Source organism: Emydura macquarii, unplaced genomic scaffold, assembly GCF_026122565.2.
Source record: "Emydura macquarii macquarii isolate MOO-44397 ecotype Brisbane River unplaced genomic scaffold, CSIRO-AGI_Emac_v2 contig_2617, whole genome shotgun sequence".
NCBI classification, from domain to species: domain Eukaryota; kingdom Metazoa; phylum Chordata; order Testudines; family Chelidae; genus Emydura; species Emydura macquarii.
The window spans coordinates 11,735-152,839 of NW_027132754.1; the positions used below are offsets into that span (position 1 = coordinate 11,735).

Genomic DNA, 141,105 nt, shown 5'->3' on the forward strand with positions numbered 1-141,105 from the left:
GATTTTTAAATCAAGGCATGATATTTTTCTAGCAAATCTGCTCCATTCCAACAGGAATTAATCCAGGGAAGTCCTGGGGCCTGCAGTATGCAGGAGGTCAGACTGGAGGATCCCAGCGGTCCCCTCTGGCCTTGGAACGTGTGAATTGTGCTAGGTGCTGAACAAATCCATATCCGGAAATCCAGCCTCCCATGGGCTGTAGATGAAAGGAAGGTGGAGGTTTGTGTGGCATTGCTGGTACCCCCGGCACCCAAAGCTCATACCTCAGACCTGGGGAGAATCACCAGAGTAGCTTGCAAACTCTCTCCTGTTGAAGCTGTCCTACTTTGTAGAAAGACTTAAATATGCATTGGAGCAGGGAGACAGGACCCAAACCACCCAGCTAGCAAGTGACTTTCACCCACTCTCTGTGGGATAGCGGCCCAGATTCTCCCACAATGCACTGGGACAAACTCAGGCAGCCAGGAGGAGGCAGTTGCATAAACTTGGTGACCAGTTGTGGTGGAAAAGCCTGCTGTGTGCGCACAAGCGTGCATGTTGTTAGTGGGTCGCAGGAGGGGGCACAAGGACCGGGCACAATTCTACTGCAGAGCAGTGGGCTTGCACAGTGAGTGCTCTCGGAGCACAGCGTGGTTGAACTGGTAGCATAATGTGCTTGCACGGTTGTACTTTCGGTGCAGTTTGCTTGCATCACTGTAGTTACGGTGGTGGGAGCTTGCTGTTGTACATGTGCACTTAGTACACGGTGCTTGCATGGTTACACCCGTAGCATGGTGTGCTTGCTCAGTTGTGCAACTTTCCACGTTGCATCACGTGTTGCCGCTGTCGTCGCACGGTTATCCTGGGAACATAGCGTCCTTGTACAGCTCAGCCGCACCATGGCACCTGGGCACGTGTAGCTTTGCGCGCGTGCACAGTTGTAGTTGAGTGGTTGCACCTGCAGTGTAGTGTTTGTACAGCTGCGCCATTGTACTTTCCGCACGGGGCGCTGGCGTGGCTGGAGCTAGACGGTTGTCGTCGTGGGGTCGTGTACTGCCATGGTTGCAGCTGCACTTGCAGCTGATTGTGCCTGCACGGTGGTAGTTGCATGGTTGTACTAGAAGCACAGCGCGCTTGACAGTCGTCCGGTTGTACTTGCAGCATAGTGTGTTTGCACAACTGTCGTTACAGGGTGCTTGCACAGTCGCAGTCGCACAATCGCATTTGTGGTGCCCTGTGTTTATACAGCTGCACTTGCAACCTACAATCAGATCCTTCAACCTCCCCATCCCCCGCGGTGACCCAGGCCAGTTCCTCTTTCTCATGGCGCCACTGGGTGCTGCGGTGAGGGGGTGGAGGCGGGGCAGGCGGCAGAAGTCGGGGAGGCTGGAAATAGCAGCATTTATAAGGCTGGTGTCGGCTGAGGAAGTTGCACCCAGAGTGAGAACGAGATGGAGGGTGCAAGGGATGGAAAGCGCAGCAACGTCATCCTGCACTTCATGGCGACACCTGCTGGGGCCAGCAGCAGCCGGGGCTAATGAAAAATAATCGCTGTTGATGAATAATGATCGTTTATTATATGTCACTAAGCAAGCGGCTCCGCCTAGAAGCCAGGTGGGTCAGGGCTGCTCTGCTCCTGGCTGGGAGCTAAATCATTAACAGCGCCAGGAGATCCAGACTCGTGAGAACATCCCCCAAAAACCAGGAGATCGGCCTCCAAATCAGGAGATGTTTGTAAAAAAAGATGAGGTTGTGGGTGTTTGGGGCGTCTGCCTTTTGTTTTCTTGAACTCCCCCTGCTCCCAGGGTGTGTGTGGGGGGGGATAGATACAGTGTGTGAACTCCCCTGCCCCCAGAGTGTGTGTGTGTATGGGGTCAGATACAGTGTGTGAACTCCCCCTGCCCCCAAAGTGTGTGCGTGTGTGTGGAGACAGACACAGTGTGTGAACTCCCCCTGCCCCCAGGGTGTGTGTGTGGGGGGGACAGACACAGTGTGTGAACTCCCCCTGCCCCCAGGGTGTGTGTGTGGGGGGCAGTTACAGTGTGTGAACTCTCCCTGCCCTCCAAGTGTGTATATGGGGCAGTCCCAGCTCCCTAGAGGAAGTGATTGTGCCCCACTGCTGGAGCCCATTGGCTGCAGAGGTTTCCATCTTTGTCCCAATCCCCAACATTGTCATTCATTAATTCTGGGCCACCCAGCCCAGCCCCACATCTGCAGCTCCAGGGGCTCCTCCCCACAGCCCCTAATCCCAGGCCAGGGGTTGTAAAGGGGCATGGGTGGAGCCAAGAGTGGACTGACCCACTGGGACAGGTGGGGAGGTGAATAGTGAAGAGCGGACTGGTCCATTGTTCATAGGAGGGGTGGAATGGAGCTGCCCATAGCTGCTGGGCTCTTCCTGCTCCCTCCCTGCCCTGAGAATATTGTCCACTGCTTCCCCTCCGCTCGGCTCCTGAAGGGAGGGGAGAGAGATCTCTGCCCCTCTCCTGCAGCAGCCCTGATTGGCTGCCCTTCACCAGGAGGCAGGGGAAGTGGAGAGGGCACCAATCAGAGGGTTGCAGGGATGCTGGGCGAAGAGGGGCTCCAGCCCTGGCTGAAGTCAGGTGGCTGGCGAGAGCTGGGATGCTGTGACAACCACTAGCAATTCACAGCTGTTTGATGGTTGCAGCGCAAGCGTTAATCATAGACTCATGGGACTGGAAGGGACCTTGCGAGGCCCTTTAGTCCATTCCCTGCATTTACAGCAGGACCAAGCATTATCCAGACCACCCGGGACAGGTGTTTGCTTAAGGGGCTGTATCACAACATTTAAAAATCTCAGGTAACACACCCACCTTGTAGTAGCTCCACCTGCATCTGACGAAGTGGGTTTCTGCCCACGAAAGCTTATGCCTGAATCAATGTGTTAGTCTTTAAGGTGCCACAGAACTCCCGTTGTTCCACCGAGTCTGTATTTCCCTAGTTCATTGATGAGAAGGTCATGCCAGGCAGTGTCAAAAGCCTTACTAAAGTCAAAATCTACCACAGCCACAGCTTCCCCTCATCCATGACACTTGTTACCCTGCCAAAGAAAGCTGTTAGGTTGGTTTGACGTGAATTGTTCTTGAGAAATCCACGCTGACTGTTACTTATCTGCAAATAGATTGCTTAATTATTTGCTCCATTATCTTTCCAGGTATTGAAGTTAATCTGCCTGGTCGGTAAGTCACTGGTTGTCCTATGTTCCCCTTTTAATAGATTGGCACTAGATTTGCCCTTTTCCAGCCCTCTAGAATCTCTCCCGTCTTCCAAGACTTTTTGAAAATAATCGCTACTGGCTCAGATATCTCCTCAGTCAGCTCCTTGAGTATCCTAGGGTTTTATTTCATTGGGCCCTGGTGACTTGAAGACATCTAACTTGTCTAAGTAATTTTTAATTTGTTCTTTCCCTATTTAAACCTCATATCCTACCTCGTTTTCATTGGCATTCACTGTATTAAATGTCCAATTGCTGCTAACCTTTTTGGTGAAAACTGAAACAAAACCGGTCATTTAGCACTTCTGCCATTTCCACATTTTCTGTTATTGTTCCCCCCTCCCCCCAATTGAGTAATGGGCCTACCCTGTCCTTGGTTTTTCTCTCGTTTCTGATGGAATTGTAGAATATTTCCTTGTTACCCTTTGTGTCTCTAGCTAGTTTAATCTCGTTTTGTGCCTTGGCCTTTCTAATTTTGGCCCTGCAAACTTGTGTTATTTGTTTATATTCGTCCTTTGTAATTTGACCTAGTTCCCACTTCTTGCAGGACACTTTTTTGAGTTTCAGATCATTGAAGATCTCCTGGTTAAGCCAGGGTGGTCTCTTGCCATACGCCCTATCTTTCCTACGCCGTGGGATAGTTTGATCTTGTGCCCTTAATAATGTCTCTTTGAAAAACTGCCAACTCTTTTGAACTGTTTTCCCCTAAGATTTCGATCTTACCAACTTCCTGAGGTTACTGAAGCCTGCCTTCTTGAAATCCATTATCTTTATTGTGCTGTTTTCCCGCCTATGATTTCTTGGATCATGAACTCTACCATTTCTTGATCGCTTTCACCCAAACTGCCTTCCACTTTCAAATTCTCAACCAGCTCCTCCTGATTTGTCACAATCAAATCTAGAACAGCCTCTCCGCCTTCTGAAATAAAACATCCTCTACTATGCCTTCCAAGAACTCGGTGGATAATCTGTGCCCTGCCATGTTATTTGCCCAAGAGATGTCGGCGTAGTTCCCACCACGTTTGTGCTTTGGATGATTTTGTTAGTTGTTTACAGAAAGCCTCAACCACCTCTGCTTCCTGTTTTGATGGGCTGCAATAGACCCTCCCCCCGATGACATCACCCTTGGTTTTTACTCCTTTTATCCTTACCCAGAGACTTTTAACAAGTCTGTTTCCTATTTCCATCTCAACCTCACTCCAAGTGTAACATTTTTAATATATAAAGCAATACCTCCTCCCTTCCCCCCGCCTGTCCTTCCTGAGCAAGCTGTCCCCTTCTATACCAATATTCCAGTCATGCGTATTATCCCATCACGTCTCTGTGATGCCAGCCATGTCATAGTTCTGTTCATTAACTAGCATTTCAAATTCTTCCTGCTTATTCCCCATACTTCTCGCATTAATATACAGATATGTAGGATACTGATTTGGTTTCCCTCCGATGTTCTCTCTTGTCTCTCCCTTGTCCCTGCTATAACAGTCCCTCCTCCCCCCACAGTCCAACCTTTCTCCCAGGTCTCCATGAATTTAACTTACCTGTAGGCTTTTGTCACCAGCCCCTGTCGAACCTAGTTTAAAGCCCTCCTCGCTTGGTTAGCCAGTCTGTATATGCAGTTCCCCTTCCTCGACAGCTGGACCCCATCTCTGCTCAGCTGTCCTTCTTCCTGGAACAGCATCCAGTGGTCAAGGAAGCTGAAGCCAATCCTGTTTTTATGAAATGCATGAAAGAACAGAGCCACAAACACGCCCCCCCCCTTCCTACCAAGAGGCACTTCAGCCTGATACACTGCACCTTTCATCAAAAGCTAAAACTTCAACTGACTCTTAATGTCTTACCCTTTAAAATGTTCACGTCAGTCTTTCTAAAATATTCATTTACTGCATCTCATTGGAACCAGGGATCCCAGATTTTTGTCTAAAGCTGTTCTCTGTAAGTCCTACATTCCAGTTTGACATGGTTATTTGGTAATAATTCAAGTCTGTCTTTACTTTGAATAATTCTATTTGTTTTAAGATTATTAGTAAAACCACTCCACTGACCGTTGTATCTGTTGATTTGACCCACTTTCAGAATATTTGTAAAAATCCTATTTTATGTGTGCTTAAATCAAAAGTGAAATAATGTTTGCTTTAAAAATAATGTGTGAATTCTTCAGCTAGGAGTAGGCCCTGACTGATTGAAGTGTGAACGGCTGAGCAATTGAGGTGGGTGTGGACAGGGAGAGTGACTGAACAATTGGTCTGAGTAAAGGATGTCGAAACATAATGAAGAAAACACCAGCCTCACCTCAAACGTTTGAAGGAGGAAGAAAGGAGCGAAGATAACAACTTTTACCGCTCAACTGGCCGAAGAGGAGCCCACCCTGACAACTTTGGAGTCAGCCCATTTCAAAGAACAAAATCTGATCAGGCTTGCAACAATGTGGGCGATTAAAGATCACACCAAAAGCAGATGCAGCATGACAGAGAAAAAACCCATAGACATACATGGGTCTTTTCCCTATAAAATGGGACAGGGCGATGAAGGCTGGAGGTTCGGGTCTACATCACCAACCAGCTAGGAGTACGGGCGCGAACCCTGCTCCTCACCCTTGTGCTACAGTCACCTGGCCAGTGGCTACCAGGAGCACCAAGAGGCTGGTAACTAGAACAGCTGTGAGACCCTCTGTGTGTTTGACTGTCTGTGTGAGTGTTTATTAAAAAGAGAGTCTCTGTAATTGTATCACTCGGTAAAGCACAATATTGATATTGATACAATGTTGATTCTGTTTCCCTGGTATTTACATTATTGATACTATTTACCAAATTTCTGTATTCACAATAAACGTGGCTTGTTGCCTTATCCCCTGAAAAAGATCCTGTGACATTTGTTATTTGGATAACACCGTCCTCGCAGCCAGGCATTGACTTCCAGGATGTGTCTGTCTCTGCCTGGTCCCCTACCCTTGAGCGGAAGGATTAAAGAGAACACCACCTGCTGCCATCTCAACCCTTCCTGCCCAAAGAGCTACACAAAGCCGGGCAGGCACAGAGCTCTTCCCCACTTTATAGCAGGGGGAAACTGAGGCAAAGAGAAGTGGGTGATATTTTCAGCATTAGCCCTTCATTTTGGGGGTGCACAGCTCGCACGCTGGAAGGAACCCCCATGTTCACCACTGTGATATGATTATGTATTTTGCGCAATGCGCGCCTTGGGAGGTATCATTTAATAGGTCTTGATCTGTTGAACATTAGCCCCTCCCAAAGCACATAGACAATGGAGGCCCAGGATCTCAGCTGTATGGAAGGGCAAACCGAGGCACACCACCTCACCACTTTGATGGCTAACGGCTACTCTACACTTAAAGCGTACAGCGACACGGCAGTATTGGTCCAGCTATGCTGCTGTAAGAGCGCTTGTGTAGCCACGTTATGTTGAAAGGGGAGAGCTCTCCTGCCGACATAATAAAACCACCTACCCGAGTGACGGTAGCTATGCTTTCCCACGGACCTAGCACTGGCCACACAAGCACTTATGCTGGCAAAACGTATGTCGCTCGGGCTGGTGGTTTTTTCACACCCCTGAGCAACAGAAGTTTTGCCAGCATAAGTGTTTGTGTAGACCAGCCCTGAGTGCCGAGATACCTGCGCTCTAGAACCGGGGCGCTCACAACCAAATTTTGGGTGGCCTCAGAGTGTGGCTGCCAACTCTTGCTGGTGGGCACTCTGGCAAATTTTCCTACAAATACTTAATTAACTTTAGGAAAAACAAAGAAACATGCACAGATACGGGTCCAAACCGTTGCCATTTATTTATGGAGGGTTTTGTTTTTTTGCTTTTTTTTGCAGACACGATAAGAAAAATAACGTACAGTTGTATTTTGGTGTCTTTGGCCCGCATTGCCTCTCCCCCTCCCCTATGGATCCTCCCTGGCCCTTGCTGCCTTCCCCAGTCCTGAGCTCCCATGTCCTCGCACCCCAGGCTCACCCTGCTCTTTGCCTCTTGACCACAGCACCCGATAAGTCTGGCACTGCTGAAATCCCACCACCCTGGGCTGAAGCCCATAGCCAGAGCCCCACGGCTGGAGCCAGGAGGGGGGATGAAGCCTGGAGCCCTGCCCGCCTGGGGGCTGAAGCCCAGAACTTGGAGCCCCATAGCAGAAGCTGGGGGGGCTGAAGCACAGAGCCCCAAGGCTGAAGGGGGGGGGAGAAAGATTAAGCCCACCCCTGGAGTCTGGCAGCAGAAGCAAGGCGGGGGGCTGAAGCCCATCCCCAGAGCCCCCGGGGTGCTGCAGGGAGGGGCTGCTGCTTTACCCCCCCCTCCCCATCTCTGCGCAGGAGGCTGTCGTGGCGGCAGAAAAACCCCCTGGTGGTCGAGTGCTGCCACAGTGGCTGCATTTGAGAAACGCTGCCTTAGAAACCATTAATATCTACATTAAGTTAACACCCATGGGAGACGCCGAAGGTTAGCAATGCTGCCAAGATACAGAGAGATGCTTTCTGGCAACCCAGACTGGAGACACATTTACTAACCTGTTGTGAGATCCCAACACAGCCCCGCGGCGTGTGAAAATGCACACCGAACTGTGCACGAGCGAATGTGGGTAACACGACAACACTTAGCAACGCTTGGGAATCGTACGGTCAAACTCTAAAGAGGGCCTTGTTTGGGGACACTGCCTGTGTGTTAGTTACTGACCAACACTCCTGCCGTAAACTAAAGGGGGTGGTGTGATACTCACTACCTCAGAGTAGCACCTGGGACGCTCTTGTTCACCACTGTGCTTTGATTATGATGTATCTGCGCAGTGTGCGCCCCGGGAGGTAGCATTTAAAAAGGTCTTGATTTGTTGAACATTAGTATCCAGTGGAATCGTATGTACTTTTGCTGTGTGCGACGTTAGAAAGTATCACTCGTGTGTGTGTGTGTGTGTGTGTGTGTGTGTGTGTGTCACTGAAACACGTTGTGAGGCTGGGAAACGCCCACAGCCGGCCTTTCAGTGGCAACAAAGGAGCACTTAGTAAGACAGATTTCAGTCAGGACCAGCCAGACATGTGATGATGGATCATTAAAGAGACTCCACTTTCCCGAGGCATGTAGACAATGGAGGCCCAGTGTCTCAGCGGGGCTTGGAGAACATGTGACCCCGACACCATGTTTGAGACGGTATTTTTCCAGGCACGTGAACTAAGATTGTGTCATCAGCTCCTGGCCTCTCTCCTCCCCCATCTTGACAGAAGATCGTCTGGAAAACAAAGATTTGGAACTGGGGCGATTGATCCAGGCTGGGAGGGGAATAATCCAGCCTGTGTAAAAAGAACTGTAAACAGCCTGTAACGTCTGTAGGGCAAGAGACTGATTCAAACCTTACTTGGTTTGTAGAATCTAATCTGCGAGTTGATTTTTATTTCTTGGGTAGCCAACTTTGATCTCTGCGCCTGCTACTTCTATCACTTCAAATCCAGCTTTCCGTAGTTAACACGTCTATTTTATATTTTACCGAAAACAGTGTGGCTTTGGTTGACATGCTGGGGGAACCTCAGCTCAGGTTAACAAGGACTGAGGCATGGTCCACTGCCCTTTGTCGGGGAGACGAACCAAATAATGAGCTTGCATTGTCCAAGAGAGTCTTGAACAGTGTAAGACGGTATAATTCTGGAGTGATTGGCTGGTGCCTCTCTGTATAATTCGTGAGTGGTTTAGGGAGCCTTCATGCAATTTAGCTGGGTGTGGTTTTCCATATGCCAGGTGGGAGCCTGTCACACCCCCTCCCCAGCTCTATTTTCAGAGGTTCTAAGCACCCACAGCTCAAACAGAAGGGCAGTTTATAAGTCATACTGGGACTGCATTGCCCTGTGCTCAGGTGCAGCCACTTCTGGGGTGGTATGCAGGGGCTGTTTATACAGGAATCCCTTGCCTAGCACAGTGATGCTGCTGCTTCCAGGGTGGGGACCCAGCAGCTCTTTATACCGGTTTACCTTAGAAAGGAGATGGATATGAGGGGATGTGATAAAAGCCTATGAAATACTGACTGGGCTAGACAAGGGAGATCAGGACCTTCTGTTCTCTCTGTCTCATAATACGAGAACAAGGAGACAGCAATTCCATGGGGGTTGTTTATACGGGGGTCACTGAGATGCAGCCACCTCTGGGGTGATGTGTAGCTGCTGCTTTAATACCGCCATAAAACACTAAGCAAACACTGAGGCAAGGAAGAGAAAGAGAAGCTTGTCTCCATTCTAAACTGCAGCGGGAGTTTTGGGAGGAAGAAATGATCCAGGCTGGGATTTGACCAGGACAGCAGGACTAAACTCCCAACTGTTGGGAAAAGCGCTAGAGCATCTTTACTGAATGTCACGGTGGAGAGAGGGCAAATCCCACAGCACAGAGCTAAGGGCCGGTGTCCTGTGTGCAGTCACCCACACCCCTAGGGCCGCGCTGGGCCAGCAAAGACTGAGAGGGTGTTATTCAAATAACAAATATCACAGGATCTTTTTCAGGGGAGAAGGCAACAAGCCACGTTTCTTGTGAATAGAGAAATTTGGTAAATAGTATCAATAAAAACTATCAACACTGCAACAACATCAATATAGTTCTTAGTGAAATAGCATCACTAATGTAAATACTAGGAAAAGAGTATCACCATTGTATCGATACTACAATTACAGAGATTCTTTTTAATAAAATAGACTTCATTGACACATGGTTCAATTGGTTCTTTCATTCACACTCACACACACTGACAGGCACACACAGACAGGGAGACAGACAAACATACAGAGGGTCTCACAGCTGTTATAGTTACCAGCCTCTTGGTGCTCGTGGTAGTCACTGGCCAGGTGACTGCAGCACAAGGGTGAGGAGCAGGGTTCGCACCAATACTCCTGGCTGGTTGGTGGTGTAGACCCAAACCTCCAGCCTTCATCTCCCTGTCCCATTTTATAGGGAAAAGACCCCATGTCAGTCTATGGGTTTTTGCTCTGTCAAGCTGCAACTGCATTTGCTGTGATCCTTAATCACTCACATCCTTGCAAGCCTGATCAGATTTTGTTCTTTGATATGGGCTGACTCCAAAGTTGTCAGGGTGGGCTCCTCTTTGGCCAGTTGAGTGGTAAAAGTTATTATCTTCACTCCTTTCTTCCTCCCTCAAATGTTTGAGGTGAGGCTGGTGTTTTCTTCATCATGTTTAGACATCCCTTGCTCAGACCAATTGTTCAATCACTCTCCCTGTCTACACCCACCTCAATCGCTCAGCCGTTCACACTCCAATCACTCAGTGCCAACTCCTAGCTGAAGAATTCACATATTATTTTTAAAGCAAACATTATTTCATTTTTGCCAGTGTCTTTCACAATTAGGTCGGTATGTTACATTTCACAGTGTGGCTTCTTATACTTAAATTAGGGTTTTTACAAATATACTGAAAGTGGAAAAAAATTAACAGATAACATGGTCAGTGGAGTGGTTTTACAAACCATCTTACAACAAACAGAATTACAGAAAGTAAAGACAGACGTGAATTACTCTGCAGTAAATGGATATTTTAGAAAGGCTGCGGTGACCATTTCAAAGGGTAGAGCAGTAAGAGTCAGTTCAGGTTTTAACTTCTGATTCAAGTTACAGTGTGTCAGGCTGAAGTGCCTCTTGGTAGGAAGTGGGGGGGGGGGGGGGGGCGGGTTTTTGGCGCTGTTCTTTCATGTAAACAGGATTGGAAAGTGCCCCCTGCTGTGCTTCCGCCCCGCTCCTGGCGGGACTCCCAGGTCTCCCCTCCAAGCACTGACCTGGGCTTTGCCGGCATCACGGGGCAGCTTGCCCAAGATGCCAATGCCCTGGTGCCCTCCCCAGACCTCTCCCTGTGGCTGGCCAAACCGCTCGTCCCCTGCTGCACAGAAGCCCGGAGGCCCCAGCGCGTCTGTCCCGTTGCCCCAGGTCGCTGCCGCGGTGTGCCACGGGGCCAGCTCTCAGTGCAGGGAACTAACTAACTTTGTGGCTGGACCTGGGGGGCAAGGGAGGTGGTGGGGGCTTGGATCCAGAACTGTAAAGTCAGCTGGGGGGGGGGAGGGAATCTGGGACCTGGAGCTCTAAATTCAGCTCTTGCTGGGGGGAGGGGAATCTGGGGCCCAGAGTTGGCTTTTTATACACTCCTGATGCAGCGCCCAGACTCAGAACCCACATCCTGCCGCTTTCCCCTGCCTGGCTCTTGCACCGAGCTACCAGCTGCTTCACCCTGCACCCACCAGCTCCTGTGCCCACGGGCCCCGAAGCAGAGCGAGCCAGGCAGCTCCCTGACACGGCTCAGCTCCCAGGCTCAGCTGGTATCGGGAGCCAACCTGCGGCTGCTGGCTGGGCTCCAGGCGCCTCTCGCCGCCGGGGCGCCGGCATGAGGCTGGAGAGGGCGTTCTGGGGCCAGGTGCGATGGTGGATGCATGGTTAAACAGCTACCATGAACTTACTGAGCTGCAGACTGCGGAACTCACTGCCACAAGGTGTCGGGCCAGAAGAATCACAAAACACATTAAACCCTATAAACGCAGGGATCTCCCACCCGGCACTGAGATGCGGCTGGCTCTGGGGCGAGGTCTGAGGCTGTTTATTCAGGAACCCCTCACTTGGAGCTCAGATGTGGTGGGTTCTGGGGTGGGGGTCAGGGGCTGTTTACACACGGATCCCTTGCCTGGTGCTGAGATGCAGTCAGCTCTGGGGTGGGGTGTGCAGGGGCTATTTAATAGCTGCACAGGACAACAGAGCAAGACAGGGAGTGAAGCAGGATCCCTTGATGACTGAAGTCCAGGTTTAATGGAGCTGGCAAACCCAGGCAGCACCCCTGAGACTAGCCCTCAGGAGAAACAACAGGATTGCTACAGCGCCTATGGGTTTGTCCAGGAGGTGAAGGGTTAATGAGGAGACACCCAGCCCCACACCCACCCACACACCACCCTGCTCCCCACAGGGATTTAACGTGGACTCAGGAAGATGAGTCTCCCGCATCTCTCCCCCCCAGCAGTGCTGAGATCTGGGCTAGGCCGCAGCCCGGAGAACACAGCTCAGTGCCGGGGTTGGGGGGGGGTTGGGGGGGTGCATTTTGTGGCTGATGTTCCTCTGGGCTTTGGACTGTGAGAAAGTGGCCCCCCGCCCCCCCCCACGGCACTCACGTGTTTCACCAGGCTGACATCGGGGAGTACCTGCGACGTGAGGAGACACGGGCAGCCAGCAGCCAAGGGGCTCCGAGGACTCAGCCGCCCGTGGACGGAACGGAGCCTGTGAAAGGAGAACTCGGTGCAGACGAGGGAGCTCTGCTGCCGTGGGGGGCTGTGGATGAGCCGGGACTGTCCCGAGCTCCATGGCCTGCCTGTCCCAGCCCGAAGAGGAGACGGATTTATTACAACTTGTTTTCAGCCTAATAAAAATCATGGTGTGTGGCCATAAAAAAACAAACCAACCAGCCCTGCCAGCAGCAGCTGGGGTGTCCCTCGATGGCCCCCCCAGAGCCCACCCTGCTTCGGCCATGGATTGAAATAGACGAATGGCAACATAGCCCCACCCACTGACCCCAGCCGGGGGTCTGGCCCCATTGACTCCAATGCAGGGACACCCACTGACCCCCGCCGGGGGCTCTGGCACCAGAACCCCGTTGTGGTGAAAGGGGAAGGTGCACATGAAGGTCAAAGGAAGGCAGAGCATCCCCTGGCACATCCGCCTCCCCTCTGCCCCCTCCCCCGTTCCCTTCCCACAGCCCCTCCCCCTCCCCCGGCCTTACGTCAACTTCGCACGCACAAGAGCTTTTTCCTCCCCGAGTTTATTTTTCTCTTTCGCTGAGTCGAGGATTTTGTCTGCCTGGGTGGAAACCTGACAGGGGAGGAGGGTGGGGGGGGAAGGAGGGACTCAGAAAGCAGCAGAAAGGACCCAGGAGTCCTGGCTCCTATCCTGTCCCCAGGCTGGCTGGCACGGGTGAGCGCGGTTCTTGATTTCAGGGTGCAAGTGGAAGGTTTCCGGGGGCCGTTTAGCTCAGTGGGGAATTTTCCCCATGCTGGGATCTGGGCTGGCTGGCGGTGAGCTGCTCCTACACCCTGGTGTGTGCGTGTGTCCCACCTGCCCCCTGCAGGACAGAATCAGAACTCCGCCTATGTGCCATATGCCCTGTACAGCTCACAGCCAGTCCCCTGTAGCCCAGAGGGTCAGGGCAGTTGGTATGGAGGGTCTGACCTTACAACGCTGCTTCTTGTCTGGATGCCAATGGGTCCCTGTGGGCAGCAGCCCCAGTGCAGAAGTGGGGGTCATAGAGACTGGGGCCATATGGAGCCGAGTGCAGGCTGATTGGTTGGCCTGGGATCTGGGGGTGGGGCTTTCCCTGGCCATGCCCACTCTGTGTTCTCAGCATCATATTCCTCTTTCCTGTAACTGACGCGGGCCCCGCTCCCTGCTGGGGAATTCAGGGGCTGTGCCCCAAGCCGGCCGTGGGGTGAACCCTGGGCCCCTGATCCAGGGAAGGGGGTCTGGATCGGGGTCGGGGAGAGGCACAAATGCTGGGGATGCCGCGGTCACAGCGCGGAGGTAACAAAGGCTCTGCCTAGTGCATGCCCCCATGGAGGATAATAGCCAACTCGATCTGCTGGCTGAGGGACCGACACCTTTAGCTCAGCGGGTGCGGGTCCAGGTATGCAGCTGTCAGGGACAGCTCTGCTTGGCGTCCCCCTGTCCCGTCCTCCTTTCCTCCCTCCTTCCCCCCCCCCCGCTGCAACATCATGGCTAGCTGGGCCTGCCCTTCCCTGGCAGTAAATACTGTGCAGGGACCCGCGGCTGCCAGCGGCTGGGGGGGGGGCTGGGACTCGTTTTTCCATCAAAGGAGCCAGCTGGTTTTTTGTAGCTGATCTAAGAGCAAAGTTCAGCTCTCAGCCTACGGGGCCCCGGGGAAGACAGCGGGCCAAGGACCCCCTGGTGGAAATTGGTGTCAGTGGGCCCAGGTCCTGAGCTGAGCCGGTGGAAATCAGCTGACTCTCCTTCGGGGCAGGTCTGCGGCAGGGGTATCGACAGAGCTTTGTGATCTGCACGAGGATGACGCTGAGTCCCCGCCAAGATGGGCCTGGCCCATTTACCTTTAGCTCGAGGCCTGTCCCAGGCTGCAGGGCTGCGACAGGCAATGGACCGAGTCTGCAGCTGCTGCTCCGAGTGCGGGATGTTCTGGGGTTGTCGCTTTGCCGCAACGTTCGTCTCTCACTGGCCCAGCCACGGCATCTTCGTAGGAAACGCTTCTGACTGTTTATAGAGGGATTAGTTCACAGCTCAGTGAGATGCAGCTGCCTCTGGGGTGGGACGCAGGGACTGTTTGAACAGGGATCAGTCACCCGGCATTGAGATGCAGCCACCTCTGGGGTGGGACGCAGGGGGCTGTTTAACTGTCATGCAACAACAACACAGAGCAGCCTGGAAGTGAAGAAAAACAAATAACAGCTCCCATGGGAGACCACAAGGGGGATTTAGACTGGCCCCAACCCAGCTGAGCTAACGAAGATCTCCCTCAGCAGCTTGCAGCACTAGGTCTCTTAACCACACAATAGTCATGGCCACTAGAGGGCAGTATAATTGATCGCACAGAGCCAGCACCCTGCAGTGTCTCCCCAGACAGGGGACAAATGAGACCTGAGATCAGGGCCCCCTGTGCCGGGCGCTGTACAGACCCACAGTGAGTCAGTCCCTGCCCAAAGATTTTCCAGGTCTAACCAGGGAAAGGTGCCCTGAGGCGCAGAGGGACTGGCCCAAGGGCATGCAGGGAAGTCTGTGGCAGAGCCAGGAACTGACCCCAGAGCTCCTGAGTCCCAGCTCCTGGGTTGAATAATGAGTCCATCCCCACCCCAGCTTGTGAGCCCTGCACTCCCCATCCTGGGCCATGCCTCTCCCCCCGCCCCGTGCTGGGGAGTTCGCACAGCTCCCGCTGCGGGCAGGCTGGCTGCACAGGGAGCGTGGGGGAGGGCGGGGGACCCTGGATGGAGGGGAGGCTGGAGGGGGAGGAGGGAAGGGGTCTCTGGAACGTGGAGCCCAGAGTGTCTCAGTGCAGCCGTGATGCCCTGGTTAGTGTCATGGCCTGAGTCCTGCCCGGCTTCTCGAAAACGGCCAGGGCCTGGCATGGAAGCAGCGAGGATCGGGACCCCTGGGTTCTATCCCCAGCTCTGGGAGGGGAGTGGTGTCTAGTGGTTAGAGCTGGAGGGGGGTGGGGGGCCAGGCCTCCTGCGTTCTAGCCCCGGGGCTGGGAGGGGGTGGGGGGGTCTAGTAGTTAGAGTGGGGGGCTCCCTTCCCCAGGGTGTGGCCTGGCTCCAGAGAGGGGGCAGGGAGAGGGCCCCAAGTTGCCTGGGTTTGCAGCTGAGGCGGTAGCTCCCTGTGGGGCTGGATGAGCTGGGGCTGGGCTAGCAGGGGCTGTGGGTCGGGATCGAGGGGCACTGGCGGAGCTGGGGGGGGGGATAGACTCCCCAGCTCCAAACACTCCCCCGGGCCAGGGGGGCTCAGAGCGGCACCATGTGTCTGGGACCCGGGGTGGAGAGGTCAGGGGAGACAGACAGATGGACATGGCACATCCAGACCTGCCATCCTCGCCCCACCCCTCCTGCCAGGCCGGGTCTCCACCCCTCACCCGGGAACAGGCTCCCAGCTCCTGCCAGCTGCCCCCGCGGGCGCCTCTGGGGAGGGGGAGACAGGAGCAGCTTGTGGGGGGGGGGGCGGTGGCCCGGCTGGGCCCGGAGTCGAGGTGTGTATCTGGCCCGTCCATCCCTCCCTGGCCCACCCAGCCAGCGTCAGTCCCGCTCGCCAGCGTTTGCTGCCATCTCCTGGCCGGCAGAGGAAAGGCGGGACGGGGACCGTGGGATGAAGCTGGTTAAAGCCTTTCACACACAACCCTGCCCCCCCAGCTGTCTCTACGCCCCCTCCCTCCCCCCCAGTCCCCTGAGAGTCTCCCAGTTCCAAGCCAGGCCTGACCTGGGGCAGGGGAGATGCTGTCTGCAGGGGGCGTCGCATTTCCCTCTCCCTGGAGCTGGGGCTAGAACCCAGGAATCCGGACGCCCAGCCCCACCTCGGCAGTCTAACCACCAGCAGCAAACTCAGCCTGGCTCAGGGGTGGGGAACGGGACACAGGGCTCTGCCCCTCTAGGGGGCGCTGGCTCTGACTCAGCCCCAGGGCAGGGTGGCAGGGAAGGGGGCCCGGGGCCTGGTATGAAATGAGTTTGAAGGGTCTCAGCCCCAGGGTGTGTGGAGGTGGCAGCTGCAGCTCAACAACCCCCTCCCCCCCCGCCCCGGGCTGTGCAGTGGGGCGTCAGGGCTGCCAGGAGCTGTTGGGTGCCGACCCCTTGGGGCCACGTTTGGTAGCATCCACGGTGACGGGGGCTTCCCTGTCTCCAGATCCATCCAGCCCCTCCATCCCCCCCGCAGCTGTCTGTCTGTCTGTCCAGCCATCCCGATATGAGGGGCTTTGGCTCATATAGGCAACTAGCCCCGCCCCTTGCCAGGAAAAAAAAAGTGTGTCCCGGGTATCCCCCTTGCCAGCAGATCCCCCTGTGTGTCAGATTGGGGGGCTGGGGGTGCACAGTGTCCTCTGGTGCTGGAAATAGCAAGGCCGCCCCGGTCGTGACCATAAAGGGGGATTCTGTCTTGGGGCTCATGGACTGGGGTGGGGGAGGGATAGAGCAGGGGGTTCTCAAACTGGGGGGGTCGTGATCCCTCAGGGAGTCCCGAGATTATTATGGGGGGGGGGGTTGCGAGCAGTCAGCCCCTGCACATGCCAGTAAGGGTGGCATGGCATGGGGGGGGGGGGAATCATCACTTGGGAGGGGTCATCAGAGCCTGAAATATTTTCAAGGGGGGTCCCAGCAAAAGATGGTTAAGAACCCCTGGAACAGAGCCTCTAGGGGGCTCCCTAGGTGCTGGGCTGACACAGAGAACGGGATGGGGGGAAAAGGAATAGCCTAGAACAGCCGATCATGCCCCCCCTGTGCCCCTGGCATCACACCCCCATTCCTTGGTACCTTCCCCTCAGGGACCCCTGGCACCATCCCCGTCCCCAGGCATTCCTTGCTCTGCCCCATTCAACCCCCCCGCCCCGCTGTGCCCCCCCCAAACAAAACCATCCAGCTCTCAGCCCCTTGGTTCCAAGAACTTGTTTTCCTTTATTGTTCGAATGTCACGTTTGTCACTCAACAATTGTTCCCATTTAGTTATTTTATTTTTGTATTTTGTTTTTTTTTGTTCTTTTTTCTCTGTTTTCTGCTAAATGAGCTGTATCGGCAGCGGTATTATCGTAATTCTTTTGTTCTGTTTAATGCACTCGACCCAAAATTGGTTTGGCATATTGAAGAGAGGCAGGAAGGAGCGACGGAAGTCCAAGGGAGAGAGACGAAAAGCGCAGGAAAGAGACAGAGAAAGGAAGGAACGAAAAAGCGCAGCCGGGAGAGGAGCCGGATCAGAACCACACGCCCCCGCGCACAAAGGAGGCTGAGTCGCCCGTAGCATCCTTAGAGCGCAGCCTGAGGATCTCACTGCCCCACGGCTTGGGGTGACTCTGGGGGGCTGGGCGAGGTCACGTCTAAAGGCACAGGGACTCTAGTGGCTTTTTCGGCCAGCCAGGATGAGGCACCGGGCTGGGTTCTGGTCCCAGCTTTGCCCTACTGGGTGACCTCGGGCAAGTCATGGGTCCGCTCTGTGCCTCAGTTTCCCTTCCTCCACCACTTGGCTATTTATAGGGCTTCGAGGTGGCGGCGGGGTCTCGCTGTAGGGCTGTGCAGTGCCTGGCACAACGGGGCCCTGAGCTCAGGCAAAGATCTGGGCCGGGCCCAGCACGCGGGGGCTCCCATCGCAGTTTGGGTGCCGTCGGTCTGCTGCGTGTGTTATTTGGTTTTCGAGTTGCTCTAGTCACCCCCAGGTGGCGCTGCGGGTACCAATAAAATCTGGACAGGCTCCTCCCCAGCTGCAGCTGCATGGGAGGCCAGTCCCAAGACCCAGAAGGCAAGACGGGCAGCTGGCAGGGATGCCCCCCTCCACCCCAGCTCAAGATGTCCCAGGAGAGGCAGAGAGGGGTGTGACAAGAAAGTGGGGGGAGCTAAACTCACAGGGCCTGGCACGGGGAGTGTGGGTTATGGCAGGACAACAACCTTCTACTAGCTCCCAGCTGGGAGAGCTGCACCCTCAGCTCAAGGATGGGGGGGGGGGTTGGGTGCCTGAAAGGCCCCAGCTCGGTCCCCGCTGTGTGGTGTGACTAAAGGGCTCCCCTCCCCGCATGCTGTCTTCTGGGGGGAAGGGCTTGGAGGCGCCTCGCCCCTGGGCAATGGGCAGCCAGCATCGCTCCAGCCCTGCTGCAGTGGGGTGGCGCCTGCACCACCGTCCCCTGCTGGCTGGGTGCAGAATTCACACCGGCGGCCTTGGGCTCAGCCGGTCATGGGTTCTAACCCCCATGGCTCGCGGGGCTGTGGATTTTCTGGGGGCGGCAGCGGCCCCCACCCCGGCTTGGCCCACGACCCTGTGGGAAATCGAGTCAGGAAATCAGCACCACTCCCTAGCCATTGGCTGGCAGCTAGCCAATCACAGAGTGAGGAGATCTCTTGTGGGAAGCAGCAGGCACAGGCTTCTCATTGGTGGGTGGTGGTGGAGCTGGAAGCTGATTGGAGAGCTTGGAGCTCCGCCTTCCCAGTAAATAAGGGTGCTTGAGGGGGGTGGGGGGATCCTGGGTGCCATGGGGGCGTTATTCAGTGGTGGGGTGTGGATGGCGGCAGGGCTGAGCCATGCTGGGCCATGGCATCTAACTTCCGCTGCCCAAAACATGCCATGTGCTGCAAGCAGCCAGCTGGTTCTGGGCTCTCTCCCTCCAACTGCGGCTGGGGGCTGGGGAAGGGGTTTGGGGCACGGATCAGAGGGGGGCAGCCAGGATGTGGGGGGAAAGGGAGCTGGAGCTGGGAGTTTGCCCAGATCCAGTGCGTCCCAAAGAGACTGGGGGGAGGGCAGGGCGAGGCGTGAGGGCAGGGAGCCCCATGTCTTGGGGCGAGTTTATCAGCAAGAAAGGGGGAGCAAAAGTCCACGGGAGCCCCCCCGGCCTGGGCCGAGAGCCCCAATGATGCGTGTCCTGCCAGGGGCTACCACCCCTGAAATAACAGGCTGGAGGCTTGGAGGAGCTACGGGGAGGGGGTTTAAGGGAGGTCGCCCCCCACAAATAGCTGCACCAACCCCCCCGGATACACCGTCCCCCCTGGAAATGGAAGGAAAGAGCCGTGTACAGACAGAAAGCGCGACAGTCAATACGTCCGAGCACAGGTAGCCCCCCCCCAGCCTCAGACACCCCCTTTCCCTGCTTCAGATCAGAGCTGGGGGGTCTCCGCCAGCATGTGGGGGGTGGCTGATGGGTCCCAGCCCAGCCCACTCTGCCATCACCACTGGAGCTGGACCCTTCGCCCTTCGCCCCAGAGCCCCCGAACCCCACGAGCTAAGAGGCCGATATATGCTGCTGAGGCCCAGCAGGAGGCTGTTATAGCCGCCACAGGCCACCGCACGCCCTGAGCCAGGCAATTGCCTGGGCCCCTGGGAAAGGAGGGTCCCGCTCAGGCCCCGATGGGGCTGGGGCTGCCCCCAAGAGAAGCCACGTGATAAGGGACCCCCGGGCTTCAGCACAAGGTAAAGCGGTGGGGGGGGGAGGGGGCACCTGAGCCAGATGCAGCAGCTCCTGGGGCTGGATAAGAAGCCACCTTAGAATCACCCTGGGAGAAGCCAGGCCTGAAACCCCCTGGACATCCCCACCTGGGACCCCCCTGCACCCAAACACAACTGCACTCCCGACAATAGGCACCCCCCGCACCCAGACACGACTGCACCCCCCACAACTGCACTGTGGGCACCCCCCGCACCCAGACACGACTGCAGCCCCCACAATACCCCCCGTGGGCAACCCCTGCACCCAGACATCACTGCACCCTGCAACACCCCCGCCTGGGACCCCCCCACACTGAGACACAACTGCACCCCCACAATACCCCCACCTGGCACCCCCCGCACCCAAACACAACTGCACCCCTGCAATACCCCAGCTTGAGACCCCTGCACCCAGACCGACTGCACTCCCGCAATACCCCACCCAGGGCACCCCCTGCACCCAGACACAACTGCACCCCTGTGCTACCCCCCCAACTGGAACCCCCCCACACCCAGACATGAGTGCACGCCTCTGCTACCCCAGCCTGGGACCCCCTCGCACCTAGACACAACTGCACCCCCCACAATACTCCACCCTGGGCACCCCCACAGAGACACGACTGCACCCCTGCAGTAGCCCAGCCTGGGACCCCCCCTGCCCGCTTTGTGGTGGGGGGAGGGTCAATTCTTTCGCGAAGGCAGCCCCAAGCCCCTGCCCGCCAGCCCCTTTGCTCCGGGGATACACGGCACATGGCTGGGCCGGGCCGGGCCGGGCCCTGCTGCCACGCATGCGAGCGCAGCACCCCCTCGTGGTGACACAGGGTGCAGGGCATGGCTCCGCGCCGCGGGCACCTGCCACTCCCAGCTGGCAGCAATTTGCCCGGGGGGTTAAGGCTACACCAAGTGCAGGGCCATGAAGAAGCAGGATCCAGGGTCACTCCCAGGGGCCCCAGCCCAGCAGTGCCGCTGCGCGGCTCCAGTTTGGGTCCCAAGACTCCGGATGGGCCCTGCCACACAAACCACGCCATGCTCTCAACCCCCTTCTGAATGTCTCCCTGCCCCCCCCCCACACAGCTATAACCCTGCCGGCCCATACATCTGGGCCCTCCACCCCCTGAAACAGCCCCACGGGGGCGCAGAGCTGGGAGTGGCGTTTTCCCCGAGCCCGCCTGGCTACCGTTGGGGCCAGCCAGAGGCAGACAGACCCTCGCTCCAATGGGCGTCTTTGGTTTTGGGGCTGGGGGGGAAAGTGTGCCAAGGGGGGGGGAATAAGGCCGTTTGGTTTTCGTGGGTGTGGGGAGCGGGTTTGAGGAATTTCCAACCCCCCACAAAAAATAGGAGGTGCAGAATTTACCCCTCACTCCGAATGGATGTGGCTAAATCACATGAGAGCAACATCCCATGGGGCCAAATTCAGCAGTGACGTGGCCGCTAGCCCCAGCTGGACGGCTGCTCCCTGGGCGAGGTCTCAGGCTACCCGTCCCACCCCCAAATCGCCCTCCAAAGATTTCATAGGAGGAAAAGAAACTTGGCTCCAATCTCCCCACACCCGGCTTTTAAACAGCCTCCAAATGCAACACCAGCAAGACAACGAACCTGCTGCTTAGGCGTCCCCCAGTGGCTTCTAAACCTACTGTCCATCTGGGCTGAGCCCAGCGCAGCTAATGAACTCATTGCACTTGTGATGGGGGTGGGGAAGAGAGTTCTCCCAGAGAAGGTGGAGAGCCTGGATTGCCCAACAGGGGCGTGACCGCCCTGACTGCTCAGGGGAGGTCGCACAGGTCTGGGGACTGATGGGGGGCAGTGGGAGCTGGGTCTGGCCCCATGCGAAGGCCAGGCCGGGCAGGAGAAGCTGTGCTGGGTTATCCCAGGAAGCTCCAGGTCTGCTGACCCCAGGGCCCAGGCTGGGCAACTGCCAGAAGGAGGCGGCTGGGGGGAAATGAGCCGGGTAAGGGCTCGGTTGCGGGAAAATTGGCTTGAATAACCTCAGCAAGAGATGCGGATGCGGCATCGGTTCTGGTGCAAGCTCGGTATTCGGGGGAGTATCAAGGGGTCCGGGGCCTGGCAGACAGTCCAGCGGAGCCAAGGAAGCCGCCCTCAGTAGCCCAGGAGGCTCTGCAGGCTGGTTTCCCGGCGGGGCTGGGTGGGGGACTGCCAGCATCTCGCCCGGGGGTTTTGCTCCCAGGATGTGGTCTGAGTTTCAGGAACACTCAGCGCTCAGCCCTAGTGTTGTGGGGTGGATGCTGCGCCGGGGGGAGGAGGGGACGTGACACTAGGGGGTTGGCCGGCTACCCTCACCAAGGCTTAGCAGTGGAACGAGCCTTTCTGGGCCTATCCAGCCCTTTGCCGACCTTGTGTCTGGCCGGAGATGGTGGGCAGGGCAGCACCGTAAATATCACCCACTTGTCACCTCCACCCAAGCGCTACCTTCCCTTCCTTAAGCATGGCTCCCCAGGGACCCTGCAGGCTCTCACACAGCACAAGCCTGCTCGCTTGCCCCCTGTTTGAGCCCGAGCCCAGGGGCCAGTGGGGCTAAGGCACACAGCGGGGCAGAGCAGGACCAGAACCCGCCACTGTTCACCCCAGGCGTTCACTAGCCACTTGGAGTCGGAGCTGGAGTTTTCTCATTGCCCTGGGCCACATCCCAGCAGGTGTCAATAAACACATGGACACCAACGGAGCAACACTCATTCATACCAGGCGGGGGATCCTGCCCCTTACGGCTGCACCCTTCTGTCCACCATCTAAGTCACGAAATCCAAGCCGATGAAGGCCAAGACACACCTAAACCAGCCATCATCTCTCACGCGCTCGCCAGCAGTTCCACAGGCTGGGAGACAAGGCCACGGCACGCGAAGCCCCTCTCCACGTCATGAATCCGAACCAGGTGCCCACCTGCCCCTTCAACTCGACACCGTCAAATGCCTTCCGGCCCCGAGGGATGCAAGTAAATAAACATAGACTTAAAAAAACTCTTCACACCCGACATCCCTGGCCAGAAAAAAGCGAAACAAACCCAAAACAATTTTCCTAACCTACAGTTACAGCATCTTTGGGTCTTACAGTAAATTTTTTTTTTTTTAACCCACAATTCCACAGTGGCAGTGAGTGAGAAAATGACCGAGTCATGTCAAGATGTATGAAAAAAGTACCTTATCCAGCAGGGAAAGGGAATGTTGAGAAAGTCACAGAAATGACGCATTGTATGGATATATTACATAAAAATTGTGCCAAAAACAGTTCCTATTTTTTTGTTTTGATTGTAAAAATCTGCTCATAGTTTTCGTGATCCGTTCCCCTGTCTTCGTCAAAAGGGGAGGGGGGGTCTCCTTGTCCCCTTCACCTGCCCCCCAAACAGTCAATGGGGCTAGAGCAGAGCACAGTTATATCTACCTATCGACCTAGATAGATCGATAGATAGATTTTAAATCCAGGACACAAACTGGTCCTTGGGATTGTGGTTGATAGGTTGTATTTTTTTTTTTTCTAAAATCCCCATTTTCGTTTTTCAGGTGATTCCTCGATTCCCCTTTTTCGGTTTGTTTGAAATTTCATATTTACAGCATTTCAATCTGTATCCACGCCCGCCCGCCTCCCCCGAATTAACCCTCCAGCCCACCCTAAACCCTCCCCACCCCCAGCAAAATGACGTCTTCATGTGATATTGGCTCCCATGGTCTCTCTTGGGAAGAAGAGGGCGAGAGAATTCAGAGTTGTGCTTGAAAAGGGAGACATTTTTGTTTTTTGTTGTTTTGTCCTTCGAAAGAAAGAAAGAAAAAAAAAAGTGCCGCTTGGGTTTCTGTTGTTCTTTTGCTCAAAGATGATCCAACCGATCCGAGGGGCGGGGAGGGGGAGATTCAAGTGTCAAATTGCCCCCCCAAAAAACCTCCCCACCCCTATTTTGACCCAACCGGGTTCTGACAGCAGCTCCCATGAGGCACCTGGCTTCTGCATGTCTTCAGAGGAGGAAATAAAAGCCAAACTGGAAAACGCAGACGGGGGAGAACTGCAGGAGTTTCCGAGATTCCCAGTGAGCCGCAGGAAAATGGCGCGTGCATCTTGACAGAAGTGGCGGCTGTGGAGGGCGAGGGTGGGGGAAGCGGATTCAGCATCACACTGATGGCCCAGGAAGCACCCCTCTTCTCCTGGTTTTCTCCACCACCTCCCAGCACAGGGTGCTGATGCGTGTTTGATTTGCGAGCCGTGAAGGGGGGGCGCGGGGAGGGCCGCAACACAGCAAGGGAAAACAAAAACCCAAATCAAAGATGGCCACCTCAGTGCATCTTCCTCCTCCACCGGAAACAAGGCGGCGCATCAGCCGTTCCTGGCACCAAGGATGCTTTTGAGAGAAAAACGCACCTCTCCCCGCCCAGGCTCCTGCGGACTTTGCTGATGGTTTGGCATAAAAAAGAACTGAAATCAAAATCCTTCCGCTGAGTGACTTTTAAGAGCCACTTCCCCACCGTGCCTCAGTTTCCCCCCAGCTGACAAATACTGGAAGGTCAGCACCAGGTTCAACAATTTCTATCCAGACCCAGAACAACCCCCGCCCCCATCTCTCTCTCTCTAGATATAGCTTTCTCTATAGCTCTCTGTATATCTATACATATATATTTTTTGGCAAGGTTCATATAGAAGAAAGTGGAGGTCACAGGAGAACGCCCCTCGGCAGGGCAAACGGGCTCCATCGACCCCTCTCTCAGCTGACCAATCGGATCCCGGTTTGACGTTGCCAAGGTGCATACACGGGGGAACATGGCCTCTACGTGGGTGCCGGCGTGGGTGCGTTCTGGGGCTCTGACGGAGGCCCAGCTGGCCTCTCCCCCACGGCGATCTGTTTGTTAAAAAAAATTCAACCCCCCCCACTTTTTTTTTGATCTTCTCCCCCCCAAAACGAACTAAAAAAAAAAAAATTAATGACTGAAGAGGGACGCTCTTAAAAAGCAAACAGGGGCGATCCTGTCGTCCGGCCGGTGCCTTTTTCATTCCTTCTTTCCCTCCCCATCTCCCTCCTTTACTTCCAAAATGCAAAAGCAGCCACACACCCCATTTCCCTCCTCCTGTTTCCACCAGGTCAAGCAGGAGGACGCCAGACCATCCGGCCACCCTTCGGAGAGGAGAAAAACACCGGCTTTTCCCAGCCCCTCTCCTCCTTCCCCGGCCCTGCGTGCGCCCGGCTGCGGCACCCCACCCTTCTCTCTCAGCATCCCAGGGCGAAAAATGAAAACCTCCAGGCCGCGGCCCGGGGGGGGGGGGGGAAGGGTTCCTTTTGGCGACGGTGGGATGAGGCGGGGGGGAGAGTCGGCGGATCGGGGCGGCGCCTCAGTCCGCGCCTGGCTTTCAGAGACTGGTGACCAGCTGCATTTGACCGTCTCCCTCCGGCACCGGGCCCTCCAAGCCGGCTTGAACCAAGTAGCCGTCAGTGCTAGGTCTCCGGACTTGGTAGTACGCTTGCAGCTGGCTGCGGGGCACCAGAGCGGGCCGGTTGGTGTAGTAGATTTCATTGATGGCTTGGGCGTGGGGGAGGATTTCCCCAACCGCTTCGGGGCTGCTGTCCGGGTAAGGGGAGTCCCTCAGGTTGGTCATACTGGTGTACAAGGAGTCCCTGTTGGGGGAAGGGGCCTGGCCGTCTCCGCCCTCGGTCAGGTCGGCCGTGCAGCTCTCCGACTCCTCCAGGTCGCTCTGGTAGAGGATGGACTGAGCCCGTTGCAGCAGCAGCGGCTCCTCCAGCGCCTTGTACATGAGTTCGATCTCCAGGTTCTCCTCGTGGCTCAGGGCCGGGGCCTCCGGCGCCACGGCCGCCGGCTCCTCCTCGCCGCTGCTGCCGCCGGGGGGGGTGGGCGGCCCGGAGGGGTCGCTGGGCTCGGCCGCGCCGGCCGGAGGGGGCGCCGGCCCCGCGTGGGGCCCCTTGGCCGTGCCGCCGGCCCCGCGCAGGTTGTTGTGCACCAGCTCCGAGATGATCATCTTCTCGAAGGCGGCCGCGTCGCTCAGGTTGCGCCGGCAGTCGGCCAGCTTGGCGCCCTCGGTCGCGAAGTCACCACTGCGGAGGGAGTAGCTGTTGTTGAAGTTGCCGTTGAGGGGCAGGGTGTCCATGCCGCAGGCGTCCCGGCTGTTGTTCAGGGGGTGCTCTGCCGGGGGGGGGGGCAGCAGAGAGAGAGAGGGGGTGGGGGTTAGTGGGGGGCGGGAGGGAGGCACCGGACGTTCACGACTGAGATCGGGACCAGCCACCTCCACGTGTCCTTTGCAGAGGGGGGCGGAAGCATGCGTGTGTGGGTGGGGTCTGGTAGCTGCCAATCAGCTGGTGGGGGGCGGGGCTCAGAGCAGCCACTCAGTCTGGCTGCCTGTCTCCATTAGCCCCGCCACTTGGGGAACAACAGCCAATCACAGAGGCGGGTGGGCAGAGCCGCTTCCTGGGAATTTTTGGGGAGGGGGAAGTGTGAGCAGGGAGCTCAGCGGGGGCTGGGTGGCAGGGTCGTGAGGTTGCACCCCGACCCCCCCTCACCGCCATGGGGATGTGCCGGACCCGGAGCTCCCGGGTGGTGTCGGATCCAAGTGACCCGTCTGCTCCTGGCGCCGGGTGCGGGTTGGACCCAGCCTGGGGGGTGCTGCTTTGGGCCTGGCTTTCCGGGGGAAGCTCAGAGCCCAGCCCACCCGATCTGGAGGGAGGCACATGCTGGCCAGACGCAGCCAAGCCCCACTCCCTTGCTGGCGGGGAGGGGGCTGACCCCCCAACCCGGTCTCCCCCCAACACACATACCTGCCGTCCACCGACTGCAACCTAGTCTGGGAGTGTCTGAGGCAGTGGGCTCCTTCTCCTGCCTCCAACCCAATAACATTGGGGACCTCTTGTGCTGAGATCTGGGGGACCCACCTCCCAACCTGGGGAGCCCCATCCTTCCTGCTCACAGAGAGCGTCATGGGGGGCAGGGCTGCCTTGCTCTGAATCACTGAGTATTGGCCGCTGGTCAGATACAGGCCTGTACAGACCAAAATGCCGCGGCAGGCGGGCGATATGGGATTATATGGACCAGGGTCCAATCTGGCGCAGAGGGAAGGTGACAGGGGACAATAGGGACCCCGGGGACAGCAGGCGTCCGCTACGGCTGCTTTTCCCTAGGCCGCTAGGACCTGATCCCAGCGGCAGCCGCTCGGCTTCTACCGCCCTCTAGTGGCCACCATGGGGAATGCGAGGATGGCACTCCTTTATAGCCCGGCCTGCAGCGCCCCCTGCTGGGAGAGGCCGGGGCTGGAGTCGCCTGGGAGCTCCCCCCACCGCCGGCGCTCCTGCCCCGCGCCCCACAGCACCCCCTGCCGGGAGAGGCCGGTCTCCACGCCAGCGCCTGGCTGCCTGCACCGTCGTGTCCTGGCTGCGCCCCACCCCCAGCCTGCCAGTCAAACTAGCAACGAAGGAAACATTACTGCGAAATGGAACTGGAAAGGAGGGACGTACTGGACTCTCGGAAGCTCCCTGCCGGTGGCGCCAGCGAGTGGAGAAGGGGAGAGAAGAGAGAGACGGTTACAGAGCAGGCAGGGGGGGCAGCACCCCCAAAGCAAACAGCGACCCCTAGGGAGCTCTCTGTGGGTCCCTACAGCACTTCCTGCTGGGAGATGCTGGGGCTGGAGTAGCTGGGAGCCACTCCCCACATCCAGTGCTCCCCTCCTGATCCCCACAGCACCCCCATCTGAGAAAGGCCCCGGACTCCAGAGCCCCTTTCCTTGGAGAAGATTTAAGGGGACCCCCTCCACACCCCTAAAGGAACTTCTCTGGAAGGAAAGTGGGATCCCAGAGAGTGGGTCCCCTCCAGGGGTGTCTCCAGACCAGGAGCACTTGGGGGGCAGCGAGGTGTGTCCTCGCACCGGGGGCAGAGCGAGCGGGAATGGGGGGTTGGTGGAGTGTGTGCTCACATCGGGGGCAGAGTGGGGGAGAATGGGGGGCTGTGGGGTGTGTCCTCGCATGGGGGTAATACGAGGGGGGCGGGGGGCTTACCTGGGGAGTTGAAGACGGGGGGCGAGGAGGGGTTGAAGCCCACGGACTCGGCGATGAGGGTGTTGTAGGGGCTGGTACCGCCGCGGGTCTGCAGCACCGGGTTGGTCAGCAGGTGGTTCCCCATGGTCCCTGCAGGGGCCGCAGAGGCAGGCACGTCAGCTCCCCTGCGGGGCACCCAGCGTCCACCCCCCAGCCCCGAGATAAAGGGGGCATGTCCCCCCTGCCGGCCACGCCGCCAACTCCAGCGCACCAGGCTGAGCAGGACTGGCCGGGGCAGTGCGGGGACGGGACGCCACAAGGGAGAGAGTCCAGGGGCCGCAGGGAGCAGACTGGGGGTTCTGGGGGGGTCTCACCTGGATTTGGGGGGCGCTGGGGGGAGGGGGTCTCACCTCGGTTCAGGGTGGGGGTGCTGTTGATGTCCCCCGCCATGAAGCTGGACTCTGTCTGTTTCCGGACGGTGTCGTTCCACATTCTCCGGATCCGACTCTGCGAGAGACACACGTGTGTGTGTGTGAAGTGGGACGGGGGGGGCTCAGACACAGACACCCCCGGCCGTCTGTCCCGCCGCAGAGACCCCAACCCTGCCTGAGAGAGAGTGGGACCTTCCCCCCTCCCATCTCACCCCAGCCCTAGGGAGGGCTCTGTCCGACCATCTCCTGCCCTAGGGGAAGGTTCTGCCCCCCCCCCAGCGCCAGGAGGGCTCTGCCGAGCCCCCCACTCCATACCTGGGTGCCCGTGTAGTAACGGTTGTTGCTCCGAATGGCTGAAGTCTTGAGGGAGCCGAGGGTGGCCCCGGGGGGGCTGCGCAGGCAGCAGGACGTGTGCCGCAGGCATTTGCTGAACTCCCTGTGCACCTGGGGAGAGGGCGGCTGGATTAGTGCGCTGGCTCCCCCACCCCAGCTCTGCCGGTGCCCCTCAATCCCGCCCGCAGCCCCACCCAACCGCCACCAGCCTGACCTTCTTCTGCAGGGCACAGTGGAAGACGAAGATGAACATGCCCTGGAAGGCGTTGAAGGTGGTGAAGAGATAGGCCATGACGATGGACTCCTTGTTGATGAAGAGGAGGCCGAAGGCCCAGGTGAGCCCCAAGAGGAAGAGAAGCGCGATGGCGCCCAGCGCCCAGGACCTGCAGGGGAGAGACACAGAGGGTTACGCATGGCACCTTCCACACACCTCGCCCGGTGCCGCGATGCAGCCACCTCTGGGGTGGGCTATGAGGGCTGTTTATCCAGGGACCCCTTGCCCGGTGCCGAGATGCAACCACCTCTGGGGTGGAGTGCGGGAGCTGTTTATCCAGGGATCCCTTGCCCGGTGCCGAGATGCAGCCACCTCTGGAGTTACCACGGCCCCGTCCAGCCTGGCTCAGGCCAGTGCAGTGCGGGCTCCTCCTGGGAAGGGGTATCAGTGGGGGGGGGGCCCGGTGACCCCCCCGACCCGGCCTCACTCACTTGATGTTGTCCAGGCGGCTGGAGTCGGGCTTGAGCACGGCCGCGCTGCGGCTCATCTTGTGCAGCGTGATCATGAGGAAGAGCAGGTTGACCTGGGGGCGGGGCAGCCGTGAGACCCCAGCTCTGAACAGCCCCGCCCCCTGCGCCCCGCCCCCCCTTGCCCCGCCCCCTGCCTGACCCCACTAGCTGCGAGGCCTCCTGCCCCCCACCAATCAATCCTGCAATCCCACCCCCTCTGCCCCTCTCCCCTTCCGCTAGGGCCCCTGCTGCCCCACAGTGGGAGGGGCTATTCTGCCCCTTCCCCCAGAGCCTTCTCTGCCCCTCCCCCCATGACCCCTCTGCCCCACACTGGGAGGGGCTGTTGGAGGGTTTCTTTTGCTGCTTGTCTGAGGCCCATTTGCAGGAGCCAGGCCATGGCGCCAATGGCCAGTCATTCCCCGTCAGGCGGGGGGGTGGGGGTGTCTCTACCCAGGGACAGCTCGGACTCAGGGCAATGACTCTAAGAGCCCCCCAGGGCTGGGGAGCTGGTCTCAGACTTCACCCCCTGCTGTGTGAGGGGCCAGTGGCCAGAGCTGGCGGGAGGGGCTGGGAGCCAGGACTCCTGGGTTCTATCCCTGCCTTGGCAGTGAAGATGATGATGACAATCCCTTCCTGGGGGGTTGCCTGAGGCCGGGCTCCCCCTTCCCCCCACCACTCCTGTACTCACCATGATGATGAAGGAGACGGGGCCGATGAAGCTCCAGATGAAGTAATTGTCCACTCGGAGCCAGCAGCTGTGGAAATGGGGCAGGGGGAGGGGAGGAGAGTGTCAGCTCTGGGCAAGCTGGCCTGGGGGCCCCCCATGGGGCAGGAGACCCCATCCCCCCTCACCCCTTCTGGGGCTGCCCACGGCAGAGAAGCCCACCCTATAGCTATGGGACACGAGGACCACTCGGGATGCCCCCACATACATCCCAGCACTCTGTCATAGCAGTGCCAGAGCCCTGACCCCGACCAGGACGGGCGGGTTTTACTTTCTCAGTATTTCCTAAAGAACGGTGAAGACTCATTGGATGGAAACCCTTAAAACCTGTTGATTTGCAACCAACTGCATCCATCACACTGCGCTGGGCACCTCTGTTTGCTAAGTGGGACGATCCACTCGATCCACCCACATTTATTTGAGCCCGTCTGTGGCTTCACATGCAACTAACTCATCACTGAGACGCGGGAGTTTTACATTTTGTTATGATGTTAGGAAATGGCGAATGCTGCATTTCTTATTCACCAGAGTCAATTTTTACTCGGGATTTGTGTCAAGCTGCGTTCGGAGGAAAATTGGAATTCAATTAAAAATGCACAATTTTTAAAATGCTTTTTTATGGCCGAGTTAAATAAAACTCCCTAAACGTCCTGGGGAAAAAAGGGAATTTCTCAAACCGAACTGATTTATTAAGTGAATTTAGTATGATCTGGAGTTAGTGAATTGAACTGATTGATTCTGGTCACCATGTGCGTGGAGATTCCTAGCGCTAATAGATCTCATCCTCTCACACTTAGTTTTTATTCACAGAGTGGAAAAGGAAAACAAGCTTCCCTGGGATTTCAACTCCCGGTCAGTTTCTCAGGTTCGAACAAACTGGATAAAACGCAGAGAAGAAAATGCTCTGTCTGCACCCGCAGAAGAGGCTGCTGCTGTCAGGAGCTGGTTTAGCTCTTCCACAAACTCCGGTTACAGGTGCAGAGCCAGCGACTTCCACGCAGTCAGGGGTTTTGGCTTTCTTTAAAACTTTGGCAGACCATGCGTGGTGCTGCCTGTTACTTCTTGAATTTGATTTAAAGGGTTTTAATAGCGCAGAAGAAGTTTAGGTCTTGGCCCTGGTTGTCAATTTCAAACTCCGTTTTGAAGAGATTTAGTGTGATAAAGAAACAGGGAATTCATTTAAAAAACGAGATCTTTTATTTTAAAAACCCAAATTGATCCAACCGGCCCCTGGAACTCACAGCCATTGGGGCCATAGCCCCGCCCACCTGGGCACTCAAGCCCCACCCACTAGTTCTGATGCCTTGTTGGTGTCATGGCCACATCCACCCAGGGACTCATGCCCAACCTTCAACCACTGATGCCTTGTCTGTGCCATAGCCCCACCCTCCAGCACACACACCCCATTGGTGCCTTAGCCCCGCCCCATCCCATCCCTCACACCCCATTGGTGCCTTAGCCCCGCCCCGTCCCATCACTCACACTCCATTGGTGCTTTAGCCCCGCCCTGTCCCATCACTCACACTCCATTGGTGCTTTAGCCCCACCTCAATCCCATCACTCACACCCCATTGGTGCCTCAGCCCTGTCCCGTCCCATCACTCACACCCCATTGGTGCCTTAGCCCGGCCTTGATCCCGTCACTCACACCCCATTGGTGCCTTAGCCCCGCCCCGGCACTCACGCCTTGTCGGTGCCGTAGCCCCACCCTCCAGCATGCACGCCCCATTGGTGCCTTAGCCCCGCCTCGATCCCATCACTCACGCCCCATTGGTGCCTTAGCCCCGCCTCGATCCCGTCACTCACGCCCCACCGGTGCCTTAGCCCCGCCCCGGCACTCACGCCTTGTCGGTGCCGTAGCTGCGGTAGTCGATGGCCGCGGCGATGCCCACCACGAGGGCCGGGAAGCAGTACCCCCCCAGGTAGTAGTACTTCTTGCGGGAGTACTCGCTCTCGAAGACCTCGACCAGCATGAGGTACAGGTGCACGCCCTCCAAGCACATCCAGGAGAAGGCTGCCAGGAAAAAGTAATGCAGCAGCCCCGCGAAGATGGGGCAGGCGATCTGGGGAGGGGAGAAGGGACAAGGGGATTAGCGATCCGCCCCGGGACCCCTCGCCCAGCGCAGAGAGGCAGCCGCCTCTGGGGTGGGCCGCGGGGGCTGTGTCAGAGCCGCACAGGAACACGATCGTTAAAGACGGGACACGCTGGGAGAATGAAACTGCGGGGAGCGGTGGGGGGGGGCAGAAGGACCGCCCGGCCGGGCCCGTCCTGCAGCACCACGCCCGCCAGCGCCACCCCCTCACACCGGCGGGCAGGGCGCCCCCTGCTGGGCCCCACCTCGTACTGCGTCTTGTCGATGCCGATGAGGAAGAGGAGCTCGGCGAGGAAGAGGCTGAGGCAGAGGTTCTTGTGGATGGTGTTGCGGTCGGTCTGCAGCCCCCGCAGGAAGCAGAAGGTGGAGATGCAGATGGCCAGGCACACCAGCGAGATGACGATGCCCACCCAGGTGATCACCGACAACAGCAGCTCGTTGATGCGGCCCTGGTACTGGGACGGGGGGGGGGGGGGAAGGGGTGAGGATGGGTGCAGGGGAGCCCCTCCCCGAACCCAGAGCTCGCCCCAGCATCCTGGGGTGCTCCCCTCCGGGCACCCCCTCCTCCATCTCCCCGGGAATCTCCCGCCTCTCCTGGCACCCCCGCCTTGGGGATGCTTCCTCTCTGGGTACCCCTTCCCCATCCCCCTGGATGATTCAAAGATGCACCCCCCTACCTGTGCCATTGCTCCAGCTATGCCTCCCCTCCCCCGCGCCCTCCTTCCTCTTTGCCGGCACTCTGCCCCCCCCTTCCCCCCATGCCATCAGCTGGGGTTGGAGCTGGGGCAGGTTGCAACTTGAGCGAAAGAAGCAGAAGGTTGTTATCCTCTGACCAGCCACTAGAGGGGGACGGCCTCACAGACCAGCCACTGGGGGGTGGGGGGACAGCGCCCCCAGTGAGCTGCGGGCTGGGCGAGGTCCCCCCCTCCCCCCCCCGATCCCAGCCCTGCCCCCGAGCCGAGGCCCTTACGATCTCGCGGTGCGCCATGAGCACGGCGAAGTTGGTGAGGTGGCTGCAGGCGCAGGTGGTGTGCGTCTTGTTGGTCTCCACCAGCCGGCAGCCCTGCGTCGACCAGTAACCCATCATGGAGCGCTCCGAATAGTTCCAGAAGGAGCAGTTGGCGTTGAAGTGGTTCTTAGCCTGTGGGGAGCAGTGGGAGGGGGGGGGTGACACACGTCAGTGACAATAGGGGTGATGGGAACTCGAGCACCCCAGGGGACCCAGGCCGAGAGAGGAGGGGGTGTATAGCGATGGAGAGATGCCCGAGAATTCACGCGTTCAGATTCGCACTCGGATTCCCCCCTAGCACTACAGCGCCTCCTGGTGGCGGCGGTGTGTCTCACCTCCAGGTGGGAGAGGGTGAAGATGACGGGGTCCATGAGGAAGACGCGGCTGGACTCCTTGTTGATGGAGGCGGCGATGACCTGGGAGTTGACGACCAGGGTGGGGCTGGGGGCGCCGGCCTCCCCGCTCAGCTTGACCGTGGCATTCTCGGTGGAGAGGAAGAAGCCCAGGTTGTTGTAGAGGATGAAGACCACCTTGACCACCCCTGGGGAGGGAAGGAGGGGTGGTTAGTGCCACTCCCTGGGGATTGCCCCTTCCGCAGCTCCAGTGCGGGGTCCCGGCCCGCCCCCACTCACCGTTGCGGCTGTTCTGCTTGATGGTGTTGGCCGAGAGCTGGATGGAGTTTTCGCTCGCGTATTCCTGCGGGAAGACCAGCTCCTGCACCTGCCCCTCCGTGTTCAACACCGTCACCTCCAGCACTGCAGGGGAGAGCCGGGACAAGGGCACGCGTGTGCTGTCTCACATATGCAGCCCGGATGCCCTGCACATGCATCGCACGCACACACATCCGTCCTGCACACGCCTCCATTCTGCACACGCGTCTGTCCCACACATGCATCCATCCTGCACACGCATCACAACACATTTGTCCTGCACATGCATTGCTCGCCCGTGCATCGGTCCAGCACACACATCCGTCCTGCACACGCATCACACATGCACCTGTCCTGCACATGCATCTCACGCACACGCATCCATCCCGCACATGCCTCTGTCTGCACACGCATCCGAGCTGCACATGCATCTGTCACACACGTGCATTGTCTTGCACACACATTACTCACGCATCACATGCACACGCATCCATCCTGCACATGCATTGCTCACGCAGCCCTCCTGCACGCATTGCACATGCATCTGTTCTGTCCAGGGGAGGCGCTGGCTCTGAGAAACACCAGCTGCTCCAGCCAACTGTGTCAGGGTGTGGTGAGGGTTCATCCACCCACCCAGTCCCTGGAGGAGCCAGGCATCCGGGTGAGAGGCTTAGCCCAAGCTCATCTTCCCCACCTGCCTCTTGGTTACCCAGATATTGGAGATATGGGGGGATTACTGGGGTCTCTGCCACCGTGGGCCGGGACAGGCCTTGCTGGCCCCCTTCCACCTCCCTATCTCTAGAGGACCCAGGTGTCTGGGCGTCAGGGGGCCACTCACCCACATTCTGCCGGGTGGTGACGAAGCGTGCCGGCTCCTTGACGTTGTCAGCCAGCAGGAAGGCGCCTTCCTCCAGGATGTCCAGCAGCATGGTGGCCGTGTGGACCTGCTCCGTGGCGTTCATGTCCTTCCACGACTCCAGCGCCTCTGGCCGCAGCAGATTGTCTACAGTCTCCACCACAGCCTGGGGTGTGTGTGTGTGGGGGGGGAGACATGGCTCAGCCCCACGCTCGGTCCCACACCGGAGAGGGCAGCCGGGATTGGGAGCTAACAGGGATTTTTGCACAGACCCCGGGGTTCCCTCGGGCCAAGCTCCTCTCGACAGCTGCAGCCCCTTCTCTTGCCCCCCAGACTGCCTGCCCCGATGCCCCGCACCCCCCACCTGGGACAACCACCCTGACCTCTCTGCCTCCTCCCCGCACCCCTTGGCTCAGGGCTAGGTGGGTGAGTGGGTGTCTCTCCAGCTCCCCCTCTCACTCCCTGGTGTAAATCTGGAGCAACTCCACTGGAGCCAATTCAACCTCTAACTTCCTAGTATAAAACTGGCGTAACCCATGACTTCTCACTCCCTGGTGTAAAGCCGGAGTAACCCCACTGGGGCCAATTCCCCTCACACTCCCTGGTGTAAATCTGGAGTAACCCTCCTGAAGTCACTGGAGGTATGCTGCTGTCAGTGTGGTGTAAGGGCGGGGCGCTGTCAGGGCGGAGAGCCCTGCCATTAGCTGCCCACTGGGGACCGGTTTTCAGGGGCCAGCTGTGGGGCTGACTGGAGCTGGGGAGCCCAGGAGCCCCCCTCACCTTGATGTAGTCTTTGCAGGTCCGCTCTCGCTTGTGCATCTGAAGGCGCCAGGCACCCGGAACGCAGGGCAGGGAGGCAAGCCGGGACAGAGAAGAAGGAAAGGTCAGGGCCAGATCCCGGCACCGAGGGCCCAGGGCTTTGATCCTCCGGGATGTGTTCTTGCCTTGGGGCCTTGGAGCAAATCTGCGCTTCTTGCACAAGGTCCCTGCTAGGCCATGTCAGTGACAGGTACTGACCGGTAACCACCGAGTAAATAGCTGATAACTAGCCGATAACTGTTGGGTAACTAGCCGATAACTAGTCGATAACCGTTGGATAACTAGCCGAGCCGTTGGGTAAACTAACAGTTGGATAATTAACTGATAACCGTTGGATAACTAGCTGATAACTAGCCGATAACTGTTGGGTAACTAGCCGATAACAGTTGGATAATTAACTGATAACTGTTGGATAACTAGCTGATAACTAGTCGATAACCATTGGATAACTAGCTGATAACTAGCTGATAGCTATTGGGTAACTAGTCAATAACCATTGGATAACTAGCTGATAACCATTGGATAACTAGCTGATAACTAGAGGCGATGACCATGGGTAACTAGCTGATAACCATTGGGTAACCACCGATGATCACTGTGTAACTACCGATGACCACTGGGCAATTAGCCCAATCACCAGCTGAGTGTGAGCGGGTGCGTCACCCGTTCCAGCTTGTGACCTCTAGCGTACGTGCAGCGGGAGGGGCCAGGCTGTCACATGCCCTGGCTGCCGGTGGCCGGGGAGAATGACAACGCCCTGAAGCGAGGGCATGATCTGGAGGCTGCCAGCCCGGCAGGACACGATCCCGAAGGAACGTGGCCATGTCACGGTGTCAGATGAAGAACCGTCATCTCATGATGCAAAGCGGGGACACGCTGCGGAACGGGCCCGGTCCAACGCGGCAGCGTGGCAAAACACATCATTGCAGAGCGACGTGCCGGAGGGAGAAGGACGCATCATGTCCTGATGGCACGTGAAGCCATCCCAGAGGAGCACATGGGATGACATCAAAAAGGGGCGCCGGCCCATTGCAATGCCATGTGATGACATCACAGAAAAAGCTCACATTGTTGCATGTCATGATGGCCCCATGAAGCCGTCATGATGGTGTCATCATACAGAAATGGCCCCACATGGGGGCACAGCAGGGGTTGGCACGGAGGGATGGCCTGGGATGCAGATAGAATCAGAGAATCGTAGGACTGGAAAGGACCTCGCAAGGTCACCTAGTCCAGTCCCCGGCACTCAAGGCAGGACTACGTATTATCTAGACGACCCCAGACAGGTGTTTGTCTGACCTGCTCTTAAAATCCTCCAATGATGAGATTCCACAACCTCCCTCGGCAATTTATTCCAGGGCTTAATTATCCCGACGGTTAGGAAGTATTTTTCTAATGTCCAACCTAAACCGCCTTTGCTGCAATTAAAGCCCTTTGCTTCTTAGAATCAGAGAATCAGAGAAGATTAGGGGACTTCAGGAGGTATCTAGTCCAACCCCCTGCTCAAAGCAGGACCAACCCAACTAAATCATCCCAGCCAGGGCTTTGTCAAGCCGGGTCGTAAAAACCCCTAAGGATGGAGATTCCCCCACCTCCCTAGGTAACCCATTCCAGTGCTTCACCACCCTCCTCGGGAAATTTTTTTCCCTAATATCCAACCTAGACCTCCCCCACTTCTTGTCCTGTCCTCAGAGGCTAAGAACATTTTTTCTCTCTCCTCATGGTAACAACCTTTTATGTGCTTGAAAAATGTTCTCATCTCCCCCCTCCCTCTTCTCTTCTCCAGACTAAACAAAGCCCGTTCTTTCAGTCTGCCCTCACAGGTCGTGTTTTCTAGACCTTTCGTCATTTTTTTGTTGTTGTTCTTCTTCTCTGGACTTTCTCCAATTTGCCCCCATCTTTCCTGAAACGTGGAGCCCAGAACTGGACACAATCCTCCAGCTGTGGCCTAATCAGCACAGGGTAGAGCAGAAGAATTACTTCTCATGTCTTGCTTACAACACTCCTGCTCCTGAAGGCACCTTCCTCTGTGAGATGTGATGGGATGAGAGAGATGCCATGGCATATGGGGTGGAAGGGATTCCATAGGGCTCCCGCGTAGGGGGTTACCTACATAGGCCCTGCCTGGGCATCCCAGAGCAAACCTGCACAGACCCCTCCCTACAGCCTGTCACCTAGGTAGCATTAGCCTCGCTTACAGATGGGGAAACTGAGGCACAGAATGAGGGGGAAGTGATTCACCCAAGGTCACTGTCAGTGACAGAACCCAGGAGTCCTGGCTCCCAGCCCCCTGCTCTGACCACTAGAGCCCGCTCCCCTCCCAGAGCTGGGGGTAGCACCCAGGAGTCCTGGCTCCCAGCCGCCCTCACCTTGTTGTAGTTCTTGCCAGCCGACTCCCTCTCGATGGGGCGCAGCGCTTGCAGCTGGGCGTCCAGGATGTCCAGCAGCTGCTCCATCAGCTTGACGGAGGAGCTGACGTCGCCGGCGTAGATGGGCCCCCGCGTGTGCCGGGCCAGCTCGCTGGCGATGTTGGCTGCATTCTCCCCGCTCTTGATCTGCCGGGATAGGGAGGGTGACCCCGATCAGCCCTGGGGAGCCCGGTGCCCGGCCCAGCTCTCCCCTCGCAGGGTATGAGCCCCTCAGGGTACAAGTGACCCCCTCTAGTCTCCCGCAGGGTCTGAGTACCCCAAATGCACCCCTCATATGGTACGAGCTACCCGCCAGATCCCGCCCCACAGGGGAGGGCAGTGGGCATGGAGAGGGCGGAGGGCACGCGGGGCAGGACAGTGATACCTTCTGTGCCACCTGGTTGACCCAGGGGCTGGTGCAGTTGCTGAGGTCGGGGCCACGCGGGTTCCAGATCCCCAGGGCTGGCAGGCACTGGAAGGAGGCGATTCCTGTGGGCAGAGAGAGGGAGGCGGGAGGCGCCGGGGAAGGGAGATGGCGCGGGGGCGAGGGAGTCTTTCATTAGCCCCCTGGCGGCCCAACCCCAGAGACCGCAGTGTAGGCAGGGCCCATCCACACTCCTAGGGGTATGTGGGCTCTGGATGCCTCTGACCTGGGGGGTGCAGTGCCTGAAGAGGCAGCAGCTGCCCCTTTTGTGCGGCCACATGGCCCTCTAGGGGTCAGGCTGGCAGAGGGTATAAAGGCCCTACTATAGCTGCAAGCAGAGGGAGCGCTCCCCTAGCAGGGAGAAGGAGCGGGGTCTCACCCTACCCGCTCCCAGGTTGTGGCTGCAGCCCTAGTCTGCGCAGGGGCACCCCTGTTCCAGCACAGAGGGGCATAGCCTGTGAGCTGTGGGCACGGGGCAGCTTGATGCTGGCTGCAGGCTCTGGCTGTGCAGCGCTGAGCCCCCTCTGGTCCCCCGCACCGGCGCCAGGCAGTTACTGTGCCACGATTCTCCACCCAGGGGTGGACTCAGCCCTAGGCTGCTCAGCGAAACGGGGCCAGAGCTAGGGAGGGAATCCAGGAGTCCTGGAACCTGGTCTCGCGCTCTAACCACTGCACCCTCCTCCCCCCTCCCCCAGAGATGGGGAGAAAACCCAGGAGTCCTGACTCCCAACCCCTCCCACACTCTACCCACCGGACACCCCCCTCGTCTTCCCTGCCGGCCAATGCCCCCTGCCTCGTCCCCGGCCGCCCTTTACCTCTGGTGCCCTTGGGACACGGCCGCTCCACCAGCATCCCCTGCTGCGTGGCCGGCCACTGGACCCGCCTGACCTCCTTGGGCTCGCAGAAGAGCTCGGGGGAGACGTGCTGGTTGGAGGAGGGGGGCTTGCGGGTGCTGGGGGCGGCGGCCGTGACGGGGTGCAGCTCGGTGCCCTTCTGGTTGATGGCGCCGATGGGGTGGGTGGTGAGGGGGGCCCGGCGGGCCGTGGTGGTGGCGGCGGGCGAGGCCGTGGTGGTGACCGTGGTGGGCCGCACCGTGGTGGTGGTGCTGAGCGGCGTGGAGGTGACGGGGCCTGGGGGAGGGAGGAGGGAGTGTTAGAGACCCAGATGCCCCCCCATGGCCCTGGAACCCTCCCCGCCCCGGTTCCCCTCACCCTCCGTACGGCCCTGGGACCCCCCCTACCCTGAGTCCCCCACTGCCACTCACAGCCCTGGGACCCCCTCACACACCTGAGACCCTCCCCCCAACACCCAGCCCCACTGACACCATGCACCCAAATCCCCATGACCCCTGCCCCATAGATTCCTGTGGGTCCCTCCCCATCAGACCAATCCACCACAATTTCCCCCCAACCCCCCAAGACTCCCCCAACACCTACAGCACCCCCTTGAGTCTGCCCCCCTGAAAGGCCCCCCCCAGATCCCCCTGAAACCTGCCCCCAACCCCCTTGCCGGTGCCCCAGAAGTCCTCCCCAACCCCCAGACATCTCCAGCCAACCCCCCCATGCTCCTATGAGCCCCCCCATTCCTCCCCACCCCCTCAATTTGTGAAGAGCTGTGGCCTCCCCCCCCGCCCCTCTCACACCTGAGAGCAGACATTTTGGTTCCTCCACTGGTGGGGCCCGGCTGTGACCTCCCCATGGGGGGGCGTCTCTCCTCGCCCTAGGGGTGCTGCCCAGCTCTCCCCACTCCCACAAGCCCTGCCCCTGAGTGTGGGGGGATGGAGAGAACGCCCCCAACTCTGTGACCCATAGAACGCACGTGCCACTGCCTCCGCCTTTTTCATCCGGGGGGCCGGACTGGGGGGGCTCTGGGTTCCCCTCCGGCAGGCTCCACAGGGAGGGATTGGGGGACCCTGCATCGAGCACCCCCACTTCCAGAGCCGTGGCACAGGCAGAGGGGCTGGAGGCTGCGGGTTGGGGGCTGGAGGTCTGGCTGCCAGAACCTGACTGCTCCTGCCCCGCTGGGCCCCCTCCCGCTGCATCGGGGGGGTGGCGGGGGGCTTATCTGGCAGCTCAGGCTGCGCGCTTGGGTGTCCCCTCCAAAACAGGGACCCAGCCGGCTCCCGAAAGGGGCTCACATGCCACCCATCCGGCACCTTCCCCCACCCCCCATTTCTCTCTCCCTCCTCCCCCCCCCACCCATGGGTGCCGACGCTGGGGCGTCACCGAGCCAGTAACACCCCCACCCCCACCCTGCCCTTTGCCTTTGCTCCCGGATGCCTGGGTTCACATCCCCTTTGTACAACTCATGGTTTGACTGATCCCTGCCCCCTCCTCCCCCCATTCAGTCTGACACCCCCACCCTGGGCTCCCTGGGGAGGGGCTGGGCAGGGGAGCCTCTAAAAGGGACGCCCCCTCTGTGTGTCCCAGAGTGGGGGGGCGGGGAGGGGGGCTGCAGCGGATGCTTTGTGAGGTGAGGGCGGATGGTGGCGTGGAGATAATTAATTGCCTGTGGCAGAGAACAAGGCCCAGAGCTGCTGGCTCAGCAGGGCCCGGCCGTGGGGGGCTCGGCGTGACCAGCCCACCCCGGCGGGGATCCTTGTCAGGGCAGGAGGGGGCCTTGGCTCCCCGTGTGGGGCTGGTGGAGCTGTCACCAAAGCTGAGGGGACTGGGGGGGGGGGGGGGGATGATCCCTGGGGACTTGCCCTGCACCCCAAGAGGTTTGAGAAGGCCCCTCCCACCCACAGCCCCCTCCGCCCCACACTGGGAGGGGGCTTTCTCTGCTCCTCCTCCCACAGCCCTCTTCTGAGAGGCTCCCCCTTCCCAAACCCTGCTCCCTAGACCCCACTCCCCTCCCAGGGCTGCAGACAGCGCTCTGGAGTCCTGACTCCCAGCCCCCCCGCTCTAACCACTAGACCCCGCTCCCCTCCCGGAGCCAGGGTTAGAACCCAGGAGCCCCATCTCTCCTCCTGGTCTGCTCCTCCTGGGGCTGGCGGTGCCCAGCAGGACCCCACGGGGCTGGCCAAGGGGAGGCCCGTGCTCACCTGTGCTGGGGTCGGGGGGCCCAAACTCCAGAGCGTAGCGCACCACGAAGTAGTTGTTCCAGACGTAGAGCTGGTTGTCACGGGGGTTGTAATCCACGGAGGAGACGTACTGGTAGGGGTTGGGAAAGGCCAGGGCGACCGGCTCCTCCCGGTTCAGGTTGGTGTTGAAGGCGTAGTCGACCCGGTTGCCGGCGGCCTCGCTGTCGTCGTCCACGTAGACGGAGCGCACCACGTACAGCACCCCGCACACCATGAAGGCGTTGGAGGCCGAGCGCTTGTCGTAGCCCGTCTCCCAGGTGCCCTCGAAGCGCAGGGTGTAGGGGTTCAGCTGGCTGACCACCAGCCGCCCGTTGTTGCCTTCGGTGGCGTAGACGACCCACAGGCCGTTCTCGTCCACGGCCAGGTCGATGTCGGTCTTGCCCCCCCAGCGGTAGGGCGAGGTGTCGTGGTAGTTGGCCGTGTTGATCACCGTCTCGCCGCTCTTGATGCGGGTCCGCAGGTCGTACTTGATGATGTTGCGCGTCCGCTCCTTGTTGTAGAAGACGGCCCCGTCGTACACCACGAAGCCCGTGCCGTCCACGCGGTTGGGCAGCCGGTAGGTGGTGGTGTGGCGGGCGCCCACGTAGTCCTCCCACGAGGCGTATTCCGTCAGCGTGTCCGTCCGGTAGGGGATCCAGGGCATGACGTAGATCCGGTCGCCGGCTTGCAGCGGGTCTTTGCACCAGGCGCCCGACTGATGTTCCGACTCGTGGGTGGACGTGGCCTCCAGCACCTTCTGTAGGGTCCCCGGGCAAACGAATACTGGGGAGGGGGGGAGCAGGGAGGGGAGGGAGATTTGGGCAAGTGGGGGGGGGGGAAGAGGAGGATCAAGAGAGCGAGCCAGCGATAGAACAAGAGACAGAGAGAAAGAAAGAAAGAGAGAAAAGAAAAGAAAGAATAAATTTGTAACAGGCTGTTGGCTGGAGGAATGAAAATCAACACTCGGTTCTGAGGACAGCTGCAGGCACAGGTGATTTATCTCTGTTATTCAGCAGGGATGGCTTCCGGGGGGGAGGCTACTTTTTGGTGGGGTGGTGCGGGAAAGCGGGGGGCATTGTCAAGGAGAGGGGGGGGAGAACCCAGATCGAAAGGAAGAGACAAATTTGGGAGGGGGCGGCCTGCCCGATCGCAGGGTAAGGGGAGCGTGGTCATTTGCTCCAGAGAGCGGGGGCCAGCGACGCATGGGCAGGGACGGCCCCACTGGAACTGGGTCTGGTTTCACAGAGCCAGCCCGAACGCCACGGGGCCCGGTTGGGGCCCTGCACCCTGCACCAGGGGCGATTCGTTTACGCTGGCAGAAAGTGGGGAGGGAAGCGGGGGGCAGATCCTCAGCTGGGCAGAATCACATGGACACCAATGGAGCGAAGGCATGTGCTCCAATGGGGGATCTAGCCCATTTGCCAATGACTGCCCAGGCTGCAGGGTGAACAGGATCAGGCCCCTCGATGGAGCTGGTCTCCGGCTTCGTGAGCCAGGGGTTCTCAGGGGAACCCTAGCTTAGCTCCAGTAACTAAAGGGCGATGGTGAAAAGTCAGCAATCAACCAGCCCGTGATCTTAGCTGATTCTCCCTCCCTCTGGGAGCCGGGGCAGCACTATCATCTGCATCTTAATAGGTGGGGAAACTGAGGCACAGAGCATCCTTCAAAGAGACAAGCGGGGGATACAACCCAGGAGTCTTGACTCCTGCTCTAACCATTGTCAGATGCTACCTCCAAATTCAGGAGTCCAGCCTCCCAGCCCCTCCCGCTTCACCACTAGGCTCCCATGTCCTCAAGGAGGTAGGAATGAAATCCAGAAATCCTGACTGACAGCCCCCTACCCTACCCACTAGGCCACCTTCCCACAGCTGTGAATAGACCCCAGGAGTCCTGACTCCTGATCTCTACCCCACTAGACTCCACACCCCTTCCAGAGCTTGGAGCAGAACCCAGGAGTCCTGACCCCTAGCCCCCCTTCCCCCGCTGCTCTAACCACTAAACACCACTCCTCTCTGATTAACATTCCTCCAGATTCTCCCCGTCTTCGGAGATTCTTCAGGAAAAAAAGCCTTTCCCCTTGGAAGGAGGGCTGGGCAGGTGATGGACTCTAGCCCCTGTTCCTACCCATTGAGTGGAGTGACACCGATTTGGGGATGGGGGACTCCGTTGGGATGAAAAATAAACAAAGCAAAGATCCAACATTTTGCCAATTCAAAAGGAACAGCGGCAGAGCCCCGGTTTGGATCCTGTCTCCAGCCGGCGTCTCGCTGGGCGTGGGAGGCTAAGGGGGTGTCCCATGGCTCTGGGGGGCAGGGAAGCGTTAGCGTAGAACCCTGCAGAGAGATACTGCCCCTCGAAAAGATTCTGGGACCAGCGGCCTGTGGGGTTAGCAGCCGGTGCTGGATTCCCTCCTGGGACGAACAGCTGATGGAAGGAGGACAGAAGATCAAAGCAGTCTGGTCTGCTACCCACCGCCAGCCCCTCCATCCTCCCAGACCTCGCCCCACCCTGGATGCCTTTGGAGCGACCTTAACAGCCAGGTTTGATTCAGATCAGCATGAGTCATGAGAACTGGTGCACATGGGGGGTGGGGGTAAAGTGACAGCAGGGAGCGATGGAGAGCAGGGGGTGGGGTGAGATAGCGAGCAGACACCCCCCCCCCCAACTCAGACGTGATCTGGGGGAAGGATCTTGGGTTCCAAGCCAGGAGGAAAACGTTGTTAGCGAGGAAGACGGAGCAGGGAGGCTGGGGGGGGGGAAGGGGGGAAGTGTGACCGTCCGCCGTGTGTCTCGGGCCAGCTGGAGAGAGGCTGGGGAAGAAAACGAGGGTGGGGGTGGGTTAGCGCTGCAGGTAGAGAAATGAGGCCCCCGAGCCAGAGCAGAGGATCTGCCGTGGGGATGGCAGGTTTGGGCGCAATCCCTCAGGCGGCCAGAGGGGGAGACAGAGTTAACAGTGGGCAGGGTCAATATGAAGGGCACCGCCTCCCTTGGGGGGTGGGAGCGTGAGGGTGGGATCAAGCTCCCCGTCGGGGCGGGGGCGGCTGGTCACGGGGGGCCTCACACCACTCCCCGCCCCCGCCAAGCCCAGCTCCCATCAGGGCTGGCGTGTCCCTCATCCGCTGCCGACACAGCGGTGGGGGGATGGGGAAAGGGATGCGGCCGGTGGCTGGGAGGGACCCGATCTGGAGCCAAGCAAATCCTCTGCTCTGGGTTTAGCTGCTCCACGCGTGCAGGATGGGCCGAGTGCCCGTGGCGCCAGCCGCCTCCAGTCCCATGGGCCGTGCCAGCCCGGGAGGCCTGTGTCTAGACAGGCTCCGGCACGTGCAGCAGCGGGAACCTCTCGGCAATAATTCCATGGGGGCAGGACCGGATTGCCAGCGACACCACCCCCCTGCTGACCGCCGGTGGAATTAACCCCTCCTGCGCTCGGGTCGCTGCCCCTGCTGCCTATCCCTTGCTGTGGGCGTTCGCACAGGTGAGAATCACGACAGGAGCCTTTGGCACGAGGGGCGACGGGACCCGGGGAGGTCTCTGCAGCTCTTGGAGCACAGTCCCCTTGGGGCCCCTTCCCACAATGCACCTCGCCCTGGTTTGCTGCAATGCTTTATTGCCCGCAGCCTGGTGGGTAATAAATAACCCTTCTCTGGGCACAGGCGAACTCCATCCTGTGACCTCACTTCTAGCGACAGGGGGAAAGGCCTGAGAGGAAGGGACTTGCCCAGGGTCACATGGTGACTCAGTGGCAGTGCTGGGGAGAGAACCCAGGAGTCCTGGCTCCCAGCCCTGACTGCTCTAACCACTAGGCAATCTCCCAGGTTAGCAAATAGGCTGGGAATCAGGACTCCTGGGTGCATATCTGGGTTTGCTGCTGCCTCTGGGTGTCCTTGGGCAAATCTATCTATCCCTATACACCCCCCGTATCTATCTATCTATCTATCTGAGATGGAGAAGCCACCACAGCCTTTGGTCTGTTGTTCCCACAGTTAATTCCCCATCACAGTTAAAAATGCGTCCAGTCTGAATTTGTCCAGCTTCCGGCTGCTGGCTCTTGCTCCGCCTGTGTCTGTGAGACTGAGCAGCCCCCTGCTCTTGGCCCGGGACTGTGACTGAATCCCCTCTGTCCTTCTCTCCCAGAGGCCGGCCCGCTCCTCCATGCTCCTCGCAAGGCAGGGCTCCAGGCCTCCAGTGGTTCCTGTGGCTCTTCCACCCCCCACCCTGCCAACCGGCCACGGGGCCCATTGTCGGCCCCATCAACATGGTACCCAGGGACCCAACAGCCCCACTTTTCACCCACTGCTCCCACTGGGACATGGAGGAATCACAGCAGCCCCGCTACGTCCCAGCATGGCCCAGGGGACTGACGTGGCTGGTTTCACTGTGAGCTTCCATCCTTCCTAGAGACCCGATGCTAGATTAACGGCTCCCTAAGATCTCCTATCTCCCCCCGCGCACGCTCCTCGACCCATCTAAACCCCAGCTCTGTATCCCTGCCCATGTCCATCCCTGTACACCCCCGACCTACCCCTGCACACGCCCCTCCTCTATCCACCCATCCCCCAACACACCACCCCTCCATCCATCTAAACCCCAGCTCTGTATCCCTGCCCATGTCCTTCTAGCCATCCATCCCCGTATATCCCTGACCTGCCCTGCACACACCTCATCCATCCACCCCACCCCCGCCAACCTGCCCTGCACACACCTCATCCATCTACCCTACACATCCCGACCTACCCCCGCACACACCCCTCGAGCCATCTAAACACCATCTCTGTATCTCTGCCCATGTCCATCCCTGCACACACACCCCATCCATCCATCCGTCCATACACCCCCAACCTACCCCTGCACACACCATCCATCCCCTACACCCCCAACCATCCATCCATCCCCCCTACACCCCGACCTACCCCCGCACACGCCCCTCATCCATCCCCGTACACTCCGGACCTACCTCTGCACACACACCCCTCCTCTATCCACCCATCCCCCAACACACTACCCCTCTATCCATCCCCATGCACATCACCCGCCTACCTAAACTCTCTGGCCCCAGTCACATAGTATTGGAGCGCTTCACAATTATTACATTATTGATCCGCCCACTACTCTTGTGAGACAGGCAACTGCTATTCGTTCATATTCTCTCCTCTGGGTTGGTACAGCACCTGGCACGATGGGGCGCTGGGCTGTGACTGGGGCACCTGGATGCTACCACACAAACCAGAGAGACTGAGGGATTTGTCCCACATCCCATGGGGAGTCTGGCAGGAGCTGAACCCATCACGAGCCCCTAACCGCTCGACCACGTTTCCTCCCTGGCTCCCTTCTCCCCATGCACCGTGATCAAGTCCCCGTTGACCCTTCTCTGCGGTCAGCGACACAGACCGAGCGCCTGACACCGCCGAGCCTGGTACAACAGCCAGCAAATCCCGCAGCCCCGCTGGCAAACGGCTCTGTGGCTAATTGTGATAGACGGCAGCAGGCAGAGGTCCATGGGGGAGCCCAGATGGGGGGACGGATGGAACCACCCCACAACCTGCCCTGCTGTTCACGCCCCCTGCAAGTGCCCCGTTGGCTCTTCTGGGAGGGGAAAACACCCATTTAATTGGAGGATGGGGAAAAACTGGGGGGAACAACAATCCTCATACACCCTATCTATCTATCTATGCCCAGGCAGCCCATCTGGTCCATATTCCAGTCTTACGGACTCAACGGGACGCTTTTGTCCTTTCGACAGCCAGGGCCAGCTCCCTGCACCCCCGAGGGTACATCTGGGGTTGAGATCTGAGCTAACCTGCTCGAGGCACGCCCCACCCCGCAAGGAATCAAGACAGCCCAAGCCGGAGGGGGGGTACTGCCACCCCGCACGTCCTCCCCGCGTCAGTGTGGCCGGTGTGTCCATTGAACTCCAACGTGCGTCACACGCACATGCTCACGCGGGTCTCCAGCGGGGTTTCCTCTGCCAGCACAGAAGGTCGTTATCGAGCTGGGGTTCAGGGGGCAGCCTGGTGGGACGAGCAGGCAGGACGTGGGGCCTTTCCCCCAGAACCTGTGAGCTCCGGCTGCAGGGACCCTTTGGTCTCACCCTCATGCCTCTGGCAGCCCTGGGTCTTTCCCTGCTATCATCCACACCTGCCCCCTGGGCTGCCCCAGAGGGGTTCCCTTCCAGCCTGTTCCATGCACCGCCCAGTTCCTGCCAGCCAGGGGCAGCAAAGAGACGGGGGAAGAGGAGATGATGCAGCCAGCCAGCCAGCACTGGCTCCTCTGAGCCAGGGGCATGTGGGTGGTTCCGGGGTGTCTGCGCCTCCCCTGAAATTTGTAACACGCCCACTCCCGTCTCCCTAGCGCAGCCCCCTGGTGCCACCCTCGGCCCCTCTCTGCTGCCCAGCTTCCCCAGGCTTGGGGTAAATTCTCTTTTGCAGGGGGGTGTAAATCCAGGCCAATGCTCTGACAGTCAAGGGAGAGCCGCACTGGGGGATGCAAGCAGAGAGTGTGTGCAGGGTACGTATATTGCGATGCATGTGCTCCCGCGTGTGGGCACGTGTGTTCCTACGTGCATGCCCGGCCATCCATGGGAGTGCGTGTTCCTGGGTGGGCCTGTTGGCATGTGTGCGCATGTTCCCATGCACGTGAAGTGTGCCCGTGTGGGTGCCGGCTGGCATGTGCATGCATGTTCCTGTGGGCATGCATGTTTACATGTGTGCATGGGCTCATGTGGTCTGTGCATGCACAGCGGAATACGTGTGCGTGGGTGCGTGTGGTGTCACCCTCTGGTGACACAGGCCACGGAAGGGTAAAGGTTCTTCTGCTAGCGCAAACCAGCAGAAATCCTCTTTAGCTTAGGTGCTGGGCCATGCTGCTACCCAAGGATCAGGGCTCTAGCCCCAGCGGTGGGATCTGACCCTGTTCCTGTCCCACTCTGGGGCGACCATAGACTCCTCTCTGAGACTCACAGGTTCAGTTGGGCTGGCCCCACGGCCCAGGCTGGGGGTGGTGAGGTGGGATGGATGGATGGATGGCTCCTGGCGGGAGGAGGAGAAACACATTGTTAAAGATGGGGTGAGGGTGGGTTAGCTGGTTTCGATCCCTCCTGGGTGCACAGGGGGTGGGAATGGGGGGGGGTCAAAGACAATTCAGCTTAGGAGAAGAGAGCTCGGAGCCAGCCGGGGCGGAAATGGACAAGGAAGCAATAAACATAAAACACAAAAAAAATCACATCAGGAAGATTTTTAACTCCCCCAAACCATGGAATCCTTGCTGGACCTGTGGGAAAAAAGCATATTTAACGCCCCCAGCAAAAATAAATACTTATATCTCCTCCTTCCCTGCCCCAGTGTATTCGGAAATACAAAAATAAGCCAAGAGAAAGAGAGAGAAAAACATGGATTGGAAAGAATCAAGCCTGGCTTTTTTTTTTTTTTTTTTTGCTGTTGTCTCTGAGCAATTATCAATTTGTTAATTTACTGGCTTCCTACTGCTGCCTCTGACAGCCCCAATGCTCGTTAGAAAAGCTCGTTTTCTACCTGCCGCTCCTGGTACTTACGTAAAACTAGACACCTCCACAAAGAGCCGAGATGGTCAAATTAAAATAAAGAAATAAAGAATCAAATCAATTGACTCCCCGCCCCAGCTGGCAAGAACAGATTGAGTTAAAGACCATGATTGCGGCTTTTGTTTAATTTAATTTCTTTTAACAGGCAGGAAAAAAAATAAGACGAAGCCCAAAACCCTGGATTTATCGGAAGAAAAGAAATAAAGGAACCAAAAAAAGAATAAAAAGAAATAATACAAAATTCCATATTAAAGTGGTTAGTAAAAACAAACAAAAAACAAACAAACGTAGCCAACAGATTGCTATTATTAGTGTTAAAAAAGCGTTTATATATAAATATATATGTATACACACACATATATATATATACACACAAATCAGGTTTCTTTTTTTTTTTAGTTGTGCGTTGTCTCGTTAGCACAGCATTTCAGGGGTTAACAGAGAGGAGAAGCTGGGAAGAATGAGACAAAGTCACATAAAATTAAAGCGGGAGATTTTTCCAAAAGGACCCAAGGGGTTTAGGAGCGCCTATGTGTGGTGTCGGAAAGCATTCTAAAGCGGAACAGTGGTGCATGTGCTTCTGGTTCTGATGGGACACGTTTAAAATATCACTTTGTCCTAATTATTGCCAGTATCAATTAACACATAATTGAAAACTGGCAACGAAGAAGAATAAAATCACTTTCAGTGCAAGCCAACGTGCCACTGATTTCACTCTGATTTAAGCAGGTTCTTTACTTGGAGCATGTGCTTATGTTCTAATGGGACATGTCTGGACTAATTATTATGATCAATAATAAATAATATGACTAATATACCCGGAAGTGGGAGCTAACGGCCTGTGGACTTCAGGCGGATTTAAGCATGTTCTTAACATGAAGCGGGGGCTTAGATGCTGTCCCAAGCAGGGGTGGCAGTAGGCTCATGATGAAACAATTAAGCACCGGAAACCATGGATCCCCCCACCCCCTCCGCACTGAAGAGGGATTCAAAAAAGCGAATTTGCCAATCGAAATCCGATTTTAACGGACTTTTTTTGAAAGCCAGAACTCAGTGAACCTGCAGGACCATGCAGCGCCCTCCCCGCTCCCTGTCACCACGTAGCTTTTTGTTTTTAATTCCGTGTTAAAGGGGAAGGGGGGAAAAAAGAAGGAATTAGGAAATAATAATAATAAAAAAGAGACAGAATCAAAATCAAGAGGAGAAAGAGAAAGCCGGTGACTGAGGTAGATACCCGACTGGTTGCCATGGAAACATGAACAGAGAAGCAGAGAAACTCAGTTGAATGATTAAAAAAAAAGACGGAGAAGAAGCCCCCCCCTATGACTAGTTCCCCTGAAGGAGGTAAAAAGTCACGCAGACATTAACGGTTACCCCCCCACACACGTCCCCGAGCAGGCGAGCCAAGGAATCATGGATCAGACTTTGGAGTCCAGGTCGGTTACAAAAATCCTTTCTGGATGGGAGCTGGTGGCTTGTATTTTTGCATTGGGCGAGTGGCTAAAGGGGCCTGGGTTTTAGCTAGGGCGGCCAATTGGAATTAACAAGACCAGAGAGAGAAAATCGGGGAGGGGGAAGGAAGGGGGAAGGGTCCGAGAGGAAAAAGGAAGGTCAGGAAAAGAGGGATCAGGTAGGATCAGAGGAGACGGAATTCACATTTAATATGGCCACAGAGAATATAACAAGGTGTTAGGTTTAGGGGGTCATTGGTAATGTTCTGTTTACCTTTTTGTTCCACTTCTACTTTAAGCATCGGAAGAAAGAAGAAAAAAAATAGATTGAAAAAAAAAAAGTGCAAGGAAAGAAGAAAAAAAAAAGAGAGAAGAGATTAAATTGCTTTCCCCCCCCCCCCCCGCCCCAAAGAAACCTTTTCTTTATAGCAACTTTTTCCACCCCACCCTTTCGACCCCATTTCAGAGCCCACCCCCCGCCCTTTTTAATTGTAAAATTGTTGCTTGATTTAGGCAGAGAGAGAGAGAGAGAGAGAGAGAGAAAAACGTGTCTTGGATTTTTTTGTCAGAGGATTTTATAAATCAAGTTTGATTTGTGTTTAGGGTTCAATGGTTTTTCGCTCCAGCAGCGGCGCCCTTGGAAAGAGAAACGTTGAGAAAACCGCCCCCCTCAAGGCAAATCAAATCATAAGAAATGTCGCAACAACCCAAAATTATAATAATTTAAAAAAACCCAAATGCAAAACTCGGAGCATCCCAGGAACAGAAAGGACAGTGGGAGATAGAGAGAGATGGATGGGTGTGTATGGGGATAGATAGATAGATAGATGGTTGTATATGGGGATAGATCGATCAATCAGAGGAACAAGGATTCTGGGATCTCGGCTGAGCGAAGAGGCTCAGGCCCGTAGACATCCTTCCCCACCTTCAGCTGCTGATCTGCTGCTGCTTAGCGTCAGGCTGACACGGATCCTGTCTTGTCAATGTCAACCCCCTCCCCTGCCTAGGTGTAACAGGGAGCATTCCCTGGCCTGGATCATGCAGATCAGAGTAGATGATCAGAATAGTTCCTTTTAATATCTATCTATCTATCTATCCCTATACACCCCTTCTATCTATCAAATCCCCCTCATTCTTCTCTTCTGCAGACTAAATAAGACCAGTTTCGTCAGCCTCTCCTCATAAGTCATGTGCTCCAGCCCCCTCATCATTTTTGTTCCCCTCTGCTGGACTCTCTCCAATTTGTCCACATCCTTCCTAAAGTGGGGGGCCCAAAACTGGACACAATACTCCAGATGTGGCCTCACCAGTGCCAAATAGAGGGGAATAATCACTTCCCTCGATCTGCTAGCAATGCTTCTACTAATGCAGCCCAATATGCCATTAGCCTTCTTAGCACTGAGGACTCACTGTTGAGAGCAGTTTCTAGGCACAAATCTGTCACACCCTACGTCACCCTCCCAAAAACCCCAGTCTCTCAGTCTCAGCAACCCCAGCTCATTTTCTCGTCGCCTTTAAAATGCTCCTACCGCACTGAGGAAAAACCTCTCTGCTCCATAAACTGGGATTAGGTTCTGCCAATCGATGGGCCCTCCCCACCACTGCACCTCGCCCACGCTCCATCTGCGCCTTGATCTCTGAGGGCTACACCCTGCGCAGATAATCCCTAGTGCTTTACAAAGGCTGTGAGGATCACAATCCCCATTAGACTAGTGGGGAAACTGAGGCACAGAGCAGGGAAGCAACTCCTCCCAGGTCACCTAGCAAAGCCAGGAATAGAGCCCAACTCTCCGGAGTCGCAGTCCATTGCTCTCACCATTAGGCTATGCTACCCTCTTGACCCTGCCAACTGTGGCAGGAACCCTCCTAGCTCTGAGCCCACAGATGGCTGCTTCAGTCCACTGAAGTCCCTGGGGAATCAGCACAGCCCCACCGAAATCCAGGGGTCAGCGTGAGCTGCCCCGGCTGGGGACTCGTGGCGTGTTTGTGCCGGGAACTCTGGTTCTGACTAACTATAAGTGGCCTTGTTTTTTAACTACGCTCTGAATGGAAATTTCCCTCTCTGGGGGGGAACTGGCTCCGATCCGACCCAAAGGCAGGAGACAGGCTGGCTCGGGGAGGGGAGGGGCAGGGAATGGGACACGGGGCCTTTCCCCTCTGGGGGGCGCCGGCTCCGATCCGACCCCAGTGCAGTTCAGGCAGAGAGCAGCGAACTCTCCGGGTTGGCATTTTGGTGAGGACTGACGGCCTGGTTCGCGCCAATTTGCCGCAACCCGGCAGGGGCGCCTTAGCAACACGTATATTCATGGCCTGGCTGTGAGACGTGACCTGAGGGGGGGGGGGGGGGGGGTCCTGAGGAGCTGGGCCTGGGCTGGCCTGGTGGTCCTGCCCCCTGGGAAATTCTACCCCAATAGAGGCCACTGATGCCTGGCAGATGGTGTATGGGGCTGGATAGACAGAGCAGGTGATAGGGGACAGACAGATGGATACTGGGGGTGTGTGAAGATAGCTAGCTAGCTGTGTATGGGGATGGATGGACAGGGAGTGTATCTGGATGGATGGATGGATGGATGGAGGGGTTTGTATGGAGGTGGGTGCATGGATAGGAGAGGAGCTGTATGGGGTTGGATGGATAGATAGATGTGGGGGGGCTGGCTGGACAGATTGAGGGGTGTGTGTGGGGATGGATTGATGTGTATGGGGCTGGCTGGCTAGCTGGGTAGAGGAGGTGAATGGGGATAGACAGACTGACAATCCAGCAGTGCTACAGTCTGACTTTAACTCTCCACTGGCTTCGTTGCCCTGCACCGGTGGCAGTGAGCTGCGCGGGGCAGCGCTGAGGGTCGGCTACGCTGAACTCACTCCGGGGCCAGCTCCGGAAGGGCGCGAGGGCTGACAGAGGGGAGCGAGGGGGGAGCCGCGAGGGCTGGACTGGGCCCGGCCTTCACACCAGCATAACCTCCCTCGACATCCTGCGGCCACGCTGATGCCAAGCTGCTGAATTTGTGGCAAGGGGCCGGGGGGAAGGGGGGTATATTAACTACAGGGGGAAGTGAGTTATAAATAGCGCTTTGGAAAGGGAAAAAACAGCTCCAGCCGGAAATTAACATCCAGGGGATCAGGAGGGGCCTTAAGATGCTTCATTAGCGAGAAAAGATGTCGCAGCAAAGAAGCCGGGCCAAAAGTCTCCAGCCACGCGAGTTTGTGCCGGGGCAGGACGCAAATCGGCACCCAGCCCCGGGGCCCTTGGCGGGGTGGGGGGGAATGGCCGTGCTGCCAATGGATTTGTGTGAGCCGGCTCAAATCCCGGCTCCCGTGACAACGGGAGGATAAAAGAATTAAAAGCTTGAGGTGAGAGGGGCCGCTGGTGCGGACAGGTGCTGCCGGCGGGAGACGGGCCACCCCGGGCCGCTCTGCGGAGGGGGTGAGTTTGCTGGGGGCCCCGGCTCTTAGCTCCAGGCCCGGACGCTGGCTGGCCCAAACTCAATCAGGATCTGCGCAGTGCCCTGAAAAATCGGGGTCCTGCTCTCGGTGGGGCTCTGCGCAACGTGCGTCACAGTGGGGAGGGGGGGCTGGCTCAGGGCTGAGGTCTCTAGGCATTGCTATAATAATAAACCTGTGAGTAACTGCCCCGGCCTCGCCTGAAATACACACAGCTGCTGTCAATGCCTAACAAATCCCTTGTGGAAAAAAACAGAGGCGGCCCCTGCTCCGAGATCCCGAGGGAAGGAAGGGAAAGAAACAATGTGACAGGAAATAAAAGAGAGAGAGAAGAGGGGGTGTGTGTGAGGGGGAGACAGCTGAGAAAAAAAGTTGGGTTTTTTTTTTCTATTTCCACAATTACAACAATTCTATTTTTCATAACCCCCCCCACCAAATAAATTGAATAGATAATAAAAAAACCAACCAAACAAAACCCAGTCAGAATTGAACGTATTCAATTAACACAAGCACAATTGGCACCTGAAGAAGGAAAATAGGTCGGTTGGTTAGAATGAAGGCAGCTGAAAAGGAAGAAAGCGGGGAGTTTGACACGCGAAGGTCCCCCCGTCCCCTCCCCCATCTCCCTGCTTTCTGCACCCCTGCCCTGCCCCGACCCCCAAAGATCAACAGCACTGGGGCACCCTGGGAGAGCAGGAAGGGACGCACCTGAGGGCAGAGGGCAACGTGGAGCAGAGAGAGCAGGAGCTGCACGGCGGGGGCGATTCGGCTGCTGGCTGTCCCGGCCTGGTGCAAGGCATTGTGGGTGAGAAGACGCCTGAAGCGTTCAAGGATGGACGCACGCTTTTGTCGGGGTGAGCTGAATGGGGCCTGACAGGGTTGGCGTGACTCCCATGATGCTTTGCTCCATGTTAGCACGACTCCCATGATGCTTTGCTTCGTGTTAGCACGACTCCCACCATGCCCCACCAGTGGGTGGTGGGCACGTGTGGGCAGGCAGCCGTGAGGAATCACGGCTGTTTCCCAGGATGCCGAGGGCCCCGCCCTGCATGGTGGTGCCCAGCTTTTGGCCTGGCCTTTGGGGATCTACCGCCGAGACCAGAACCCAGGAGTCCTGACTCCTAGATCACCGGCCTGGGCTGCGTCCTTCTCCACTCCCACGGCGCTACTCCCAGGGCCGGGCGGAGGGCAGCGGCCCAAACCCTGCACACGCAGCCGAACTGGCGGAAAGCTTTTCCCTGAATCTTCTCCCCACAGAAAAACAGCCAGTGGCTGAGGCATCGCTTGGCAGACCTGGGATCAAGGTCCTGCTCTGCCGGCGTCAGCACTGTGCTTTGTACAGCTGCGCTTTGTACAGCTTTTCCTCCAGCCAGGGGCAAGTGCGCACGTGGGATCTGACGCTGGTTCACGCCCTGGCTGTGAATCAGGGACTTGAGCCTGCCGCCCTGACATCCCAGCTGTGTGCCCGCCCTGCTGGGCCGCTCTGGGTCCCTTCTAGGGCTCCTCTGCCCTGGACGCCAGCCCTACATTTGATCCCGGAGCAGCAGGGAGCAGTGGGCGTCGGGGCCCCTCCGACATCCGGATCTCAGCGTCTCCTGCTGGGGACTCCGGGACAGGCCGGTCTCTGGCCTGGGCTGGCTGGATCCTCCCAAGCGGGGATTTAGAGCCAGTTCCTCGCCTGGAGCAGACAAGTGGCGCCAATGGAGTGGCACTGCTTTACACCAGCTCAGGATCTGGTCCCTTCCGCCCCAGATCCTGCCATCTGCCCCACCCCCCGTGGCCATGCTCCTTTCCCTATGAGAAAATCTGGGGCCAACGTGCCCATTTCTCAGTGATTCCTGACCGGATTCTCCCTGTGTGCTAGGCCCAAAAAGTGCCTCCATTGCTCTGGCCCTCGCCAGGGGGCTCTGGAGGTGAGAAAGTCACGCCCCAGCTGTCCCTGCCAGACCCAGGGTGCGGATTTACACTGAATTTACAATGAAATCAGAGGAACAGATACCCAGCTGCTGTAAACAGGCATAGAGCCATTAAAGTCAATGGCGCTCCATCCATTTACACCACTTGGGATTCTGCTTTTCAGGGAGTTACTCCAGATTTACACCCTGGTGTCCACGAGAGCAGGATCTGGCTTCCTCTGAGTGACTCTGGCCGTCCGCCCCGGTTTTGGTGGCGTTAACTCCTGCTCGCCACGCTGGGATCAGAACCAGACTTCTAGGGAGCCACGCCGGGTTTACACCCAGGCTTAACCAAGAGCCAGATCCGGATTGAACGCCGTGACGCCCGCATCGCGGAGCTCAGAATCCACCCCCCCGGCTCTCTCTCTGTCGTACCAATCCCACGCACCGAGGTGCCGAGCCGCGCCTGTCCCGCGCTGACGTCGGCTGCTGGGCGAACGGCAGCGTGGAGCAGAGCAGATGGTCGGCGCCGAGCCAGCACCAGGAGAACAGCCGCGCCTTGAAATGTGAGGAGCGGGGTGGCCAATCCGCTGCCACGATGCCACCCGGTGAGCATTTGGGCAGCCCGTATGTCGCTGGGAAATGTGTCGCATGAGCGGGCGGCGGGGAGGAGGGGGGAGAACGTGTCAGCTTCCATCTCTCCCAAGATGCAGATGGGCCTGGAAATCGGGGAGCGGCAGAGGGGGCCAGCTGGTGTAAACGGGCGAGGGAGGAAGCCTCCGCCGAATCCCACCGGCTTGGCTCTGGCCCAGCTGACGCTGGCAGCCACCTGGTGCGGAGGCAGGGGCAGGGATGCTCTGCCTCTTGGATAGCGGGTGTGAGACGCGTGCAATACGCAGGCATGTGCCCGGGGGTGCCGGCGTGCGTGCGGGACACAGGCGTGTGCAATGGACACACGTGTGCATGCTGTGTGCGAGGGCACGTGTGTGTGTGCGCGCGTGTGAAAACTCATCCAGTGGGACCCCGGAGCCAGGCTCTGAGTTGGGGTAAATCAGCAGAGCCGGGCCAGCCCCGATTTCCAGCCCCCGTCTCTGCAGCTCTCTCTTCTCCATGCTCCTCGCTCCCCCCTGCCATCCAGCCCCCCTTCCTGCTGGCCCTCCATGAGCAGCCCTCTCTCTCCTGCCCCATCCTGCGGGCAGCCCCTCCTGTCTGAGATCCCAGCCCAATCTCAGCGGGGTGGCCCCGTGCGGGGCAGCAACCCTCCCCCCCCCCCCAGTGCTGTTGGGGGGCAGAATCAGTTATATCCTGAGATGAGGGAGTTTGTCTGGGCGTGTCCCCCGCGGAGCTGAAAGGCAAAGGAACAGGAATCGGAGTTAGAACGGTTAAGAGGACACGCTGGACTCTGACGGCTCTGGCGCTGGCTGCGAGGAGAAACCAAAGGGGGTGTTACCAGGGCTCCCCACTCCCCTTCTCTACCCCCCACCCCCGGAAAAAGACAGTGCATCAAATCACAGGAAGCAATGCCCCCGCCCCCCCCTGAAATGACATGCCCTGGCTCGCGCTACACAAAGCGGAGGGGAGGGACGAGAAGGTGTTTGCTGCAGGCCCAGAGGGAGAGAGACGCCCCGAAACCGGCTCCCTTAGACGGCAGTGCTGGCCTCGGCCTCCCCTCCCCGATGGGTCCTCTCTTCCGACCCCCGGTGGGCGTGGATGGGCTGGAGCAAAGAGCGCACCGTGCGCCCCAGAGCTGGGGTCACTCTCCCGAGATCCCTTCAGAGTTCGTCTGCTCTGGGGGACCCAGCCCAAGAAGCTAGGGGCAGGCGCTGAGCAACCCTCGGAGGCAGGATTTGGGGGGCAGAGCACCTCCCGGCAGTTTCCATGCTGAGACCTGGCTCCCTTGGAGGCCAGGAAGCTGTCATGGAGCAAGCTCAGCCTGCCAAGGCGGGACTTCCTGTTTTTTCCAGTCTTGTCTTCCTGTGTTTGTTCCCAATCCCTGAACCCCACTTCCTGTTCCCACGCAGGAGGACCTACTCCTCAGGAGGGAATTTCCCAGGCCCGAGGGCAGTAGTGAACTGTCAGCCTGGCCCGATTCCAACACGTTTCTGCAGCTCAGATGCCGCTGGGTGGCTCCAGGAAACTTCCCACCTGAGTCCTGACTTCCGCCTCCCCCACCACTCTAACCACTAGACTCCACTCCTCTCCCACTGCCCAGGACCATGTGTCCCCAGTCACCTCTCCCCACTCAGCCTAACTTTGCTCCCCAGCACCCCCTCTAGCCCCCTTGGGATGGGCAGGGTACTGCAGTGTGTTCAGCCACGGCTAGGACGCGAGGAGGCCTCTGGGACATGCAATACGCCCCCCCCCTCGCACTGAGGCCCCCCCCCACTCCTCTGCTTGCAGCACAGCGCCCCCTAGCACCACCCTGGGGCACTGGGATCAGCACTGACTGCGGGAGGGCGCCCCCTGTTGGAAAAGAATCTCTCACCTCCATTAGCATCTGACCCCCCCACCTCACTCCCCCCCGGCTCGTTCTACCCCAAAGGATGAAGCCAGTGTGAGGTCCCTGAGTCCTTTAGCCCTGGCCTCAGTTGTGCCTCCCCCAAGTGCCGGGGATCAGGGAGCCGGTTCTGGGGGGGTGGGTCTCCCCCTGGTTTGGGTGGGAGGTTTTCACAGCGAGGAGGGAAGCCAACAAATCGGACTCGAACAAGGTTGTAAAGAGCAAGGAGATTGGGACTCACTATATGGGACACAGTCATACTGGACCTCCAGGTATTTGTAGGTTCCGGGGCAGGGGTCCGGGAAGGCGTCCGATCCAGCCACCACCACGCACTGCGTCCGGTTATTGCACCTGGGGGGAGAGAGAGGGCACAGGGGCCGTTAAATTAAAGACAGTCCCATAATGATGCTACATAATAGTGCCCAAATGCAGCTACTTCTGGGGTGTGTCAGGGCAGCGCGCAGGAACGGATAGGCGCAGAACCCCGGCTGAATCAGGAGCAGGGCTGGGCAGGAAGTGAAGAGGAAATGGCAGTGTTGGAATGGGGCCAGCAAGCTGGGCCTCGTGCCCTGACTCTTGTGAGAAACATGGGAGGTGGGGGTGCCCTCAGTGACCTGCAGGGGGGTGGGGCCTTGCTGTCACATCTCGTCCTAAAGGCAGCACCTTCAAGGAACAGATTGAGAGTCTGGACGCCTGGGTTCTAGTCCCAGTAAGGTGAATAGTGCTTAGGGATTAGAGCAGGGAGGGGGCAGGGCTGGGCGTCAGGACGCCTGGGCTCTATTCCCAGCCCGGTCACAGAATCGCCATGCAGAAACTCATTCCTGTTTCAGTGCCTCAGTTTCCAGGGCTGTGAAAGGGGGAGATCGCACTGAACACGCCCCATCCCACCCGCTCCACTGGGGTGCTGCGAGGTGTAATGTCCGACTGCCAGGCTGGAGGTGTCTGTGGTGTCTCAATTCAGGGCAGCTAATCCCCAGGGCTGTCCCGCCTTTCATCCTGGCCTGAGCCCTGAGGGAAGATTATTCCCTCCACTGGGGCCCGATAAGAACATGGGGCCCAGGGCACCCACGACGAAGCGGAAAGCAGGGGCTGCTTTAGATAGGGCGCATGATTAGCCTGTGGAACTCACTGCTACAGGGTAAGACAGGGGCCAAGAACACAGCCGAATTCCAAGGACAGGTCGGGCATGGCTGGGTCACCAGAGCATCTCAGGGAGGAGAAAGACGGTGAAATCAGGGCTAGCAACCCTGGGCACTGATCGAAGGGGTAAAAGACCCCACCTAGGCCGGGTATTCCATCACTGCCCTCTAGGGGGCTCCCTGCACTAGCCACAGAAGCAGCTGGTGTGGGTGGCTGGAGCCGGGATACCAGGGTAGATGGGCCCATCAGCAGGCTGATTCCTGTGTTCCAGACACACACGCCCCCACTTGCACCCATGCGTGCGCAGATCCACGCACACGCACACGCTTAAAGACGCACAGCCCTTCCAGACGTCCACACACGCTTTCGACATACAGCGCCCCACCCCCCACGCACATACCCCCCCCCCTCCTGCGCCCATGTCTGCAGCGCCCTCCAAGCACACACTCCCCTATGCACAACCCCCGCCCCCTCATGCCTCTGTCGAGGCCCTCCCCTCCCCCCCCCGTGCACACCCACCCACTCAGACATGGAGTTGTGGGTTCTCACCGCCACGCTGCCTGGTGCAATCACATCTCTGTGGCAGGCCGGTGTGTGTGAGGGGGAGGTTTGGCTTGGGGGTATTTTTCCCAGCAAGCACTGCAGGATAATTGCCCAAACTAGATTAGTTCTGTGCAGCGGGTTTCCTGGGGGGCTCAGAGCCCCAGGCTGGGGGCCCCACGTTGTTCTGCTCATATTGTGTGAGCAGAAGCTGAGCGTCCAGGAGCAGAGTAATAAATATCCAGGAAGCCCCGTTTCCCTGATGGCATTTCACCTTTAACAGCCTCTCTGGCTCAGTCCCGCAGCTCGAACCGCAGAGTGAGCGGGCGGGAACAAAGCAAAGGGAGAGGGAAAGAAAGAAGAACAGCGTGAAAGAAGCCAGACGGGAAGAAAGAAAGAAAAAGCACAAAAGCAAGACAGAAGAGCAGGGTGTGAAAGGAGGAACGGACGTAAGAAAGAATAAGGCAAGCGAGCAAGCAATGGGGGAGCAGAAGGGAAAGCGGGTGGGGGTGCGGTGGGACAGGAAAGACGGCAAGAGAAGGGGTAAAATGAGAGAAGGGGGAAGGGGACCCTCCTTCAGGTCCACTCTGCCCAGCTCCCCTTGGCCGCACTGCCTCCTGTGACAGGGAGTCCCACAGCTAACAGGTAACGTTTCCTTTTGGGGGTTCTAAGCTCACGGGGGTGGGGGGGAGTCAAGAGGGCTCTGCCCCCTGGAGATCCAGCGAGCATCTCCCAAAGGGGGAGTGCGGAGCGGCCGAAAGAGTCTCCCGGTGAAGCTAAGTAGGGTTCAAAGACTCTCTACTTCCCCAGTGGGAGGGAGAAGATGCTGGTATGATCCAGCCCCAAGGCATGGACCCCTTGAGGGGGCTGAGGTGTGACCCCTGGCGCTTGTGCCCCGGGGCGCAGATCCCTTGGGGGCGGCTGGGGGGGTGAGTCCTGGGGGTCCTCTGATGAGATGTTACCCTGAGGGTACCTCCAATGTCAGTTAAAGATGAAAGAACCCCGGTGTCCTGGCTGTTGTAATTGCAGAGAGTGGCCCCAAGAGGGCGACATCGCTCCACTCCTCCCCCTCCACAGCCCTTGCCCCTGCCTGCTGGACCCCAGACCCGCCTATGCCAGGGTGGCGGGGGGCAGGGGGGGTTAGAGGTCTCTGTTCCCTGCTCCCTCTCCCCTGCTCCCAGATCACAGCTGAGGACAGATCAACTCCTCTCATGTCAGAAGCCCTGGGAGGGAGGGGCTAATGGCAGAGAGAGGAAAGAAGTGGGGAGAGTCTGGCCCAGCCCCTGGGGGATGCACCGAATGGGGGGGGACAGGAGAAAGGGGGTTCAAAGCCTACTGTGACCTCCACAGCACTAGCGTGGGAACCAGCCCCTCTGCTCTAGCCACTGGGCCCTCCTCATCTCCCAGAGCTGGGGATAGGACCTACGAGTCCTGGTTCCCACACCTTGACCCCCACGAAGGCCCCCTCCCCCACACCCTAGCAACCCACCGAGGCTGGCGCCAGGGCACCCCGGAGGGCAGGGTGGGGTTGGGCACTGTCTGATGCCAACCAGCTGGGGGAGCAGGTGGTGGTGGCATGGAAAGCGACCCCCCCGCCCATCTCTGGCAAACACAGCTGCGGTTAATGAGGCAGCAGCTGCCCTGCCCCTGGGGGAAGCCCTGCCTGGGTCCCGGGGACGTGGGCCCAGGTTGCTCTGGCAGCCGACAGCCCCGGGGAACGGCCTCGTCCGCCCCTTCTCTGATTGCATCAGCCTTGCCAGGGAGAGCAGGTGGCGGGAGCTAACGAGGGAGGGCTCGGAGGTGGGGGGGGGGGTTTGGAGCTCCCTGGCAGCAGGGATGCGGGGGGGGGGGGACCTCGCCAGGAGGAGGAGGGTGGCGATCTCCCCCCCCACCCTGCAACACTCCCGCTCCCTGCTGCAAGGGGTTCTGGGAGTTTGACTCACAGGCAGGTATTGAAGCTGAGTCCTGACTCCCAGCCACCCTCTGCTCTAACCACTAGACCCCACTTCCTTCCAGAGCCAGGGAGAGAACCCAGGAGTCCTGGCTCCCAGCCCCCCACTTACCCACGAGACACTACTCTGATGCTGGCAGGCCAGATGCCAGCTTTTCCCCCGGCTGCAGGCATTAGCTCAGAACTGACAAACTCGTAGCTGGAGACCAGACCAGGTCAGCCGTACATTAGTTTTGCTCACAGGGATTAGTCTCCTAAGAATGTATTTAGTGTTTAGACTCTGCGGAAGGGCTGTAAATTGCTGCGTGCGTTAATCTCACTTGCGCTGTCGGCATTCCCGGCGATCAGCAAATACCTACCGTGGGCCTTGATAAATTTCAAAAACGTTTGCCCTGAACTTATGAACGCAGGCGTGGGAATTGTTGTGGCCCGTCCGGATCAGATGGGCCACCAAGCACCATCGCAAGCCAAAGGATTGGGTGACGGCCCTGTCTGTCGCACCTTGGAAACGCTACCTGCGGGGAAGCGTGGCCTGTGGGCTTGGCAGCCGAATGAAGGAAAGAAAACAAATCCCTGGGAAAATCTTCCATCTCTTTGGCTGTTTGAACTCCGGCAGGGGCCAGAAACCAAACTGAAGCCAGAGATCCCTGGGGGTTCCCTCCTGGGTCCGCCCTGAGACACATTGAATTGACAGATCACTGCAGTCCCTCTGAGGAGCTGGCCGGTAACTCGGTGGTGTGTGTTCGCTTGCTTTAACCTGTAAATAACTCTCTTCTTCCTAGTTAATAAACCGTTAGCTAGTTTCTTACAGGACTGGCCATGGGCGTTGTCTGTGGGGTAGGCTCCAGGGTACCAGCCGATCTGGGGTCAGTGGCTGGTCTCTTAGGACTGAAAGCAACCTGAATGTGGGGTGATTTCTGGTGTCAGTGACGGCTTAATACAAAGTCCAGTCTGCCTGGGTGGGAAGATAGACTGGAGACGCTACGGCGACTGTCCATGGTAAGACTGGTGCCTGCCCCGTTCTGACAGTCTGCCCTGAGGTTGGCACGCCCAGTCGTGAACCACGCCAGACAGTGTGACACCTGCTTCCTTCCAGAACCAGGGATAGAACCCAGGAGTCCTGACTCTCAGCCCGCCCCCCTGCCACCGCTTTAACCACTAGACCCCGCTTCTTTGCGCTTTCCGACCTCTCTGGATGTCTCACTGCTGCAGAGAGGGGTCCTCACTAAACCAGACGGTCCCTCTGCCACCACGGTAGGCCATTCTCCACTGGGCAGTACCAGGCTGGGGGGGGGGGGGCCAGAGCCAGTCGGGGGGGGGGGGGCTGTGCCAGACGTGGGGGCTGTGTCAGGCTGGGGGGCCCTGCCTGCCAGGGGAGGGGCCGTGGGACAAGGAGAGAGGGCATGGCTGAACGTTGGTTCCAGGAATTGCCCACAGAACACGCAGGATGGAAACCCTCTTGGGAAAAGCTAGAAACACTGGTGATCTGTGCGCGCCCTCAGACCACGTGCTGACGGCGCCCGCCCGACGCCTGCCTGCCCCTTCTCCTCCTGGCCTCCACCCCCAGATCTCACCTGCCCCAGAGCACCCCCAGCATGGCCCACCGTGGAGAACCCCCTTCCCGCACAGTCCCTCAAATACCGAGATGCCATCAAAATACAGATGTGTCACGCGTGGTTACTGAGGACCGGCTGACTTTCCCACCTTTACCGCAGCATTACAAATAAATGGCTGGGATTTAAACGCTGTACTTACGTTTCAGTGTGGCACTTAAACCTGATTTCTACTTGTGAACCGTGTCTGAAGCCTGAGCCCCCGGCAGCAGGGCTGAAGCGTGTGACTTAGCTTTGTGGGGCCCCCTGTGGCGTGGGGCCCCGGGCAGTTGCCCTGCCTGCCGTCCCCTAGTGCTGGCTCTGCACCAGCGACCCCCCCTAAATCGGTCCTGCGACCCCACTGGGGGCTGCAACCCCCAGGTTGAGAAACTCTGATCTAGATGAGTTGAGGTACCCCCTGAAAGACCTCAGAGCACCCCCAGGGGTACATGTCCCCCCCGGTTGAGAACCGCTGTCCCACACCAGCTGTGTTGGGGGGCGGGGCTGTGACCCTAAGAATCCCTCAAAACCTACTGACAAAACAGTATCTCCTATGAGGCCTGACAAACTCACTACGCTCAGCACCCTGCTTTTCCTTAACCATAAGCGAAGGCAGGGAAGTTTTTAACCAGAGGCCAGGGTCAGGCGGCGGGTTATTGTTGCTGTGCAGTGCGAGAACGGACGCTGTCCCACGTTATGGCCGGGGGGGGTGAAAATACGCCCCCCACGCCTGCCTCCCAAACGGCGGGACCCCGTGGGTGCGGGAAGGTCTTGGACCGGACCCGCTGTGGCTGGTGGCAGGGCTGAGGTTTCCAGGCGGGTTGGGGGGGGGTAACAGGCTGGGAGGGGGGTCAGGGAGATGACACCCAGTTAAACACAAGCGATTCTTCCTCTAGCTGGAGGCGGGGGGGGGGGGGGGGGTCGCGAGGTGACTCAGCCCTGGACACCGCAAGGGAGAAGGGGGCCCCCTTGGCCCGGCCGTGCCGTGCGGGGAGCGGGTGCAGCTCTCTGACCTCTGGGACATGATCTTGAAGGCGTCCGGCAGGTAGCACTGCACGTTCTCCATCTGGAAGGGGTCGGCGTCACAGATCTTGTCGTCCGTACGCCCGTAGTTGGCGTTTTCCACCATGATGACGTCGCTGCCCGGGCAGCGCAGCTCGATGGGGTAGCCCTCGCAGGCCAGTTCCCGCCGCACCAGGCCGAAGGGCAGGCCAGCGCGGCTCAGACCTGGGGGAGAAAGACAGCAGGAGAGGGTGAGGGGCGCGGGTGGGTCACCTCCCCATCCCGCCCCCAGCTGGCCGGGCTCCCGTGCCTCAGTTTCCCCACCCTCTGCATCTGTAATTCGCTTCCCCACCTGCCCATGGAGTGAGCAGCCAGAACATGGTGCCGGGGGCCCGGACTCCTGGGTTCTATCCCCAGCTCTGGGAGGGGAGAGGGTCTCATGGTCAGAGCAGGTGGTGGGGGGGACGTGTGGGGTCCAGATAAGTTCCCATGGCCCGGAGTTCAAAGGGAAACACCTGCCAGTACTTTACCAGCTGGGGAAAGCGCCGGTGTTCAGGAAGCAGTGTGGTCTAGTGAGTAGAGCACTGCAGTGGGACTCAGGACACCTGGGTTCCCTTCCTGGTTCTGCCACTGACCTGCTGGGTGACCTGGGACCAGTCCCTTCCCCTCTCTGTGCCTCAGTTTCCCCCCACCCTTTGGGGCAAAGGCAGCACCCAGCACACAAGGCCCTGATGTCTGTTGGGATTTGTAGGCGCTACCGTAATCCATATAATATAAGAGAGCAAGCACCTCTATTTATCACAGATGGGGGGGAGCCGGGTGCATCAGCGAGGAATGCTAGGGGAGGGGTTGAGGCTGCCCATATGAAGAGACAGGATCAGGCCCCTCGAGGAGGGAATCCGGCCCCTAGCCCCAGGGCTGCATTGTAAGGCTCACGTGCGGCTGGGTTTTTTGCCCAGATCCAGACGTCTCGCTCCCCGCGCCGCCCGTGACCCACTTTCCAGGCAGCGGCTGAGCGGACTCTCTAGCCAGCGTGCTGAGCAAATTCCCTGCAATCCTTCCGAATCCCCCCCTTCTCCCATGTGACCAGAACCGGCTGGGAGGAGAGAGGAGAATTAAAACCACCCCAGGGGGATTTTAAAGAGGAAACTAGGACCCCTGAGTTCTAGGCCCAGCTCTGGGAGGGGATGGGGGGAGTTATCTAGTGGTTAGAGCAGTGGGGCTGGGAGCCAGGACTCCTGGGTTCTATCCCCGGCTTCTCTTTAACTCGCTGTGTGACCCTGAGGCAGGTTATGGATCTCTCCTCTGCCCACCTCCCCCAGGGGGCCTCGGGAATAACAGCCGGGCTGCGTTAAGGCCAATGGAAAAGAACAGGAAGACACAGGTGCAATGCCTGCTGACAGCACCAGGGGGCGCCGCCTCAAGAGGCAGCTGTCTGGATGCAGGGGCTGCTGCCCTCTCCCAGCAGCACTGTCCCCTGGGGGGCGGTGCCCGGTGCTGGCTGCTTGGAGTGGGCGTGGCCTGTCCAGAGCTGTGAGTTCGAGTCCTGCTGTAGGAGGGGCAGGGTGGGGGAGGGTCTCCAGGAAGGGAGAGGGGCAGCGTCCCCGAAGAGAAGGTGGGGACTGGCTGCTGCCTGTGTAATCCCCCCCGCCCCCCCGTGGGGCAGAAGCAGAGAGGGGCGTGAAGGGAGGTCTAAGAGATAGGGTGTGCTCTAACCACTAGCCTCTTCTGCCAGAGCTGCAGACAGAGCCCGGCGTTCTGCTACGTGGTGCTGTGAGCAGAGAAGGGGAAGGGCAGAGGCGGTGCAGAGCGGGTGGGCTGTGCCCCTCCCTCCAGACTGGTGCAACTGGGCCGGGTGGCAGGCTGGTAGTTTGTGCCGTGGCAGTAGAACGAGGCTGCCCCGGCCCAGGGAGACCAGCCTCTTGCTGCCGGGCGTTTGTTGAGCCTTGCCTCCCCCATTGCTGCTGGCTCCAGATCCCACCACCAGGAGGTGCTGGTTGGCCTGAGATTCCCCTCATTGCGCTGGCCACGCCTGTCATGGGGGATGTTCACGCACTGGGATTTGTCCCCTCCCCTGTATGGGCAGACGAGGAGGGCGATGGAGCTCACCCTGGCCAATGTGGGGAGGAGAGAGTTGAACCTGGGTCCTCCAGCATTAAAAACACAGGTGCCCCATCATGTGAACTAAAAGAGCAGCTTCCTTAGCCGGCAGCTGTAGGAGGTTGTTATCCTCTATGAGGGCCAACCACTGTGCAGGTGGGGAGGGAGCAGAGTGTATTTAGCTAGTGTGCTACACCCCGGCCGTCTCGCCCCCTGGATGGGGAAACGGTGGGGCCCCCAGAATAGCCTCCTCCCCAAACGCCTGTCGTGTGCCATCCCTGCCGACGTCTGCCCACCATCGCCCCCGGCCCATTTCCTGAAGCCCGAGGGCCGAGACCCAGGGGCTGATTGTTCTCCTCTACCTATGGGCCCTGGGGGGCAGAGAATAGCCGCAGAGCAGGGTGTCCTGGCCACACACGCTGCTCTGCCCCCCGTGCCCGGGGCCGGGAGCAGGGCAGGGGCAGTGCCCTCACACCATTTCCTCCCCGCATGGGGAGCAGGATTCTCAGGGGGCCATTTCCAGCCTTTTCCGGCACCGGCCACGGATGGGCCCGGGCGTCAGCCCCTGCACCAGCCGAGACGAACATCCTGAGGATGTGGGGGGGGAGACTCAGCGCAGACAATGGGCCATGTTGCGAGCCCCCCCCCCTCCCCCCAATCTCCCTCCCGCCCTCCCGTCGGCGGCTTTGAAGGCACAAAGGCGCGAAGCCGGGGCTTGAAATGCCGGGAGCCAGGGACTGAAGCAGGAGCCGCAGGACACAGAGAGAGGCGGGTGATTAAAGGGATGGCAGGTGCATTATGGGAGATTTGCTCGCGCTCCCCCCGACCTCGGCAGCTGCCCCCCAAAGGGGATGGAGAATGGAGCCGGCCCCTGCGGCGAGCGCGGGGCCTGATGGGGCGGGGGAGGGGGGTCAGGCCAGGCGAATGGGCTGGGATGTGCGAGCGTGTTTGTGTGAGGCGGGGGAGTGTGTGTTTGTGTGCGCAAAGGTGTCTGCGTTGTGTGCGCGCAAGTGTGTGCGCTTGTGCGTGCAAATGGGTGTGTCTGTGTGCGCGTTTGCGCGCGCAACTGTGTCTGTTTGTATGTGGACGTGTTTGTGGGTGTAAATGTGCATTTGGGTATGTGATTGTGTGCACTTGTGGGTGCACCTGTCTGTGCCTGTGTGTGCATGCTCCTGAGTGTCCGGGAGTCCTTGGGCCTGCGTCCATTTGCCTGTGTATGAGTGTGCATCTGCTTATGGGTGTGTGCTTGTGCTGAACGTGCCTTTGGCTATGGGCTTGTAGGGGCTAGGCAGCATGCGTGTGTCTGCAAAACATTGCCTTCTAGTGGGCACAATCTGAACTGCTCAGCTCTGTGTCCTATGCCCTACACTGCCCCCAGCTAGTGGGGATTCTCCAGTGACTCTGGTTGAAAGGGTCCGAATGGGAATAGCAATAATACCTGAGATGCGCTTTGCCCCTGGGATACAGGAACACACCGGGGGGTCTGGGGGGTCTGTATGATCACGTCCCCTGGGCGAGGGGGTATTAACGATTTAGCTCTGTCCCCAGAATGGTGCCCCCGAATGGTGGATCAGCCTTTTGTTCTGCCTTTGCTCTCGCCTGGGCCTGAAGGATGGGAGAGGGCCCAGCCCCCGTACCCCCCTTACCCCCCACTTGCAGTAGAGGCCCAGTTTTAACACCCCCGCCCGTTTCCTCCTGGATCTAATATTAGAAGCGGAAGCAGCTAGGGCTGAGATGATCAGATTAAACAGGAATCAACCCCACCCCCCGGCGTGGGGACCATGATGACGCTACCTATGAGGGGGACGGGGGGTGAGCTGGTGCGGCCATAGGTCTGGGCACAGGGTCCCGTGCAGGGCACACTCAGCTGGACTGCAGCCCCTGGAAGCACTTCCCTCTCCCCCGCATCCTCTTAACAAGCCCCTCGCCTGCCGCGTAACATGGTTCTCCCCAGTGACAGTAAGAGATAGTCCCTATGCCAATCTAAACACAAAGAGGAGGGGAAACTGAGGCACACAGCGGGACAATGACTTGCCCAGGGTCACTGTGCAAGACTATGGCAGAGCCTGGGATAGAACCCAGGCGTCCTGACTCCCAGCCCCCTCGCTGTAACCACTAGTCCTCAGCACACCCTGAGCCTCCATCTAGGGGACATTTCTCTCTCGTGACCTGCCCCGTGTCTAGCCCGGGCCCAGCCGCACTGGGGCGCCAGAGGCTCTGTTTCGCTTTTCTGAGCACAGATTCGTCCCTGCCCTGATTTCCACCTCCTCCCTCCCTGACATTTCCCTACGCAGCCGGCAGTGGCCCTGACTGAGGCTAGGCTGCCTACACAGAGCTGGGCCACTGACTCACCCGGCCACTAGACCTGGCGGCTCTCATTAGCGCCACCCAGGAACCTTGGAGCCTGAGGGATAGATCCTGGTCGAAGCTTCTCTGGGGTGTAAATCCAGAGTAACTCCAGATCCTGCTCTTGGTTACACCAGCGTGTAAATCCAAAGTAACTCCACCAAGCCCAGATTCTACTCTCGGTTGTACTGGGTGTAAATCCAGAGTAACTCGACCAAGCCCAGATCCTACTCTCGGTTGCACTGGGTGTAAATCCAGAGTAACTCCACCAAGCCCAGATCCTACTCTCAGTTGCACTGGGTGTAAATCCGGAGTAACTCCACCAAACACAGCTCCTGCTCTCCCCTGAGCCGGGTGTAACCAACTTTGGGCTGCAGCCCATCCTCTGCCCCCCAGCGCCCTCTGCTCCACGCACCCAATCGATGCTGCGAAGGGACCAAAGTAATCTTTGGGTCCCACAGTGCCCCCCGCCCACCCCGCCCCGCCGGCCGCACTCCCTTTGACGTCCCCTGGCCCAGCCCTCGTCCCGCCCAGAGCTCCCCTCTCCGTTGGCGGGCCTGGGTGAGCGAAGCCACGGACTGGAAGGGACGGAGGAGCGGAGCAAAGAAGCAATGCAGGGAACGGCACCACCTGGGGATCTCGAGCCAAAACACGTCACCTCCAGTTCCCGGCCAGCCCAGACGGGTTAACGGCCGCCATGGGGGACCCAGCCCTCGAGCGGAGCGCAGGCAAAGCGGGCGCAAGAGCCTAACGCTAATAACTGAGCCTCCACGAGCCAGGCACCGTCTGGAACGACAAGGAGCCGGGCCCCAGAGACACCAGCCAGGGCCCCTCTGTAACAGGCTGCGGGTGCTGAGCGAGAACAGCCCCGCTGCGCCCGTCGTGGATCACGAGAGAATCGTCCTCACTGCGTTTGCCTCTTTACAGAGATGCTCTGGTGGGGGGAGCCCAGGGCCGGGTTTGCAGGGGGCTGCGGGTCGGGATTGAGGGGCACCTGCACAGCTGGCGGGGGGGAGCCCAGGGCCGGGTTTGTGGGGGGCGGCGGGTCGGGATTGAGGGGCACCTGCACAGCTGGGGGGCTCCGTGGCAATATTCTCCCCTCTGAGCCTGTCGGACCCTTCAGGACGGTACCGTCTGGAGGAGACAAGACCCCATGAGGCCACTAGGTCCCCGCAAAGAACCGGGACAGTCCCGCTGCTGCTCCCCCTCCCAGCCTCCAGCGCCCCCTTCCCCTATCGCCATGAGCACCGGGGCCTTGTCTCTCCTTCTCTGGGGAGGGGGCGCACCGCAGGGGGGGGGTCTGCAGGCTTGTCAGTGCCTCCCAGTGGAGACACCAGGCAGTGCAGGCAGTGGGTCCCGGGAGAACCCAGGGTCTGTCTGCACCCCTGGGGCAGCTGGAGATTGGGCAAGTCCCCCCACCTCCTGTACCCGCTCCCCGCCCGCTGCGGAGCCCCCGTCCTACCTTGTGTGGCTGAGGTGACGAGGATGGCGGTGACGCAAAGGCTCCAGAGGGCGTGGGCGAGGCGGGCCATGGCGCCGGCCGGGCGATTGGCACGCTCGCTGCCTGGCACGGCTGTCAGCGGCCCCCAGACGGGGCCTCTCCCGGCATCACACAGGAGGGAGGATCCGGCAGACGGCAGGCCTGAGGGAGGAAGGGGGAGAAGTCATGAAACAAGCTGGGGGGGGGGGAAGCAGGGTACACCCCCTCCCACGTCCAGCAAGAGCCCCTTCCCCCATCTCCTGCCCCAGTGGCAGAGCCATTGGAGAGGGGAATTCCCCCCTCTAAACCAACAGAGGTGCCCCCCTCATCCCTGGACTTTGCTAGTCCATTCTCCGGGGCAGGGCTTGGAAGCCGGGGTGCGCAGGGAGGGGGTGTAGCAACACGCAGCCCCACTGGCTTCCCAAGTCCACTGCCAGGTAGGGGCACCTGTCACGGGAAGGGTTAATCATGGGCTGACACGGCCCCGTGAAATCCTTGGGAGAGCGGGCTCCAGTGTTAATGGAGGGGGCCAGGAGCCAGGACTCCTGGGTTCCTTCCCCAGCTCCGGGGCTCCTGTGCCTTAGTGGTGACTGCTGCATCCCTGGGGGGCCGTAGGCCGGGGGCCCAGCCGTGCAGGTAACGCCAGCCCCCCAGGGCAGTGTCCAGTGCCCCGACGGGCTCGGCCAGGCCCTCTGCGCTCATAAATTTCACAGCTCCGGCTCGGTGGCCCCGGGGGCTAGTGGGTTCCAGCAAAATGGGTGCAGGAGAGGTACGGGGACTGAGGACACTTGGGTACTATTCCCAGCTCTGCTGGGTGACTTTGCCTCAGTCCCGCCTCCTTGTGCCTCAGTTTCCCCACTCCTGATATGGGAATAACAGCCTTTCCCAACCCCAGTGGGGGTTGGGGGGTTAAGTTCTCAGAGCTTCTATAGTCTGTAAAACAGAACTAGAGCTCTGTCCCCCGAACTGCATCCTCCGAGCTGTGTCCCCCCACCCATTGCTGGGGGGGGCCCATAGCACCGACAGGGGCTGGAGGGACACGGGCAGCAGAGAGTGGCGGGCGGGGAAGGTCAGAGGCAGGCATGGAGGGAGGTGGGGGCCTGAGGATAGGACAGCCCAGCAGCCCCTGGGAGCAGGGGGGTAAAGTCTTTTGCCAGGGATGAGCCGACGCAGGGATGCCAGCTGGGCGTGGGCCAGCAGGAGCGCAGGGGTCAGGGTGTCTGAGCGCCTCATAAATTTCCCAGCCCCTCTGTGGAGGACAAAGGAGGCTGGGTGGGAGAAGGACGGGGTGGAGCTGGGGGCGGGAGGGGGGCATGTATCCCAGCCTGGGAAGAACAGCGTGTGCTGGGAGGCAGCCAGGGCTCCGCGCCCCTGAACATACACCCCCCTTGCCAGCAGGTCCCAGCCATTCGTCTCCCAGTCCCTGGGCGCGGGGAGATGGCAAAGGAGCCCCCCCCCCCCAGCACAGCACCCCCCAGCACCGCACTGGAGCCAGCACTGACTGCCAGGGGAGAGCGCCCCCTGCTGAGCCCCCCGCTCTTCGCAGCTCAGCGCCCCCCTAGTGCTGCAGAGGGGCAAGGGGGCCAGCGCTGCCCGCCATCTGCGGTCCCAACCCAGCCCTGCTTAGCCAGAGAGCCGAGCCACAAGGAAATGGGGTTACAGCTGGGGACGCCGGGAGCCAGGACTCCTGGGTTCGTTCCTGGCTCTGGGAGAGGGGCGGGACGCAGCAGTTAGAACAGGCCGGGCGGGGTTTGTCAAAGGATCCCGAACACTGGGGGGTGCCCCGTGGGTCGGGGGCCCGCTGGCCAGTGGGACCCCGGCTGTGCCGTCCGGGCATCTCTCCCTCCGGCCCCGGGCGCAGGCAGCGCACGTGAACGCTGCTTTCCAAGGCTTTTCTACGTCTCTCCAGGAGCGAAGACGCCGTGTTTTAAGAACCTGCCTCGTTACGTCGGAAACTGGCAAATTGTGGCAGGTCACCCAGGAGGGGAGCCGCTGTGTGGCGCCTGTGACACGCACCTGGGTCTAGCCCCACCTCGGGGAGAGGCGCAGGGTTATTGGTTGGAGCAGGGGGCTGGGCGTCAGGACTCCTGGGTTCTATTCCTGGTTCTTGCAGGGGAGCGAGGTCTAGTGGTCAGAGCGGGGGGGCTGGGCATCTGGGTTCCCTTGCCACATCCTGTTGTGACTCACGAGCAAGCTTTTTGTCCCCTTCTGTGCCTCAGTTTCCCCATGTAGAATGGGCCTAATAAGGGTGTGCCCAATGCACATGGGACCTGGACAGTTTTGGTGATGAGAATAAATCTGAGCGCCTTTGCTAGGTGCAGTCGGGTCCTGATCGTTATCAGGAAGAGCCGGAACTGGGCCCACACGCTATCACTGGGGTCGCTGCCTTTGGGATCTTCCCTCCGTGGGGCAAGATGACCACCATGGCGACGTAGCTAGGGCCAGGCAAACCTCTCAGCATCAGCTCCCTCTCACAGGAGTCACAGCATGAACCGCAGGGCCTTGGCCAAATTCTAACATTAATTCTAGTCACCTAATTCCCTCCCCGAGCATCTTCCCTAGGAATAGTGACTTGTTCTAAAGTGTCTGAAAATGAACCAGCTGCCACGTCCCACCCCAGAGGTGGCTGCATCTCAGTGCTGGGTGAACGAGCCCCATGTGGTGTCTGGGTGCTACCAAGCAGCTGCCATGCTCCACCCCAGAGGTGGCTCTGAGTGAGTGAGCTTTGGGCACTGTGTCCTCATACACCCGCCGCGGCCCATCCCAGAGGCGGCAGAATCTCAGTGCTGGCCGAGAGGTCTCTGTGTAGTGTTGGACCATCCTGAAAAGCAGCTGCCATGCCCCACACAAGAGGTGGCTGCCTTTCAACGCTGGGCAGTTGAGTCTTGTTAACAGTGTTGCTGTCTGGCTGTGAAAGAGCAGCCGTGCCCCACCCCAGCGCTGGCTGCAACGCACCATCTATGAAGCGGCCCTGGCTCCATTTGGGTGCAATCCGTTGTCTGAAACCCAAGACCAATTTTCCAGCTGGGGGCCACAAAGTGAGTTCCAGCCCCCCACGCCTGGTTTGTACCAGGTCCCTGGTTTAGCTTCTCCTTGCAGAAAGCCCCAGCAAAGGGCAGCGAGATGAACAAGCGGCTGGAAATCTCCGGCTCTAACGCCAACAGATTTATCGGCCTTTGGTGCCCTGGATTCCTGACCCAACAACAGCGGCTCCCTGGAAACCTGTCTTGGAGATTGCTGCCCACAGCCAGCCCAGGCAACGGGGCTGCCAAATCTGCCCAGGCAGAAGGCTGTTTTCTATAGCAAAATACACACAATTATTCTCCGTATTAAGGTTGTGGCCAGGATCAGGGGAGCCCCCATTGTGCCAGACACTGCACAGACCTTGCAAGAGGCCGCCTCTACCCCACAGAGCCCATAATCGAAACAGACAAAGGGAAGGCTCGTTCCCCCTTGTTTTACAGAAGGGGAAACTGAGGCACCGGGCGACGCCGTGACTCACACAAGGCTGCACAGGGAGTCGGTGGCAAAGACAGGAATGGAGCCCAACTCTCCTGAGTCTCAGCCTCTGACCCACGCGCCCAACCTCCATCGGCGGGTCAGGACCTGCAGAGAAGGGCCGGGCCTTCTGTAGCAGCCCCGTGGGCCCGTCCGGCTGCTCCAGCCGGGGCGATTTTAAGACACATCGTATCCCAGTGCCGGGTGGTCAGGATGGTTCCCACCCCCCAGCCCTCGGCAGAGACACCCCCCGGCCCGGATCCCGTCTCGACGCTCCGGTGCACAAAAGCTGCCATCAAATGAGAGAATTTGGAGCAGTGCAGCGAAAATGATTAAGGGTCTCAGAGGATTAAATTACAAGGGGAGATTAAAAGAACTAAATAGGACTAGCGTGGCTAGACGGCGGCTAAGGAGCGCTCGGATAATTGTCTGGGAGTAGCTGAAGGATGTAAATACCGAACAGGGGGAGGGGAATTATTTAAGAGGGGAGACTTTAAACTCAAGTACAGCATGGTGGTGTGGCAAAGCACTGGGGCAGGATGTGGGAAATCAAGGCTCAAATCCCACTGCTGACACCAGCAGCCCAGGCGAATCAATTCACTGCTCTGTACCCCCCATTTCTCCCCCAGTCGGCAAATCCTCCCTCGGTCTGTTAGGAGGATGATGCTGGGCTTAGAGAGGAAGGCAGCTAGGGTGCCAAGCTGGGCTGTGGGGAACCTGGCTCCCCTCCACTGCAAATATCCTGTGTGACCCCTGGGAGAGTCTCTCTGTGCCTCTATTTCCCCATAGGTAACATGGAAATAACAATCCTGCTCTACCGCACAGGGGGACCGGGAAAATAATTACAGGAAAGATTGAGAGATGCTCAGATGCTATGATAAAGGGGGCTCTCGGGAGCTGGGATTGTTTCAGTACCGTGACGGTGGTGGGGTTTCAAGCCCCAGCTCCAGGAGTCAGAAGAATCTTGGTCTTGTGGCCTGTGGGGTAGCCGTGAAAAACTGGCTTCAGGAGAAAAAAAAAGAAACCCAAATTCATCGTTTAAAAAAAAACAACATGATTTTTAAGCCCATCTGGCAATGTTGGGGGCCTGGTTCACATCCAAAGTTGGCAACGCTGCTGTCTCGCTACGTGTGTACAGCCCCTGGCGCAATGGGGTCCTGAGTTCAGTTGGCGCCGTTCTTTATTGTTCTCAGGGAAGCAGCGTGGCCTGGTGCACAGAGCACTGGTATGGGACTCCAAAGCCTTCGGCTATATTCTCGACTCTGCCACTAGCCTGCTGGGTGACCTGGGGCAAGTCCCTTCCCCCTGTGCCTCAGTTTCCCTGTCTGTAAAATGACCTCCTTGGTAAAGCGCTTTGAGATCTACTGATGAAAAGGGCTAGATAAGAGTCAGGGATCATTAGTAACTTGTGTTGTGATAGTGTCTAGCAGCCCCCGTAACAGCGCAGGACCCCATCGCGCCAGGCGCTGCACAGACACAGAGCACAAAGATGGTCCCTGCCCCCAAGAGCTGACAGTCTAGATCCAATCTCTGGACTAGAAATGACACTTTCGCTGTCAGTTTGGGAATGACTGTCTCTGGTCTGGGCATCAAACCCACAACGTCTCTCTCTGGCCCCGTGACTTTGGCAGTCAAGGGTGCAGGAAATCAGCAGAGCCGACACCACTCGAGCCTCGCGGATGGGATCCCCAAGGGCTGTATGCAGTATGGGGGCTATGGCACCCAGCTGCGTGATTCTGATGCTGGGCGCTAGTGGATGGGTGATGCACCCACTCCATGGGCGGTACCATCTCTATGGTGGAGCCAAGGAGAACCACCAGTGTTGCTTAGCAACAGTTAGGTGTCTGGTTACATGGGGGAGGGTTATTAAAGGAGACATGCACCAGATACGACCTCCCCAGGGGAAGGGGCTGCTCTGGATCATGGCTCCACCCACAATCCTTCCTCTGAGGGTGAGAGAGTCTCCTCCACCGCAGCCCTCGCCATATGGCCAGTGGCCTCCCTGCCTTCAAGGCAGGCTCGCGCTGACGGCTCCGCCAGCATTTTCAATATGCTGCAAAGCGGGGGCGGGAAGATGCTGTGCAAATGGGGCGCACGATACAGCAGAGCCATGGCGGTACAGGTTGCGCTATCGGCGTCTGGCCAGCCCGGGGGAGTGACCGACCCCCCGGCCGTGGTAGCCTCCCGGCGTTCTCCCTCAGGTCCTTTATGAGGTGGGGTCTGGAGCATGCTCCCTGTTTTACCAGACGTGTGACGGGCAGGGCTGGGAAGGGAACCCAGGAGTCCTGGCTCTCAGCTTCCCCACCCCCGGCTCTACCCACTGGACTTCACTCCCTTCCCAGAGCTGGAAAGAGAACCCAGGAGTCCTGACTCCCTGGCTAAACCCCCCCTTAGACAGCGGGATCTTCTTTACTGACAAAGGCCCTTACTCTAGAACCCGTGACACATCTCCATGGCAACGGCTCATCTTCGCAGCTCCGTGACACTCAGATACATGTTAGGATGGAGGCGGGTAGGAGGGGAGGGGGGAGGAGAACTGGGGGGGGAAGGGATGAAATCAGCAATCAAGCCCCCAGCTGCTCATCAGGCGAAATCCAACCCATCTGCATCTCCCCCCCAGATCCGGGCGTGGGGCACGTCTAGAGAGAAACGGCCCTTTTCCTCCGCTGAGCCCTTGTCAGCAGCACCCTGGCCCAGCCGCAGGGCCCTGCCCTCCCCACGGAAACAGGCCTGACCGTAGCACAGCACGTTGTGCTCTCCCAGGCTGTGGCAACGGCCGTGTCACCCGGCTGAGCCGCCCGCGGGCCCTGCTAGCCTGGAGTCCTGCCATGGGACAGACGGAAGCAGCGGTGGACAGCAACTGGCAATTCGTTAAGGCCCCGCGTATTAAAGGAGCCCTGGAACTGAACTAGGAAACCGGGGTCCTCCTTCCTCCGTTTCCCGGGGCAAAGGAAGCCTGAAACGTTTGGTTCTCCTGCTTGAAATTCAAGGCTCGTCCGCCGTGGAAAACTAGAAATCAGCCCGGATTTGGATACCCGCGATTCCACCCACGCCAAAGGTCATTCGCGGCGAGGAGCGTTGAAAGAAACCCTCTCAGCTGTTTACAACCTCAGGGTCCGTCTCTCCCGCTGCTCTGCCCCTCTGCACCAGCGCACGGCGTGCGGGAAACACAGCGATACGGCAGCACTTTCACACTCTCCTTGCCCTGGCGCAAACAAGCACCCCAACGCCAGGGATAAACCAGGAGCAGAGTTTTTATTCAGTATGGGTAGCAGCGACGCCTGCGGGGGGTCACATGTCCCCCCAGATTTGCTGCTTGGCTTGTACTGAGCGTGCCAACATAGACTGAGCATGCTCAGTAACATTGCTGAAGCCGGCGGCTCTCACTCTGCCCTCCCCCACTATCGGCAGGCCCCGGTCGTCTCTGAGTGTTGGCGATGCTTATTTAACTCAAACACCCACGGCACAGTTGGAAGAAAAGAAGTCTCTGTTAAAGAACCAACACCTCACCCCTCGCTCTTACAACGAAAGCTAATTTCTCTGATTTTGGTCTATGCTGTTCAAACATGTTCGCTAACATCCGTTAGGTAAAGATTCTAGACGGCTTGTTTTAACCCATGTTAGCTAACACCTTTTAGACTGGGCAACTTTTATTTTAACACACGTTAGCTAGTCCGGATGAAGCCTAGGACAACAACCTAGAGAGCCATGGCCTAAAATACAAGCCGGAGCGTCCACACTGGAGTTCTAAAACATGTGCGCTAACACTTCAGCTCGTCACCACCTAGCTGAGTTGAATTTGCTCCCACTCAACCAGCTAGCATGGACTGAAAGTCCACATTGTCTTGTCCACACCAGTTTTAGACCATGGGGTTTTTGAGGCTGTAAGGATATAACTATCTCTGGGACAAATCACCCTGATCCACATGGTTATACTGGTACAAAAACTAGAGAAGGCTTAAACTCATGCCCTGGAGCCCCTCTTAGAATAAAAATAATCCCCAGCTCTCCCTGAACACCTTGCATCTACAGATCTCAAAGCTCTCCCCAAAGGAGGGCAGGAACGTTAGCCCCATTTTGCAGATGGGGAAACTGAGGCACGGGGTGGGGAAGTAACTTGCCCAAGATTACCCCTCAGGCCAGCGGCACAGCTGGGAATAGAGTCCCAGTTCGGTGCTTAATCCAGGAGTTTCTACCCGTAGAATGATAAATTCACAGTTTAGGTTACACCTAAAAAGTAGCCAGTGCAGCTGATGTCTTCTAGCAACGCACGTGGAGGGCAGAGAAGGTGGCTTTCTTGCGATCAAATTAGCTCACTCAAGTTAGCTTAACTCAAACAAAAATCTCAATGTCAATCACCACGACAGCTGGATTTTTACACTGATTTTGTTCCGGCCAAACTACGGAAGGTGTCAACGGAGCCTGGTCTATAGCTAGGCTTGGCAGAATTCCATTGTTTTTTAATCGTTTCGACCAATAAGATCAAGGTTTATTTTGAAGCATTTCCCCCTGTTTTTATCAATTTCAAATTTCACAGTTGCGGGAAATTATGGGGGGTTGGGAAGACGATAATTATTGAATGACAGCCGAGGTTGAGATTCAAACAGGGAACGCTTTGTGAGCGTTAAAATACCCGTTGTCAGTGTCACAGCTCAAAACATACAGCGTCAATTGCCTTAAATCCAACCTTCTCAAGAAGCATTTTTCTCACTTTGCCTCTCCTGTAAATGTCATCGATGGGAATTTTTTCGTGGGTTTGTGTGTGTGGCTGGTGAAATGGACGGCTGCTGACATTTATGGATAAAAATCGAATCCTTCCACGGCTATCTATAGACAGAGTTTGTACCAGCATAGCCACGTCAGTTAGGAGTGTGATTATTTTACTGACAGTTACAGTGATCCAAATTCTACTGTGGACGCAGCTAAATGGGCATGAGGGAGCCTGATACCAGGCGCTCCCTGGATGGGAATAGCTACCTGGTGTAAGCACGTTTACACTAGTATAACTGCATCGGCAAGAGGGGTTTGTACCATTTTAACTAGCCCAGAGTATAATGATCTCCGTCAGGACGACACAAACAGCTTCATAGGGTTCATCCTGCCATTATACAGATGGGGAAACTGAGGCAAAGAGGGACTTGCCCCAAAGGAAGTCAGGAGCAGAGTGGGGAACAGAACCCAGGTGTTCAGAACTTGGGCCTGCTGCAGTAACCACTAAATCTCACTCCCCTGCTCCCAGAGCTGAGCAAAGAACCCCCGAGTCCAGCCTCCCGCCTCCTCACAGGCCATCCAGAAGAACCCAGGAGTTCTGACTCCTGGCACCTCTAGCCACTAGGCCCCTCTCCCCTCACACAGCTGGGATAGAACTCAGGAGTCCTGACTCCTGGACCCTGTTTCTCTAATTATTAGGCACCAGGCCCCTCGCACAGCCGGAGACGGAACAGCCAGCCCTGGTCCCGCTCGTGTAAGATGGGGGCGGGCTGGGGATTCATGGAAGGAGAGAATTTAGCACCCAGGTTATTGCAAGAGGCCTTTAATAACAAACAGCCGCAGCTTTGCTTTCACCCATGGGGCAAAAAGCAATAACTGAAGCACAGCGCCCCCTAGTGTGGCCCCGGGGCATTGGCAGCAGTGCTGACTGCTAGGGAGAGCGCCCCCTATTGACCCCCTGCCCGCTCCCTGCAGCACAGCGCCCCCTAGTGCCACCCTGGGGCAGGGGCAGCACTGACTGCACCGGGAAAGTGCCCCCTATCGAACATCCCCCCTCCGCTCCCTGCAGCACAGCGCCCCCTGCTGAACTGATGCGATCCGACAGGCTGCATTACAGCTGTTCCCAGTCTGCAGCAGGCAGGCGCCCTTGGCTTTCTCTTGGCATCACACCCCCGGGCTCTGGCCAGCTTCCCATCCCCTGCCACGGAACCGAGTCCGTTGCAGGGTGGGTTTGATCAGCTCGGCGGGGTCCCCTGCTGGCCAGCTGAGGCCTTGGGAGTCCCAGTCGGGCCCCTGCCACTCACATGGGCAGGGGGTGACTGGGAGGGGGGCCATGGGGTGTGGGGAGAAGCAGGTCAGGAGAGGGAGGCTGGGGGGCTTTGAGTGTGGGGTGGGGGAGCCCATGGAAAACAAATGGATAGAGTCAGAGCCTAGAGAGAGAGAGAGATGGGTGGGCGAGGGTGTATGGACACAGACAGACAGAGGGGGAGTATGGAGATAGATAGATAGATAGATAGATAGATAGGGTTGCATGGGGATAGACAGACAGATGGGCTATACTGGGATTAGACAGACAGACAGGGGGAGTATAGGGAGAGATAGAGGGGGACGTATGGGGACGGACGGACAGACAGATGGGGGAGGGGGTGTACAGGGATCGATACACGTATATGAGGTAACCAATAACAATAATCATATATAACCTGCTCAGCAGAGCTCCTGCCTCCTGACTCTGCCCCTCCCGGCAGGTTTCAATGATGCCCCTGGCCCCTCTATCCCCCGCCAAGCCCGTGGGTGCTGCCCTCCCCCGGCGGGTGCTCTATGGCCAACAGAAGGGCAGAGCGGTGCTGCTCCCCCTCCCCCCCGTACCCTCCCGGTTTCCTGCGGCCGCGTGGCCTGTCGCCCCCAGCTCCCATCTGCAGCGCAGGAGGTGACAGAGTCGCTGGGGCTGAATTTAGCTTCCTGATGACGCAGGAAGCAGAATGTTCTGTGCCGGCTCTTATGGACACTGGCGAGCGCTGTGTGCAGGCGGGGCCGCCGGCTCTCCCCCCGCCTGCAGGCGGGCACAGTCCTGGTGCCAGCTAGTCCCTGGTCTTTGGCCCCGAGCACCCACTGGGCACTGTAGGTAGCCCCAGGCGGTGCCCATGGCCAGGAAGGCCTCACTATGGGATGGGCCTTAGCCATGGCCCTGGACTTGACCTCAGCATGAACATGGGGTGAGGTTAGGTCCTGCCTATGCTGGGAAGGTTCTGTCCACACTAACAGTGGCAACAGTGTCTTGTAACTGGCTCAAAGCGCTCTCATCTGAGCGATGCCAGGAAGGCTCTGGTAACAGTAGGGGACGCAACAGTGGTTTGTGCCCAGCTCGCATCCTTGCCATGTTGCCCCTGGAGGTGAAGGTTCTGGCCATACTATAGTAGCAACAATGTTTTCCTAAGCAATTCACAGTGCTCTCCTCTGATCTGTGTTGGGACAGGTCTCTGCAGACAGCGGCTATCCCTCAGCCATGCAGGGGGCAGGGGAATAGAGGCAGCAATGCATTGTGGGTCGCTACCCATCATGCCTGAGCTAGCGGTACCAAACACCGGGGGGGGGAGGGGGGAGGAATAGGAGGTCTTGCAATGCATCCTGGGTAGCTATCTCCTGACACCCCCGCCACGGTCCCTGCCCAGGAAGCGACTATTTCAAACTGACCAAACCACGAGCCGCAGCCTGGATGGGGGCTGCTTTAGCTGGGTGGCTACAGCCGACTGACCTCCGGTGGGAGCCGTTCACTGCCCAGGGAATGGGCCCGGCCCCTTGGCAATCAGCTGGGGAGGGCGGGGAAGCACCACAGAGAGTTTCCCACAATGCACCATTTTAGACCTGGCTGTGCTGGTGCATGCTGGGAAACTCTGAGCCTCCGCCCCCCCAGACACGGACCCCATGGCGAGATAAGCGTGTGAGCTGCCTCCGATGCCACCCGGTGGCTCCGTTCAGCCGAAAGCCATGAGCTGGGGAATAAAAGCTCCCAGAATGGGAACGAAAGTCGTCGAATGGCCTCAGCCAGCTGCTAATGCGCCCCCGGGGCCAGGATTAGCGCTGAGCGCTCACAAGCGCCCTGCAGACAGTGAGCAGCCCTGCACGCGAGGCGTAATCAAAGCTGGGGGGACAGGGAAACTGAGGCACTGCAGTGACTTGCTCCAGGTCCCACAGCAAGTTGGTGGCAGAGCTGAGAGCAGAACTCAGGAGTTCTGACTCCAAGCTCCTGCTCTCATCTAACCACAGCTCCACCGTCCTTCCCACACCCAGGCACGGGACCCAGGAGCCCAGACAGCTAGTCCCCCACTCACCCTTACCAGGATTAAGTGACTCCCCCCAGGGCCAAAGCTGTCCCCTCCTGGGACTCCCACTCAGCCGCTTAGGGGTGCATCCTGCTGCAAATCAGCCGGCTCCATCAAAATCTCGGGGGCTGGGCACGGTCTGCGGGCAGAACCCGCTGGGCACGTGGCCCAGCCTGCGTCTGCCTCTTCCCACCCGCAGCCCCTCCCTGCCCCCGGATCCCCCGGCCGAGCTGTCAGCCGAGCAGGCGACGGTTAAGGCATCGCACTCCACCGTTCAACCAGGTCGGAGTCAATTAAATCCATCACCGGGAGAGAGACACCTTCCGCATTACAGCCGGCACGCGCCAATTACACAGACATTGTCACCCGCAGCAGACGACACCGCGCTTGTCACTGTAGCCTGCTGGGCGGGCGGGCTTGGAAGCTAGACAGGGCCAGTGAGGAAGAGGAGGGGGATGCTGGCTCTGGGGCCGGCCGGGTCCCAGAAACACCACCTTGCAATAACACTAGAGGATTCGCCAGCCCAGCTCAGGGAGGAAGGGGGCGCAGGGGCTGGAGTGAGTCTGAGAGGTGGGAGAACCCGAGAGATTCAACTTCCTGATCAGCCACAGCCTCCTGGGGCGAGTCGATCAGTCGCTCTCTGCCTCAGTTTCCCCAAAATGGGGCCAACAGGGTAAATACATTAAAGACGTGAGGCGCCCAGACACTAGGGTGATGGGGGCTGTGTCCGTGCTTGTTCGCCGATGTCCAGGTGGCACGCGCCACTCACACCCCGTCACCATGTGCTATGATGTTGGCCAGGTGGTTTTCCCACAATGCCGTTCACCACTCTGTCCCACAATCCCTTGGACCAGGGCAGCTCAGCCTTTGACATTCGGGGGCCGTATCTTCACAGCCTTTTGGAATGGAAGAACGAAGCCGTGAGCGAGGTGGATTTGGAGGGGCCCTCGAAATCTGCACCCCCCAGTGCTCGGGCGCTGATCCGGCCCCATGTACCTCTCCTGCCGTATTGAGCTGGTTTGTCTCCAGACAAGACATTTGGCTCCTGCTGCTTATTTGGTCTCAACCATTTTGCATCGCGAACCACGAACGCGTCAACGGCTGCACCGTTCCTCCCCAATCCAGGGCTCACTTGTGCTACTCCAGACCCACCGCCTGACATGGAATAAAGCAGGGGGGATTTCTAACAGGGAAGGGGTATTGTCCCTTGGAGGAATGGCCCCAGGGCTGGGGGCGGATTCTCTGCTACCCGGAGTCATGACATCCACATTGGACGGATCTTTCTAAAACGGTCTGCGCTGGTGCCACCAGCAGCTATGGATCGGATGCCGGAGTCACAGGTGGATTTTCTGGCCTGGGTTGTTCTTGCCTTGGGACCTAGGAACTGGGCTAGTTCTTGGGCTCAATACAGGGGAAACAATTCTCCAGTCTGTGATATCCAGGAGATCAGACCAGATGATCTAATTCGAACGGGCCCTTCCGGCCACTGGGAATCTCTTTATGTCCCATCTGTGCTGTTAGAACATCACACAATCGCCCCCTGCCTGATCATTGCTCTTCAGGGAGAGGAACTTTCTTCCATCAGGGTAAAGCTCATGTCTGTGGGAGACAGAGCTTGCTCAGGGGCCGGACGGGACAGTGGAACTCCCTGCCACATGAACTATGGACCATCCCAAATGTCCCCTCCAGGAGCCAGGCGCATTCCTCCAACCGGCCTAAGTGCAATGCAATGGTTCCAGCCCTGGGGAGAGAGAACGAACCCCACCAGACAGGTGGGCGTCACGGTGCTTCATGGATGACTGGAAAGTGCTCTGGGAGCAGAGCTGCTGGGCCATCCCTCTGCCACCCCTCATCTCCTCTTCGCTATTGGAGCACCAGCTCCCCGTCCCTGCTCTAGGGACAACCCCCGGCACAACCCTTGGCGCTTTTATAATGGGTTTGTAGCGCCCTGCTTGAGACTGCACTGTGCAGGTTCCGTCTACACTAACAGGCCCCCGGTTGGCTGGTTTTCTAAAAGATCTGCTCCGGTTCCAGCAGGAATTAATCCAGGGAAGCCCCAGGGCCTGCATCATGCGGGAGGTCAGACTAAATGATCACAATGGTGCCTTCTGGCCTTGGAATCTATTAATCAATTTCCTGCGGAGTGGAAGACAAGAATTTCCAGCTCGGAACAGCCCATCAAGCCCAGCATCCCGCCTCCACCCAGGGCCAGCTGCTGCAGAGGTAAGTGTAAGTACCCGACCATGGCAGCTGGCAGATAATCGGTCCCCACATCAGGTTTTAGCCGGGGCACTAATAGTCAGAGATCGGCTTAAGTCCTAAAGCAGAAGATATTATCTCCCTGCCAATACGCCGCTGGCTGTAACAATTAACGCTGGACAGTCTCCTCCATGAGAGGTCCAGTCTTGCGTTGAGTCTTGCTAGGTTCTCAGCCTCGGCACCATCCTGTGGCAGAGAGTTCCACAGGTTAACGCCGCCAGGTGTGAAAAGGGGATTTTCTTGGGGCCCGTTCTGAATTTGCTCCCTTTCAGCAAACAGAATCCCCTGATCCCCCCTCTCTCCCTGTGGCATTATTCCAGATCCTCTTAGACTCTCTGAGTACAGGAGCCTTTTCCTGTAGCAGCAGGACAGGGCGGGGCAGCTTTGGCAGGCCCTGGAAGCAGCCCCAGAGGCTGTAAGGGCTCCCAGGACTTTTGGCTGCTGGTCAGTTTCAATCCCCGCTCATGCAGTGCCAGCCCCACGCACCATGGACCAGGGCCCCATTGGGGTCCCATGGGAATGGTCTTTCTCGGTATTTGCCAACTACACCATGAGGCTGCGATCTTCCTGCAAAACAGTGCCACACCGGGAGAGGGGGAGGGGAAATCCATGTTTATAACCAGCCTTGAAGCGGTAGCTAGGCAAAGGGCAATTCACACAACTCTCCCTCGAGCTGCAGGGAGATCAGGACCCCCATTGGGCCAGGCGCTACACGGACACTGTCCCCGCCCAGAGAGCTCAGGCTTTAAATAGAGGGGAAACTGAAGCACAGAGAAGGGAAGGAACTTGCCCAAGGTCACTCAGCAAAGCCAGGAAGAGAACCCAGGTGTCCTGAGTCCCCACGTAGTGCTCTACTCACTAGGCTACACCTCCAGCTCAGAGCTCCCTGCCCGTGACTGGCAGGGTTGTGGTTTTCCAGGTGTTGCCGGGAGAGGGGGCTGCTGGGAAATGTAGCTCCCTTTAATCTTTCCATGCAGCCAGAGGCAGTGGCCCCTAGAGCATTGCGGGGAGGGGGCAGGTCCCCAGCAGGCCCCCCCATTATCCCACGGCACCCTCACATGCAGATCCCTCCAGCCCCTGATCAGTGGGGCACAATCCTGCCGTGGCTACAGCCCAGTCCCAGGAGGACAGAGATCTCCTGGCAGCCTCCCTCCACATCCCCCCAGCCTCAGCAGCTGCGGGGCTGGAGCAAAAGACCTTTGCAAAGACCATTATTGCAGCTGGGACCCTGCCCTCAACTCTGCAACCCACTCCTGGTCCCAGCCTTTCGCCCCCTGGACACGGTCCAGAGGCGGCTGCAGATGGGCACCAGAATGCAGGCCTCCAGCGCAGCAGGGAGCCAGGTCCAGGGCAAAGACTAAACTTGGGAAAGATGTTGGTGGGTGGCACAGAAAGGGTTAACGGGTGCAACCTCCGACAGACAGACGGACTGAGAGCCCAGGGCTGGGTTAGCAGGGGGCTGCGGGTTGGGACTGAGGGGCACTGGCAGATCTGGAGCACCTCCTGCTCTGCCCATCCCAGACAGACGAGTGTGGCGAGGCCTGGGCTGGAGGGGAGCTGCCTGCGCTGTGAGCTGAGCTTGGTGCAGGGCGTGAAGGAGCCGGGGCGGGGGGGCCAGCCCCTGTGCCCCCAGCCGTGTGTCGGCACCACGCTGCCATTGTTCGGGTGGCGTGGCGCGGCCGGGCGGATTAGCCGAATTCGCTGGGAACAGGCCGTTCTCCGTGTCCTCATTAGTATCGAGCAGCGTAAATCACAAATCTGAGCACAAGCGACACGTCCCTGCCTCCCCTGGCGAAACGGGATCTGGCTAATCCGAGCCTGGAAGGGGGGGGCGGTCCTCCGAGTGAGAAACCTCCACCTGCAGCTCTGCCAGTGCCCCTCAGATCCAACCTGCAGCCCCTGGCTGGCCCAGCCATGGATGGATAGAGAGAGAGAGAGAGAGATGGGGTGTATAGGGATGGATGGATGGATAGATAGATAGATGGGGTGACCGGGGACGGAGAGATAAAAGTCACTCATGGTTCACACACTCCGGCCGGGGCAGTTCTATGCCGCTAGAATACACATTACCCCGGCTGGATTTAACCACGACTCAGCTTTAACGCCCTATCTCCCACCCCAGCTCTCTACTAACCACACACAACCAAAACCTCCTGTTCAGAGCTGAACTTTAAGACGCCTGCACAGCGTCCCCCAGCCCTGGGGCGCTGGGTTCTGATCGTGCGGTGAGAGCGCCCCCTACTGAGCCCCCGCCCTGCTCCCTGCAGCAACCTTAGTTAATCACACACGACCCCTGCTACCTTTCCAGAGCTCAGGAACACCGGAACGGAGGCCACCCGGGCACTCGTAGCCCTGTCGCTTTGTGTCTCTGCATTAAGAGACACCCTGATGACATGCTCCCGGGCTGATCTACCCACGGGACCCCTGCCTCAGTTAATGCGCGGGCCGGCCCTGCTCTGGAAACGAGCCATGCTGTGCAGGGGGCAAAGGCGGCTGCAATGGGACCCTGCCTCATTCATTGCATGGGCCGGGAGGTATGGCGTGAGCGAGGCAGGGGCTGGCAGGAATAGCGAGGAGGGACTCATGGTTAAGGGAGTTGGCTGCTGCTGGGGAGCCCTGGATTAGTGCTCAGCGGAAAGAGAGGAGTCAGCACCCCCTAGCACTGGGTATGCTGTCTGGTGCCATCTCTCACCATCCCTTCTGCCAAGCTCTTCGCAGGTGGCCGCTAATTGTGCACGCCCCCTTTTCCGGGCGCCTGCCTTGGACCCCGGTGTTGGATTGGCTGAAGGGCGGAAGGCGCTCAGTCCCCGTGAGCTGTGCTTCAAACATACAAAGGGCCGTGCGATGCTACGGCCTCTGAAAAGTCACAACCTGGGGGTCTCCAATGGGACCCCCAAAACAAATGGACGCTTTTGACTTTAATCTCTCCGTGCCTCCATTTTCCAGCTGCAAAGTGGGGATCCGACTCACCCCATGGAGGTGTTGGGAAGATAAATTCTTAAATGGCCCCGAAGCCCTCAGATGCTGCAGAGATGAGTACCAAAGTAAAGCCAACGAGGACATTAATAACTTGGGGTTTGGATGGTGGCAGTGAACGGGGCCTGGGGCGCACACTGAATGAAGGTGATACAAAGAAAGCTGGTGTAACTGCTCATTCAGGGAATGCTGGCCGATCTGTGCACTGAATGAGCAGGGCTCCTGTGGAAAGAATAGTGTTGGACGTCATGAAAGAGCATTTCTCAATGCAGAAGCATCAGAGGGCAGAGTTAAGGTTACCCAGGCAGCCTTAATTCTGGCATTTCCCAACATTACAACCCTTGATTTTGCCACCTTAATGTTCTTTTCACACAGTGAGAGCTGTTGATGTTTCTTTCTACCTAGAAATGACTTCTTGTTTCTCTTGAGCAGGGATCTCTGGACAAAGGACACCGAGTCTCTGCCACTTCTGATCAACCCAGATTTCAAATGACAACGCAACCGAAGGAGCCAGGCCAAGCTCCAGAGATCTGATTTTTAGTGGTACCTCCCATTAGGAACAGATTTCACCCCACTCAGGATCAGATGTAGGCAGAGCAAAGGTGCCTTTCCAGAGACGCAAGCAACCAGAAGAAGGCAGCGTCAGCAAACAGCAACACATTTAAAATTCATTGTTATTTATATCACAGTAGCACCTTGGGGAAGATCAGGGCCCCGCTGTGCCAGGTGCTGCACTGACCCTAACCCCCTTCGTAGCCCCATTGCGCCAGGCGCTACCCAGATCCCCAGTGAGAGAGACAGACCCTGACATAAATAATTTACACACAATGAATGGGAAACTAAGGCACAGCTCAAGGTTGCACGCAGGTCAGCCGGGAACAGACCCAGGTATCCTGAGTCAGCACCTCCAAGCTGCCACTCCTATGACACACCGCCATTTGATCAACCTGTGGAACTCCCTGCTGTAGGGTGGCATGGCGGGTCCAGAAGGAAGGCTCCCATGGGAAGAGGAACGTGTCTGTTACCGGGCGGGGAAGGGGGTTCAGAGAGATAAACCTGTTTCTGGGCAGCAGCTGAACACTAGCGTCAGGCAGCCTGGGCTGGTATTTCCACCATCCGGACCAGCCGGAGCTAGTGGTGATGGGATGGCAGGGCAGATGGGCACGCCAGGCCATGCATGCGTTTCCACCTCAGGAGCCTGAATCCCGGCCCACTGAAATCACTGGGAGTCCTTCCAGCCACTGCTTTAGGCCCAGGGTCCAGTCCCAATTCCCTGGCTCTGCCCAGAAAGGTGCTGAAATGGGGTGACGCAGCCTCAGACGGGGCGCCTGGACAGACCTGCTCCAGCCACCATCCCCTCCCGTGCCGCAGGGAGCCCCTGGCTCTCTCCGTGCCCCTGGGGATGCCCCCAGGAATGCAGCCCTCCTCCCCGGGAAGTCCCTGTTCCATCCAACACCCTACGCATGCTCGGACCTGGGTCAGACGGGGCCAGTTTGGGGGCGGCCAGCCAGTCTGCTCTGGTGCCGCACTGCCGGAGCTGCAGGTGGGTGGGAGATTTTAGCGAGAGCACTAGACCCCACTCCCCTCCCAGAGCCTGGTACAGAACCCAGGAGTCCTGACTCCCAGCCCCCCTGCTCTAACCCCTAGACCCCACTCCCCTTCCAGAGCCGGGGACAGAACCCAGGAGTCCTGACTCCCAGCCATTCCCCAAACCCAACGCCCCCCTCCCAGGCTTCTCGGATGGCTATGATTCCTCTTTTGCTCTCTAGGGGGCACCGTTTGGCGGACACCTTCGGGCGCAACCATCCCCAGTGGGGACACATGAGCATAGCACCCACCCGGCTATCCCTGCCTGGGCTCCCCCCGCAGCTCTGCCAGTGCCCCTTATTCGTGACCTGCAGCCCGGACACCTCCTCCCCCAAGTCGCACAACATAAGCTGGAGACGAAAAGGGGAAGGGGAGAGATATGGGGGGGGGGGGGGATATGAAACGTGGAGAGAAGGGGAAAGTCGTGACCGGTTGGAGGGAGAACTGGCAGCTGTGGCATGGGGGGAGGGGAGGAGGGATGTGAACATCTGGGAGTCTCTGAGGGCCCCCAAGGGCCCCCCCGCCGGGTCCCAGCACCGGGCCCAGGTACCCAGCACCAGCTCATGGAGATCAGCAACCGAGGACCTCTCCCGCGCGGGCCTGGGAGCCAGGATGCCTGGGTTCTATCCCTGGCGCTGGGAGGGGAGTGGGGTCCACTGGTGAGAGCAGGGCAGAGCTCAGCTGGGAGCCAGGATGCCTGGGTTCGCTTCAGGTTTCTGGTGTCTCTGGTGCGCTGAGACACCCTGGGGCGCCCCCTCCGTTTCCCCATCAGTTGTTGCTGTTTGCAAAGGGCTCTGGGATTGGGGGGAAGAGGGGCAGGGTTAAGGCCCCTCCTGGCCTGAACAGGGGCAGCTCCCTCATTTGGGGTCCATTTTACCAGACCCCCTTCCCCTTCCCCTCCCCCTCTCCCCGGTGACGGAAAAGTTGCTCCTGCCCATCACAAGGGGACAGAGGCCTCCTCTGAGACAGACCCTGAGGCTGGGGGGGGGACCCCCTTGGCTTTACCACCCCCAAACCTCAGCACTCGGCCCCCAGCCCGGGACCTCCAACACATGTCCCCTAGAACGGTGCTGGGGGGGGCAGCAGTGACTGCGAGGGGAGAGCGCCCCATACAGATGCCGCAGCCACAAGGACGGCGCCTGAGACACGGAGCCTGTATCCCCGTTACCCCAGCGGGGCCCAGCCTGGCCCCTTTACACCAGCCGGGAATTCAGGCCCCGTCCCACTCCGCCTGGGGGACCCTTCACAGGCTGGGATCCTGGCGGGGGCTGGTCACGGGGCCCGTTGTGCACAGCTCCCCGACACGCTCCTCCCCTGATGCGCTGCTCCCCTGGCTCCAGCCCCAGCAGTTTGGGAAGGGCACAGAGTGACCGTGGCCCCTCCTCCCTCCCCCCAGCTCCAGAGCCACAGGCCTGGCCCCCGCGGGGCTGAGTCATCACGCGGCGCCCCCTAGGGAGCCCTCCCGTCACCCCAGCCGCCTCACCTGGCCACAGGACACCGCAGCCTGAAACAGGAGCCCGGACGCCCTTGACTCCCAGCTCCCCAGGGGAGGGATTGGAGATCAGGCAGCCCTCGCCCCCCCCCCTCCCAGCTCCGTGTTAGGTTCCCTCGCTTCAGCACTTTCCCTTGGAGCGAAGGTCAGAGGAGGGACCTGCCCCCCTGCTAAGGGGAGCCCAGGGCTGGGCTAGGAGGGGGCTGCGGGTCGAGAGTGAGGGGCACCGGCAGAGCTGGGTGTGGGGCGCCCGGGGCTGGGGAACAGGGAGCTCCTCAGTCCCCACCCACAGCCCCTGCCGTTATTCCAGCGCTGACCAGCCTCCGCCCACCGTGCCCGTCTGCGGCCTCCCTGGGCTCTGCTCTGCGCCTGCCCCTCGGCCCTGACCTGTAACTACCCTGGCACCTGCAGCGCAGGGCAACCCTGCCATCCGCCCCCCTTCGCTGAGCATGTGCCGCAGGGCGTATTGGCTGCAGAGGGGGGCTAGAACCCAGGAGTCCTGGCTCCCTGCCCCCTCCCACTCTACCCACTAGACCCCACTCCACTCCCTGAGCCTGGACTAGAACCCAGCAGTCCTGGCTCCCCAGCCAGTGCTTGGTAACCTAGACTCCAGCTGTCGCAAAACCAAGGGGGCCCAGCAGGCAGACGCTGGTTCTGATCTCGTTGTTAGGTAGCATCTAGAAAGTCCATTGTGCGGGACCCCGCGCAGACTTCGGCCAAGACCTGGGCCCTGTTCTGCCGGGTGCTGCAGACACAGAGTGAGAGGCAGCCCCTGACCTGAAGAGCTGAGTCTGAACAGCCAAAGGAAGGGCCATTATCCCTATTTTACAGATGGGGAAACTGAGGCACCGAGATGAAACGACTCACCCCAAGGTCACCCCGAGGCAGAGCAATGAAACCAGATCTCCCCAGCCCCACCCCTTAACCACAGGCCCCTCCTTTCTCTTGACCATGTGCCCTGCTCCCTCGACTGCTCTGAGGGAAGGGGGAGTTTTGAGAAATCTTCCCGGGGAGGAGATCCCGTCGGGACCCTCCGGTGACCGGGATCCCTGCTCCCTTCTCCCCCTAGCTCTCGTTTGCTTGAGCTGGGGGAAGAGCCAATTAGTTTCCTTTCCTGGTTTCCAAATGATTTTTCATCTCTATAATTAATGGGCTAGTCAGTGCTGAACTGTGTGGCAGGAAAATTGCTAGTTAGGGGGATGGGGGTAATTTTCTCAATATGATAATGAAGGTTGCTTTCCTTCTCCTCTCCACCCTGCTTTTAAATAATGAATCCGGCATTAAGGGTGGGGGTGGGGGGCGAGGGCCTGGGAGGTCAGGATCCTTGCGTTCATCTCACAGGCCGGGAGGGACGGAAGAGAGTCTAATTAGACTCTCCCTGCTTGGGTCGTCAGGAAGGCCAGAACCCCAAAAGGGCCAGCCTCCAGCTTCACCATGCCCACCTGGGGGGAGCTGAAGATTGGCGCTGGGCGAATGCCCGTCCCCGGGGTGGCAGCAGTGGAGAGAAAACTCAGAGCTTCCCTGGGGATGATATGCTCCAGCACAAGGGCGGAAGTTGACAGTTCAAAGGTTGCCCAGATACCCTTAACTCTGCCCCTCCTCGGTGCTGCCCTGATCCAGCTGGAAACCTAATGCCCGGAACCCCTGGGAACTACATACCCCAGAATGCAACAGGTTGAAACACATGGTGAGACACAGTGCTTCCCCCTCCATTCATAAAGGGAGGCACCGGGGCCGGTAGCCTGGGACGCAGGATGCCTGGATTCTATTTCGAGCTCTGACTGTGGGAAACTCATTTCCCGTCTTTGTGTCTCAATTTCTTGTCTATTTAGACTGCGAGGTCTCTGGGGCAGCAACTGTCTCTCTTAAGTATCTATGCAGCACCTGGCACAAGGGGACCCTAATCTCACCTTCGGGTGCGACCATCGTACACCTAATAAATGTTCTGGGAAGTCAATAGGGGGAAAGTCTCCACCCCTCCTAGAAACACCGAGGAGGTGGGGGAAAAGCCTGCAGATCCAGCCAGCTCCTTCCTAGCCCCTGCTCTGACATCAGGGCTTGAAACCCGCCCCACAGGATAGCGATGCTGCTGTCCAGGCGACCGACCGTCAGGTGCACGGCAGAGCCCCGTGGCTGTGACTCAGGCTGGTGTGGGCTGGCGAGCCAGGTACAGGGGGAGAAATTAGATTGTGAGCGGCTGGACTCAGAGACCCGCAGTCAGCAGCGCAGAAGGGGCAGACGCTTCACGCCTCCGGCCCCAGCACGCCCATGGCGGGGGGCTGCAGCAGAAGCCGGCGGTGAAATGATCGCACAGGACATGTGCAGCTTCCCAGAGCCAGGGACTGGGAGTGCACCCCACATTGAGCCCATTGTGTCCCCTAGGAACCCAGCCATGGGCCAGGACCTCATCGTGCCAGGTGCTGTACGAACACAGAACAACAAGAGAGACCCCCATCTCCAGCTTTTTAGAGGCTGCAACCGCAATCAGGGCTCCCAGACCCCGACCAGGACCAGGGCCCCGTTGTGCCAGGCATTGGACAGACACAGAATAAGAGACCACTCCCGTCTCGAGGCATTTACAATCTAAAGAGGCAAAGGAGGGATTACCTGCCCTACTGGGCAGATGGGGAAACCAAGGCACAGAGCGATGATGTGACCCAGCCAGGGTCACGCAGATCTGGGACCCGCCCCCAAATCTCCTGGCTCCCAGCCCAGGGCCCATTCACAAGCCCAGCCCTGCTCTGCCTGCTTGCTCTGGGCGACGTCAAGGAGCCCTGACCCCCAGCAGTGGCATCACAGCTACAGCGCCAGCAAGACTGTTCATTCAGCAAGTGCGCCCCCTTTCCTGGAAGAAGGATCCTGGGATACCTCAGCCATCCAGCCCCCCACCTGAGGTGTGACCCACCCTTCCTGGGGTGCTCTGTCCCTCTCTACCCCCCTGGTATGCCCCTCCAGAGAGGCAGAACTGCAGCTCAAGCCCTCCATGGGGCTGGCTTCCCTGAGTGCCCCACTGATATCAGCACCCTGAGAAATCAGGCCTCCAGGGTCTCCAGCTGGGTGCCCACTGCTCGGGGCACCCCCAAAATTCAGTGGCTGCTTTAGAAAAGCACTAGAGTACAGCACATAACCCGCCACCTGCCCCCTAGTGGCTGATCCACAGAGAGGATAAAAGCCTACAACTCCTGCTGGCTGGTGGAGTTCCTCCTTTAGCTCAAGCGGTGAGCTGTGGTGCCCAGTGCGGCTGGGAGGCATATGTGGGGGCTCTAGGCCGGTTGGCTCGGGGTGTGGTAGACAAAGGTACTGCTCAGAGAGGAAGGGCTGGGCTTTGGGGGAGTTTGGCCTCTCACGTCAGCCTCAAACAGGGTGGGAAAATCCCGACTGCGGGAGGCATCTTGGCGCGGGAAGCTGGAGGCAGCTGTGTGGGGCCAGGATCTGGGATTCAGTGGCAGGGGCAGTGCAATAGGGAGCTGGGCTGGCAGGCAGGACTCCTAGGCTCCATGCCTGGCTCTGGGAAGGGGCGGGGTCCAGGGGTTAGAACTGGATGGACTGGAAGTCAGGACTCGTGGGTTCTAGTCCCAATCCCAGGTGTGAATGCGGGCGGGGTGGTGGGAGGTGCTGGAAGCTGGGACTCCTGGGTTCTGTCCCCGGCTCTGAAAAGCGAGTGGCCTTTAGTGGTTAGAGCAGGGGGGCTGGCAATCAGGACTCCTGGGTTCCCTTGTCAGCTATGCCTTCCTGCATGACCTTGGGCAAGTCACTGCTTTGTCCCGTGCCTCAGTTTCCCTCTCTGTGCAGCAGCCCCAACTCTGGGCTCACAAGGATTGGCTCAGTCCTGTCAGCGAAGGGTTTCGGGGTCCTCCAAATGGCCACATGCAGTTAATTAACGATCATTAACACACACAGCCCCCGGCTGGCCTCTGGAGGGACTCCCTCACTCAGCGCTGGTCAATTTATATAGTCCGGCTTCACATGCTTCCCTGATAATCAATGACCCTCTCAGTCTTAAAGGGCCGGTGACATGCCTAGGGTCAGCTGAGTGGTGGTGCAGGCCTGGGGTGACACCAGGATCTGTGCATGTTGGAGGCTGCGTTTACATTTGCCATTGGCCTTTGCTGAACACCTCCAAGTGCTAAGATAATGTAAGCGCAAGGCAGTGCAGGCCGTGGCTGTGCGGTCTAGTGGGCAGGGGTGCTAGGCCGTGAGACCCAGGGTTTATTCCTGGCTTTGCTGCTGCTTGGTTGGTTGACCTTGGGTAAGCCCCTCCCCTCTCTGTGCCTCAGTTTCTCCTCCCACTCTCAGTCTATTCAGGCTGGGAGCTCTTTGAGGTAGGGACTGTCTCGCTCAGAGTCTGTGCTGCTCTTGGCTGGCACCCCCATAATTCACCGAATATTAAGTTCTATGCCCTGAATGCCATTTTGCAAGCTTGAACCCAGCACCCCCAGCAGAGTTCTACAGCTTCAGCTAAAGGGGAACTCTGCTTACTGGCAGCAGTAGTAGGCTATTGTCCTCTGATGTGAATCTCCTGGGTTCTCCCCTGGTTCTCGCAGGGGAGTGGTGTCTAGTGGTTAGAGCGGGGGGGGGGGGGGGGGGCCTGGGAGTCAGGACTCCTGGGTTCTATCCCCAGCTCTACCTCCTTGTTCGCCTTTGGGATAACACACCAGAGGCCAAAAGGAAGCTGGACTGCAGTCACAGCCACTGCGACAGTCACAGCTGGCCGCTGAAGAATACCAGCTGAGGAACCGGGATTTGAACCTTCCATCGTCTAGTCCCTAGACCTCGAGCTGTGGTCTTGGCCTCTAGGGAGCGGCGCTCCCAGGGGCTCACGCCCCAAAAGGCCTCGCCCCTAGAGGTGTGCAGCCCAAAGCCACTTCTGGGCCCCACGGGCGGGTGGCTGACTCCAGCGTGGCACCCTGCCCGGGAAGGGGAGATTGGGTTTGCTTGGGCAGAAATTCAATTAGGGCATTTTCCAAACTCTTGCAGCCCTTGTGGACTCAAACCAAATTAAACTGGGACCGTGCTCCCCGGCCCGGCACCAGCCAATTATCTCCGTAATCAAGTCTGCGCTGGGTTATCATATCAATTAGCCACTGCCTTGGATGAGGGGCTGGATTGAGGGATGGGGAGGGGCTGCCACCGCAGGGGGGGGGGTGGCGGAGGTGTGTGTAGAGGCACAGCAGAGGAGGAATGGGACGGGGAAACGGGGAGGTACAGGGGGATGGATGGATGACAGAATTAGAAGCAGCGAGAGATGATGGAAGATGGCAGAGAGACCATAATAATCTCAGCCATTTCTGTAGCGCTGCTCATCTCAACGGCCTTTAGATACACACAGCATGGACTGCACCCCGGATAGCGCCCCCGCTGGCGTCACCCAGCCAGACCTCCACTGGAGTCAACAGGGCCAGATCCCCACTCCCAGGGTCCCTATGTGTGGGGTGACACCGTATCACAATCTGAACGTCGCAGTCGGAGCCTAACCTTCATGGCTGCGAAGGAAACCTGAGGGTGCCCAGCGTCAGCATCTGCCTGAGTCTGCAGAGAGCCTGAAACTGTTGCTGTGAGAAGGGTGCCTGCCCCTACCATCTTGGAGACAAGATACCGGGCTAGATGGGCCCACTGCGTGCTCTGCTCCAAGGCGCTGCGGAGGGGAAGGTGGGAAAGACATTGGGCAAGATGACCTTTCCAGGGCCAGCTGCTCAGAAAAAGAGGAAGGAGGGTCTCATGGTGCTAGGCTGGGACTCAGGAGGTCCAGGTTCAGCTCCTGGGTCTGCCATTGACTCACTGACTGACGAACCAGTGGCTTCACCGCTTTGTGCCTCAGTTTCTCCACCTATAAAAGGGGATAATGATCCTCCCTTTGTTTAGACTGGAAGCTCTTTGGATCAGGGAGGGACTGTCTCTCACTGGGTGTCTGTGCAGCACCTGGCACGACGGGGCCCTGACCTCGGGCTCCGTGCAGCTCCTGGCACGACGGGGCCCTGATCTCACCTGTAACCTCTAAGTGCTACAGAAATCGAACACCACGGCGCGCTGGCAGCAGCGGGTTTCGAGGGGGTGGCATGGGGCGTTGAAAGGCTTGGTTTCACCCCGAGTCAATGGGGCAGATTCCCCCACTGGGGTGGATCTTGCAATCTGAAGGGACCGCAGAGAGACATTATCCCGACCTGGGACCCGCCTTATCCCAGCCACGGGGGGTATCAGGGAAGCTGAGCAGGGAGGAGAGCAGATTATGGTTACCAGAGGAGAGATGGGTGGAAAACAAGACCCCCTAACAGCTAATGTGGGCTGACGCCCCCCCATTTCCCTCTCTCCCTGCTGCAACAGGAGGACGACCCACAACTTGCTCCACCCCACATGTAGACAAAGCCCCCGTGTCCTCCCCTTAAGAGAACCGGAGCACCGGCGGGGTTAAAGACAGGGAGGTGCCTGGGAATGAAAGGATGGATAGAGCGATAGAGAAGGGGGGAGGGTGGACAGATACAGAGATGGGGGTATCTGAGGATGGATGGGTGCGTAACAGATACACAGGGACTTGTTTGGGGATGGATGGATGGATGGATAGATACAAAGACAGAGGGGAGTGTGGGGGTGGGTGGACAGATACAGAGATAGAGAGAGGGGGGTGTGGGGATGGATGGGTGGGTAGATACAGAGCTAAAGGGGGTGCGTGTGGGGAGAAATTGGGGGTGGATAGATACAGAGATCAGGGGTGGGGATGGCTGGGTGGATGGATGGGCGGTGGGGTGGGTGGACAGCTCCAGAGATCCAGACAGGGGTGAGTGGGGATGGGTGGACAGATACAGAGATAGGGAGAGGGCGTGGGGGGATGGATGGGTGGGTAGATACAGAGATAAAGGGGGTGCGTGGGAGGTTGGGTTGATGGAGACGGGGTGAGTGGGGACAGTGATAGATACAGAGATCGGGGGGTGATGGGTGGGTGGGTGGATGAGCGGTGATGGGTGGGTGGATAGATACAGAGATCGAGAGGGGGTGGGGGGGTGGATGGAGAGCGCGAGCGGTTAACATGGCGATGGAGAGATCCGTGGAGAGGCAGAACCCAGCAATTCTCTCTCGTCCCCAATTCCTGTCTCTCTCCCGCTGCCTGCTGCTCCAGCCCCGCCGTGTGCCCCCCGCCCCAATGGCCGGGTTTGAAAACCTGCGACTCCATTAGTCCCCCAAAACGATCAGCATCCCCGGGCCGGCACCGTCGCCCTGTGCCCACTGCCCGCCCGCACTGGGAGATGTGTGTGCATGAGCAGACGAGGTGGCCGTAATGCATTCAGCGCTACTGCAGGAGGCCCACTGGGAAATATTCTCCCTCACCCCCCCCCCCCCCCCGGTCTCTCGCTGTAAGACGGAGCTGGGTGCCAGGCAGGTAGCGCGGCTCCAGAAATCGGAGGCAGACGCCCCCGCTCTGTCGCCGGCTAAATAATAACAGTGAAAAGAAGGGAGTAGCGGATCGGCCAGCGGCTTCTGGAATTGGATGAAGAGGGGCTAAAATCGCTGTCTCTGCCCACCCCACGCCAAAATCTCCTCCCTCCTGGCCCTGTCTGTCTGCAAAATAACCCCCTGGATGGTAGCCAGTGGGGCTGGGGGGGAAGAAAAAGGCATCTAAAATCTCCTCCAGAAATGAAGAATCAAGGCGTTAGGTGAGTGGGTAAACCAGCTGGGATCCCTTCGCGCCCCCCTTCTCCCCAGCTCTGCTCTGACTGTGGTACAGGTTCCCCACCCCCCCGGCGCAAGAGACATGGGGGCTGGTTTCCCAGTGAAGACGGTTCAGGGCAGGAGGAGGTAGCGGCTGAGATGCGGGCGGACGGGCTCTCAGCTCCTGCGGTTATTTTCTTTCTACAATGTCAGGTTCGGACGTGCACGGGGGGAGGCGGGCGTTTAAAACACCAGCTCTCAGGGCGCAAGCCGCAGGCCAGCCCCTGGCACGGGCACGTGAACACCCCGGCAGGATGCAGCGTGAAAGGCGGACGCTCAAGCATCAGCTGGAGATCTGGCTCACCAATTCCAATGCAGCGACGCCCATTGACACCCGCTTGTCTGCTACACCATAGCCCACGGCAGCCCCTCTCCCCCCAGCACAGGCCACGGCTTGGGTCAGAAACACCCGGCGCGTTTTATAACACGATGAAATTCTCCCGGCTTCAGCACACACAAATCCTAGAGTTCCAGCCTGTTCTGATCATCCAGTCTGACCTCTTGACCTCTCCCTGGCCGGAGAATCCAGCTGGCTATTCCTGCCACAAGCCCAGGAAATAGGGAGTGGGGTGAGCCTGCAGAACTCACTGCCACCAGAACGCCATGTTCCTAGAAGGATGGGCCAATTATACCCATATAAGGAGACACTCCAGTGTCACAATGACGAGGATTAAAACAGAACCAAGGTGCTGGGCGGGGATCTGTAGCCTTTAGCCAGCTGCTGCCTACAACAGAGGAAATATTCCTGGGGGCAGGCTGGCCCAGAACTGCCCCACTAAGACTCCCCTTATGGTCGCTGTCACAGGCACAATACCGGGCTAGATGGGCCCGCTGATCTAAAACAGGATGGAGATTCCTGCACGTGACCTGGCTCAGACAACCGAGCTTCCTTTCCCTCGTGTAATTAACTCACTGAGCACCGGAGGGTCCCCCCCACCCAACTGGAAATGCCACCCCTCGGTATCCCTGCAGGGAGGGAGACGGCGATGTTCGCCCAACTCCGGGTGCCACCTACAAGCACTGAATTCAGCATCAACAGTCCTAGCAAAATGCCCAAGAGAAATGGGGGTCTTGCCCTTTGCTGCAGCAGTATTAGGGCTTTTATCCTCTGCTTCGTTCACACTTGGCCCGCGTAGCTGAAATTATTATTATTACAGCAGCTTCTAGAGAGACCAAGATCAGGACCTCCATTGTGCGGGGCGCTGCACAGACAGAGGGTGAAAGACAGTCCCTGCCCCAAAGAGCTCACAGTCCATGGGGGGAAACTGAGGCACAGAGCGGGGATGTGATGGGTAGGAGGCAGCAGCGGGGCGCACACATCACCTAATTCAACCCACCGGAGTGGGGGTGTATTTTCACCTCCCACCCTGGCCCCCCGGACAGTTCCCAAGAGGAGGAACAGATCTTGGCCCTGCTCATGGAAGCAAACAGCCCTGTCACTTCGAGACCTGGCACCCTCCATGACTGAGTCCAGACTCGGATTTAGGGGCGCCTCCGACTGGCGAAACCGGGAAGCACCGGCTGGGCAGCCAGAGGGGAGCACAGGGTCTGTTTGCCTGCAGCAGCCTCTTTAGCACCTGATCCAGCCCTGCCCCGGCTATGCCACTAGGGGGAGCAGGAAGCATTGACATCTCGGGCTGTGCAGTGGGCCTGTGATCTGAGAGGCCAGGAGTAATGGTACCATGGGAAAGTGATGGGGTGGGGGGATCCAATGGCTGCCACAGGTCGCCTGGCATGGGGGTCCCGTCTACACTTGCAGGCAGCGCCGGGTGGGGATTAGCAGGGAGCGGCCGTCGCAACTGAGTCACATGGTGCAGGGAGAGTCCTAAAGACTGAGGGGCTGCGGGGCATCTGTGAAGGGGAGGGAAGTTTGGGGGGCTGTATTCAAAGGGGGGGGGGCGGCAGGCATCAGTTGCATTCCCTTCTTCTGCTTTTCCCGGGGGAGGTGCAGCTCTGTGGTTGGCAGCCAAGTTAGTTTGCTGGGGCGACCTCTGCAGAGCCAGGAATAGAACCCAGGAGTCCTGGCTCCCAGCCGCCTGCTGCTCTAACCGCTAGACTTCACTGCCTTCCCATGATGGAACCCAGGAGTCCTGGCTCCCAGGCATCATGCGCTGTTCTAACCCACCAGACCCTCCCTCCTCCCACCCCAGAGCGGGGAGCAGAACCCAGGAGTCCTGGCCACGCGAGGCTGGGACTCCAGAACTAGTGGGGGCAGTACTTGGGGACCAGTTTATCCAGACCCCTCCCCCCCACAAAGTCCTGGGATAAAATGGGCCTCCACTTCCCCCCACCTCGGTTCCGATCCACTTCCCGGTTCCTCTGAACCCCAAACAAGCGGGACAGCTCCAGATGGGGGTGGGGAGGGCTGTGTGAAGGTCACAGCCTCCCCACCCCTCCCCCAACAGCTCTGTCAGGCCAGATGGGAGGGACTTTCCCATCCCTGGGGGGAGGCTCCTGTTACACCCCCCCAGAGCCCGCTGTCAGCAAGGAGGTGCTTGTGCCCCACTCTGGGAGCATAAAGGGGCAACCCACCCCACAGGGAGCCCCTTCCCTGCCCCACATGCCAAAGGCCTTGGTAGAAGCGGGTGGGAGAGGAGGCTGGTCTTGTGGTTCAGGCCCCAGGCAGGGAGCCAGGAGATCTGGATTCACATCCTGGCTCTGCTACCGACTCGCTGCATGACCTTGCACCAGTCCCGCCAGCTAGCTCTGTGCCTCAGTTTCCCCACCTGTAAAATGGGAAGAAACAACTGTCCTCCCCTTCTCTGTTCAGACGGGGAGCTCTTCAGGGCAGGGACTGGCACGACGGGGTCCCCGCTGTCACACCTGGCTCAAAGGGAGCCCTGCTCTCGGTCAGGGCCTGGGCCAGCCCTGATCTCAGTGGGCACCTTGAGACCCAGGAATAACCACCCCCACCTCTGAGCAAGGAGCAAGTTACTGGGTTGCCTTTATTTTCAGTTCCCACCTTGGGGGGGGGGAGGAAGGGGAGGGTGCTTCTGCATCCTGGGGGGGGGGAAATCAGGCTGGAGTCTGGGGAGGGTCATGACACAAGTGGGGGCCGATCAGTGGCCTGAACTGTGGGACAAAAGTCAGGGTCTCTCCTACAAAGGAGCCTCCCCCCCCTCCCCCCCAACCAGCAAACTGGGCTCTGGGGTCCCAGGCCAGCCGCCTCCGCTAAGGAGCCTGGTTAATGTTCCAGAGCCATCTGCCCCCCCTCCCCCACCGCCACCCCACCCGGGGCTGGAGAAGCTGGGGGCTATTTTTAAGGTTTTTGTTGGGGGTGGGGAAGGGAACGGAAAAGCCAGTGAAACCAAAGCAGAGGGCTGGGAAGCGCCCCCCCCCACCAGTGTGCCCCCCTTGGGGAAGTGGATCCCTTCCACCGGGGGGGCACGCTGTGGGGCATCCCCCCATACACACATTGCGGGGGGGGGAGGTGCACCGAGCCAGCAGATGGGGGAAGGATACCCCCCACACCCGAACCAGTTCCCTCCTGCTTCTTCCCACGCCCCCCTTTTCCTCCGTGGGGTGCGTGTGTGGGGGAGATCCGCAGGGACCCCAACCCCGCGATGACCCCCCCCCCCCCACACACACACACTCAATCTCCTCACCCCAAAGCAACTACTCCCACCCATCCGCCAGCAAAGCGCCATTTTATGATGAAAACCCGGGGGGGGGGGTTATTTTGAGTGGGGGGGGAGGCGTTGACAATCGGGGGAAGGGGGAGGGGGGCTGAGATCCTAGATGGGGGCGAAATCCAGGAAATGAAATTAACCTGGGGCGGGGGCGGGGGCGCGTGAAATTGACACGGGCGTGATGGAGCGAGGAGGCTGGGCATAGTAACAGGTTTTTCTGTCCACTCATCCATCGCCCTCCGTCCGTCCAGCCACCCCGGCTCTGGGGCTAAGGTCGACCGAGACCGTCCCACCATATCCCCCCCCCCCAACTCCGGGGTGTGGGGGGCAGTAGCTACGTACCCCCTTTCTTTCCCTACTGCCCCTCCCCAGATCGAGGGGGGGGAGGTCAGCAGAGGCTGCCCAGCGGGGGCCTTCACAAGTGGGGTGCACTGGACCCATGGCCCGAGCTTAAATCCGGGGACCCCCCCCCAGTCCCCAAGCGGGCGGGCGCTGAAGGCAGGGGCTCGTCCCGCCCCGCTGAGCGGCATTTTTGGACTCGATCCGTTAACAAAACAACACGCACAGCCCCGGCTGCAGACCCCCCCACCCCCCCTGCACTCCACGTCGGACGCGCCACCGATCGCAGGGCTGAGGCTGGAGGGGGGGCGCACACCGGGGTCTACACTGGGATGTTGGGGGGGGGGCAAGGGAGGTGATAGAATTGCGGGTGCAGGGGGAACTGGGGGGCGAGGGGGGGGGTGGCTCCGATCTCTCTGTATTAACCGCCTCCTTCTTGCTTTGTTTACTTCTCTTTCTGGGCCGGATCCTGCTGGACTCCGACGTCAATCCGGAATGAGACATGCCAAGGGGGCCGACTCCCTCCCCTGGCTGGCACGACTCTTCCCCGCACCCACCATGGAGTCCTATCCCCATTTACACCGCTGGAGGTGGAGGAGGAGGAGACGGGAGCCCATCCCCCCCCCCCAGGTGTAAGGGGAGCAGGATCGGGCCCCTCCACCGCTTCAAAAGGTGAGGCCGCCCCGGATCCAGCCACCCAGACCGGTGCGGGAGGGGGACAGAGGGGCGCGCCCCCACCCCATTTTAAGGAGGTGGCCAATTCAGCGCCCTTCCCCCCCCAGTCTGGATTGGCCCCAGGGTGGGGTGCTCGGCACAGATTTCCCCCACCCCACGGCTGGCAACACCCCCACCCCTCCCCTATTAGCCAGTACGCCCGCATCCTACCATCTTGAAACGATGCATATGAAAAAATGTGTCCCTTCTGCCGCCGGTAAAGCCCGTCACATAAAGACACGTATTTGGGGGGGGGGGGGTGCAGCTGCCCCAATCCCTTGTCAGAGCTGTGCTATATCTATTCCCCCCCACCGCAACGAGATGGAACCGGATCGAGAAAGCCACCAGAGCTGGGAGAATTATTCCTGCCTCCCCCCTCCAGAGATTACGGTATTCGGGGGTAATTGCCTCCCCCCCCACCACACAACACACACCAGAAAATACTGCAGTAGGAGCGGATCGCGGGGTGCTGGGCGGGCAGGTGGCTTTGTCTGCTGCCTCCCCCCCAAGATCAGACGTAGGGAGCCTTCCCGGGCGCCCCCTCCCCTCCTGCCAATTCCCCCAAGGAAAGGGGGGGGGATTTTGGATGCACCCCTTCCTGTGAGCATCGCCGCTAGGAAGCGTCGTCCCCCCCCCCCACTTTCCTCTCCCGGGGACTGGCGCAAAACGGTCCCTGTCTGGGAAAACAGGAGGAAGGAAAAAACACCGAACAGATGACAACCTACTTCTCCCGCTCCCCAGATTCCAGCTGCGGGTGTGGGGGGGGGGGGGGGGAAACTGAGCGTTGGGGGGGGGGGAGAGAAGCTATTTTCAGAGATCTGATCGCTCTGCCGTTCCCAGAACCCCAACCCCCCCCCCACACACACACACAGCTCCCTCCCCATCTCTCCTCATTTCAGCAGAATCCAAAGCCAAAGAGGGTCAACGGGTCTGTTATTTACGGGGGGGGGGGGGGGTTATCAGATCTACCCCCCCCCCCCCGGCCCCGAGACACACACGCACACAGCCAAGAAACAACCGAGGCAGTGACTTACCTTCAACGATCCAGCCTCAGTGCCAGCCCGCTGCTCCATTCAGCTATTCCTGTTCCACTCCGGCTCGAGACATTCCGCTTTCCTTCGGCCCCCCCGCCCCTCCCGACACAAGGTGTTACGAAATCGGAGCGAGCGGTGGAGATCGGTGGGTAGCGTCTGGATTCGGGGGCTCGCTTCCAACCTCGCGGGGATCGCCCGAGGGGCGAAATCGCTCCGGATTCTCCGCCCCACCGTGTGCGGCGTGTGTGTGTGTGTGTGGGGGGGGTCCTCGGGTGGCTTGTTTTCCTCCCCGCTGGATGCGTCTCCAAATGGATCCTCTGCCCCCCCAAAAAATACAGCAGAGGGGAGAAAAAATAGTCGAAGCCTGCTCCCCGCTCCGAATAACGCCGATCTCCCCCCCCAACCCCCCCCCCAAACAACCCCCGCTGCTCTCAGGAAGTCTCTGCCGGGCGCCCACGGCTCGGGCTAGATCCACGCGTGACAGGCAGTCCGGGCACACTGGCGAGCCAGCGTGCAAGCGAAATCAGCCCCGCCAGCCCTGCACGCACACGCGGGGCTGTTGCCGCTGGAGGCGGGGTGGGGGGGGGGACCCCGCAATTCCACGGAGCCAGGGGGGGCCTTTCTCCGCAATATTCCTCCGTCTTCTGGAGGAGGGGGGGGTCGCCGCCCGCCCTCTCCGGGACCTCGCAGCCAGGCGGCCCCCCGTGGGGTCCCCCAGCGCCGGGAGGGGGGCGCAGCTCAGGTCCCTTCTTCTGCTGCCTCCTACGGAGCCCCGCAGCCGGCGCGATCGGCGCCTCTCCGCCGCCAGCACCCCGGGGTGGGGATGGGGGAGGCTGGGCAGCGGCCCCAGCAGGGCAGGGCGGCCGGGAGCCGGGCTGGGAGGCAGGGTCCCCGGGCTGCAGGGATGGGTGGGAGGCTGGGGGCCGGAAGGTCACGCCTGCTCCGCCCCCGGCAGCAGCAGCAGCCACCGCCGCCAGCCGAGCCCGGGCGCGGTCGCACGGTGCAGTGCGAGCCCCCCTCTGCTTCCCCCGCCGTCCTTCGGCCGGGCGGCTGCGGAGCGCCCCGCGGCACGGCTCGGTCCGGGCACCGGCAGCAATGAGGAGCCGGGCAGCAGGCAGGGCTTCATTCAGCGCTAGGGCTCAGCCAGAGGGGAAGGAGGAAAAGCCGGAGTGGAGTCCGGGGAAGTGGAGGGGACGGGCACACCTGGGGGAAGGGAAAAACTGGGGTGGATTGAGGGGGGGTGGCAGGGGGCACACTCGGGGGAAGGGATAGAGGCGAGGGGCACACCTGGGGGAGGAGAATAGCTGGGGGCGGGGAGGATTGAGGGGGGATGGAGGAGAGGGACAAACCTGGTGGAAAGGGGGAGGAGGGAAAACCCAAACTGGATTCCTACCTCTGGGAGGAGGGAGAAGAAATACACCTGGCGGGGATGGAGGGGGCGCGGGAGGGACAGAAAACGCGGGGCGGAGTATCACCCTTGAGAGGGCGAGGGGAAACACACCTGTAGCAGGTAAAGGGCAAAACCCGCAATGGATTCCTAAGCATGGGAATGGACAAAGACTAAAGCGACTCCTCCTGGCCGGCCGTGGGGAGGAGGCAGGTCCCAGCCCGGATTCCCAGCCCTGGAGCCTTACTGCACGGACACCTGCTGGAGGCAGGGAGCAGACAAAACCTGGACTGGATCCTCTCCTGCTGGAGTGTATGCTGCAGATACCCCTGAGTAGCAGCCAGGAGGGGATAAAACCTGGTCAGGATTATGCAAAATGGGAACGGATGGAAAAAGTACCTCTGATCCACTGTGAGACGGAGACAAAATCCGGACTGGATACCTCAATTGAGGAATAGACTCTGCAAAGTCACAGGACTAGCAGCTGGGAGAAGGCAAACCCAGGCCTGGATTCCAGGGGATTGGACTCCACAGGAACTGGAAGAAGGGATTAAGGATAATCCAGTCCTGAGTGATCCCATAGACATATGGCAGGGCAGATGTTCCCGAAGAGAAGCTAAACTGCACATGCATGTGGCTGACTTGAGGGAAAACCTGGTCCAGACTCCCAGAGAAGGCGATGCAAGGAGGTGTAAGTGAAGTGTAACTACAACAGCTGGGGTTAACCACAAACTCTTGCTAAATTTTGAAGTAATTTCCTCAGTTACCTTTTTCTTCTATTTTATACGCTTTGTGTCTATCGATTTGTAACGAAGATACAGAAGACCACGCTATGCCGTCTGATACAGCATCATAAGATATCATTTTATTACTAGAGAAAATCAAACTGAGAAGGTATCCATTCAGATTTAAGAAACGATCTCAGAATTTAAAGCTGTCTGAAGGCATCCTCTACCAGATCCAGTCAGCTGGAGGGGAAGTTTAGTTTCCCAGGCAACCTGATCACACAAAGGATTGCAAATAGTTTGGCCATGCAATAGAAAAGTGATCAGTAAGCTACCTTGTTTATAAAGCACCAGCAGCAGGCCCCACTGGAGTGTTGCGCTGAACCAAGACATCAAAGAGGCTGAGGAGAGGTGGTGGAGATAGAGGAAAGCGAAGGCAGCAAAGAGGAAAGTGTAATGGGCCTCAAGTGCTAGTTGTGCTCTGGCTTCTTCCGCCGGCCCTGTGCTTTGGATTTGCACTGTTAGTGGCACGGCCTGTTACTCCGGGTTTGGACTTTTTAGCCACTCCCGATGCTGCCCGATGACAGGCATGGCTGATCTGGACTGGTGCTGGTACCGTCATCTTTCAAGACACGCAGTTGCCATATATATATTCACACACCTTGGTTAAAGCTTAGTTTTAACTAATCCCATGGTATAGAGAACTCATTCTGATCAAAGGGGTATATGAAAGGTATTTGTTTTGTATTAAAGAAGCTGCTGTCTTCTAGTAGTATGTCAAAAAGCAGTGTGAAGTGTGAATCTTTAAAGGTGAACACACCAAAATGTTACACAGCCTAATCAGCTGTATGACTGGCGGATGCACTGTGAGAATTTTGTATAGGAAGTGAACCTACTTACTTTATCACTGAGATCTAGGGAATCCTGACGTACTGGTTCAGAGGGAATCCGGGTGTACGGGTGTAGGGGGAGTCCCTGCACATTGGTACAGAGGGATTCCTGGTGTACTGATACAGAGGCCCAAATTGCTGTTTTGCGTTGTTTCATTCATTGTTATCTCCTGTTGGCGACTGAGTCGAATGACTTTATGTCGCTTCATGATGAGCTGCTTAACAAAGCCAGAACAATCCTGGAGTGGGAGGAGATCTTCCGGTAAGACCCTACTCTAACCTCAGCCGGGACATGTCTGCAGACAGCCAAGAGTGCAGACGGAAAGAGTACAGAGTTGTGCGAAGTTAGCCAAAGGAGCCCAGTGCAGAGGGGTCTGCAGGGAGTCACTTGTGGAAATAGGTTTGTGGCCAGAGCTTAGTCAGCAGACATCCAACGTTCAGTCAAACACTTACACAAACTGGGAATTTTTTCATGAAAAAAACTGGAATCTTTCCAACACAACTCTGCAAGAAGCCACAAAGGAAATGGCTCATTTTCTCACTGATAAGAGATGCAACTCATGCCTGGGTGGACATTTCAGATCTTCACCAGGGCCATGTTCTGCTTCGGGTGACCAGATGTCCTGATTTTATAGGGACAGTCCCGATATTTGGGGCTTTTTCTTATACAAGCACCTGTTACCCCCTACCCCCATCCCGATTTTTCACAGTTGCTATCTGATCACCGTAGTTCTGCTGGGCCCACAGCAGCTTGGCCGAGAAGAGGAACAAGGCTGCCCTGCCAGAAAAGGATCATATGCCGTTTTGCTCAACACGTTCCTCTCTGAAACCAAAACACCTGGACTACAGGTGAACGGGACCATCATGGCTTGGCCAGAGACAGTGCCCCCTCCTGGGTAACAACTAAAATCTTGTCACTGACAAGCTGCCTATTAACTCTGTCTTTTAAAGTCTGATCTAGGAAGACCACTGTGAAATTCCTTGAGTGAATCACCCAAATGAATTCTCTGTCTCAAGCAGAGCTGGGCAAATGGATTTTCAGTTAGCCGGCAATTCCAGCTGAAACAAAATGCATTTGGGGCAAACCAAAAATGAACTGTTTTGAAATTTCCAGCAAATGGAAAAGTAGAAAAAAATCAATAATTTCAGGAGTGAACGAAGTGTTTCATTGAGAGGAAACTGGAGTGTTTCATTTCTATACCAACTGTTTTTAAATATTTTGGGGGAGTTGGTTGTTGGGATTTTTTTAATGAGTTTAAAGGAAATTTTGACATGAAAAGCCATTTTGAACTGAAGAATTGAAAGATTTCATTCAGAGAATGTCAACACAAAACATTCTGAGTTTGCCTTTTAGAGGTTTTGGGGGTAAATGTCCGAAACATTGTGAAACAGCAGGAATGCCTGTTACTTTTCTCTGCAGAGAAATCTGAACTCCAGACAGCTTCTAAGAAAGACCAAGCTTCAGACAGTCACAACCATTATACATGGCCTGTTTTATATGTGTGTTATAAGGGGACTTAGAAAGAAGAAAGAAAGACAGTTAAATACCTTTGACAATAAAGTGTTGAGATGAATTCTTGGGCCAGCAAGGGAGAGTGAAATATGAAGAGGATCTAATAGGGAACTGGAGAACCAAGTCTAGTAAATATAGTGACTCCAGTGGGGAGGAAAGGCAGATCAGTTGTCTCCTGACAGTGTGCCCTTGATACAAAGAGGTTGGGGTAGATTGTCAGAGCTGCCTAAAACTCCCATGATCTTTAGAGCCAGGGAGGAGGAGGAGATAAAATTCGGCAAAACCATCCCAAATTCCCAAACCATTTTGCTGTCGCTGACTTTGCAGTTTTGCCCCCTAAAAAGGGTTGGTTGAAAATTTTTGCCCAGCTCCGATCTCGAGTCATTGCAATGGTGACACTGAAATGCAGCTAACATGCCGGCTCCAAATGAGAAGTAACAAAACAGCTTGTATCCGTGTGTTGTTTCCCTAAGTAGCGACTTGGTTATGTTAAGCTAAATGCTTCTTTGAGAGTACGTAGCTGAATTTAAACCATCTGAATGTACGACACATGCTTGTATTTCACTCACACATGTCTAGAACTTATGCTAATTGAGATCTCTGAGGCTGGAAAAACTCATTACACTAAGGGCTAGTCTACACTAGAAGGGGATGGTATGGAAGGGTTGGTATGATGGGACAGCATAATTTGGCAATTAACTGATCTTTGACTACTAGCGGTAAATACACTCAATGGCCTGTGATGGGGTGTTAGTTGTGGTGGGCTCTGAGTTACTACAGAGAATTCTTCCTGGGTGTCTGGCTGGTGAGTCTTGCCCACATGCTCAGGGTTTAGCTGATCGCCATATTGGGTTGGGAAAAGAATTTTCCCCCAGGGCAGATTGGCAGAGGCCCTGGGTTTTTTTTGCCTTCTTCTGCAGCATGGGGCACGGGTCACTGGCTGGTGGAGTCTCTGTACCTTGAAGTCTTTAAACCATGATTTGAGGACCTCAATAACTCATCACAGGTTAGGGGTCAGGAGTGGGTGGGTGAGATTCTGTGACCTGCTAGATGATCATAATGGTCCCTTCTGACCTTAAAGCCTATGAGTCTATGAGAAGTGCTACAGTGGCCCAGCTGCATCGGTGCAGCTGCACCACTATAGCACGTTCGAGGAAGATGCTTTCTGCCACCGTGGAGCTATCCCATCAGTATACCGCAAAGCGGCAGCTATGTCAGCGGGAAAAGCTCTCCTGCCGACATAGCACTGTGCATTCTATCGCTTACATCACTCAAGGGGTGGCTCATTCACACTCCTGAGCAATTTAAGTTATACCAACTTGACATGGTCCAGACAAGTCCTAAATAAGCCTATTTATAGCAGGAAACTGGGCTTCCCTGCAGCAAAAGTTATTGCAAAAAACCCTGAGCTCTTCTAAGAATTCAGTTTAGAAGTCCCACAGCTCTTGGTATCAAGGGTGCTGGCAAGTCTTCTCAGAGGAACTGGCTTGTAAGATAAAGATTTTACCACTGGTTGGTTAAAGTGGCATAAAAGCACCCAGTACTGATGAAATTCCAGAGAAATGAAAATACATTCAAAATGATTGCCTGCATAGATTTTTGGCTTAGTGTGTAATAAATGTGTGTGTGTGTGTAACCGGCACAAAGTGGCTCTACGTATCAGCTGGACACGGTCATTCTGAAGGGAATGGACAGTTTTGGATCACTTGTCTAAATTTCTAAATTCTACTGGTGTGAGCAGAGCCGGAACTCCATCAGCAGATAAGCTTGACTGGAGATAAATAAGGATCTATGTTTAAAGAACTCTAGTTTCATATTGATACCAGAGTAGCACAGAACTGGGATCAGAGTTTGTCCGTGTAACAAAATTGTGCCAAGACCTTGAGCAAACTGAACTGATTTATGAGCTCTTGACAAATTGTAATTTCCCATGCCGAGTTCAATTTTGATATTGTAAACTCCTATCGCCTAGCCATCTTCATTTTGCTTTCTGTGATTTCTTATCGGCTTCCCAGGCTATTTTGGCTAACAAAACTCATCAATGTGTAGGGATTCTCCACCCTGTACTTTAGCTAAGGAAGACAGAGCCAAATAACAGGGAGAAATCTAGAAGATGTAATTGGTTAATGAGATCATTTAACCAATGTGTGTTTTTTAATCCTAAACTTTTCTCACTGGAAATGCATCGCTAGCAGAGAGGAGATGGAATAGCAACACTAATATAATCAGTAGATCTCAGAGTGCTTCACAAAGGAGCTCGGTATCATTATCCCCCTTTTACAAGTAGGAAAACTGAGGCATGGGGAGGGAAAGTGATTTGCCCAAGGTCACTGGCAGATTTAGGAATAGAACTCTGGTCTTTGAGTCCCAATCTAGTGCTTGGTGCCCTAGGCCACTCCCGCACTAGCTCAATGTGATCTCTTAGGGGCGGAGACCATCTTTTGTTCTGTGTCTGTACAGCACCTAGCATGGTGTGGTCGTGGTCCATGACTGGGGCATCTAGATGCTATTGTAATACACCTAATAAATGTACAGTGCCTAGCACCATGGGGTCCTCACCTGTGACTCAGGTGCCTAGGTGCAACCACAATACATGTACAGCACCTAACACCCTAGGGTTCCTGTCCATGACTGAGGCTTTCAGGTGCTACAATACAATACAATACAAATCCTTCTCCTCCTCCTCAAGATAACTCCTCTGGGTATGAGGCATGAAGGTACAATGGGCACAGAACCTGGGCCGGATTTCAGGAGAGTAAACTGGAGTCTTTACAGAGTCGGAAAATTATAGACCGGCCTGCAGTGCCTATAGCTGAGGCTGCCAACACTTTCTTTTATGAGACCTTATAATGTTGCCAGACTTCAACCATTTGGGCTGAAATTCTCCAAGCTGGGTGTCTGCTTAAGGCTGAATTTTTCTGGAAAATGTCAGCTAAATTGGTTGAGCCATTTCCAAGAGTGAGGTGAGGGGAAAATACACTGTTCTGCCCCGGTTAAAATAATCCCTATGTCTGTTTCATCGAGAAACTCTGGTGCCCCCCTGCTTGGGAGCAGGGATTGGAAGTTTTGCAGGGGAGTTGTCCTGGGGCCTTTTGCCATCCCTGTGAAAACCTGCCCAAATCTGGGCAAGTTAAGAGTGTCTGAAAATCTCCATTTGCACATGCTCAGCAGAAACTTGTTGGGCTTTGGCTGCTAAATTCTCTGAAGAGTCTGTCGGCACTGAGCATGCTCCATCCCCTCACCGCTCCTAGGCCTGACCTGATGGCACATGGGCCATCCCCACAGGCTGTAGGGCCTGAGCTGGATTTTCCCTGCTGTTGCAGCTCCTGGCTGCTTCTGGCTCTGGAACTGAGAGCAGGGAGCCTGTGATCTCTGTAGCCCCCCTCCCACCCCCGGTGATGAAAGGAACGGGAAAGTTGCATCATTGCAACGCTGGAAGGATGAGGAGTGGGGAAGAGATGTTGGGGGGTGTCAGGGGAGAAAGGGAGGGAAGATGGAAATCTGGCCTAGGTGGGGTTTAGAAGCAGGAACTGGGAGGGGGAGATGGACAGAGGCAGGGGAGGGGAATAGGAACAAGATGGGGGAGGGGCAAGAGTAGGGGGCTGAGAGAGGATAGAAGCTGAGGGGGTGAGGGGACATAAGACGGAGCTTATGGGGCAGGTGCTGGGAAGCGGGGTGACAGGCAGGAGCCACAGGGGCAGTTGGGGGGACGGACTGCAGCTGGGGGGACAGCAGTTGGGGGAAGAGATGGAGCAAGAGCTGGGGAGGGAGGTAGGAGCAGCAGGGGACAGGGATAGGTTCGAGGCAGGGACAGAAGGGTCTTTAACCAATAGGGCACCCTGCCAGAGAATTGAACCCAGGAGTCCTGAGTCTCAGTAGTTCTCCGATGCCTAGCAAATAGCTGTGAAAGCCCTTGGCAAAGGGTGTGTCTTAGCTCCCTCTGGTGGCAGGTCCACATTGATTGTGAAGCACAGTGATGAGAAAGGCCCAGGAGGACATTAATAACTCGGTCCCTAGAGAAGAGTTTGTACGGTGATGGTAAATACAACTTGGGGGCCACGTTGAGCTAAGGGATTAACTCCATTCACAGGTCGTAGCAGTAGGTTGTCATCCTCCTACAGGGAGTGGATGTTAACTGGGGACAAAGCCCCACATGCTCCTAAGAGTGGTCATAAGAGCCAGGGGGCGGGAGAACCAGGGGGGGAAAGAGATGTTTTCCGATAAGAGATGGAGGCCGAGAGGCAGAAGCTGTAGACAAGAAGTCTCTTGAGTTGGTGGTGGAGAAAGGCAGCTGCATACTGGTGAACTCGGCTGGCTGACTCAGGATTTGGAAACTAAGGATCCCACAAGGCAGGGGGAGCAGGGGGCGAAGGTGGGGGTCTTGTGGTTGTAATTCTTCATGCCACACAAGTAGAACGGGCTGCAACAGCTCAGAGAAGTGGACTTTGGAGAGAAGGGATCCAGGAGCTAATTCCCGCAGAGGTGAAGCTGAGGTCATGAGAAACAAGCCGTGGCCTTCAGGGTAATGACAAGAGCTCACAGTCTAAAGAGATACTTTAGGAAATCCATCCCCCTTGGGAGTTATGGCTGGGTCATTCTGAATTGAAGGTGTTTGTTTATTTTCCCAGACTCTGCAAAACCCTTTGGTTGTTTTCATCGTGGCCTGTTTCACTTACACGCCCAGCACGCGCTTGGGAGGAAAAACCCGCTTGGTTAAGCCAGCAGAGAGGCTGCCTGGCCTAGGGGAACGCCCACAAGAGTGGGATACAGGAGCTTTCAGTTCTGTGCCTGGGTCAGTGAGTCTGCTCCGCCGGGCGACCTCGGGAAAGTCACATCCTCCACCCCATGCCTCAGTTTTCCCATCTGTAAAATGCGGATAATGGTCCTGGCTTCCTCTCTACAGCACTTCGAGATCGACTGATGAAAAGAAGCAGAGAAGACATGGAAAAGCTCCCATTCCACCTCATCAAGTCCTCCAGCAAAATCAGACTGGCTGCAGCTGCTATTTCTATGTTGAATAAAAACTGGGGCTGGGGGAAGACGTTTGAGTTCCAAAAAGCTGTCTAAAAACCAAGGGCGGAAACTGATTTTAGTTCTCCTCTGCCACTGACCTTTAAAGGGCCAGCGCCTCGGCACCAGCAGGGAACAGGCTGCCAGCACAAAGCTTGGCAAACGTAGCAGAAGTAGAGGGTGGGGGCAAGACAGGGGCTGACAATGGAGAAGATTGAGATCAAGGCTGTTTGCTCTGGAGAGACAAGGAAGGGCTAAAAGGCTGCAGAATAATGGTGGGGCTGGTGCTCCCCTAGTGGCCCTAAATCATGATGTGATGTCACATGAACTTGAAAGCTGGAAGAATCCAAAACCGCCGGGGAGCTATTTTTCCCCATGTTGTTCTCCTGTGGAACTCCCCGCCACTAGATGTCTAGCCTCTTGCTTGCAGGGCTAGTGGCCCTGGACTCAAATCCCACCAGAGCTCTCGGTGGTGGGAATGAAAATTATGGCACCAACAAGTTTCCCCATTAACTCCTAAAAGAGTCTGCCAAGGGCTGTGGTGGATCCTCCCTCTCTGGCCACGTGGAAATCAAGTCGGGATGTTTTTCTGAAGATCTGCTCTAGTTCAAATGGGAATGAATCCAGGGAAGGGCATTGGCCTGCATGACGCACGAGGGAACACGAAGCTTTTCACAGGGGTCCTTTCCAGCCTTGGAATCCATGACTGAAACAGTATTCAGGCACCTCATGCAATCTTCAGTGTATTTATCCTCCCACGCCGTGAGCCAGGGCAGGGCTATTATCCCATGGCACGGGTGGGGAAACTGAGGCACAGAGCAGCTAAATGGCTAGTCCAAAGCCACGCAGGAAGACTGTGGCAGACCAGGGAACTAAACCCCAGTCTCTGGCTGGTGCCCTAACCATTGGGAAACCCTTCCTCTTACCGTAGGAGCAGAGCACCCGTAACACCGTTATCCCCTTCGGACAGATTCAGGGATCTGTAGAACCCGAGGCCAGATGGGAGCATTTAGATCTAGTCTGACCCGCTGCCTAGCACCGAGCAAGGAAGGACCCCAGTTCCCCTGTGCTGGGCCCACTCTGTCTGAAGGGTCGGAGAATCCATCCCTTTCCCCTGATGGGGGCTGTTCGACTCGTTCCCATGGTGAATCATCCTCCTGTGAAAAACCGGTGCTTAATTTCCAATGTGAATGTGCCTGTCTTCAGCTTCCAGCCCCTGGTACTTGTTCTGCCGTTCTCCACTGGCTTTGAGAGCCCTTCCGCAGCAGGTATGCTCTCCCCAGGCAGGTACTCAGCTGCTCTAATCAAGTCACTTCTCCAGCTTCTTTCTGAGACGCTGAACAGATTGAGTTCTTTAAAGTCACTGACGGGCAGGCATGTTTTCCAGCCCTGGGCTCAAGTCTGTGGGTCTTTTCTGCTCCCTTTTCTGTTTTCAAAAACCTTATTAAACTGAGAACACCGGAACTGGGCACAGCATTCCCGTCTTGCTCTCACCACCGCCGCATGCAGAGGGGGAAACTGAGGCACAGAGCGATGGATTGACTTGCCCAGGCAGTCTGAAGCAAAGCAAGGAATTGGATCCAGTTCTCCCAAACGGTGGGTTATTGGTTTAACCACTGGACCCTCTGTTCTCTCTCCGGAGCACAAGAGCTGAGAAGAAGTCTGGGAAAGTTGGGGGCATTTCCAGACTTAGATTAGCTTGAAAGTAGGATGCTGAGAGACTGCTGCCCCCTGCTGGAGGTGATGTGCCCTGCTGTGTGTGTGTATATATGTGTATGTATGACTGCTGCCCCCTGCTGGAGGGAATCAGACCTGCTCTGTGTGTGTGTGTGTGTGTGTGTGTGTGTATGACTGCTGCCCCCTGTTGGAGAGAATCAAACCTTCAAAATGCTGTGAGCTAATGGGTCTCCTTCTGCACACAAAGCAAGGGGCTCCAGATAAGGCTCTCAAAGCATGTGACAAATGATAACCCATTCAGTCCCACAACTCCCTCAGCACCAGGAGGTGGTCAGTGTGGGGGAGCTGAGGCATTGGGGGATGGGGAAGAGACTTAGTTAAGGCACAGAGTCAGGAAGAAAGCCCAGGAATCCTGACTCCCATTCCCACTGCACTCACCACTACACCCCACTCCCATCCCAGAGTTGGGGATAGAACCTGGGAGTGCTACGTCCCACCCGCCCAACCCCTGCTCCTGCAGGATGGTGAGACTCCAGGGAGGTCTCTGACCTGATGAGTTGGTGAGTTCTCAGACCAACTCCCCACAGGGGTAGGTGGCTGGCTGGCAGGCTTTAAGGTTAAAGCAATGGCTTGGGACCCAGGAGACTGAGATTAAGTCCCTAGCTCTGCCACCATGAGGCAGGTTTGGTGGTGGTTTACAAGGGGGCAGCTGTAATAACTAATCATGCAGGGAAAATTTTGCTCAGAAAAGTGAGGTCAGGACAGGAGAGTGGGCGGAGAAAAGGGGGCATCATTTCATGTCACCAGGAGTGTCTGTCCCATTCACAGAGGGACTTGAGCTGCTGAGTTCAGATCAGCACCCAGACTCAACCCATGCTGGACTCTGAGATTCTGGTTCCAACTCTCACCTCAGGTTCAGAAGTTGGATCCAGGCAGACCCATGCTGCAAAGTCCAGATCCCCAGCCACACTTTGGAACAATTTACCAAGGGCTCCAGTGGATTCCCCGCTGTGGACAATTTCTAAATCGTCCTGGGCTGTTTTTCTCAAAGATCTGCTCTAGTTCAAACAGGAACCAATTCAGGGCAGTCCCAGAGCCTGTGTCACACTAGACTAGGTCTGGGGTAAGAATCTATTAATTCCCCCTTCCCCCAAAAAAGTTCTGGTGCCTTCTGCTCTGGGTCACAGAACCGGGTCTGAATTATCTTCCAAATCCTGGGTGCTTCAGAGTCAGGGCTCTGTGTCTGGACAGACCAATTCACAAAGTCCCAGCTCAGGTCCAAACCTTCCCCCCGCTAAATTCTAGGGGGTTCTGATCTGGGGTTCTAGAGCTGTGTCAAGCTCCAAATTCATTTCCAGCTCCGTAGGGCGTAGATTCGGGAAGCGTGCCCGCACAGAACTGAGTCACAAAGCCCCCATCACGAAGGCTGAGGGGAGATATGATTGCTCTCTATAAATACATCAGAGGGACAAACACCAGGGAGGGAGAGGAGTTATTTAAGGTAAGGGCCAATGTTGGCACAAGAACAAATGGATATAAACTAGCTAGCAACATGTTTAGGCTTGAAATGAAATGAAGGTTTCTAGCCATCAGAGGAGTGAAGTTCTGGAACAACCTTCCAAGGGGAGCAGTGGGGGCAAAAAAAACCTAGCTGGCTTCAAGACTGAGCTTGATACGGTCCTGGAGGGACGGCATGATGCGGGTGCCTCCCATGGCATGTGGCCCATCCGCAGAACAAGTATCTCCAACTCCCCGAGATGGGACACTGACGAGTTACTCCAGAGAACTCTTTCTCAGGTGTCTGCCTGGTGAGTCTTACCCACATGCTCAGGGTCTAGCCCAGCTAGATGTGGGGTTGAGAAGGAATTTTCCCTGGGGTCAGAGTGGAAGAGACCCTGGGGGCTTTTCACCTTCCTCTGCAGCATGGGACACGGGTCACTTGCTGGTTTGAACTAGAGTAAATGGCAGATTCTCTGTAACTTGCTCTTTCAATCATGATTTGAGGACTTTAGTAACTCAGCCAGTTATGGGCCTGTTGCAGGAGTGAGTGGGTGGGAGTCAGGGGCCTGTGACGTGCATGGTCCCTTCTGGCCTTAAAGTCTATGAGTCATCCTCATCCAAACAGTCCCACTGCTGCATTTGAGTCAGACCCCTCAGATCAGATCAGATCCCTCTCCAGGGATCAGGAGCACCCACCATCTTTAAGGCATTTAACCTCATAACATTGCTGTGAAGGCGGTCAGTGCTATCATCCCCTTTGTACAGATGGGAAACTGAGGCACAAAGAGGCTAAGTGACTTGCCCCCAGTCTCACACACAGTTTGTGGCAGAGCAGAGAACTGAACCTGGGTCTCCCAATGCCTAAGCGAATGCGCTAATCACTGGACCACCCTGCCTTTCGGACAGGCTCCTGTAATTCCACAATGCCAGCGGCTGGGACTTTAAGAAGAACACCACGTATTATAAGAGTCATGGTAAAATCATGGGAAATGGTTGGAGCACGTGTAACTGACGGGTTGTATTGCGTTCAGCATCTGGCTGGAAATTAGAAACCCCCCCAGAAAAAAACTCCAGGAATTTTTAACCAATTCAACCGACATTTTCAGTCCATTCAGTGGTGTACTGTGGGTCTCAGGTGCCCGGGGGCCAATACTTGTATGTGTAGCCCCCCCAGTGGTGTCAGCAGCAGCAGATTCCTGGGGGGAGGGGGGGTCTGCAGACCTGTTTCCTGCTTTCCCCCTCTCCCCCACCCCACTGTGGGAGGGGCGGGTGTGGCTGGGAGCCGGAGTGACAGGGGCAGATGCCCCGGGGCCTCTTGGTGGCGGGGGTGGGGCTATGATGGGCTTGCCCGCTGCTCCCTTGTTGCACCCAGCGCCAGGGTGGAGGGGCTGGGAGAACACTTGCTTCCCCTGCAGCAGGAGCCCTGGGCCACCAGCAGGCCTGAGCTGGGGTCAGTACGGCCACCAGAGATTTCAAAACCCAGCAGCCCCTGGCTGCCTGCGACAGCAGAGGGGGGAGTCAACTCCTCCTCCAAGGGCCCAGCAGGCCCCCCCGCCGCAGGTGGCCGTCTGGGAGCATTGCCTCCTCCCCACCCAATATGCCTCTGAGTCCATTGGATATTTTTGTTTGTTTGGGGTTTTATTTACTTATTTATGGCAATCATCTAATTTTCACTTTCCAAATTTTCCACTGGATTTCTAAAAAACATTTTGAAATAGGAAAAAAGTTGGTTTTGAAAACTGGACATTTTCAGAATTCTACTTAGAAAGAAAGAAAGAAAGAAAGAAAGAAAGAAAGAAAGAAAGAAAGAAAGGTTTCATGGTTGAGAAGAAAACCTTCAAAACGTGAAGTGAACGTAACCAATGCTCTGACTGCCTGAATTTGAAGACAGCCTGAAACAATAGCTCCAAGGAACGAATTTCCCATTTGTTCCAATGGGTGTTAACGCAGATGCCCATTATGATATTGTAAATCGCAACACTCTTAACTATTTCACTGCTGATGGAAAGAATGGAAGAGAGAGGATCACCTGCTGAAAGATGTACCTCAAAGGGTGTGGAGAGAGGTGCGAAGGTGGAGTCATAAGGGGAGAGGACAAGAAAGATGTGTGAATTAGGACGGGTGGATCTTTAAAAACCTATGGTGGGCTCAGACTAATGGTTTCATTTTCCTGGTTTCCAGATGTTTTTGTTTGGAAGTTCGTTTTGCCCGCTGGGAAAAAATGTGCATCACATTTTCTTTAAGGTCCTTAAAACACCTCCCATTCTAACCCCTTCACTTTGTAAATCCTTATATGACCCCTGCGCTCAGTCTCTGAAATGCCGCAGGTGCAGAGCTCACACCAAATGGCATGCACCTCCATCGGTGCCAGCCAAGTGATGCATTCAGAGCCACTCACTCAGAGCTCACCTTATTCCTGGCCACTTGCCAAAAGACAGCTAGTAACGGAGAGCCGTTTCGACCTGCTGATACTTCAAGGGTTGTCGTCAGATGATATTCACGCCTGGTGGCTTCATTTAAATGGCATGGATCAATGCGCAGCTGCATTCTGCAATAACAATTAGCCCAAGAAGCAAGTTGCTCTGACTTTCTAATAACTCCTGGCCTTCTCATATGCTCAAGTTACATTCTCCCCCTTTTATCTTCTAGGCCAACACAACAACCGGCCTTACTGATTTGTTTATCTTAATATGATATTCTCCTTATAGACACCCTAGACCAGTGTTTCTCTGCTTGACGACATCTTATTCAAAGTCAAGAATTTTCACAACATGCCCCCTACATTTACTATAAAAGGAAGAATAAAAAAGTGACTGTAACAGTGATCATCCTAGATAATTTCATTGTGGAGGTTGAGACATTGATGGACAATACTTACCCTTGAAGGGTCAGGGCGAGTAGGAAGTGGGGGAGTGTTAGGGGGTTTTATGTCCAAGGCTGGCAGTACGGCCTAGTGGTAATACTCTGAGCTATGTCACCCAGTGGTGAGAGTTGGTGGCTGCCTTGCCTAGTGACCACAATCAGTGGCAATGTCGCCCAAAGCTGTAAGTCAGTGGCCAACTTGCCTAGAGTCAGTGACACTGTCACCCAACAGTGAGAATCCATGGCCAACTTGCCTAGTGGCTAGACTCAGTGGCAATGTTGCCCAATGGTGAGAGCCTGTGAGCACCTTGCCTAGCAGCTAGAGCCAGTGGCAATGCTGACCAGTGGCAAGAGTCCATGGATGTCTTGCCTAGTGGCTAGAGACAGTGGATGGCGGTAGGGGAACCCAGGCCCACCCTGATCCACCAGGTCACAACCCAGGGCCCTTCATATAATGGTCCTGATATGTGGCCTGGGGCAGATGTTCCCCGGGTCACTTCCTACCTGTTCCTCCGTCTGTGCCACAGGCGTGTCTGGAATCTTCCTTGGAGCCCTTTTGGGTCTCTCCCCAGTGTCTTCCCCTCTGCAGCGACTTCTTGTCCTTGGCCCCTGTAGTTGAGAAACCTGCTGTGGCTTGGCCAGGCCTCCCAGCGGCTTCTCTACAGGAGGCTGCAGCATCCAACTGCTCCCCGGCTCCGTCTGCCCAGACTGAACTGAGCTGCTCCCTTTGAACCCTCTCTCCAGGGGAAGCATCCCCAGCCGGGGGAGTGGGCATGGCTTTCTGCATGCAGAGCAACTCCTTAACCCTCGCCCCACCAGTGGGGGGTTGGCAGCCCCCATCACAGGCCGCTGGACAGTCTTTGCTTCAGGTTGTGATGACATTTTGAACCCCTCACGACCCCCTCGATTGCCTTTCATGCCCCCCCAGGGGTGGTAACCCACCTTCTGAGAAACACTGTCCCAGGACGCCTGAGACCACACCTCGGAGGACGCATTTAGAGCAAAAGTCTTTAAAATCACGTCTGTCGAGGCTCGGGTCCCCACGATGCCGGCTGCCGCATGGGCAAGTACTATAGAAGGTGGCCCCTGCCCCAGGAGCTCCCAGTGTAGGTGTCAGACAGGTTCCAACACAGAGGGTGTGGAAGGGAGCACGAGGGGATGAACAAACAGTCGAACAGCGTCGCTTGCCTGACTCATGCCAGGTGAGCTGTGTGCATCGTGGCCGAGGGAGTCAAAACTCCCGGGGCAGGGGTGGAATCTCCATCTTGGGAGTCTTCAAATCCAGGCCGGCCACCCCTCCGGCAGATGCTTTAGTCAAACACAAATCAGTGGGCGCAGTCCAGGGGTCGCTGGGTGAAAGCCTGCGGCGTCATCACGGAGACGTGGCCCCATCTGGCTCCGTCCCTGGCCAGGTGCTTGACCGGGTCTGATGCTCTGGTCACTGGCCATCTCGCCGCAGCGTTCCTTGGTGCAGGCGCTTCAGCACTGGATGGTTTCCATCCGAAAACATCCCCTTGCTGAGAAAGCCACCAAAACCCAACTGGTGCTTGTGGTGCAGGGGGGGGGGGGCTACTTAGTGGATGGGGATGGGGCAGGGTCAGTGGCCAAGAGAGCAGTGGCGGGAGGGTTAGTGGCTGGGGACAGGGGGTTAATGGCTGGGGGAGCTGGGGGGAGGGATAGGGGCTAGGGATGGGGGAGGATCAGTGGCCAAAAGAGTGAGGAAGAGGGTTAATGTGTGGGGAAGGAGGGGGGTGTTAGTGGCTGGGGAAGGGAGAGAGTCAGTGGCCGAGGGAGCAGTTGGGTGGGTTAGTGGCTAGGGGAGGGGGAGGGTTGGTGGCCAAAGGAGCTGGGGGGGGGGGGGCGGGATCTGAAAGCTCCAGGAAATGTCTCTATTTCTTTTTAATTAAACCTTTCCATCAAGCCCCCCCCTTTAGCTCCCCCCTTCCTCCTTGTCGCTAGTGGAGCATCAGCCCCATCCATCAAGCCACCTCCCCAGCGTGAGGCTGACTCCCCCACCCAGCCCCCCGCTGCCATATTGCATTGTAAAGCCCCGCGCTGTCCAGAGACGAGTGATTTACGGGAAGCGGGGGGGAGGGGGGATTAGATATTAGATCTGGCTGGGGATGCTGCATTGGAGACAGCTGGAGGGGGGGGCTGCTGGGGGCACTGTTTGTCTAGCCAATTTCCCAGAAAGGCAGGCCGGTTTGGCTGGGAGGCAGGGGGGAGAGGGGGCTGCCCGGCAGAGACAGGAAGGGGGAGTAGTGGGCCTGGCTCTGATCCCTATGGGGCAAGAACAGCTTATCTGCACCCCCCCACACCCTCTCTGAGCTGGGGGACTGGGTATAAAGGGAACCAGATCCAAATCTGCACCTCTCCAACATGCCCCCCTCCCCACCGCCTTCACACCCATCTATCCATCGGTGCCCCACCCCCCAGCTACACACACTCTCCTAGATATTTATCCATCCTTATTTTATCTCTCTGTTCCTATGGTCCACAGTGGAAGTAGGGCCCCCTCAAATAAAGTATGTGTACAGCAGGATTGTTTGCCTGGCGCTGATGTGCAGCCACCTCTGGGGTGGCGTGGGAGGGGGGGCTCTTTATACAGCTGTCTATACACCACAGACAAGGTGCCACCACCTCTGAGGTGGGGTGCAGCAGCTGATTAACAGATACGCAGACAGCTTCAGACAGGAAGTGAGGGAGAATCCTGCATTCGAAGGAGGATCTAGATAGCATGGCAGGTCCCGGACTTTCGCATGGGATCATTAATAACCACCAGCGCCCAGGGACTGCATCTTGGCTAAAAGACAGCAGCATGGGGCTGGGAAGCAAGTGCAGAGACAGTGCCCTTTATGGAGTCCCCACACCACCCCCTGCATCACAGCGTCCCTTAGCGCCAACCTGGGGCATTGGGGTCAGCACTGAACCCCCACCCCACCTAGCACAACGCCCCCTAGCTGCCTCGGGAAGTCCCTGCAGCACATCACTCACCCTGAGCCCCACCCAGACACAGGGGTGGGGAGCCTTTCTCTGCAGCGAATACAGGAGGTGCTGATGACGCAGCACCTGGGGGTGGGGGGAGACTTATCCACTGCCGAGTCATCAACAGAAAAGGAACCAAGGACCCAAAGGGATGCAATTCTTGCCTTGCCTGTACGCCAAGGCTAGGAGCCTGGGTAGCAAACGAGAGGCATTAGAGTAGCTCTTATATTCGCCTATTGTTGATCTAGTTGCTATTAGTGAAACCTGGAGGGGTGATTCCCAAGGTTGGACTGTTAAAATCACCCTGTTTAGGACGATTGAGTGTGCAAAAGTGGAGGGGGCGAGGCACTCCTTGGCAAAAATGGCATTGCCTGTTTCTAAGTCACTGCTAATGTGGAAGAAAATGATCCCGAATGTCCTAACAGATCAAGCACAAGAGAGGGTATTCACTGCTGTCTGCTACAGACCACCCAATCACACTGGGGAACCAGCTCCTTACATACCTACCTACAATGTGTAGGGGAAAAAAGCTGTGTGATCATTGGGGACTTGAGTTGGCACGACACCCTGCCAGTATCAAAACATCTTTGGAATTTCTAAACCTTATGGATGACAATTTCCTAACTCAAAAAGTGTTGCAGCCAACATGGAGGTATTTTATGTTGGACCTTGTCCTCACAGATAAAGAGGAACTGATCACAGACCTAAAAATGAATGGTAGTTTAGGTACCAGTGATCATGACTTGATCACATTGATATGATAGCAAGTTTTAAAAGGGCCAATTGCACAAAACTGAAAACAAACGAGTCAAATCAGTTGCGGGGAATAATTTAATCACAAAAATTGTAATGATAATAGGCAATTGTTTCAGAGCACTTTATGAGATGCCCCAAAAGCCACAATCAAGGAAGAAGGTTGTGCTGGTTAAAAAACTGACCTGGTTTAGTGGGAAAGTGAAGGCAGCTATGAAAAAATATATGTAACACAAAAGGGAAGAAAGAGGAAGTTGCTAGTAATGAATATAAATCAGAAACTAGGAACTGTAGAAAATTGATATGGGAAGCAAAGGGACACAAGGCGAACTCCATGGCCAGCAGAGTTAAGGACAATAAGAAAGGGTTTTAAAAATATATTAGGAACAAAAAAAATGCTAATAATGGTACTGGTCCATTACTATGTGGAAATGGTAGAATTGTCAATAATAATGCGGAAAAGGCAAAGCATTCAATAAATATTTCTGTTCCATATTTGGGAAAAAACAGAAGATGTAGTCATAGCATATGATAAACACTCTATCCTTTGCACTAGTATCCCAGGAGGCTGTTAAACGCTACTAAAGTTAAACATATTTAAATCAGCAGGGGCAAAGAACTTACATCCAAGACTTTTAAAAGAGCTGGCTGAGAAGCTTGTTGCACAGTTAAAGTTAATTTTCAGTAAGTCTTGGAACTCTGGAGACGTACCAGAAGACTGAAAAAAAACTAATGTTGTGCCAATATTTAAAAAGGGTGAACGAGATGACCTGGATAATTATAGGCCCATCAGCCTGACCTGGATCCCAGGCAAGATAATGGAGCAGCTGATATGGAATTCAATTAATAAAGAATTAAAGAAGGGCGATATAATTAATGTCAATCAGCATGGATTTATGGAAAATAGATCCTGTCAAACTAACTTGATATCTTTTTTTGGTGAGATTACAAGTTTGGTTGATAAAGGTAATAGTGTTGACATAATAGACTTCCGTAAGGCATTTGAGCTGGTAATGCCTGACATTCTGATTAAAAAACTAGAATGATATAAAATTAACATGGCACACACTAAATATATTAAAAGCTGGCTAACTGATAGGTCTCAAAATGTCATTGTAAATGGGGAATCGAGTGGGTGTATTTCTAGGGGGGTCCCGCAGGGATGGATTCTTGGCTCTATGCTATTTAACATTTTTATGAATGACATGGAAGAAAATATAAAATCATCACTGATAAAATTTGCGGATGACACAAAAATTGGGGGAGTGGTAAACAACGAAGAGAACTGGTCACTGAGACACACTGATTTGGTTCACTTGATAGGCTGCGATCAAGCAAAACAATCTGTATTTTAATGACGCTAAATGTAAATGCGTATGTCTAGAAACAAAGGGTGTCAGCCAGACTGACGGGATAGGGCGCTCTATCCCGGCTCTGAAAAAGATTTGGGGTCCTGGTGGACGATCATCTGAACATGAGCTCTTGGTGTGACACTGGGCCAAAAGGGCTAATGTGATCCTGGGATCCATAAACAGGGGAATCTCAAGGAGAACAGAGGTTATTTTACCTCTGATTTTGGCACTGGTGCAATCACTGCTGGAATCCTGGGTCCCCTTCTGGTGCCCACAATTCAAGAAGGACGCTGAAAAATTGTAGAGGGTTCAGAGAAGAGCCATGAAAATGATTAAAGGCTTGGAAAACGTGCCTCAGAGTGATGGGAGCACAATCTATTCAGTTTAACAGCGAGACGGTTAAGGGGTGACTTGATCACAGTTTGTAAGTACCTACATGGGGAAGAAATATTTGATAACGGGCTCTTCAGCCTAGCAGAGAAAGGTCCAGCTTTCAGCCATGGGACCGTGCTAAGCTAGACTAACTTGGACTGGGAATTAGGTGAAAAATTTTATCAATGAGAGTAAATAACCACTGAAACTGTTGGGGAACAACTAGAGCATAAGAATGGCCAGACTGGGTCAGACCAATGGTCCATCTAGCCCAGTGTCCTGTCTTCCGACAGTAGCCAATGCCAGGTGCTTCAGAGAGAATGAACATAACGCGGCGCTTATCGCATGATCCATCCCCTGTCATTGAGTCCCAGCTTCTGGCCATCAGAGGTTTTGAGACACCCAGACCATGAGGTTGCATCCCTGACCATCGTGGCTAATAGCCATTGATGGACTTAGTCTCCATGAACATATCACCCCAGTTTACCCCAGTTATACTTTTGGCCTTCACAACATCCCCTGGCAATGAGTTCCACAGGTTGACTGTGAATTGTATGTAGAAGTACTTCCTTTTGTTTGTTTTGAACCTGCAGCCTATTAATTTCTTTGGGCAAACCCTGGTTTTTGTGTTATGTGAAGGGGTAAATAACGTTTCCCTATAAACTTCCTCCACACCACTCCTGATTTTATACACCGCTATCATATTCCCCCTTTAGTTGTCTCTTTTCTAAGATGAACAGTGCCAGTCTTTTTAAACTCTTCTCATACAGAAGCTGTTCCATACCCCTAATCATTTTAGTTGCCCTTCTCTGTACTTTTTCCAATTCTAATATATCTTTATGGAGATGGGGGCAAACAGAATGTGCGTAGAACTCAAGGTGTGGGCGAACCATGGATTTATATAGTGGCATTATGATATTTTCTGTCTTATTATCTATCCCTTTCCTAATGCTTCCTAACATTCTGTTAGCTTTTTTGACTGCTGCTGCACATTGAGTGGATGTTTTCCGAGAACGATCCATGATGACTCAAAAATCTCTTTCTTGAGTGATAACAACTAATTTAGACCCATCATTTTGTATGTACAGTTGGGATGATGTTTTCCAATGTGCATCACTTTGCACTGATCCACACTGAATTTCATCTGCCATTTTGTTGCCCAGGCACTCAGTTTTCTGAGATCCCTTTGTAACTCTTCGCAGTCTGCATTGGACTTGACTATCTTGAGAAATTTAGTATTGTCTGCAAACTTTGCCATCTCACCGTTTACTGCCTTTTCCAGATCATTCATGAATATGTTGTACAGCACAGGTCCAAGTACAGAACTTTGGATGGGGGTAATTTACCACTTTTCATGATGAAAACTGACCATTTATTCCTCCTCTTTGTTTCCTATCTTTTAACCAGTTACTGATCCATGAAAGACCTTCCCTCTTTTCCCCATGTCTGCTCACTTTGCTTAAAAGGCTTTGGTGAGGGACCTTTTCAAAAGCTTTCTCAAAGTCCACGTACGCTATATCCACTGGATCACTCTCGTCCTAATGCTTGTTGACACCCTCAGAGAAGTCTAATAGATTGGTGAGGCATGATTGCCCTTTACAGAAGGTCCTAAACAGGACAAGCAACCCTCGAAAAGCAACAGACAAAATTACTAATGAGGCCTTTTAATAATTTACAAGTGTGATACTAGAACTTTGAGCAAAAGTCCCCTGAAAACTCAGTGTTGGAGAAGATAAGAAATGTTGCCATTAAAGGTCACCGTGTTCCCCATCACGCTTTTATTCAAATAAAGGTGAATGAACAATTGAGGATGGAACACATGATCCACCTCTATTGAATTAGGACACTGAAATATACAAGGGAAGAATTTTTGAGTGGTGGAAGTAAGGGCTATGCTTTATTAGTTTAATGCACTAGGTTATAATTATGGATAATAAACGAATTTGGATGGAACAACACTTAGAGCCCTTCACGGATACAAAATTTGTATCTGCATCTCATCCATGATCTGCAAACAAAGCGAGTATCTGCAGATTTGCAGGGCTCCACTAATACTTTTGCCAACTCCTTGACCTAGCTTTTGCCTGATAGAAGCATGGCTGTACCACTCTCTTTCTCAGACATGTTTAGATAATACTTCTAGCTGCCAGGACAAAGGGGCTGTTTGTTGTTGTGTTGGAGGATTTAGAGAAAGAGGCACAAAACAATGGTAAAAGTGCCCACGTGGAGAAAAAGGAGTGAGGTAACATGAAGACACAAAACCAGCGTCAAGAGCAAAAGATACATAAACTGAAGATTGTGCATGCATTTGATGTGGTGAAGACACAGTAGTTAGCATCGCCTGGAGGAAAGCTAACAAATATGTAATGTGAAAAGGTAGCCAAACCCAGTGACCAGGCCCCACGTTGGAGAAACACTGGACCAGATGGAACAAGGCTGAAGGAGCTACCAGAAGCCAAAGACTGAGAGGACCATCATGAAATGCAGGAGAGATTCTCGATACGCCAGAACTTGGTAACTTGTTCCCCTCCCTGTCCCGTCTTATCTGTTTATTGTCAGGCATAAACCAGGCTCAAAAAATGATAAGTAATGATGGTTCTGTCTGAAACTTTATGAATAAAAGTGGAAATTGATTAAGCCTACACTGGAGGAGTGTGTGTGTGGAAGGGGGGGAGAGGGGGGGAACGACTTCTAACTCAGTTTCCCACTTCGACACCTTACAGAACAATTTACCCAGGGTCATTGTGGATTCGTCATCAGACAATTTTGAAATCAAGATTGGGTGTTTTTCTAAAAGATCTGCACTAGGAATTCTTGCGTGGGGGCGGGGAGGGGAGTTCTGTGGCCTGTGTTATCCAGGAGGTCAGATTAGATGATCACAATGGGCCCTTCTGGCCTTGGAATTTAGGAGCCTATAAATACTGCCCTCCCCTCAGGGCCACCCGCTCAGATCAAGCAGGGAACAGGGCATCTACAGGGAGCACTTCCCCCATGGCTACTATATTAAATATTATTAATTTGTATTACCATAGTGCCTGGGACCAGGGCCCAATGGTGCTAGCTGCTGTACATTATTAGGAATATTAGTGTGTAAGAGCCCCATTGTGCTAGGGGCTGTACATTATTTATTAGGTGTATTACGGTAGCATTGGGAGCCCAACCACAGGCCAGGAAACCATTGTGCTGGGTGCTGTACAAACACAAAACAGAGTGCACACGCTTCTATTGGCCTCTGTCTCTGGTGAGGTCCCTGGAGCATCACCCTGACCTGCCCCATCCTCCATCGTTGCCCCTCTCCCCCATCTCTGAGCCAAATGCCCTGCAATAGCAGAAGCCCAGGAGATGCAATTTTGGACAAATCAGCTAATCGTAGCAAAGTCGGGATCCCGTTATGTCACTCCATGACCTGGAGAGAAGTGGATACAGGACAGATCTGAGGACAAAACCTGTTCCCCGCCCGTGTCACCGTACCCCACCCTGCTCCACGCTGCTCTTCTGGTCTCACCTCCTTGCACAAGCTTCCATGAGCCCCTCGAAATGACATCAGGCCTGATTCTCATCACAGGCACCCTGGTGTAAATTCAGAGTAATACCATTGAACCCGACTCAGAGAGGCGGCTGCATCTCAGTGCTGGGTGAGGGATCCCTGTACAAACAGGCCCTGTGCCCCACCCCAGAAGTAGCTGCATCTCAGCCTAGATGAGTGCTGAACACTGCAAGGGTGGCTTGAATGTGACTGTGTGCAGGAGATATTTTCTCCGCTTAGCCTACAAGTCCGCCCTTTTAACTGCCCCCTCCCCCTCATAAATGGCCAGCAAACGAAGGGGGGAGCAATAACTCAGAACATCTTGGAAATGGGTTCCCCTGTAATTCCCCTCCCCCCATGATGAAGGCCCTGGTGCTCCTCTGCCAAAACCACCCCATCAGGCAGCTTCATCACAGTATTGGCAGCTTGCGCTGTAAATTTTTAATGCAAATAGCAAGCTCTGATCCCGGGAGAGCCCCCGTCCATTACCCCCTCGGCGAGCCAGCAGGGATAGCCCCGTGCCGGAGGCTCCTTCAGAAAGAGCACAAACCTGAGCCCTGCTCCAGTGCTAGCCAGCATGGGACTGGGGGGGGCATGGGAATGCACCGACGGGAGCGGGGGCATGTGGGGTGGAACACAGCTATTTACCCAGGGATCCCTCACCTGGTGCTAAAATGCAGTCAGCTCTGGGGTGGAGCACCAGGGCTGTTTATACAGGGATCCCTTGCTTGGCACTGAGATGCAGCTGGGGAGGGGCTTCAGCAGATCCCCTGTAGGTCACCTGGGGCTGAGCAGCCAATCAGAGCTGCTGACCAAAGAGCTCTCTCCCTCTCCCCCCAGTAACCCCAAACCGTTCTCACGGGAGGGGCGGGCAGACGAGGGAGCTAAGAAGCCTGTAACGGGGGCTCCACTCACCTCACTGGCACCTCCCGCTGGCCATCATGGGGATTAGCTCCACAGGTCAGTGCATCCTCTCGCAATGCCTCACCTGCCAGCACTTCTGCTCCTGGACCCACGTCACTCCAAGGGCCACGGCGTCCTCTTCTTGACACCACCTGCAGGCTGTGTCACCATCTGTGCTCCCCCCTTCCGGGGCAAGTGCTGGAGATCAACGGTTTCACCACTTCCCCCGTGTGGACCGGGTCCACCCACTACTCCAGGTACCAGCCCAGAGGCAGCCACGTGCTGCATCCCCTCCAACACCTCAGCGCACTGCCACACGGCCCCAGCATGTTTTGTGCCCTCGCCTCAGTTTGCCAATCCCAGCAGCTCTCTAGCTCCCCCAGCCCCTGCTAGCAGCACTGCTCTGTCCAGGGTGCTAGGTGCTGCTACCTGCCTGCCAGGCACCAAGTCCTCACTCCTTGAGTGCCTGGGAGTAACTGACCCTGCGCTGCCCTGCAGCTCTTCTTATATGAGCCTGCCTGACCCTGATTGGCTGCTCCTCCCAGGCCCTCCCTAATTGGCTGCCTCCTGCACAGCCTCTCTAGGGCTCCATTAACCCCATAGAGGCCAGTGTGGGGCCAACGCTCCATCACCCTCCCTCCTCCTCAAGCCTGCAAGTCTCTGGGGTAGGGGTGTCTCAGGCTCTGTGCTACCCAGAGATGCCCCTTTAGGTTACCCCGTTTCTTGGTTTCCCTCGATGGGAAACACATGTCTTCCTTCTCCTTCATAGCGTCCCTGCCCATTTCCCTTAGCTGTGCCAGGTCTCCTGCCCTCAGGCAGGCCTGCTCCGCCACTGCTAATTTGGCTTGCAGTTCCTGTTCAGCACCTGGCACCCCTTCGTTCAGGGTCCGGATCCCCACAGCAGCCTGCTTGGCACCTGTGTGGGTTCCCTTGTCTGCCTGGGCCTGCTCTGTCCCAGTCACCATAGCCGCTGCCTCCCTACCGCCTCCTGTTGGGTGTGGGAGATGGCTCCCGACAGGTCCACTATCATCACCGCCACAACGATCTTGACAGTCTCCGACCTAGCCTGGTTCTTGGGCACGTCTTTCCTACCCTGCCTTCTCCTAAGGGGGAAATGCCTTTTTGCAGGGCCCTCCTCCTGGCACCAAAAGCAAACCCTCTGTCTCTCCTTGGCCATGGAACCCCCATTATCCTTCCCCTGCTCTGCCCTTTCCCCTGGGCTGGCCTCGACCTTACAGCACAGGTACCGGCACTCACTCTGCAGGCGCTCCTGTTGCTCACAGGTGCAACACACCTGTCCCCTCCCTGTTCTCCTCACCGGTGGGATTATCTTGGCCTCTCACGCCTTCTCCCTCTCTGGGTGAGGTTTCTGACCCCCATTCTGGTAGGGGCATTCTCTCCTTAAAGGTCCCACTCACCCACAGGCATAAGGCGGCCCTATCCCAGCCACCAGCCTCCTGGCCCTGGTGTCTTGCTTCCCCTCTCGCTTTCTGCGGCTTCTAGTGACCTCCTCCTGCAGGAGCTTGAGGCTATGCAGCTGCTGCCCAGCTAGCTGTGCCATGCAGGCCAGCAAATACTGCTGGGCCTCCCGCGGTCTCTGCTGGGCTTTGAGAACCTGCAGCAGCAGGGCCTGAAGCCGCCCTTGCTGCTTGTCAACCTCGTTCCACAGGGACACTGACTCTAGAGTCCATCCCGGGAGGGCACAAGAACCCTCCGCAAAGAAGGTCTCTGCGTACCCTGACTCCATTGTCTCCACCTGCAGTGTCCCAACTCCTTGTGACGGGCAATCGTCCCCACAGTCCTCCATCCACCCCTTATATCATGGCTGACCAGGTGCCCGCATTCTCCACCACATTAACAGGGCTCCACTCACCAAGCTGGCGCCTCCTTCTGGCCATCATGGGGATTAGCTCCAGAGGTTCGTGCACCCTTTGCCGCTGCTGAACCTGTTCCTCGACCCACATCACTCCAAGGGCCGCAGCATCCTCGTCTTGACACAGCTCTTATATGGACCTGCCTGGCCCTGATTGGCTGCTCCTCTCAGTCCCTCCCTGATTGGTTGCCTCTTGGGCAGCCTCCCTAGTGCTCTATTAACCTCGTCGAGGCCTGTGTGAGGCCAACGCCCCATCACAGAGCCCCACAGCTCAGGGTGGCTCCACTCCTGTAAGCAAGCGGGACAGGAAGGGGTGATGGGGGTGACCAGCCCCTGGAGCCCCCTCCCCCGTCCGGCCTGGAAGAGTGAGGGCAGGCCCCGCTTCAGTCCTCCAGGCTGGGGTGGGGATGGAAGAGCCCCAGGAGGAGGAGCGGGGAAGCTGAAGGCTGAGTGGGGCTGGGGGTCAAGTGGGGACAGAATTAACGGCTGGGCAGGGGATGGGCAGACATGGGGGTGGGAGCTGCTGTAGCAGGGGTCAGATCCCCAACAAACTGGGGTGAGCGGGCACCACTAACTGTCCCCCACACACTGGGGAGGCCAACAAAGAAAAGCCAGCCCAGGAAGGCAAGATAGTTTTTTAAAAAATCTCAGGATTTTTTAGGGTCCGACACATGATTTTTCATCTCATGAGGTTGACAATACAGCACTAGAACCCAGAAGTCCTGGCTCCTGGTACCCTGCCTCCCCTCTAACCACTAGACTTCACAGCCCTCCCAGAGCTGGGGACAGATCCCATGAATTTGAAGTCCCAGCTCTAACCACTAGGCAAAGGCTCCCTTTCTGCTAGCAGCCCCTCCATGCCATCCTTGCTGGTCCCCGATGCTGTCTAGGGGATGGGAGACGTAACGAGTCCCTGACAGGAGCAAGAAGAGCAAAGCCAGGCAAACACCCACGCGCCCTCTTCGCCGCTCTGGGCCAGGGCCGTGCTGACTCCACCCAAATCCTGAGCCGAGCTGCCAGCGTTGCCAGGCAGATGGAGCGAGTGGGCGCCAGTGACAATGGCCTGGCGCCCATCACTCAGCACCCATGGCCTCAGGCCTGGCCCAGCACTACCCGGGAAGCAGCCCCAGAGATGCCAAAGAACTGGGACTGAGCATTGCCAGTGTCCGTCTGTCTTTCTCTCATCTGGCTCAGTGGAGGAAGCATGTGGGGGGCCGGGCCAGGCCAGGCTATGTGGGTGCAGGTGCTGGGGGCAGAGTGGCTTCTTGCAATCATGCCCTGTGAAGTGGGGGTGCCGGGGCAGGGAGGTGACCATTGGGGGGGTGGGAAGGGCAAACCTGGTACACCTGGTACCAGCCGTTGGGCTCTGACCTGGTGGGTCCTGTCGAGGAGGGATTGCTAACACAGCTTGTCCAGTTGTTTGTCCAAGTCCTGATCCCTGGTGGCTATATGATGGTCGCCCTCTGAGCACCCATTGGGAATGAGACCTCCCTCCCTGCAACTTGAGACCGTTGCTCCTTGTTCTGTCATCTGCCACCACCGAGAACAGGCCCCACCTAGAACCCCCTTTCAGGTAGTTAAAGGCCGCTATCAAATCCCCCCTCACTCTTCTCTTTTGCAGACTAAACAAGCCCAGTTCCCCAGCCTCTCCTCATAAGTCCTGTGCTCCAGCCCCTAATCATTTTTGTTGCCCTCCGCTGGACTCTCTCCAACTTGTCCACATCCTTTTTGTATTGGGGGGCCCAAAACTGGACACAATATTCTAAATGAGGCCTCACCAATGCCGAATAGAGGGGAATAATCACTTCCCGTGGCTAGCAATGCCCCTCCTAATGCAGCCTATGCCAGCACACTGCTGACTCATATCCAGCTTTTTATCCACCGTTACCCCCAGGTCCTTTTCTGCAGAGCTGCTGCCCAGCTCGTCGGTCCCCAGTCTATAGCTGTGCATGGGATTCTTTCTTCCTAAGTGGAGGACTCTGCACTTTTCTTTGTTGAACCTCATTAGATTTCTTTTGGCCCAATCCTCCAGTTTGTTTAGGTCACTCTGTATCCTATCCCTACCTTGCAGGGTATCTACCACTCCCCCCAGCTTAGTGTCGTCCGCTTGCTGAGGGTGCAATCTACCCCATCCTCCAGATCATTAATAAAGATGTTGAACAAAACCGGCCCCAGGACCGACCCCTGGGAACTCCGCTTGTGACCGGCTGCCAGCTAGACATGGAGCCATTGATCACTACCGTTGAGCCCTATGCTCTAGCCAGTTCACTATCCATTTTATAGTCCATTCATCCACCCATACTTCTTTAACTTGCTGATAAGAATACTGTGAGAAACCGTATCAAAAGCTTTGCTAAAGTCAAGGTATATCACATCCACCGCCTTCCCCACATCCACAGAGCCAGTCACCTCATCATAGAAAGCCAGGTTGGTCAGGCATGACTTTCCCTTGGTGAATCCGTGTTGACTGATCACCTTCCTCTCTTCCAAGTGCCTTAAAATGGATTCCTTTAAGGACCTGCTCCATGATGCTTTTTTTCCTCAGGGACCTCCCCTGTTGCCACGAGCTTTCTAGCCAATGGCTCTGAAATCACCTCAGCCAACTCCCCTCAGCACCTCGGGTGCATTGCCCCATGGACTTGTGAAGGCTGACCGCCTGGGAGCTGATCTTGTCTGTGAAGACAGAGGCCCCTCAGTCTGCCTACACTTTCCCGAATCTTCCTCTTGTTGGCAACATGCCTGTAGAGTACCTCAGCCTTCTCCACATCCTCCGTCACCGAATCTTCCTCTTGTTGGCAACATGCCTGTAGAAACCCTTTTGGCCTTCCTCATTTCATTCCTGCACGTTCGAGCAGTGTTTATATAATCCTCCCTAGTCATCTGACCAAGCTTCCACTTCTTGTAAGTGGGGTTCACCAAGGACATCAGCCAGCCTGGGAAGGCAAGTCGGAGTGCCAGCCTTGAGTGCAGAGTTCGCACCACCCCGCCGCGGAGCCACGGTCGTGGGGGCAGCGTTCACGCGCCAGGCCTCTGCTGCACCCAACGCTGGCACCGTTCACAGCGTTCACACCGATGGCGGCTCCCAGCTTTATAGGGGTGTGAGTGGCATCCAAAGGGGCGGGGGCTCTTTCGAGCTCCGCCCACAAAACAGACTCCACCCACACGAGGCGAGGCCGCTCACAGGAGGTCATGCCGACGTTCAGAGTGGGATTGTGCGGCTCGAGGCTGCACTGGGGTCCCGTGAGGGGGCGGGGATATGCCCTTTGGCTCTGCTGAGTGCCTGGGCGGAGCTGGCAAATCGCGGTGTTGTTGGTGCTCTGAAAAATCAGGCGGTGTGGCCAAACAGATTTTTTGGTGTCAGAAAGGTTAGAAAGTTGGAAACATTTGCCTGAAAACCAGCTGAAATCTTTCTTGTTGCAGATTAAGCCCCTTACATCTTGTCCTCCTTCTAATGGACATGGAGAAGAATTGATCCTGGTTCTCTTTACAACAACCTCTGACGTGTCTGAAAACTGTTCTCAGCTCCCCCCGCAGCTGTCTCTGCTCTGCACTAAACGTGCCCAGGTCTTCCTACGTTTCCTCACAGGGCAGGCATTCGAAACCTTGCAGCATTTTTGTTGCTCTCCTCTGGCCTCTGCAATTTGCCCACATCTTTCTCAAAGCGCGGAGTCCCCCAGACTGGCCACAGGATTACCCTGGAGGCCTCCCCGGGCAGAGCAGAGCAGGCCAGCTACCTCTCGACAAAAGCCAAAGGTTCCCTTTCCTTTGTGAGCATTTCGCAATGGCATCGATCGGTTCTTTAATAAAAGTGCAGGGCGGTTTGGAAGGAAGGGTTGATCTGAACTGAGAAATCCCAACGGCTCCATTTTCCCTGCGTTTTTGTTGTTGGTGGTTTTTAATTTTTCCAACCCAAGCTATTTGGCGAAGGCGATGGGGATTCGAGAAACATTTTGGTGTCGCTGAATCTACACGTTGCACCAGAACCATTATTTCGGCTGAAAACTTTCCCCCAGCTCCAATCCTAGAGCCTGGACTCCTTCTTTAGTGTGTGCATTGGGGGGAGACGAACAGAGGCTGCCTTCCAAATGAGATGTCACTTGCAGTGAACTGGGCAAACGCGATGCTCCTGCCCCATTCTCCCCTGCAACTGCATCCGTTGCCTTCTGGGGTCACGTCTTTGAGGTTTTCATCGCAACCAGAACAGCTCCAGCTTGACTGGGCTTTTTGAAACAAAAGCGAATATTCTAGACGCCCGGGGCACAGGGGCAGGGTCTGGGTCACGCCGGCTGTTTCCACGCCGCAGAGAGGGGTGATGTTAAATTACTGATCCCGACTGGCAGAGCAGGGGGCTGTGGGTCGGGACTGAGGGGCATCGGCAGATCCCCAGGCTGGATAACAGAATAGCCTTCCTCTCCCTTCCCAGAGGAGTGAGAGAAACCCAGGGCCGAGTAGGAGGCTGGGGGCTGAGAGCCTTGACTCCTTAGCACCCCCCCCTCCACTCTAACCACTAGATCCCAATGCCCTGGAAGAGCCTGGAATAGAACCCAGGTGTCCTGGCTCCCAGCTGCCGCTGCTCAAACCACTAGACCCCACTCCCCTGCCAGAGCTGGAGATAGAACCCAGGAGTCCTGCAAGCTGTCTCCACGCGCTGGGAAGGAGCAGCAGTGGGGCAGGTGCACCCCACCGCTCCTCCCCCTCCCCATTGCACTCTCTGCCAGCTCCCCAGTCGAGCTGTGGCACACGAGATGGGCTGGAAGCCGGGCAGCCGTCCCGCGGGCAGGCAGATGCCAGGCAGGCGTGGCCCTGCTGACAATGCTGCCCGGCGCTCATCCATCGCCAGCCTCTTATCAGGGCTTGCCGGGCCGTGCTGTCGGCGTCGATTAGGTCCCGGCGGTGGGATGGGGCTGGCAGGTGCTAATCAGACTAAGCCAGCAGGGCAGAGGGGCTGGCTGGCTCCCTGCACTGGCCTGGCCTTGGCACGGCCCCGTCTGCCCTCCCGCGGAGCAGCCCTGGCTGGCTGGCGCCTCAGAACCTCGCCCAGCTGGGGCCATTATCCCTAAGCCCTCCCCAGAGCTGGCTCCCAGCCAATCGCCCCCTCCCTGCTCTAACCATTGGACACCCCTCCCCTCCCAGAGCAGGGAGAGAACCCAGGTGTCTTGACTTTCTTGGTCCAGCTCTGAATTGTGCAGCTTGGCGCCAAGTTGAATTTGACCAAGTTTTCCCAGGTGTCTGTGTGTGCGGCATCTGCGTGCATGTGTGTCTGCGCCTGTGCGTGTGTGTGTGAGGTAATGAAACTGCTGGCAGTGTGTGTGTGCAGGGGGGAGATGCCATGGAACTGGCTGGCACAGTGTTGCGTGTGTGTGTGTTGGATTGGGGGGGTGGGCTGGTGTTGGATTTGTGCGTGTGGGGGGGTGTTTGAATTGTGACTCTAAGGCAGCGAGGTTTAGAGATTAGAGAAAGGGGGGGTGGGGTGGGAAGTAGGAGTCAGGACTCCTAGGTTCTATTCCCAGCTCAAGGAGGGCAGTGGTGTCTAGTGGTTAGACTGGGAGGGAGCTGGGCACCTGGGTCCCATTTTTGGTTCTGTCAGAGTCTCACTGGGGGACCGTGGCCGAGGCCTTTCCCCATTCCCTGCCTCAGTTTACCTGGGAGCAGTGATTCCATTTGGGGCTATTGTGGGGGTCTTGCTGGTTCTCTGGTGCTTTGTGGTTTAATTAGTGCCTCTGGATCTCTGCTCTGCCCAGTGCTGGAGGCAGGCGAGGCCCAGAGGCAGTGCCCAGTTTCTCGCCCCCACCTGGCCGCTCGGCGCACAATCAGCCCCGTACCAAGGGTACATCCCATCCCCGGACCCCCGCAGGCTGCAGTGCGAGTGGGAGGGTAGGTCACTGCACAGATGCTTTGCTGGAGATGTGCACATCCAGGTTTGTTGTCGTAGGGCTACGCGTGCTGATTTGTTATTGTAGGGTTGCTCAGGGACAGTGGGTTGTCCCTACTCTGTGCACCTGGCACGCTCCAAACTTTACAGAATCCACAGAGACAGAACCCAGTCCCCATTCCTAATACCAGGCCCCCGCAGCTGCACAAACAAGAATCCCCTTTGGCTGCTAGCAGTACAGGACATATGACACACAGCACTGACTGAACGCTCCCCCTACCTGGGGCTCCCAGCTCTGCCCTCTCTGGGCCTGGCACAGAAAGCTAGATGTGCCACCTTTACCCACAGCAGGCAGGGCGAGTGAGGCGCCTGGTGGGGGGACAAATAAAGACACCACGTCTGTTCCAGGAGGGAGCCTGGGGCGTCACATTGGCAACCCCAACTCCATTGCAGCCTCGGTGGGGAAGGGGCATGGACAGGGACGGACAGACGAAAAGAGGGGACAGAGGAAAGCCAAGACAGAAAAGGGAACCCACCCACCCTTCGAGACAGCAGGGCCCCCCCCCCACTGCTCCATCTCCTCCCTCTCCCGTTTGGTTTATTTCCCCCTTCCCTGGCTCTCTCCCCATTTCCAGACCTCCTTCCCTGCCGCATTGCCTCCGATTCGGGGCAGCGCCAGCTAGATCTCAATGGGCGCTTGTTGGCCTTACCAGGAGAATGATACTGTGATAAGGCCCTACAACAACAAACGGCCATGCACAGCCCTACAGTAACAAACTGGCACACGCAGCCTTGCGAGAACAAGAATGATGTTATCACCGTTTCCCCGCTGATGGGGGCAGAAAGGAAGGAAGGCGGGTGGAAAACTCCTGTATTCAGCAACATGTTTCCTCCCCTCTGCTATGCAGGAATAGGAATCTGGGTCTGTTGGAAGAGAAATCTGAGACGCAGTCTCTTAGTGTAACTTCTTTATTGACCCTGCCCCAGGCCTGGGACAGAGGTGGGCGCAACAGCATGCGGGGCATGCCGGGAGCTCAGCCCCACATTGATGCCCGGTGCCCATGAGCGAGTCGGCCCCAAGCACTGACTCTTGCTGGAGAGGCCCAGGCCTTGCTATTTGCAAAGATTCCCCTGCAAAACGTGGGCATGACTGTGCCAGCAGCAGTATCGCAGAGCGTCTGCCAAGGCTGACCTCTCGCTCACACGCGAAGGACTTGTGAACGCATGGACCAGTGCCCCCGGGTGGTGCCGGCCATAATGCGATTATCCATTCTTATTTTATGATCTCAGCACCATCCCACTGAGCAGCCACTCGATATTTCCTTTAGAAAAATCAATGAAAATAGGATGATCTTTTAAATCCGCTCCTCAAGGCAAGTGCAATACAGAAGAGGCTGAACCAACAGAGAGGATGGCAGCCTCCATGACAGTTGTGGCCAGTCATTTTTAATCTGCCCCTGAATTATTTGTGCCGGCTGAACCCAGCTCCTTTGCACGCCAGCTGGGATCTGGCCTGTTGGCTCCAGTGGAGTGACACTGATTTCCCCCAGCTGGGACCTGGGCCAGAGGATGACGGCCAGTGAATCCCTTCAGGCGCGTTTCCCTCGTAGGTCTCGGATCGTGTCTGCACCGAGCCCTTTCGAGCGGCTCTGACCTGGCGCCCAGTGCCTGAAACATTCCTGGTTCGTCCTGCCACCACTGCCCAGTGGCTGGCAGCGAGACGCCCTGACCCCAGCACAGCCTGGGGAGATCTGAGGTGGGAGGTGACGGAGCTGGCGTGGGGGCTGTAGCTGGGGCAGGAAGAGGGGTCTCACACCCAGCTCAGTGGGCCATGGAAGGGAAACATTTATTATCAACTCAGTCAGCTGGATCTTCCCCTCCATGCAGAGCATGGGATACAAATAGGGTGACTGGCAGCCAGGACGCCTGGGTTCTTGTCCCAGCTCTGTGAGGGGAGTAGGTTCCAGTGGTTACAGCAGGGGGGGTGGGAGTCAGGACTCCTGGGTTCTCTCCTTAGCTCTGTGGCTGACTCTGAATGACCATGGGCCTGTCCTTCCCCCCCAGTCCCTTTCTCCTGACCCGGGTTCTAATTCTGCCTAGGCCAGCAGCAGGTGAGTGTCCTGACTGTGGCTGGACAAATCACCAAGCTGAGTTCTGCCTCCTCCCCTCCCCCCGCCCCTCCCCCGGGGCAGGAGAGAGGGGGGAAGCAAATTGGACCAATCGGTGGGCAGAGATGGGGCAAAAGTGGAGGGGGGAGACCAGAAGGGGGGTATCCCATCTTCGGGGGCCACTGTGGGGGGCCTGGAAGCTGCCACTAGGAGCCCAATGGTGGGGAGGAAGGTTGGGGGATGGGGCATCTGATGGTCCCCAAGATCTGGGTGGGGGAGGAGTTGAGGCAGGATTCCCCCCACCACAGGGGGTAGAGGGGGCTGGAGACAGCAGCTGGTGGGGTGGCTGGGCGTGCCCCCTGCTGTGTGCTCCACTGGCAGCCCCATGTGCTGGGGTGGGGGCCAGGTTCCACATCACCCGCCAGAGGCCTGGTTTACAGAGCCTCTGGGGGGGTTAAATGCTCCCCCCCATCCTCCTGTGGTATCACCCACCCCTTCCAAGGGCCCTTCTGATAGGCTGGGTGTGTGAGAGATACCACAGCACCCTCTACTGGCACCATGTGCCTGGCATATTATTATTACTATTTACTAGGTGTATTACAGTAGCTCCGAGGAGCCCTGATCATGGACCGGGGCCCCATTGTACTGGGCTCAGCATATTATTAGGTGTATTACGGTAGTGTTTAGGCCACCCACACACACACCCCCCCCCACTGTGCTAGGCGCTGGACACACAGAGGAGAAAGAGCTTGCCCCCTGGTGCCCTCTGCTGGCTGTGGGTGTGTTGGTCTCCCCACAGCACCCTCTGCTGGCTGCTGTCACAGCTGTGTCTCATAGACCCTGCACTGCAAAGAGGTGAGGGAGATTCTCCTTTTGACTAAAGCAGCCAGGCATGACCCGTGCGGTGCTCAGCTCCGAGCTTCATCTGCCCTGTGCAGAGCATCCAACCAGCAGTGACCAATCCGCCCCAGCCAGCCCTGCCCTGCTGGGCATGGGGCAAACCATTGAGTGGATTCCCCGGCGTGGGGCGGGTCGAGGGACAGGATTGTTGCTGCTTCTGGCTCTTGGACAATCCAGATTGGAGACGAGGGAAAGCCCCGTCCAGCTCACACCCACCTACTCCCCCCACCGTGAGCCCTGCAGCACAGCGCCCCCTAGTGCCACACTGGGGCACTGGGGCCAGTGCTCCCTGCCAGGGGCATGGGCCCGCTTCCGCCACCTGCCGGGCCCTGGATCCTACCTGTCCTGGTCTCGCGGTCTATTTATACCGGCACCTGGGGAGGGTCGTAATCACCCTGAAATCTCGGCCGCCTTCATTGTAATAACTTGAAACCAGGTTGCTTTTCCAGCCCAATTACAGGTTCACAAGGCTGGTTGCCAGAGTAACCACGGCTGGGAGGCCCCCAGGAGCCTGCTCGATACCTTGATTCCTCCAAAAAAAAAAGAGAGAGAGAGACAAAAGGGGGAGAAAATATCTAAATCTAGAACCCAGCCCCTCGCCTTAAAGGGGCAGGCACAGGCCAGCGAGGCGGGCTGCCCCTGGGGGTGGGGAGTGTGCCGGCCTCTGGCTAAGCTGGGTCTAGCCCTGGATGGGAGACCTCTGAGTTAAAAACCTCGATGGCGAAATAACGTGTGCTGGGAGAGAGGGGTCTCGGTTCCCTTTGGGGGGGGCCAGGGTGATAGAGAGGGGGTGTCTGACCCATGGGGGGCAGGGTGATAGAGAGGGGGTGTCTGACCCATGGGGGTGCAGAGCTTTAGAGAGAGAGTATCTGCGCCTTTGTTGGGGCAGGACTTTGAGATGTGGGGGTGACTGCTCTCCTTGATTGACAGCCAACACCCCCTTTGATACCAGTGGGGGATTGAGTGTGTATCCAGCCCCTGGCTCAGTGACTGGAGGGAGCTGGAAGTGTCATTGCCACTGCTGCCCATGCCAGGGTGATTTGCGTCCACACACAGTCACCGCGGTCAAGCAAAGCGGCTGCGCAGGAGTGGGCTGGGAATCTCATCTGATGTGGTCATTAGGGTTCAGAGTTAACGTGTTGCTGTGGAGAGTGGGAGGGGATGGGTCTCATCTCTCTCAGAGCCACTGGTCCAGGCTGTCTGCAGAGTCGCTTCCCCCCGAGGGGCACTCACAAGGTTTCCCTCTGGCCATGAGGGAGTACACATCTCGGGCAGGCAGGACCTGGCTGGGTTCTGTATCTG

At 57.1% G+C, this 141,105-nt stretch overlaps 1 protein-coding gene across 1 annotated transcript; it reads right to left on the reverse strand.

The window, feature by feature from the left end:
* Nucleotides 1–25,107: 25,107 nt before the first annotated feature.
* On the reverse strand, nt 25,108–103,967 carry ADGRL1 (adhesion G protein-coupled receptor L1). Its single transcript, XM_067563801.1, has 24 exons — nt 103,596–103,967; nt 70,316–70,495; nt 64,419–64,632; nt 58,424–58,533; nt 50,624–50,638; nt 41,326–42,126; nt 39,098–39,412; nt 38,244–38,347; nt 37,820–38,005; nt 35,412–35,450; nt 34,614–34,797; nt 33,758–33,880; nt 33,461–33,666; nt 33,087–33,257; nt 32,362–32,571; nt 31,866–32,086; nt 29,988–30,054; nt 29,282–29,373; nt 28,791–28,959; nt 28,559–28,687; nt 28,223–28,319; nt 27,834–27,962; nt 27,297–27,314; nt 25,108–25,974 (listed from the first exon to the last, which is right to left on the reverse strand). The coding sequence occupies exons 2-24, from the start codon at nt 70,383–70,385 to the stop codon at nt 25,187–25,189; spliced, it is 4,458 nt and encodes a 1,485-aa protein (XP_067419902.1). The 5' UTR covers nt 70,386–70,495; nt 103,596–103,967; the 3' UTR covers nt 25,108–25,186.
* Between the last annotated feature and the right edge of the window lie 37,138 nt (nt 103,968–141,105).

Bases quoted from the DNA above. Each gene is read 5' to 3' on its own strand.
- ADGRL1 (XM_067563801.1), bottom strand. From the start codon at position 70,385: ATGGCCCGCCTCGCCCACGCCCTCTGGAGCCTTTGCGTCACCGCCATC. The intron at 64,633-70,315 runs GTAGGACGGGGG...TTTCTCCCCCAG, and splicing joins CGTCACCTCAGCCACACAAG to GTCTGAGCCGCGCTGGCCTG. The intron at 38,348-39,097 runs GTAAAGGGCGGC...CTCTGCCCACAG, and splicing joins GTGTCCCAAGGGCACCAGAG to GAATCGCCTCCTTCCAGTGC.